Genomic DNA, 140,328 nt, shown 5'->3' with positions numbered 1-140,328 from the left:
TTAATTAGACACCTGGTCACAAAAAATAAGGTAGCATACTGGACATGACCAAGCAGTTACGAGTAGGTGCTGCTCTTGCAGAGGACCTGAGTTCAGCTTCCAGCACCCACAGGGCAGCTTTCAGTCATCTGCAAACCCACTTCCAGAAACTTGATGACCTCATCTGGCCTCCACAGGCACAGAAGAGGTACACAGACAGACATGCAGGCAAAACACTCATACACAGAAAATAAAAATAAATAGTTAAAATGTAAGATGGAGAAGTAATTGAAAAAGGCATGTCAGTCTCAGTCTTGGCTTCTACACATGCCTGTATAGGTAAATGTAGCCACACACACGCACATACACACCACACATACATACACATTGCACACACATACACACACATACATATACACACATACATATACCACACACACAACACATACATATACACCACAGATACACATACATATACCACACACACATACACACACCACACACACATACACCACTCACAGACATACATACCACATATACCACAAATACACACCACAAACGTGTACATACAAACACATACATATACACACCACACACATACATACACACATGTATGCACACTCTCATAGAGAAAGATGTTCAAGAGTATACTGGGTGTTCCATTTATCTAAAATTTTAGAAATATAAGCTGGGCAGTTGTGGTGCACATCTTTAATCCCAATGCTCAGGAGACATAGACAGGCAGATCTCTGTAAGTTCAAGGCCAGCCTGGTCTACAAGAGCTAGTTGCAGGACAGCTAGGGCTATTACAGCTAGGGCTATTACACAGAGAAACCTTGTCTCGAAAAATCAAAAAAAAAAAAAAAACAGGAAAAAAAAGAAAGAAAAAATTGAAATGTAAATTTGGAGGCTGTGAGATGGCTCACCTTACATCAGCCATGTGTAAGCCTGGTGACAGAAGTCCCTTCTCCAGAACCCACTCACTCCACATAGCTGTCTTCTGACTGCCACACGTAAGCTGTGGCACATGTAAGCCGTGGCACATGTGGAGCCGTGGCACATGTGGTGGCACACACGGTGGCGCGCGCACGCACACACACACACACAATACAGCAGTAATAAATAATTATTTTAAAGACAGAGCAAATCCATAGTGACAGAAAGAAGATTGGGAGGCTTGGACCAAGCTCCAACTGGTTGGAAAAAAAAAAAAGAGAGACAAAGTTTTGGAACGAGGGCCCTGATTTAACGGGTGGTAGAGGTTAAATAGACAAACATATTTGTCAAAACTCATCGATCCGGGGCTTGGAGAGATGACTCACCAATTAGAGCACTACTGCCCTTGCAAAGACCCCAAGTTCAGTTCCCAGCACCTGCAGGGGGACCCACACGCGTCTGTCATCCCAAGTCTAGGGGATGTTTCTTCGTCAGAGTTTCTGTTGCTGTGAAGGGACACCATGACCACAGCAAATCTTAAAAGGAAAACATTTCATTGAGGTAGCTCGCTTACAGTTAGAGAGGTTTAGTCCATTGTCATCTTGGTGGGACACAGAGGTGTGCAGGCAGACATGGTGCTGGCTACATCTTGATCAGAAGACAACAGGATGTAGACTGAGTGCCACACTGCATGAAGCTTGAGCAAAGGAGACCTCAAGCCCACCCACAGTGACGCACTTCTCCAACAAGGCTACACATCCTCCAACAAGGCCACACCTCCTCCAACAAGGCCACACCTCCTCCAACAAGACCACACCTCCTAATCCTGCCGATCCCTTTGGGACCATTTTCTTTTAAACCACCACAGGATCCAAGGCTTTCTTCTGAACTCCACTGGCATGAGACACACCTGGTACACATACATGCAGGCAAAATATTCATATCCACCAATGAGCCTTCTCTCCAGGCCCCCTCTGTGTTTGCTTATAAATTAGCTTTTTTTTTTTTACCTGCTCTCTTGGTTTTTCCCTTTAGCCTCTTCCCCAGATGGCATTAGGCCCATCACCACAGATGTCCAACTTCTGCCCTACAACCACCATCTTGCCCCCTTCTCTCCATTTCTCAGGGATCCGGGTATGGCCTTTGTTTTTTAAATTAAGATTTATTTTTATTTTTAACTCTGTGTGTGTGTGTGTGTGTGTGTGTGTGTGTGTGTGTGTGTGCGCGCGTGCGAGTGCAGTGTCTGAAGAGGTCAGAAGATCCCCTGGACCCAGAATTACAGGTGGTTCTGAACCACTGTACAGGGGTTTTTAGAACCAAACTCTGGTCCTCCACAAGGGCAGTCCACTGAACCATCTCTCCAGCTACTAGGCATGACTTTTGTGGATGGAGAAAAGCCCTGGAAATGGGATAAAACAGTGCTGTAATTTGAACTCGAAATGTCCTCCATTGGTTCCCGTATTTGAATACTTGGTCCCCAAATGATGGAGCTAGTTTAGAAAGTCATAGAACCTTTAAGAGTCGGAGCCTCAGTGGAGAAAGTGGGTCACCGAGAGCAGAATGGCTGTTTATTTGTCTTGTTTTGTTTTCCAAGACAAGATTTCTCTGGGTAGCCCTGGCTGTCCTGGAACTCACTCTGTAGACCAGGCTGGCCTCGAACTCACAGAGATCCACCTGCCTCTGCCTCCCGAGTACTGAGATTAAAGGCGTGCACTACCATTGCCCAGTATTGTTCAGCTTCCTGCACTCCTGCTTTCTGGTTGTAGATGCAAGGAGATCAGCAGCCTCACAGCCCTGCGGATAGGACTGGATGTCTCTGAACTGCGAGTCAAAGTAGACCCCTCCTCCCTTAGGTTCCTTCTTGTTGGGCACTTGGTCACAGTGATGAGAAAAGTGACTAATCCAAAGGGAAGATGGAGGACCAGTGAGATGGCTCAGCAGGCAGTGGTGCCCATCGCCAAGCCTGATGACCCGAGATCGACTCCCGTACCCATACGGTGGAGGGAGAGAACTGACTCCTGAATGTCGTCTTCTGACCACACACACACACACATGTAAACACACACACGTAAACACGCATGCACATAGAAAAAAGCAACCATCTAAAAATGAAACAAATCAAAGGGCAAGACGGGGATGAAGTCCAGGTGGGGGTGGGGCACGAGGACATACACGCTCCCACGGGCAGTTCCCTAAGAGGCAGCATTGAATCTAATTTTGGAAAAGCACCAGGGCCCTGTCTTATTTACTCGCAGTGCTGAGAACGGAGCCCAGAACCGGATAAGACTTTGCTGCTGAGCTACACCCCTATGCTGTGTTGTCCAGGCTGGCCCCACACTCCAGAGTTCAGGCCATCTTTCTGTCTCAGTGTCTTCAGTAGCTAGCGCCACAGGCCTCTGAGCCCCAGGCTCTGTACCGTCACTACAGCAAGTTCAGTTTGTGTCCTGCAAGCTCTCAGAGACTTTCCAGCCATCCCTGTCTAGCTAGACACTGTCCTCACAGCCAACAGGTATATCCTAAACTAGAAAAGAAACAGGCAGGGCCATGGTGGCAAATGCTTTTAATCCCAGCCCTTGGGAGACTGAGACAGGTGGATCCCTGTGAGTTCGAGGTCAGCCAGACCTACATAGTGAGACCCTGTCTCCAGAGAAAAAAGAAAGAATATCATCTTCAACAACCTTCTTAAAGGTAGGTGCTATTTTCTTTTGACAGATAGGGAAACTGAGGCCCATGGTAGTTAAATGGCCCGTCTAATTAGTGAGTGGCACAGCCTTTGTGTAAGCTGTAAACCATCAGGCCTCTCAGAGGGAGTGACCATGTTCTCAGGCTGTGGTGTGGAGGGTCAGTATGCTCTCCAGACCCTAGACCCCTGCTCTCCCAGCCCCCAGTCCCCCAGCCCCCTGCTCCTAGTCCCTAGCCTTCCAACCCTCCAGCCTTCCAACTCCCAGTCCCCTGCCTTTCCAGATCCCCTGCCCGCAGCCCCCCTGCCCTCCCAGCCCCCAGTCTCCCAGCCCCCTGCCCCTCCCTGATTCCCTGGCCTCTCACATCCTCTTGCACCCTGCCTTCCTGTACTTCCTTTCCTACCACCAAATGCCTGTGGGTCCAGACATTTGCTGGCTTCTCTGCCCTCCTTGCTTCCCTTCAATCATCCAAGTCCTCACGCCAGCAGCCCCTCAGAGACAGCCCTGGAGGACATGACCATCCCTGGCCCCAGCGCTGGGGTATGAGGTGCCAAGGGCAAGGGTCTGCACTCATCGGGTCACGCCCCCGTGGGTGGTCTCCTGAGGGTGAGCCGCAGACACAGGTCAGGAGTAGCTGCCCCTTATCATGGGAAGGGCACCATGATAAATGGTCATAAGGGACCTCCTTGCTCACTCTTTTTTCCTGCCGTCTTTTGATTTGTTTTTGCGATACGGAGCCCTGGCTGGACTCACATTTATAATGTTTTTGCTGCTTTACCTCCCAAGTGCTGAAGTGACAGGTCCCAGTGATTGGGACCCAAGTCCCAGGTGTAAGGACCTCATTCTTGACCAACTAGAAAAAAAACACAGGCTCTGGATCAGTCTGAATTCCATTTGAAAGCCAGGAAGAGCCAGATGTGGTGACCCTTGCCTGTCCTCCTAACTCTTGGCAGGTGGAGAGGAAATCAGTCACGAGCCAGGTTCAAGGCCACTTGGGCCACAGAAGATTCTGTCTCAAAACGTAAATACATAAAATAAAAGAAGATGCAGGTCATTGGGTCTTACTCTCAAACTTTTTGTTTGTTTGTTTGTTTTGAAACAGGGTTTCCTGAGCTCACTCTATAGACCAGGCTGGACTCAAACTCAGAGTTCCATCTGTCTGAGTGCTGGGATTAAAGGTGCGTGCCACCGCTACAGGCGGTTCAAACTTTCTTTTCTTTTAAATATGCTATGTTCAAGTACTTTTGTCAGACAGAAATCTTACATAAATAAAAATGAACCCTACTTTCTCATTCCATTCAATCTGAATAAATTTATTCCTTTGTTTACCATCCACCAACTCAATCAACTTTAAGATGATTGCTTAAAACGCCTGCAGCCGGCAGAAGCTTCTGCAGTGGGGAGGGGCTGACTGAACAGACCTTCCTCCCGGACCCCTGACTCGGATGCGATGGGAGAGGGGCATCAGATGAATGTGAGCTCTACTTTATCTGTTTTCATGGCCTTGGGGATGGTCACCAAGCTAACCTCTGATCTACGACACCAGCCCTTGGCTTCTTTTCTTCCACGTGTATGTGTACGTGGTATGTGTATGGTGTGGATGTGTATGGAGGCAGGCCCATGTGTGTGTTCAGGGGCCTGTGGAGGCCAGAGGTTGATGATAGGTGTCTTGTCTCCCTCAGTCGCTCGCGACCTTGCATGTTGAGACAAAGCCTCCTGAGGAGCCCAGGGCTGCCAGTCAGCCAGTCAGCAAGTGTGCTCTGGGCATCCCTGTGTCTGACTCCCAGCGCTAGGATTACAGGTGGGCTCCAAACACATCAAGTTTACAAGGGTGCCCAGTCCCACCCTCCTCACGTTTCCAAAGCAAGGCTTTGCCCACTGAGCTGCCTGCCCAGTCCCACCCACTCCTGTTTTGATTTTGGTTTTGTCTTAAGGCAGGGTCTCACTGTGTAGTACAGTTTGGCCTGGGACACTCAGCTTTCCTGCCTCAACTGGGATCACGTACAAGTGTGACAACATGCCTGACACTGGATTTGTGTTCCTCAGCCCCCACCCTAGACACGGATTCTTCTGAGACACCACTAGGTCTCACTGACTCTTAGCTCTGCCCCCATCGTGTCCTGCCAGCCCCACACGCCAGGCCCACTCTGGGCATGGTGTCTGCAGCTGACCAAGGCTGAGGCAAATCCAAACCTCCTCCCTGTCCAGCCCTTCAAATCTGGGAGCTGTGTCAGACATGACCCCTCTACCTGGATGGCCACAGGTTACAGCCATAATGCCCTGGAGGAGCCTAGGAGAAGCTTCTACGTGGGGCAGGTGGCCTGTGTGGGCTCTGATTGTTTCACAGCCAGACCTGCGTCCTCTCTAAGCTCCCCTCAAGCCAGAAGCTCCTGTAGCAAGAGTCCAGGCCTGGTATAACCCCAGCACACAGAAAGTGGGGGCAGGACAAGGAGTTTCAGGGACTCAGGGCCAGCAAGATGGCTCAGCAGAAAAAGGAGGTTGCTGCCAGCATGGCGGGCTGAGCTCGGTCTCTAAGACCTGCGAGGTGGAAGCTGTCCTCTGGCCTGCACGTCCACACAGGGGCATGTGGTGGCACACACGCTCTACCCGCACAAATGAATGCAACAAAAAAATTTTTTTTTTTTTTGAGACAGGGTTTCTCTGTAGCTTTGGGGCCTGTCCTGGAACTCGCTTCTGTTCAAGGACCGTAACTTGGGTGCTAGGCCAAATCCCACCTGATTTGTGACAAACCAGTGAGCCACAGGCTTAGAGAGAGCTGGTGACCGTCCCTAAGAATGGCATTGTGCCAAGCATAAATGTGTGTCGAACCAAAGGTTGAACAACAAGTTGTCCCTCACTCATCTTTTCCGATCTAAGGGAGTCAAAAAAGCAAAGACAAAAATGCCCTAGCCAGCCCCACGCCCAGCCCCGCCCAGTTCCACAGTCCTTTTATCTCCACAATACGACGGTACCTGCCTGCTCACACCCACACCAAACTAAATTAATTCATTCAGTTTTTTAAAAAAGGTCAGGGCTTAAGGCCTAGACTCACCTGTAGTGGGAGAAATTGTCTTCAATAAACACATGAGCTACACACCTGTAACCCCAGCACTCAGGAGGTGGAGGCAGGGGGGTCAGGAGTCAAGGTCATCCTTGGCTACATAGTCAATTTAAGGTCAGCCCGAGGTACATGAAACCCTCTCTCAAAACAACAACAAAGGCTCACACAGGCTCACGTAGTGGGGGCAGGACAGTTAAGGAATGTGAGGGAGAGGCCTGGAGAGATGGCACCTTCTTCTAACCTCGGGTGCCGGGCATGCACAGAGTACACACACACATACATTCAGACAAAACATAAAATAAATCATTTAAAAAGAAATGTGGGCATGAGAAAAAGAGAAACCAGAGTCACCGTACCGGGCCCACAAGAAACTTCAGTGTACAGAAAGGACAGGGTCCAGCTCTTCGCCTGCCCTTCCCCTCTCTGCAGCCCCATTCCTGCCAGTCACTCAAGCAGGGTGCCCCAGGGTGGGGCCCCATCTCGATGCTTCCTCTAATTCACACCAGACACCAGCAGGGAAAACAGCAGAAAAGATGCCAGATCTATATGAACCCAGAGGCAACCAGGGGCAAGCAGGCCTCTGTGCTGGAAGATTCTCCGGAGTCCCCTTGGTCAAACAAGTGTGAGCTGGGTTGGACAAGGAACTATATGTGCATGAAACTGCATGTACACGTGTGTCTGTCTGGGTGCCCATGTGCATGGATGTGTGCATTTGATGTGGGGGGTACTGCATGTTCAGGCTTGTACTGGGTTGTACATGTCTGTGTCTGCTGCCTGTATCTCCGTGTCTGTGTGCCTGGGACTATCTGTACCATGAGCGTGAAGATGAGGGCGATGCCCCACCGACTGACGGGCACACAAGGGACCCATGGGGAATATTTTTGCAAGCTGGTTAGTGTGCTGATGAACTGGCAAGTAGAGTGGGCTTAGGTGAGGTGGGAGCAGGAGCCACATTTGGTTGTTGCTGTTACTTTTTGAGACAGGGTCTCACGATTTAGCCCTGGCTTTCCTAGTACTCACTCAATGCACAGACCGAGCAAGCTTCAAACTCACATAGAGCTGCCTACCTCCACCTCCTGAGTGCTAGAGTAAAAGGCATGCACCACCAGACCTGACCTAGAAGGCATGTATTTTGTGGTTTTGATGCTTTTGTGGTGTGTGCGTGCGTGCGTGTGTGCATGCATGCCCAGAGACGGGCATCAAGTGACCTCCTCAGCCACTCCCCACCTTTATTTTGCAGGGCCTCTCACTAAACCTGAGGCACACTTATCCCAATAGCTGGCTGGGCAATGACACCACCACCAGTGGGTTCTAGGGATCTGATCTTGGGTCCTCATGCTTTCAACGACAGGCACCTCACCCAACCAGCCAGCCATCTCTCTCTATCGCTTGTCTTTAGTTTGGGAAGGACAGGGTTTTAAGTACCTCAGGCTAGCCTCAGTCTCACGGTGTAGCCAAGGTTGACCTGGCTTCCCATAGGCTGGAACTACAGGTGTGCACCGCCCCAGCCAGCTCAAGTGTTTGCTGAGGGATGCTGCCTTCCTGGGTGTGTGTGGCTAGCGGTAGCACCACTCTACTGTCTTCCTGGGCCCACCCCAAAGCTTTGCCCAAAGAGCTCCAGTCCGATGCTCAGACCCGGCTGCCCCGCCTGCCCGCCGGGGAGGGCGTGAAATCCCAGCACTCCAGGCGACAGAGCGGACTCCAGCAAAGGCTAAGGCAGGGAAGAGGAAACCTGACAGGACCCGTCGAAGTTGGCCAAAGACTGCTTCCTCTGTGTTAACAGGAGACCAAGGCCTGAGAGAGGAAGTGCTTGGGAGCCCTAGGACCGGAAGTGAGGGCTTCTGACTCCAGGTCAACGCTCTTCCTTTAGGCTTGTAGCGCACTTGCACACTTGTACAGGACAAAATGGGCGGAACAGTGCTGAGCCTGCTGGGTGTTCGGGGAGTCTCCCCACCCGCCTTCCTTTCCCAGCAGCTCCCTGTCTGTTCCTAGCCCACCTCTCCCTCCTGGGGATGCCAACTCTGATGTCAGAGCCAGTGGGCTGCATCCCAGTCAGCCTCTGGTCCCCAGCAACTGGTGGGAGTTGCCGCCCAGCGGCAGCTTAAATAGGTGTTTTAAAGAGGGGCCAGGGGCACACACAGCCATCTTGTATCTCTCCTGGAAGCTCAGCTCTTTCTTCTCCAGGCCAAAGGATGGGGGAGGCCCAGTGTCTGAATGGCCTTGAAAGGCGGGACAGGGAAGAAATGAGCTAACTACAAAGCCCTCACTTCTCCCCTGTCCCTGGGTGGATGGCCTTGAGACTTCCATTTTGCAAAGTCTTGGCCTTGCTAAAAAAAAAAAAAACCCACTATGCTTGGTGAGGGGCTAGAGGAGCGGGAGGGGCTGGCATTCCACCAGGGACAACTGCAGCAAAGAAGCCATGCTGGCCCTCTTCCTCACCCCCCTTCACTCACAGCCGCTCCTTCTGGTCTCACCCCTGACTCCCACTTCCTGTGTCTAAGTTCAAGTAGCTCCTCAGTGGAGGCCTTGCTACTGTAAGAACGTTCTTGTCCACAGGCTTGCGGTAGGCTTGCCTAGTATGCATGAATTCCCAGGTTCAATCCCCAGAACCTTATAAGTTGGGCATGGTGGTGCATGTCTGTAATCCTAGCACTGGGGCAGGTGGAGGCAGGAAAATCAGAAGTTCAAGGTCAGCCTCAAAAGTTAATTTTGGCCAGGTGGTGATGGCTCATGCCTTTAATCCCAGTACTTGGGAGGCAGAGACAGGTGGATCTCTGTGGGTTTGAGGCTAGCCTGGTCTACAAGAGCTAGTTCTAGGACAGCCAGGGCTGCTTACACAGAGAAACCCTGTCTCGAAAAACAACAACAACAAAATGAAAACAAACAAAAGTTAATTTTGGCTGGGCATGGTGGTGAACACCTAGCATCCCTGGGGAGACAAAGGCAGGTGAGTTCAGGGATAATCATGGTTACACAGAGAGAAAACAGCTCTGAAAATCTAGTCTGTCACCACCAGTGATCTTATTGTCCACCCCCTCTGATTATAGCAGCTAAATTTATTTTTTTTAAGAATTTATTTTTAAAAAGGAAAAACAGCTGAGCGGTGGTGGCACATGACTATAATTCCAGTACTTGGGAGGCAGAGGCAGACAGAGCTCTGAGTTTGAGGCCAGTGTGGTCTACAGACTGAGCTCCAGGACAGTCAGGGATACACAGAAAAACCCTATCTTGAAAAAAGAAGTTAAAAAATAGAAAAGGAAAAATAATAAAAATTATTTTTGTTTGCGTGCACATGTGTGCATATCTATCATGTATGTGAGAACCCACAAAGGACAACATGAGCTTCCGGGAGCTGGACTTAGAGTCATGTACAAGGAACTGAACTCAGGTCTTGTGGAAAAATCATACAAATTCTACATTCCTGAGCCATCACTTCAGTCCTTTCATTTGTGTCTGTGGTATGTGCACACATGTGTGTGTACCTGTTTGAGTGTGTGGATTATGTCACATGCCTTGCTCTAACAACTCTACACATTTTTTGTGACAGGTTCTCTCTCTGAACCTGACACTGTGGATCAGGGCAGGCTGGCTGGCAGTGATCTCCTGGGGTCAGCCCCTAATTTAGGGTCACGGATCCGGCTTTACCTGAGTGTTGGGAATTGAATTCAAGTCCTCATGCTTTCACAGTGGGAGTGCAAAGTGGGTGTGCAAAGCCACTAGGTATCCCTATAACCTCAGCTCTACTGTATTTATTTATTTACATGTGTATTTCTTTGCGTTTGTGTCTGTCTATCTGCATTTGTGTGTGTGTGTGTGTGTGTCAGTCTGTGTCTGCATGTGTCTATGTCTGTTTGTCTGTCTGTGTATCTGTGTGTGTCTGGATGTGTCTGTGTGTATCTGTCTGTGTCACACGCGTGTGTGTCTGGATGTGTGTGTGTGTGTCTGTCTGTGTCTACTGTGTGTCTGTGAGTCTGTCTGGGTCACGTGTGCGTGCGTGTGTGCCTGTCTGTGTCTGCATGTCTGTGTCACGTGCGTGTGTATCTGGATGTGTGTGTCTGTCTGTCTATCTGTGTCTGCCTGTGTGTCTGTGTCTGTCTGTGTGTCTGTGTCTGTGAGTCTGTCTGGGTCATGTGTGCATGTGTGTGTGTCTGTGTCACATGTGAGTGTATGTATGTGTCTGTGCATCAGTGTTTAGATCGAAAAGAACCTTCTGGAATCAGTTCTCTCATCCTACCATGTGGGTCACAGAGGTTGAACTTAGGCTATAAAGCTAGGCAGCAAGAACCTTTATACACTGAACCACCTCACTAGCAAGATGTAATTTCAAGAAAATTCTGTAAAAGGCTGGGTGTGGTGGCACACACCTTTGATCTCAGCACTCTAGAGTCAGAGGCAGGCAAATCCCTGTAATTTCAAGGCTAGTCTGGTCTACATAGCCGGTTCCAGGCCAGCCAGGGCTAGTGCCCTATAGCAAAAAATTGAAACAAAAACAACAACAACAAAAAAAACAAAACAAAACAAAAAAAACTTAAATTTAACCTCTGTGGAAACTTCCAGAAGTCTATGACAACAACCAACTGGTTCCTTGTGGTTTCATCTCCCAAAGCTGGGCACCCTGAACCTAAGCACAGTGTCCTCTTTGCTCCCCAAATGTATGAGACCCAGAGACCAGGAATGAGCAGGAGATTCCCCATCAGTGCACCCCCACTCCTGCCTGCCACTCCTGTCCTGGAGAACTACTGCAGAGCAGAATGCCCCGGTTTCCTTTTCCTGGGAGGGGGTTTCCCAGCCGGCCTTCTCAGGCGCAAGTCTTGGGCTGGGGGTTGAGGGTGGCGCCCAGTGAAAGTCAAGCAGAAAAGAGCCTTTCTCCAATCCCCGCTAAAAATAACCCGGGCCTGTGCTGAGGCCCCCCAACTTAGCGCTGTTTTGCTTGAAACCTCCAAGCAGCTCAGCAATTGGGGCGCGGGCAGGGGTGGAGGGCCTGCTGAGGTTCTGTGACCCTGGCAGGGGAGGGGGGCAGTTGCAGCTGGTTCTCTCAGGGTGCCTGGGAGGGGCCGGTGTGTCTGTGTGCCAGTGTGCTGTGGTGACAGGGCCTCCCAGCAGCCTGGGCAGGAAACAGAAGTTAGGGGACCAGATGGGGAGGGGTCTCTGTCCTACTAACTGCAGCTAGAGGGGCCAGAGTTTCTACTCCACGGGGTCCCCACCTCTTCTCAGAAGCACTCAGTCCCTGTAACCCAAGCCAGGCTCGGGTGTAGGGGGCTGTCCTGCCCCTCGAAGGCTCCTGGCACACACCCAACAGGGGGGTGTCGCCTCACAATCCAGGTCCCTGTCTGGCTTCTACTCTGCCCAAAGAGATGGGCAGGTCTTCGAGGGCGGGTGTGGTGGAGTGGGCAAGGAATTTCCCTGGAAACGGGAAGTACAAGATGTGTCAGTGTGGGATCCCAACAGAGCAGACAGAGGGGGAGGGAAGGGAGGAATGGGGAGGAGAGGGGGGGAAGGAGAGGGAAGGGGAGGGAACGAGGAGAGGACAGAGAGATGGGGGTAGGGAAGTGGAGAGGAGGAGGATAAGGAAGGAATGGAGGAACAGAGGAGAGGAAAGAAATAGAGGAGAGGGGAGAAGAAAAGGAAGTGGAGAGGAGGGTAGGAGGAGAGGGGATGGAGGATGGGGGGAGAGGCAGGAACAGGGTGGGGAGAGGAGGAGGGGACAGGGTGGGGGGAGAGGATAGGGTCGGGGAGAGAAGGAGAGGAGAGAGGGGAGAGAAAGATGAACAAGAAGAAGAAAGAGGACTGAGATGGGAAGGGAAGGCTTCTCTCTCAGGCCCTCTCTGTCTTGGCTTCTCAGCTTCTTGGGACAGGACTGGTCTGCATTTAACCTCCATATAACAAAGTAACACAGCTCCAGGCGCTCCAGCAGCTCCAGCACTCCCGTGTGAACAATCTCTCCTACATCCCTCACCCCAAGCCCTAGATGGACCCTTACTCTCCTAACTGTCAGAGCAGGAACAGACTTAGGATGGCCACATGTCTGTACCCTATGTGAAGAACATGCAGGAGTCAGCTCTTGGGCCCGTGAGAAACAGTGTATTCAGGGAACTATTCAGGAGACAACAAGACAGGGTTTCAGAGGGGACTTCCCTGACTAATTCAGGACAGATGAGCACCGCTCCTGATACTTGGTAGAAAATACACACACACACACACACACACACACACACACACACACACACACACAGGATTTTATATTCACAAGTTATGATTGATTGATGGATTTTGAGACAGGGTCTCACTACAGCCCTGGCTGTCCTGAAACTCATTGTGTAAACCAGGCTAATCTTGCACTCAGAGAGAGCCTCATGCTTCTGCCTCCTAAACGCTGGGATTAAGGCACAGGCCACCACGCCCCACCTCCAGCTGTGATTCTTGGCCAGAGAGCCTCAATCACTCTGAGCCTCAGTTTCCATCTCTACAAAGTGGATCTAACCTTTCACAATATTCTGGAGAGCTGTATGCTGGACTTGCTTTTTTGTTTTTGTTTTTTGTTTTGTTTTGTTTTGTTTCTGGCTGTCCTGGAACAAGCTCTTATAGACCAGACTGGCCTCGAACTCACAGAGATCCGCCTGCCTCTGCCTCCCGAGTGCTGGGATTAAAGGCGTGCGCCACCACTGCCCGGCTCGTTTGATTTGCCATTTCTGTATGCTAGAAAACACCAAGTTCTTCAACCTCGGGACCTTCAAAAGTGCTGTTTCCTTTGAGGGGAGACCTGAGCCTCCAGTTGTCCACAGGACTCCTGGGCTCCCAGCCCTCCCTGCTGGACCTGCTCCCGCTCAGCTGTCTCCATGTTCACTTTTCCTGAGCACTTATGGTCCCACATTATCTGCTAATTTGCTTCATTTGCCTGCTTGTTTATGGCCCTAACCACCCAGGATGTAAGTTTCTTGAGAGCTGCCCCAGCCCTGGGTGCATTTGGAGTTTGCTAAGCATCTGAGCTGGCCTCTGAGCACTTCTGAATGAATGAGCAGCTAGGCTTGCAAACGACGTTATATTTAAGTGACTGATTCTCCCACAGGCCTCCCTGAGCCAAAGGGCAGTAAATGTTCCTTAATAGAGGCCTGGAGAACACTCTGGGCCTGGCCCTCACCCAGCCCTGAAGCTCTCCGGGTACAGGGAGCCGGGAGGCTGTCTGAGCTTCCGGCTGCTCCAGGATAAAGGTCAGCCCTTTGCTGGAACACAAGGTACCGCACCATCTGGGCCTGCCTGCCTCTGGCCTCCTCCCCTGGCCTCCTCAACCTGCACTCTGTGTCCAGCCAGACCAAACAGTGCCCGGTGCCTGCCACACAGCACAGGACTGTCTCATGCCCTCTGTCCCTTGTACCTGGAACAATTTGCATACTACCCTGCCTAGCCAGCTCTCTGCAGACTTAAGAAGATTTACTTCCTCCAAAGGGAACTTGCCAGAACCTTCTGCTCTGGCCACACCCGGGTTCCTGAGTTCCCAAGGCTTGAGGATGGTATGGTTTTATGTATTTTTTTCCCCAAGTTATTCAAAGGTCTTGAGAACCACCACCAGCATCCATGTCTCTAGGGCAGTGGTTCCCAATCCGTGGTTCACGACCCCTGGGGTCTAACAACCCTTTCACAAGGGTCACATAACAGATATTCCACGTATCAGATATTTTCATTATGATTCACAACAATAGCAAAATTACAATTATAAAGTAGCAACAGAAACAATTTTATGGTTGTGGTCACCACAACCTGAGGAACTGTGTCAGAGGGTGGCAGCACTGCGAAGGTTGAGAACCGCTGCTCTAGGGTAAGGTACTGTGCCAGCTGCACATAGTAGGTTCTTAACAAAGACCTGGCTTTTGCAGTCTGGTCCCAGAGCCTATGTTAGGTGCCAGCTCAGCGCCCTGAGCTGATGAGCCCGACTCTGGCAGAAGCTTGAGGAAGGTCATCTGTGCTGGGGTGGATGGGTGACGTGACCCTGGAGAAAAGAGGGCAGAAGAGGGCCGCGAGAGGGCTCAGCAGGTAAAGGGCCTGCCTCCAAGCCTGACTGACCTGAGTTCAATCCTAGGGCCCACATGGTGGAGGGAGAGAGCTGACTCCCTTAAGCGTCCTCTGTCAATGTGCACTGTGACTCTCTCTCTCTCTCTCTCTCTCTCTCTCTCTCTCTCACACACACACACACACACACACACACACAATGTATTATCTTAAAAAATACGACCGACAGATAAGAGCTGTATAAACAGAACTCTGAGTGAGCGAGAATGGAAAAAGAGGAAGAAGAATAAACTTAGGGGAAGAAAATGCTGCCTAGAACACAGTGTCCCCCAGAGAGCCACCGAGGACAGGAAGCCAGGAACCAGCGCAGAGGCACCACACAGGGGCTATTTGGTGTCTCTACTCCATCCGCTGGGGTGAAAGAGTAGCGTGGGCAGGCCACGTGGAGCTGGGATTCTCTCCTCTCCTAGGGAGACAGGGCTCTATGAAAGGCCATACACACCACCGGATATAGGACATCCTGGAAGTTTCTTCATCTCTCAGCTCAGAGGAGCCCTGTGACAGGAAGCCAGGCACCTTGACCTTGAGTGAGCACTTTAGCTACCCTGGTCTGTTTCCCAAGCTGCACTGCTAACAGCCCTCTCAGAGGGGGCTCATGCTGAGTTAGGACAGCCACGTGGGACAGCCAGGGCCAATGCCTAGATTCTTCCCCCAGCCCTGCTGTGGACAGTGGGACTATGCTGTGGACCACGTTACTATGAGCTGAGCAAAGTAGCCTAAGCCTGTGACCCAGCGCTCAGACGACAGAGGCAGGAGGGTCAAGAGTTCATGGTTCTCCTCAGTTTTACAGAGAATTTAAGGCTAGCCTGGGCTACAGCCCTGTCTTGTCAGGCCATTTACCTCTGAGAGTGAGGTAGGTAACAACAGGTAGTTCAAATGTCCCAAGCTGGGAGCCATGACAGGCAAGCCTGACACACTCCAAATCTTCTGTTGATGGTGTCATACGGACCTTGCAAATGGGTAGATTTCATCCTGTCCCATGGGCCAGTGTCACCAATGCTGTGCTTGGCTCTGACAGGAGGGTCCTGAATTCAAGGCCAGCCTGGCATATATAGCATGATCACATCTATAAACAAATAGTATGTCCAGTTCCAGTTTGCATCTTTGGTAGGGGCTGAGTCCTGGCATTGAGATCCTGGGGTGGATCTCTGCCCTCCCCAGGGCCCCACCTCTGCCTGTGCCCTGTGACTGCTAGGGCAGATGCTTGAACAGTCCAGATTCAGGGTGTCAACCTCACTTGTCCAGTCGGGTTCAGGTTATTGCTGAAGTACAAGAAACAAATATGGAAATCAAAAGAGAGGGATGGAGTCGATCTCAAACACAGAGAAGCTGGAGAGGAGGGGAAGGGAGGGGAGGGGAGGGAGACAGAGAGAGAAGGAACATGAACTGGGGGCTTCCTGAACCCTTCTGGAGTTTGCCTTCACCCTCCAGGATGAACTCACTGGGCTGCCCACCGCTCCATGGGCTGAGGGGACTGGAGACTAACTCTGTGAGCCTTGGGGACTGGGGGGCAGGATTGGGGGCACGGGGAGGTGGGCAGATGAGAGCCACTGGTGCTGGACAGCAGGATGCCGCTGCTGGAGGAGTATAAATAAGAAACAGCCAGTGTAGGACTGGACAGAGGCCATTTGAAACACACGGTACATTCCGGCCCCAGTGTAACAAACTGTACCAGCCTTCCTGAGAGCTGGGAGCACTGCAGAGGGGTGGGAAGACAGCAGAGAAGCCTCCCCCCCCTCCCGCTCCTCCCACAGCCCTGGCACCACACAGAAAGCCCCTGTCCCCTGGCAGCCACAGGAAGCTTACCATCCCGCTCACACTCTGTACCCAGTTCCTCTCCCAGCTCCAGACAGGGGTGGGGGACGCAGAGGAGGGTGGGAAAAGGGTGAGACTTGGGGGTGGGAACCATGAGCGTGTGCGTGAGGAGTAGGGGCCACTGCCACCACAGCTCAGGCAGCACCAGGGGAGATGGCCTGCATCCTTTAGACAGGGACCCACCCGTAGTCAGTCACAGCAAGTGAGGGCTGCTCAGGAGGTAACTGAGGAAGTGCCTTACCCAAGGTCACACAGCCGGTTGTTCTGGGGTGGGACAGAGTTATCCAGAACTGGGCAGTGCTGGGCACTCTTGGGTGTAGGATTGTAGGAGTGGCAAGCCAGGGAACAGGCAGTGCCCAAGGACTAAGGGTGGGGAGCCCACAGTCAAGGCTGCCCCCACCATGCTTTGCTTGGCCGTGAGTGGGTAAGGCTTGGGTACAGTCCCCTTTCCAACCTTCCCCAAACTCCCCCTTACATAGCAGAAATATTACTTGTGAAATATTTAGTGTGAAGGCTGTCTGGTGGGAATATCAACTAAAATGAGTCACCTCCACCCCTCCCCTATTCTCCTACACACACACACACACACACACACACACACACACACACACACTACAAAACCCCAGGCATAGCACCTTCTGGGGCCTTTTTGCTTTTCATATCACCCCCTTGTTCCTTGGAGGTTTCTATAGCTATTACATACTTCAAATGTTTACCACCTGTTGGTTTAGGTTACCATTTAATCATACACACACTGGGTACAAAATGTGTGAGTGTGGTTAAATGGTAACCTAAACCTCTTCACCTGGTTTACAAAATGTCCAAGGTTCTTTGTGAGTTCGAGACCAGCCTGGTCTACAAGAGCTAGTTCCAGCACAGGCTCCAAAGCTACAGAGAAACCCTGTGTGTGTGTGGTGTGTGTGTGTGGAGGGGGAGTGCCCAAGGGTATTTTGTGGGCCATCCCCTGTAGTACGGGGCTTGGAGGAGGAGGGATGAGCTGGGATTGGATGAATGAAGAGTATGAAGGAGGCCTTAAGAAAAGGTTGACTTCGCTTCAGCCTCAAGGCTTTCTAATCCGGTTAGAACTGGGTGAGAGAACAGGTAACTAGAACAGGAGACAGGCCCCAGGCTGCCGAGCTTTAGGGAGGTGCAAATGAACTTGGGTAAAGGACAGGGAGAGAAAGCAATGTAGCTGGTGCCTCCCTCTCAGGATGGGGAGACAGAGTGCAGGCACCATGACAGACGTGATACCAAATCACAGAGGTATGGAAAGAAGGGAGAAGCCAGAAGCTTTGGAAATGTCTATGGGGCTGGAGAGAGGGCTCAGTGTTAGGAACAGTTGCATCTCTTAAAGAGGATCTGAGTTTGGGTCACAGTGACTGACCACTACCTATAACCCAGTTTCTGGGGATCTGACGCCCTCTTCTGGATTTGGCAGCTCCAAACAGGGGGCGGGGTGGGCCCGCAGGAACTCTCTCTCTCTGTCTCTGTCTCTGTCCCTGTCTCTCTCTCTCTCTCTCTCTCTCTCTCTCTCTCTCACACACACACACACACACAAATAAAAATAAAATAAACATTAAAAAAGAAAGCATGTCTCACTTTTCATGCCATCCTTAGCAGGACCACCCCAGAGTGGTCTATGTGTAGGCGCTCCGGCTCAGCACACAGTCCCTGGCTTGGGAGAGGAGCCAGCACTTGGTGCTGTCTTTGCAGGACGGGTTGAGAGAAATGGTGACTCTCAGTAACACACCAGTGTTTGGGGCTGAACTATAGGCAGAGCCTTTGGGGTCCTCTTGCGCCACCCTGCCCTTGCTCCACCACTCCCACTCGGCTCTCCCTCCTCTCGACATCCTGCCAGGGGCTTCCCAAGTTTTCCAAAAAGGCCGGGCTTGGTTGAGGACTCCGGGAATCCCTGGAGTCTCCGTGCTCCCGAATTCTGTGACGGATCAAGGGTGGGGGTGAGAAAGTGGGAGGCTCCTCAGGAGGACAGCTTGAATTGGTCCCCTCAAAGCGGGCTTCGGCTTCGTTGTCACGTGGTCACATTCCAGGTCTCCGAAGTCTGGGTCTGGCGTGCTTCCAATTATCCTCCTGCAGTCACTGGGACTGAACGTTTGCGTGAGGGTGGGAAGTGTGGGGTGGGGGGCTCTTAATACCTGCCCCAGCTCCCAGCTCTACTCATTCTCCACCAACCCAGGGCAGGGGATGCACCCAGCCAGGGAGGGCAGATGCTTCTGGAGAGGCGCGGGTGCTCAGAGGCTGGTGAGTGCTCAGGGTTGCTGGGGCCCACCCTCCAGGGGTGCGTTCTGAGAATCCCTGCGGCCACGGGAGGCTGCGCCATAGCGCAAGCCGCGAGCACAAACAGGGCGAGGAGGCTGGTGTGAGCGCCTGGGCCCGCTGCCAGAGCGCTGGGGCTGGAACACAATGTCCCGGGCGAGAGCTGGCGGGCGGGCGGGCGGGCGAGCGCGAGCGAGAACAGCCTGACTCAGCAGCTGGGTAAGTGGGTGTGTTCGCCCGCTCCCCAGATCAACCGCTCCGGCAGCCTGCGGTCAGCAGCCGGCTCCGCGTGGGGAGGGAGGGCGCGGAGCTCCGGGACCTCCACACGGTCGGGTACAAGGACTCCTCACCCCTGCATGAAGCCATCTCCGGACCCTCCAGGCCAGTGCACCGCTGGCCGGCTCAACCCACCTGGGACGAGAATATCCTCCTCACCGCATCCACCCGTGCAGAGGACCACGGAGCTGCTGGCTACAGGCTCCGTGGTCCCACCAAGCCCCACCCATTCTGGAACAGCTCTGGAGGTCTCAGAGTGGCTTGTGACTGTCAGTTGCAGAGAAAGCAGTTTGCTCTGAGGTTTGGGGGGTAAGGGGGTCAAGCAAGAGCATCCTAGAAGAATTAAGACAGAGCTCTGAACTGTCCTTGACTGACCCAGAGTGTTCAGTGTCTCTTCCTGTCCCCCCTCCTTTCAAAACCACTGGGGCCCTGAAGATTTCCTCCCGGGAGGGAGGGAGGGAGGGAGAAGCAGGTGGCCTGGTCCTCTGAAGCCTGAGACTCGGCTTTTTTTGTTGTCCCCACCCTCCCACCTGAAGCCACAGCAAAGACCCACGAAGCTGGCCACCCAGCCACAAAATTCCTCCTTCGAGCTTGCTGACTCTTGTGGTCTGGTGGGGCCATTGAGAGCATGGCAGCAGGCCAGAACCAGAACGGGGTGGTTCCTTGGGGGCGGGGTTGTTTAGTGCTCCAGCCTCCTGGGGTGTCTTCAAGGTACCCCGAGGGACACCCTGTGCCTGAAGAGTGCCAGGACAGGCAGGGAGGGGCTCTGTCCTCTGCTGGATTCCCGGAAAGGTTTTGGCAGACAGCACAGGCTTGGGTTCCAGAGCCTTCCAGGCTGAAGTTTAGAGGAGGGACCCTAGACTGCTGGAGTGCCTCACCTGGGCCTAGTGTCCCCGGGCCATCTGATTGCACCATCTGCACGCTCTGTAGCCAAAGGTGAAGGGAGGGGTGCCAGCGTGGATCCAGGCTAGGGACCACCTTTCAACACAACAACACACGCCCCATGCAGAAGGTCACTCAGCAGACACTCAACAAACACCCCAGGAGGGAGACAACCTGACTGTCACCTGTTCCAACCTACAACCATGTCTGTTCCTGGTGCCTATGTTTGCTGGTATAAGTAAAACGGTGACCTGGGTACACTGAGAAGGCAGTTCCCCTGCCTCCTGACTTCTCCCTCTGCAACTTCTGGCTCCCCACCAGACACTTGTCTTCACACACTTCTAACAAACTGACTTAACTGACCACGTGCCTAGACCATTGCCCACTGAGACCTGATCCCCCAAACTCCCTACAGTGGTGGGCTAATTTTTAGGGGGGCTGAGGATGGAATCTAGGCTCTTTGAGCTAAATCTCTACCCCTGTTGGTTAATTTTTATTAGACTGGGTGTTCATAGCCTAACGTCAACACTGCCTCTTGCTTACCCAGCGCCTACCAAAGGAGTAGAAGGATCAGTAAGGAGGTGCCAACCGTGGCCCCTACAAAGCAGGCAAGGCACCCAGGAAACAACTGGCTACAAAAGCCACTCACGAGAGTGCACCCTCTACTGGAGGGGTGAAGAAACCTCATCATTACAGACCTGGCACTTGAGTGAAATCTACCCATCTTCTGACTGGCAAACTCCCTTTCCAGCAATTGCTCGGGACTTCAAAAGAGATCTGTGTTTCCAGAGTGCAGCTACCGGTGCTTTGCAAGAAGCAAGTGAAACCTGTCTGGTTGGCCCTTTTGAAGATACCAACCTGTCCATGCCAACTGTGTAACAGTTGGGCAAAAAGACATCCAGGAAGCTAGCCTCACCCGTGGAGAATGTGCCCCAGAGTCCAGGATGAGGGGAAATGTTCCATTCTCAAAAAAAAAAAAAAAATTTTTTTTTCTTCTTCCTGTTACCGGTAGTTCTGAATGTTAGGTTTTTTTTTCTTCCCATGGGGTCAAAAGGCACCTGAGTATATGATTGGGAGTGGAGAAATAAGGGACAGAAATCAGGTATTGGCAGTTTTTTCATTTTCATTTGTATAGGAATTTTTAATATAAATACAAGATGTAAATAAAGCATTAATGCGGGTAAAGGGGTACAGCGAACACAGTTCAACTTTATAACCATTATAAATAAACCTGTTAAAATTTTCTGGACAAAAAAAATCAAAATGACTGAGCCCTTCGTAGTGGTGGTGCACAGCTTTAATCCCAGCACTCAGGAGGCAGACGCAGGGGGATCTTTGAATTTGAGGCCAGCCTGGTCTACAGAGAGAGTTCCAGGACAGCCAGGGCTGCACAGAGAAACTCTGTCCCAAAAAACAAAACAAAACAAAAAAACCCTAAAATAAAAACAAAACCAGATGAATAAATAAAATCACTGTGTGTGTGCCCATGTGTATGTGTGTGTATGCATGCACAAGGTACATGTGTCAGTCAAAGGACAACTTTGTTGTCTGTTCTCTTTTCAGTCGTCAGAGCTGGTGGCAAGTGTCGTTACTGCTGAGCCAGTTAACTCTTAATTGACCTCTTTATCAACAGCCTATATTTGTTCTGTCACCAAATACCAGGTTCTTCACTCTGCTACTTATGTTTAAAACTGTTATTATTTGTTCCTGTCTTTTTCCAGTTCTTTCTCTCCAGCTCTAGAGAGTCCACCTTTGGCCCAAATTGTCCTGCTTTCTGACCGGGAGTTCTCCTTGCTCCTACACACCCTCCTGGAATAATCTTTCCCAAACACCATTTACTGTGTATGCTATCAACTTCAGCCAAGCACACTGGGTACACTGGGTACTGTCCTGGGTGTTCCCTGAGCAGAGGCCTGGGCTCATTCATCCATTTCCAGCCCACTGTACTGGGCACAGGCCTGCTACACAGCGAGGGGACATTAGGCATTCTTAAGTGAACAAACCATTCATTTGATCCAACATCCCCTTACCTCCTTCTTATTCTCTCTCCCGAGTTGGTCTCTCTATTCCCACAGAGCGTCGTGCCTTCCTGATGCTCACTCAGGCCCTAATTTTAAACATTTATTTATTTGTGTGTGTGTGTGTGTGTATGTATGTATGTATGGTGTGGGTGAGGTATGCCATGGGCAAATGTGGCAGTCACTGAACAACTTTCAAGAGTCAACTCTCTCCTTTTGCCATGTGGCTCTCAGGTCATCAGGATTAATCATCTTGCCTGTTTTTGCCCTATTTTTTCATTTACTTCAGACTCTTCAGAGTTCGGAAGGAGAAGCTAACATCCAGGTTACCCTCAGGGAGCTTGTGCTAAACTGCAAAGACACAGGGCAGTTGCTGTGGTTCCTGCTCCTGTGAGACAAAGCCACAGAGGCGGGCAGAAGACCCAAAGGAGGGGCTGGGGATGTGCCTAAGTGCTTGCCACACACGTAGGAGGCCCTGGATCCTTCCATCCCCAGCAAGGTGTGGTATACACCCATAATTCCAGCATTTGGGAGGTAGAGACAGGCAGATCAGATGCTTAAGGTTATCTCTGGCTAAATACAGAGTTTGAGGTCATCCTGGGCTAGAGATCCTGTTTTAAAACAAATAAAAATTAAAAAGGGTCTGGCTAGCTCTGAGTCACCAGTTTGGCGGTCTGGCTTTTCAACCACCTCCTGACCCACTTGGAAACGCACCTTCCTCAGGAAAGCCTCTAATAACACCAACCCTACTTGATCCTTTTGAGTAGCCACCAATATTTTCTAGGTTTTATTGCTTAATTATGTCCTGTGGTATCTTCACGCCATTTCCCTGAAGACTATAAACTCCTTCATGACGAAGACACTCGACCTTTCATATCACTTAGTCTAAGAAGGAAACACGATGAGGGGACTCAGACCCACAGGCGTGGGTCCTGTCCTAGCTCTAACACTTAGCTACTGGACTAACACTGGTTCCAACACCTAGCTTAGTGAACCGCTCAGACTCAGTTCCTACAACTGTCAAAGGCGCTAGAACTACAAGGGGCAAAAGTCACAAAGACCTGCCCCTTTGTTGATAAGTGGTGAGCACACAAGTTTGCCTTTCTTCCCTGAATGGCTGAGGCCTTCCATGAATTACAGAACTATCATCCCTGATTAGCGCTTATTACAAGAGAAGAGGCACTGAATAATTACATAGATGGCTCAGTGGATAAAGGCGCTGCCAAGCCTGACGACAAGGGTTGGATTCCTTCGCTCCCACGAAGTGGAAAGAGAGAACTGACTCGTAAAAATTGCCTGCTCTCAGAGATCCTTTTGCGCGTGGTGGCACGCGAGCCCCACCCCCGCAATAAATGTAAAAGAAGAAAAATTACATCGATTCCAGAATCATATCCCAGGTGGAAGGCCACTCCACCCGCATTCGTGACAACCTGTGAACAGGAGGCTTGGAAAGAGCAAGACAGTGCAGTGCCTAAGAATGGCGACAAGCATAAACGTTTGTTGAATCAAAACAAACGAACACAAGTTGTCGCTCATTCATTTTCTCGAACACCAAGCAAGTCAAAAAAAAAAAAAAAAAGTCAGAAACGCCCCACTCCGCCGCGCCCCCAGCCCAACCGCACCCTGTCCCGGAGCTCCAGGCTGCCTGTAGTCCCTAAAGTCCGCTTGTCTCCAGCCCCGCCTCCGGTTGCCTTGGAAACAGTGACGTTTTAGGGGGCGTGGCCTCTCTCCATCCTCTCCAACGGCTTGAACGGCGCCTTAGCTCAACCTGGGGGGTGGGGAGGGGGAGAAGGATGAGGTTATAGTTGCTGGGTCCTCCCCCGCCCCTTAGGCGGGAGATCACTACGCACGCCAGTCCGCGCCCAGGAGAGCGCGCGCGTCGCGATTGCTCTTGACGATCTCGCCCAGGATCCGAGAGTGCGGACCGGGTCCCCGGGAACCTTTCCTTGGGATCTAGCAGGGTGGAGGTGGGTGGGGAGACTGGAAATTGCCGGCTTGGGTCCCCGAGAACCTCCCCTGGCGATCTAGCGGGAGTCTGGGGACTGTAGGCCTGTCCCCGGAAGCCCACTGCACCCTCCATCCTTGACGCTATGCGGGCAGCTCGGCTGGGCGCAGCTGTGTGCCTTCCGGGGCACCCCAGGCTCGCTGCGCGTCCTGGGCGCGGGCGGGAAGGGGTTAAACAAGGTGCCGGCGTGGGGCGCGGCGGGTGTGGAGGAGGGGAGCGGGGAGAAAGTGAGAGGGGGGGCGGGGGGGACCGGAGCGAAAGAACATCCTGTGCCGCCGCCGGATGCGAAGGGCGGGGGCGCGGGGGAGGCCGGGCGATGCGCTCCGCCCTGCGCTCCTCCTCCCGGGCGCTGCCCGCTCCCGCGCTTCACGCGGCGTCTCCTGGTCCCCACTCCTTCGCGGGTCATGAGCTGGCCAGAGGGGCCCCTCGGCTCGAGTTCCGCGGCCGGGGTAAGCGCGGGGAGTGTGGGATCTGCTGCAAGGCACGGGCGCCCCCCAGTCTTCTCCTCTGAGCACTGATGGGGAGGTGTCCCTTGCGCACCGATAGTATCTGCACCTTCTCTGGCCAGTCCTGCTCGCTGCATTTTCAGAGACAACACTGAAACGCTGATTGTGGAATTTGAGGAACCCCACACTGCGGGGATTAGAACCCCAATCGGTCGGACCACAAAGGGCTTTTCAATGGGTGTAGCGAAGACTCAAAAGCCCCTTAGCTGATAAGGCTCCTAAGAGATGGGCCGCGGAAGTGAAGAAGGCTTACCGAGTAAAGGCGTTTGCCTTCAAGCTTGACGACCTGAGTTCGATTCCCAGATCCCACATGGTGAGAGACCTACTGATTTACGTAAATTGTAAATTGTTCTCTGATGTGCCTTAGTACACGCATGCCCCGCCCCCCCCCCCGATAATTTAAAATTTGTGGGAGACGAACCTGATGACTTTTAACACAAGACAGGAATACCTCTTGAGTTGAACTCCTGGACTATCTAGAGTAGAGTCTGTCTCAAAAAACCAAAAGTAAGCCGGGCGGTGGTGGCGCACGTCTTTAATTCCAGTACTCAGGAGGCAGAGGCAGATGGATCTCTGTGAGCTCGAGGTCAGCCTGGTCTAGAGAGCAAGTTCCAGGACAGCTAGGACTGTTACACAGAGAAACCCTGTCTCAAAAACAAAACAAAAAAAAAGTAAAATAAATAAATAAATAAATAAAAGTGTTGTGGATAACAGATTTGCTCTACACCTTAGCCTCAAATTGCTAAGTACTCAAGGATGACTTTGAACATCTGATCCTCCTCACCCTACCTCCTGAGAGTGTTGGGGTTACAGATGTGCCCCCAGTCTGGTTTATACCAGCCCCCAAGAGAGCCCGGAGCCCAAGGACAGTGGAACTGACCCCTCTCCCGCCCACGCTTGGGTGAAAAAAATGAGGAAGTGGCTTTGGAGTTCCACAGGTGGATGATGGGCCTCAGGGGCAGTGGCCCAACAAAGTGGGCTCAGGGAATGTGCTTGTGGTTTATCACTAGTGCACGCCTCTAAGAGGCCTCATAGGGGACAGTTAGGCTTGCCACCTGCACCTGAACTGTGTGGATCCTCGTCGTGACCGGAGACGACGTGACCGAAGGGGACAGGCTGTAGCTTGGTAGGGCCCTTGCCTGTGTGTGGCAAATCCTGAGTTCAGTACATGCCAGAGGGGTATGGTGTTCCTCCTGTAAATCTAGCCTCTGGGGCAGACACGGGATCCCTCAGTAAGTTTGCTTACAAAACTAGCCTTATCTGAATGCTGTGGATTTGACTGAGAGACCCTGTCTTAATGAGGAAGGTGGGAGAGAGGATGGCGGCCAACCTGGCACGCCCAGGAAGGAGGAACTTCAAATGAAGACTTGCCTCCATCAGACTGGTCAGGGCCCGTGTCTGTGGAGCACTTCCTTGACTGCTGATTGGCTAGAAGGTGCCGGTACTAAACAGGTGGGAGTGGGCTGTGGGAAAAGGTTAGTTGATCATGAGCCAAAGAGCAAGCTAGAAAAAAAACATTCCGTGGTTTGTGCTTCCGTTCCTGCCTTGGTTTCCCTAAATGATGGACTGTGACCTGGAAGTGGAAGCCAAGTCGACTCCTTCCTCTCCAAGCTGGGTTTGTCACAGTGTTTATCACCACAGAAAAGCAAACTAGAAGCAGGATAATTCTAGAAGTCAGCCTTGAGCCTTCACGTGCATACACACACGTCCACACATAGGCCAATACGTGGTCTCATACACGGACACAGGTACACCAAACATGAACACATCAGAAAGAGGTGAGCATGTGTGCATAGGCTGTCAAGTGTGCAGAATCAGCTTGGTTGGGGGTCAGAAAAGGTGGGAAGGCTGGGTGAAAGGGTGGAGCAGGGACCTCGTCTTAGATCAGTCAAAGTGGCCTTTGAGTCTCAGGTGACAGTCCCCATCAGGTGGCCATTTTCCTGTCCTGAGTTGGCAGGAGTGATGGGTGATTCCACAGCAGTAGAGACTGGGCTCCCCTTTCTTGGTTCCTTGTTGCAGGAGTCCCTGGAATCGCCTGCTTGAAGCCAGGCAGATCTGGGGTGCCCCTGGTGGCTAGCGATAAAAGAGACAACCTGCCACCCAGGCAGAACATCCATGCTGGCGCCCAAAGGCTCAAGCCCAGAAGTGGGCCTCTGCTGCCCTCTAGTGGAACAAAAGGTACTGGAACGAGCCACCGCTGGCCACTCCAACTTGGCTCAAAGAAAAAGGAACTGGAGAAACATATGAATGAGATCAAAATACACAGCCCACACATATGAAGATGTCATAGTGCAACCCCTCAATTTAAACAAATATGTATGCTAATTAAAAATAAAACAGGAGCTGGAAAGATGGTTCAGTGGGTAGAGCACTTACCATACAAACACAAGGGCCTGAGTTTGCTCCCCAGTACTCACATAAAACATCCAGGCACGTTAGTGTGTGCCTGTAATATCAGCACTGGAGAGGTGGGAATGAGAGACTCCCCGGGGCTTATTGAACACCTAGTTTAGTCAAGTCAATGAGCCCCAGGTTCAGGGAGAGGTCCATCTGAGAAAAATATGACAGTAGCTAAGTATGCATGCTGTTCTTGCAGAGGACCCAACTTCAGTTCTCGGCACCCACATCTGACAGCTCAAAACCACCTGTAACTCCAGCTGCAAGAAGATCTGGTGCCTCTTGCCTTTGAAGGCACCTGATTGATGGTCACAAACCCACACACAGATGTAAGCACGTGATTGAAAACCAGTAACGGGGGCTGGAGAGATGGCTCAGTGGTTAAGACCATTGCAAAGGGCCTAGGTTCAGCCCCCAGCACCTACATGCTGGCTCACAATGCTAATTCCAGTGCCAGGCGACCTGATCTCCATGGGTGCACATGCATACATAAAAGCAAAACTTCCAGATACATAAAATGCAATCAATAAAATATGGTGGAGAGAAGCTAAAGAATTATGCCCGATATTAATCTCTGTCCAGCATACATGCGCTCAAACACACAGGCATTTAAAACTGCACACGCACTGACATTCAGAAACATGTTCACAAATGTACACACACCTCCCACACACTCCTACAACCAAACAGGCTGGGCATGGTGGTGCACACCTGTAACCAAGCACTTGGGTGGTAGAGGCAGGAGGATCAATCAAGGTCATCCTCAACAAAATAGTAAGAAGGAAGCCAGCCTGAGCTAGGTGATACTGCATCTCAAAAACCTAAAAGTGAGGAGGTGGAGAGGCACCTCAGGGGTTAAGAGCACTTGCTGCTCTTCCAGAGGACCCGAGTTTAGTTACCGGCACTCACAACTGGCCGCTCACAACTGTAACTCCAGCTCCGGTAGAGCCAGGGCTTTCTTCTGAACTCCTTGGGTACCATGTGCATGTGTGTACAGCACACATACACATACATAAAACACTGAAGCCGGGTGTGGAGTCTCACACCTCTAACTCCAGCAAGGAGAGGCAGAGGCAGGTGTTCCAGGTCAGCCAGGGTTACACAATGAGACCCTGTCTATAAATAAATGATGGAAGATATAGAAACAGGCAGTGATGAGCCCATGGCCTTGCCATGCCGAGAAGTGCAGTCTCTGAGCCCCACTCAAGCCCTCCCCCGCTTCTACCTCCGGAGTCCCTGGCTTCATCTCTGCAGCCTCCCAAAGCCGAGTCCTCTCTCCTTGGAGGCCCTCTGGCCTCTTACTTCCCTGAAGGCCACCCTTAACCCCATCAACTCCTGGGTTTTCTTTGTTGCCTAGGCTCCAATTCTAGTACCCTGGTTCTCGGCCCTGCCAGGGTTCTGGTTCCGGAATGTTCTCTGCAGGTACCCTGGGCCTAGCTCCCATCTAGACCACAGGGCAGCACTGGAGTCATGGGCAAGACCATTCCCCGGTGCCTGCAGCAACTGGACCTCCGCAAAAGCGTGGTGGGCCTAGCTACAGGCGCCGGGGCCGTTTACCTGCTCTACAAGGCCATCCGGGCTGGCATAAAATGTCAGCCGCCCCTCTGCTCCAACTCACCCATCTGCATCGCCCGTGAGTGTCCGGTCCCTGGGGAGAGGGCTCTGCCCCAGGAGGCACCTGCTCCTAAGGCCTCCCCTGGGGGAAAGCCCAAAGGTGACTCCTTCAAGCTGTTCTCTCACTTCCTTCTTTCTCTCCTCAGCTTGCCTCAGTTTCCCTCTTCTTCCCCAGCACCTGAGGCAAGGCCCTGCTATAAAAGATAGTTTTTTTTGGGGGGGGGTCCCTGGATAGCAGAACTCATGGAGCTGGGCACCCATTCTGGCTCTCTCCACTCCATGTATTAGAAATGGGATCAAGAGCTTTGTCTGTCCTGCTGTCCCCCAGGAACTGGAGCTGGCGAGGGAAAGAAAAGAGGGACTTTCTGCTTCCCACTAGGTCATAGGGTACATTTTTATTTTATGTATTAGGGCAATTTACTTGCGTGAATGTCTGTATACCACCTGTGTGCAATGCTTAGGGACTCCAGAAGAGAGTATCAGATTGATGGTTGTGAGCCACCATGTGGGTGTTAGGAACTGAACCCTGGTCCTCTGGAAGAGCAGCCAGTGTCCTTAACCCCTGAGCCATCTCTCCATAGGGTACTTTTGTGCCATCAGGGAAAAAGGGTGACTTCTTGGAGATGGTTGTCATCTGCCGGGTACCGGGTATCCGGCGAGCCTGTCACGGCTACACACGGGGAAGGTTGTGGTTGTGAGCCAATGAGCAAGCGACAGGACAGAGGGCACAGGAGTCGTGGTCCTCTCCCAGAGCCTAGTCGGTGCCGCTAGTGCCTGAAGGGCTGGGCACAGCGAAAGCCTTCATTTTAGAGCAGCCTTTGCCCTCAGCTCCTTCCTCCCCCTCCCCTACTTCCGAGCCCATCTCCTGAGCTGTGGGCCTGGTGCTGTCTAGGCCTGGCCGTTGAGAGAGAGCGCCACGGGCGGGACTCGGGAGAGATCCGAAGACTCCTTAACTCGTTGGAGTGCAAACAGGACGAGTATGCTAAAAGCATGATCCTACACAGCATCACCCGCTGCGTGTACCTGCTGGAGGCTGAGGTGAGGAGAGGAGGCGGCGGCGTTCCAGTCAGTCTGGCCCCGCCTTCCGCCTTCCCAGTCAGTCGCCCCCCCCCACCGGCTCACAGCCCAGCCCTAACCCCCCCCCCCCCCAGGCAGCATCCTCTGGCTGGTGGCGGCAGCGGGAGGTCTCAGAGACTTGGGAGACAGTGGACCCCCCCCCCCCCCGCCCGCTTCTCCTGTCTCTCCCTCCTCTCCTCACACGCTCTAGGCCTCGGCTTGTACGACCGATGACATCAGCCTGGTGGGGGAGATGCTGGATGACAAGGACAACAGCGTCAAAATCCAAGCTCTGAACGCTCTTAAAGCTTTCTCTGGAATCAGGAAGTTCAGGCTCAAAATCCAGGTGAGCCTGCCAGGCCCCAGGACGGCTGTCCCCAGGGTCTGGGTCCTTTGATTTCCATAGGGTCAATGGTCGGGTCCTGTAAGTTTGTTTGAATATGAGTTTCTAACCCAGAAACAAACTAGGAGGTGGTGGTCCACCTCCTCATAGGGAGGCACACTCATCTCCACACATCTGAATGACACTGGATACCCCCCACCCCCCCAAAGAGCAGAAAGCCCCTCCTATTCTTAGACACCAGGGCATAACACACAGGTGAGGCCAGAAGGAGAAATAGGCCAAGGTTAGGAGAAAAGATGGGGGTTTGTTTTCCACAGGCCAAACCCTATTGCTCAGTCTCTTGGGCACTCCCCTGTGTGGGAATGGCAACCCAGTGGCCACCAGCTCTGCCACCTCCCTCTGTGGAGCTTGGAGTGGGGCTGAAGATTCCTGTCCCCTAATCCTGGTTTAGTCTTTTTTGTGACCTAAGGGCTCACCATGGGGATATTTAAAAAGCAAACAGCAGCCGGGGACCCAGTTACCTCAGCTGGGGGAGTCCTGGCCTCACAAGAAGAGGCTTGGACTTTGATCCCCAGGACCCCAGAAGCCAGCAGAGGTGGAGGCAGGAGAATCAGGAGGTGAAGGCCAGGGTCTAGGGTCTGATAACTCAGAAAAAAACAAAACAACTGGGCTGGAGAGATGGCTCAGAGGTTAAGAGCATTGCCTGCTCTTCCAAAGGTCTTGAGTTCAATTCCCAGCAACCACATGGTGGCTCATAACCATCTGTAATGGGGTCTGGTGCCCTCTTCTGGCCTACAGGCATACACACAGACAGAATATTGTATACATAATAAATAAATAAATAAATAAATATTTAAAAAAAAACAAAAAACAAAACAACAACAACAAAAAAGTAAATTCTAAAATGTAAGGTTTTTGACCCCAAGTTGCTTTCAGGCAAAATGCCTCTTCCTCACCAGTTAAAAATGGCTAAGGACTGGAAAGGTAAACATGCTGACCTGAGTTCGAGTCCTAGAAACCAGTGGATGGAGAGAACTGACCCCCAAAAGCCGTCCTCTGACCCCCACATGCAAGCCAGGGCACACATGTACTCGAAGTCTTACACATACACACACACACAAACACACACACACACTAATCATATATTCTTTAAGAAGTAAAAAGTTAAATATTTAATTCACACTCACATATTGGCTGTTTTTAAGACAGGGTTTCTCTGTGTAGCTCTGGCTATCCTGGAACTCACTCTGTAGACCAGGCTGGTCTTGAACTCACAGAGATCTGTCTGCCTCTGCCTCTGATTGCTGGAATTAAAGGTGTGTGCCACCACAGCCCTGCTGGAAACATATTTTGTGTGTGATGCAGAAAGAATAACAATTCAAACAAAACCCAGGGCAAGATGGCTCAGTAGCTAAGGGTGTTTGCTTCTAAGCCTGACCACCTAAATTTAATCCCCAGGCCCCACACGGTGAAGGAGAGAACCAGCTCCCACAAGCTGTCCTCTGACCTCCACACATGTGCTCACGCACGCAGACCCTTCCCCAAATATGGCCTGCCCCAAGAGCAAGAGCATGGCCCTTTTGATGCTGTAGGTGCGTCTGTGCTGTTTGAACGGCAAGGCAGGCAGGTGGATAGAGCCGTTTGCTGTGTCTGGGGCTCTGTATGCAGAGGGATAATAGTGTATTAGTTACTGTGGTTTCACAGCGGCGATACCCCACAACGTAAAGGGGCAAGGTGTACTTTGACTCACAGTTTCAGGGGGCTCCATCCACTGTCGGGGGAATAGCTCGTGGTGGCGGAGTGTGTGACATGGTGGTGTTCAGCACAGACGATGGGAGGTGAGGGAGAGAGAGGATGGAGGGATGGATCTAGCCCTTAAACCCCACCCACAGCGACCCACTTCAGCCAATGAGGTCCCACCCCCAAAAGGTTCCAAACCTCTGCCTGTAGAGAATACTTTATATTCATTTTTTTAAAAGTTCTGTGCATGTGTGTGTATCTGTGTGTGGGTATGTACACATGAGTGCAGTGAGCTTGGAGGCCAGAAGAGGGTGACATAGTCCCCTGAAGCTAGACTTCCTGGCAGCTGTGAGCCACCTCACAGATGCTGAGAACTGAATTTGAGTCCTCTGTGAGAACAGCAAGGGCTCTGAACCTCTGAGCCACCTCTTCAGCCCCTATATTTCATATTCTAACTATAGAATTCCTCCTCTGCCCCCAAGATTCAGTCATCTCTAATGCATAATTAATTCATTTAATCCATCTCTTAAAGTCTCCCAAGTCTGAACAATTCCAATAGTGTTTGTAGGTACACTCTGCTCTGAGACTCGGCATAGACTCTTAACTGTGAATGCCTGTAAAATCAAAAAGATGCTTCCAACATATAACCCCAGAGTGAACATTCCCATTCCAAAAGGGAGGAAGGGGATGGGGGCAGAGGGGGATGGGGAGATAGTGGAATGGTGGTGGATAAAGGGGGGATAGGAGCAAAGCCCATCAGGGTGGGCATTACATCCTGCAGCTCCATGTTTGGATGCTGAAGCTGTGGTGACACGGAGTACCATAGGTGCTTACCCCACCCCTAAGGTCTTGCATTTGCTGCTCTCTCTTGGGCTGGATCCACCTTCATCTATACCCATGGCTTTCCTCCTCAGCAGACATCCCTGCTTGTCTTCTTGGGCTTTGGGCTTCTCTGTTCTCTGGAATCTTGGTGGAAGCATCTGTGACATCTTTGTACTCTGCGTGCTTGCAAAGCCTGTCCACAGTTATGACGCCAAGTCCTGCTGCCAGCTTGGGCAGCGGCTAAGGCCACCTTATACCGCAGTCACAACAGCCTTTTCTAGGTGGCCCTTTGCGAACAGAGCACTCTGGTGGCATTCTCTTGGAAAGGAAGGTCTTACTAGTGAATCTCCAGTTTCATACCCTGGAGTGGGGTCTCACCTCAAATGTCCAGAAATTAGCATTTCCTATCGTCTCATGCGAAGTGTTCGCCTTTTCTTTAATGCTGTCAATCTCTTTAACAAGCACGGTCATCTTCTCTGCAATTTTAAACGTGCTCCTCTTATGTATGCACAAATTGCATGCATTCAAATCCTTCTGCTCTGTTCTTTGCTCCCGGTTTTCACCGTGAGACCAAGGAAGCAGGTTTGGGGTATGGAGAGAGTGGGGTTGACGGGTGGGGTGGGTTGGTGACCTTACCAAGGGGGTGCAGCGGAGAAGAGAGTGTTGAGTAGAAGGCTTGGGAGGGAGACTAGCAAGGAGTAAAATCCACATGAGGTGGGCCTGGCTGACCAAGGCATGCGTTGCTTCCCGTTCAAGGTGGGGAGCATTGTCTACTGGGTCCCGGGTGGGTCAGTGAAGGGTGACATGGAGCATGGTGTGTCAGGGAGGTCACCATATGAAAGCAGACCCTTCTCTCCACCCCAGGAACATTCCATCAAGGTGCTGGAGCTGATCTCGACCATCTGGGACACAGAGCTGCATGTAGCTGGCCTTCGCCTCCTCAACAACCTCCCGCTCCCTGACTACGTGCACCCGCAGCTGCGGCGGGTGATGCCCGCCCTGATGGAGATTATGCAGTCGGACTATGTCCTGGCACAGGTGCCTGCCCATCAGGGCCACAGAGCAGCACCCAGAGGGAAGAGCAAAGGTTCCAGCCACCCCTGCTGAGGCCCAGACCCACCAGCCCTCTCCTGCTCTTCCTTATTCAGGTACAAGCTGTCCGCCTGCTGAGTTACCTGGCGCAGAAGAATGACCTTCTCTATGACATTCTCAACTGTCAGGTGAAAAAAAGATGGAGGGGGCTGATGGGATGCTGAAGGGGTGTTGGGAGGATTGTGTTCACTGGGTAGATTTTTTTTTAATTATTTTTTAATGTGCATGGGTGTTTGCATGTGTGTCTGTGCATCACCTGTGTGCGGTGCCTGTGGAGGCCAACAGAGGGCGTCAGCACTCCTGGAACTGGAGCTACAGAGAATTGTGAGCCACCCATGTGGGTGCTGAGCATCCAATACCGGTCCTCTGCAAGGGAAGTCAGAGCTCTTAATGGCCAAGCCCCTCTCTCTAGCCTCATACACTGAGTCTTAAAAATTAATCTCAGGAAACCACTTGAGTGCAGATTTTAGAACAGGCCAGAGTTCACGGTTCTCTTCCGCCCCCAACACAGGTGCATTCCAACTTCCTGAACCTCTTCCAGTCCTCACAGCCGGGGAGTCTGCTGTTCGAGGTGCTGGTGTTTGCTGAGCGGCTGAGTGAGGGCCGGAACTCAACCCACTACCGAGCAGTGAAGTGGCATTACAACGAGCAGTCCCTGCACGAAGCCCTCTTTGGGGATGAGTCCAGACTGGCCGACCGACTGCTCTCCCTGGTCATCCACCCCGAGGAGGAAGTCCAGATCCAGGCCTGCAAAGTCATAGTCAGCTTGCAGTGTCCCCAGGACTTGGGGTCCCGACCCTCAGCCTGCCGTCCCAGCCATTCCTACTTTAAAAACGGGGAGTAACATTAAGGAGAACCAATAAATGCATATGGGAGGGAAGCGTGAGGCTTCTGGAAGCAAGCGTCTGTCTGTTGCCTCCCAGGGCCTGGGTGGAGGCGCTGTTCTTCAGGACCTCCGCCTAGGCCATGGCACAGCATGGGCGAGTCTCCCAAAGGCACCCCACTTTTGTGTTTGGGAGACTGAAACCCTCCTTCTGTTGCTGCTCTTCAAATCTGTTTTTATTTTTCTGTTTTTTGTGTGGGGTGTGTGTGTGTGTGTATGCATATTTCCAGGCATGTGAGCACATGTGTGCGTCTGTGTACATGTGTGTGCTTGTGCATGTGGAGGCCCACGCTTGGTGTCAGGCTCAACCTCCTCCACCTTGTTCACTGAGGCAGGGTGTCTCAGTCAAGCCCACTCACTGATGTGGCTGGCCTCACCAGCCAGTTCATCCTGGGGATCCCTCCCTCCTCAGTCTCTGCCTTCAAGGCTGGAAGGACAGGCAGCCACTTTGCCCACCTGGCATTTGCTTGGCTTCTGAGGACTCTGGGCTCCAGTTCTCACTCTGATTCCCCAAGTCATCTCCCAGATGCCTTTTAAAACCTGAATGTGGAGCCCATCCTTTCCTGGGGAGACCTAGGTGCTGCGGTGTGTGTGTGTGCGCATGTTTCTCTGTGTGTGTTTAACTGGAATTACAGTGAAAGGTTGTAAACAGTCATTCAGGTGCTAGGTAGGAACCCAGGTCCTCTGCAAGAGCATCAAGTACTCCTAACCACTGAGCCATCTGTCCAGTCCTCCAGCAGAGTCCCTCCTATTGGGAATGGTGTGGGCCATTGTGGGAGGTGCCTGTATGGGAGCTGGGGGAGTGGTCCTCTTTCTGACCTTCTGTTTGGTGCTAGGTCTGTGGTCACAGGAGCTCCTGCTGTGACATGTCACCATCCACCCCAGGCCTTACAGAGGCTGCATCAGTGGGGCTCGCCTAATCCTGGATTTAGACCCTTCAGAATGATGGGTTTAAACCAGTCATGGTGGCGCACAGCTTTAATCCCAGCCCTCGAAAGCAGAGGCAGGCTGGTCTACGCATCTCATACTGCGCATGTGCATGTAGTCTATCGGCCCGCTCCTCTCGAGAACCCTAATACAACGCCTACCGTCAGGGCACTTGTAGTTCACATTTCTATCTCGTGTGTTTGTATGTGTGCGCACATGCCATGCCACAGTACATATATGTCAGAGGACAACTGCTAGGGAGAGTTAGCTCTCTCCTTCCACCGTGTGGATCCCAGGGTTGAACTCGGGTTGTCAGGCATGGCAACAAGCACCTTTACCTGCAGAACCGTATTGCCGGCCTGGGCCCTTTCTTACATCACATGCCCCTTCAAGTCCTGGCCGGAGGAGGAACCGCAGCTTGCTCAGGGATCCTAGACCCCAGCATATTCTCGAGTATTAACCAGGGAAGGGGACCGTGGCTGTGTTCCCCACCCCACTAAGTTTCCACTGGAAATGAGGCTGTGCACAGTTGGGGTGTGGAGGAAGACTTGAAAATGTTTGGTGACAACATGGAGGGATAGAGAATGACAGACCAACTAGGTATGATTGACAGCACTGGATTGAGAGTGCTGGGTTCAAATCCTAGCTCTGTCATCTATTGGCTGTCTGACCTGCGGTGACGCACGGCCCTGTTTGGCTTCGGTTCCCTTGTCTACAAAACAAATAGGAAAATGGCACTTACGGGCCTGATGGGACTGAGGCCATCGGAGGAGCTGTGCCGTGACGTCATCATGGGGAAGACATGGATTATCACATCTCTGGGTGACAACGCCTGGGCAGACTGCCTAAAAACACAAAAACAAAAATCAACAGCTTATGTTGAAACCTTTCAGGATTCAGAAGGATCGCTATAGCAGCGAAAACCTGACTAGTAAGGTCTCAAGGTAAACAAAATAAATTAGCTCCCGTAAGTCTTTTCATCGGGTCCCATTTATTCTTCCTGTGCTCTCTCTAAAGGTCTCTGGCGCTCCCTCTCGAGGGCTCTCTTTCGAGGCTGCTCACTGCTTTCCCATCCAAACAGGTTTCCAGTTCACGGACCCGCAGGCACATAGTTAACAATTCTCTGGTAAATACCAGTGCTACCAAGCACACCTTTCTTAGGGCTAACAGCATGGATAAAAGACTGACATCGTAGGCACAGTCTGTCTCAGGAGGGCCGTGGCTGTGAAGCTCCCTGGCAGGTCCTGGGAGGATTAGGATGCAGCTTGTCCCCTGGCTGAGCATCCTGGTGCTGTATCCGCTGACACCCAGGCGAGAAGGACTCTGGGGTTGGTTTAGCAACCCAAGGTTTGTTCCTGCATATTTTAGGGGTAAAGGGGCACACAGTTAATTCCTAGACTAAGACCTTGTGCCAAAGGAAAGGAGAAGGTAAGCACAGAGTATTAATAGTTTGCTAGGGCAGAGCAAAGGTCAGCGGGTTACACCTTCCTGAGTCTGCTGCTAGGGAATCAGGGCCACCCAGACCTGTGTATCAGTAGGAGCAGACAGGCTGTCTCTCTGCTCGGTGCCTCCTGCTCAGGGTTCCTTTCCCGTCAATAAGGATAATTGTGGAAGACTAGCTTTATGTAGATTTGATCATAAGATCAAAGGTTTGGCTGAATAAATGCTTTTATACCAGGGCCCCATGGTGGGGGTGAGGTCATCCTGTTGCCCATACAGGAAGAAGTTATCTCAAAGAATAATTTATATACTGCTGGGATATTTTGGAGTGAATCCCATGATGGAAGGGAGAAGAGCCATGACTTCATAAGATTTCTACAGAAAGGTCAGTGACTTTCCAAAAGACAAGCATTCCCGAAGCTACACAAACTGGGTTCCTGATTGGGCCCCTCTCTGCAGCAGAGAAACAAGACCCCGAGTGTGAGTAACCTGCTGTGTTGTCACGGGCCCCACCCCCTCCTCGAGTAGGTATCAGCTAATTTATTATGATTAATAATTTTTGGTTTTTAGAGATGGTTTCTCCCTGTTAACCCTGGCTGTCCTGGCACTCGCTCTGTAGACCAGGCTAGCTTCAAACTCACAGAGATCCTCCTGCCTCTGCCTCCCGAGAGCTGGGATTAAAGGTGTGCACCACCACCAGGTCTATCAACTATTTTATAAATGAATTCTTTTAGTTGTCCTAGAAACATTTGTAAAATGGAGGGTGGGGATCCCCACCACATTCCATATTTAAAGTGTAAGTTATTAATAATTACTTTTAAAGATTTATTTATTATGTATACATGCCTGCATGTATCCCTGAAGGCCAGAAGAGGGCACCCAGATCTCATAACAGACGGTTGTGAGCCACTAAGTGGTTGCCAGGACTTGAATTTAGGACCTCTGGAAGAGCAGCCAGTGCTCTTAACCTCTTAGCCATCTCTCCAGCCCATGTTAATTATTTCTTAAGAAGTGAAATCATAGCTGAACAGTAGTGGTGCATTCCTTTAATCCCAGCACTCAGGAGGCAGGGGCAGTCAGATCCCTGTGAATCTGAGGCTAGCCTAGTCTACAGTGTGAATTCCAGGACAGCCAGAGTTACACAGAGAAACCCTGTCTTTAAAAAAAAATTGTGAAATCATTTGATAGTTACTTAAGTGTTTGGGACAACAGAAAGACAACAGGATCCTGAGTCTTTGAGACTCTGATGGTCTCTGGAGTCACAGTAACATTCCATAGAGGTGGCTAGTTTTTGGGTTTTTTAAATTTATTTTTATTTTATGTGCATTGGTGTTTTGCCTGTATGTATGTCTGCATGAGGCTGTCAGATCTTGGAGTTACAGTCGTGAGTTGCCGTGTGGGTGCTGGGAATTGAACCTGGGTCCTTTGGAGGAGCAGCCAGTGCTCTGAACTGCTAAGCCATCTCTCCAGCTCCAAGGTGGCTAGTTTTACATCCCACAGGACAAAACACACCAAGCTGCAGACTGGAGTGTCCGCTCTGTATTGTGTCTGCTGGAGAGATGGCCATGTGTGCTGGGAACTGAACTCATCTATGTTTTTGGTTGTGAGTCTAGTCTTTAATGGCTGAGCCATTTCTCCAGTCCATATCCGGAATATTTTAAATTATATCAGCTTTCCTGTTTCTAGTAGAACATTTCTTATAAAGCCATTCCTCTGTCCTTGCCCTGTCAGGACTGGAACGACAATGGTCGTGACAGCCCACTTCTCCTAAAAATTGTGATAATGTGCTGCAAAAGATGGAAAACTTATGTACCATGTGCAGCATAAAACTTAAGCATGTCGGGGGCTGGAGAGTTGGCTCAGCGGTTAAGAGCACTGCCTACTCTTCCAAAGGTCCTGAGTTCAATTCCCAGCAACCACATGGTGGCTCACAACCATCTGTAATGAGGTCTGGTGCCCTCTTCTGGCCTGCAGGCATACACGCAGACAGAATATTATATACATAATAAATTAAAAAAAAATAAATAAAAAACAAAAAAACTTAAGCGTGTACCATGTGCGGCATAAAACTTAAGCATGTACCATGTGCAGTATAAAACTTAAGCATGTGCAGTACAAAACTTAAGCATGTACCGTGTGCAGTATAAAACTAAGCATGTACCGTGTGCAGCATAAAACTGTGAGTCAGCGGAAATGAAGAGTCAGAGAATTTGACTGTTTGAGGTCTTAAGGAAAACTTGTCAGATCTGAGTCTGGAACGTCTCTGAGTAACTGTTCAAAAAGGAACACGTGACTCCAGAGGTTTCGTACATGTGTTAAGAATTGAAACGTCTGTGTGCTGGTCCACAACCAATAAAATCTCAACAGAAACATGGCTGGAGGGATGGCTCAGCCGTTAAGAGAACTGGCTGCTCTTTCAGGGGAGCTGAGTTCCATTCCCAAAACCTACATGGCGCAAGGCACACATCTGGTACACAGGCATACAGGCAAGCAAACATACAGAGAAAACCAAACCCCGTCATGGAAGAGCTCGTCATCAAAGCACTGGGGAGACACAGACGGTGGGGGGTCGTCTTGGGGCTCACTAGCCAGCCAGGCTCACATGTAAGTCCCAAACAAGGAAGAGGTCCGATCGCACAGCACCTGAGGACAGCACCTGAGGCTGCCCCTGGCTTCCACAGGCACGCACACGCACACACAAATGGAATAGCAATGTCAAGATGAGAGAGAAAGGCCATGGGCTGCCCAGGAAGTCGCATGGACAGTCTGCAGGTGCTGGGGTGCTAGGAGGATGATGAGGAGAGCCCAAAGCATTGCCACCGCAAAGTTTTCACTCAGCATGGAGAGTGGCTTCTTCAGAGACAAGATGTAACCCCACTCCACTCTGTTCCCAACCAATATACTCTAACCTCCCCCCACCCCAGGCCATGTGAAATAGGACAGAATTGTGTGTAAATGGCCAAGAGGTGTTCAAGAAGGTGACCTGGAATCTCAGCGGAGGGTCCAGTGACCGACCCCGCTCCTTCTCTGACCTGATGGCAGTGTACTCTAGCTAGCAGGCACGCCTGACCTCAGAATGGAGCCTCTTCTGCTCAGAGGACCACGCCCCCCAGCAGTCCTGCAGTCCTGGTGATTCCCCCCCCCCCCCCCCCCCCCCCCCGCAGTAGCTGGACTCTGCTGATCTCACTTTCACTGACTGAATAGACAGACTTAGGGAAGGGAAAGCCATCCACTGCTGTTTTGGGCCTAAGGGCCATCTTAGTGGGGAGGGAGTCACTTCTTTAAGAATTCCTTGACCAGGGGCTGGAGAGATGGCTCAGTGGTTAAGAGCATTGCCTGCTCTTCCAAAGGTCCTGAGTTCAATTCCTGGCAACCGCATGGTGGCTCACAACCATCTGTAATGAGGTCTGGTGCCCTCTTCTGGCCTGGAGGCATACACACAGACAAAATATTGTATACAAAATAAATAAATAAATATTCAAAAAAAAAAAAAAAAGAATTCCTTGACCAAAACCAACTTGGGGAGGAAAGGGTCTAATTGGCTTCCACTTCCAGGTCACAGCCCTTCATTTAGAGAAATCAAGGTAGGAACTAAAGCACAAACCACGAGACATTTTCTTCTAGCTTGTTCTTTGGCTTTTTATACAGCCCAGTCCCACCTTGGGACCGGCACCTTCCAGGCCAATCATCAATCAAGAAAATGCTCGACAGACACGGTCCCAGGCCAATCGGAAGGAGGCAAGTCCTCGATTTGAAGTCCCTCCTCCCCAGGTGTGCCAGGTTGGCCCCACACTCTCTCGTCCACGTCTCTCAGTCAAACCCAGAGCACCTAGACAAGGCTAGTTTTGCTAGCAAGCATACTGAGGGATTCAGCATCCACCCCCAAGGGCTAGATTTACAGGAGAAACACCACACACACACACACACACACACACACACACACACACACCAACAATTTACATGAATTCTGGGGATCTGACTTCAAATGTGTTTTAACAACTGAGCCACAGCCCACATTTGCTCTTTAAAGATTCTAAAGACAGTCAGGCAGTGGTGGCGCACGCCTTTAATCCCAGCACTGGGGAGGCAGAGGCAGGTGGATCTCTGTGAGTTTGAGACCAGCCTGATCTACAGAGTGAGTTCCACGACAGCCAGGGCTGCACAGAAGACAAGCCAGGGGACTTGACAGCGGTAGAGCTGTGGCTGCCCCACAAGGAGGCAGTGGGGACAAGCTGATGGATCATGACCGGCAATTTTTTTTTTTAAAAGACCAGAGAGATTAAGATTAAAAAAAAATCCTCAGAGTTGGGTGTGATGTCATCCCTGTGATTGCAACCCTTGGGAGGCTGAGACAGGAGGATTGCCATGAATTTGAGGCCAGCCTGAGCTACACAGTGAGTTCCCGGCCAGACTGGGCTACAGAGTGGAATCTGGTCTCAGAACAAACTAAAGCAAAATCTCAGTGTCTCTCGTGGTGAGCTGGACTCCGAGGCACTTGTCTGTAATCCTAGCACTTGGAAGGCAGAGGGAGCAGGATCGGGAGTTCAGGGCCAGCTCATTAAAGTAGGGTCAATCATATGAGATCCTGCCTAAAAAAAGCGCGTGGGGAGGGCGCTTGGGGAAGGCTCAGTGGGCAAAAGTGCTTGCAGTCGAGATTGGCGACCTGAGTTCAGTCCCCAAAACCTAAATGGCAGAAGAAGAACGCCCGCTACTCCAAGTGGTCCTTTCTAACACCCAAGCTCGCACTGTGCCAATTGTGTCTTCCCCCAGCATTCAGACAACAGAAGCCAGCGGACCTCAGGGTTTGAGGCCAGTCTGGTCTACATTGTAAATTCCAGGCCAGATGGGGCTGTACGGTGAGGAGCAAATCCCTTCCCCTGAAGGGACACAGAGAGCTCCACAGAGCCTTGCATGAAGGAGAGACCCCTCAGGACATCAGAGTGCGAGCGTGCATGCGTGCATGCATGTCTGTCATCCTGGCTTCACATGTCTGCAGACACAGAACTGTTTCTTTGGGATTTTACATGTAAAATGTTAGATTCGGTGACAGGTAGCTCAGCTGGAAGAATGATGTCCTAGATGACACAAGCCCTGGTCTAATCCTCAGCACTGCTTGAGCCAGGCATGAGTCAAATCCCAAACTGGGTGTGGTAAGCACATGTGTGGTGCCAGCACTCATGAGGTGGAGGCAGGAGGGTCGTGTGTGCGTGGGTGTTTCTCTGTGTGTGTGTCAGGCGATGGGGCAACACACCCCTGGCCCCTAGGTAGGACTGTCCGCCTGTCTTCTAGGCTGACATGCCGGAGCTAAGGCCCAGCCAGGTCCGGAGAGCAGCTGTGTAGGCTCCTGTAGCTCCCTCCAGGTTGCTTCCTCTGAGAGCTGATGTGGGCCAGCAGGTCCTGGAGATGGGAGAGCTCTGTATGTCCCAGTCCTGCCCTGTCACGGGGATGAGTACGGGAGTGGAGGGGATGGCTGGAAGTTGGCGCCGGTTGATCCTGAATTTCTGGTAAACAACTTGTAATGCTTGCAGTTGCTCTGAGCACGAGACCCTCAGGAGTTCCTGATGGCAGGGGAGTGGTTTCTGGTGCGCTTGGCTGGGCTGTGACTATCAGTTAAGGATCCCTATATAAGCTGGCCCTGGACACAATAAGGGGGGCATTCTGGCGTCAAGGATGACCGGTGTCTGTCTTTGTGCTTCAGACTCCAGCCCCTTGCCTGGTTCACGAACAGTGTGGTAGCGCTAGAGCGCAGACGGGCATGGTGTGCTGCAGGCGCCAGCCGTCCTTCAAGGCTGCTGGGCCTCCGTCTCAGGATGCCTGGTGTCCTCACAGATCAGGACAACCAGCCTCGTCCTGTATCTGGGTCACAGGGCGGAGTCTCTTGCCCCAGTTCTAGCCCCGCAATCGATAACTTTCTCAGAGGAGCCCCCTCAGTCAGCTTCCCCAAATAACCCCCCCCCCGAGTTCTCTGCTCTGCACCCCACCTAGAGCTAACCCCCCCCAACACAGATGGCCTTTCTCACCAGCTTTGGACACTGTCATTTCTCATCTTTGCCCCGTTTGTCCCTGCCTGGAAGCCCTGATTCTATCTGCCAAGCCCCAGGTACCCATTAAAGCCAAGCAAAGTATTATTTCCCCCTCCCCCGGCAGGCACCCTAGGCATTCTAGGTAGGAGTTTGCTATTGTCTCCGTCCCTTCCAAGAGTTCTGGTCCTGGTCTTTAGTGAGTTTGGCAGCTCTGCCTCCCTCTTCAAACTTGGTACCATTCTCGGCATCTTCTTGCATCTAACCCTGTTCATTACTGTAAGGTGCAGCGCACAACGCCCGTCTGCGCTCTATGCGCTACCGTACAGTTCACGAGCTTCGGGCAAGGGGCTGGAGGTTGAAACATACAAAGACGCACGGACCTCTAGTCACTGGTAAGAAGCCCTCTATTCAGTAGCACCACGGAAGCTCATATACCCAACAGTCAGGTGGGTCAACAGGTGAAAACCTTATCCTCTGATCCTCAAGGCCGAGGCAGCTGGTAAACAACTTTGACACAGCTTTCAGTAACTCAAATCAGAAGGAAAATAAAGATCTCTAGCAGGGAAGAGCAGCTGGAGACCAGGACTCCAAATGATCCCAACAGTAGACCAGGCTAGCCTCCAACTGACTGGCTTTGAGCTTCAGGCTCTGGAATGCTGGGACTATGGGCTTGTGCCACCCCCTCAGTTTATGTGGTACTCGGGACCAGGCCTAGGCTTTGTGGATGTGAGGCGGATCATCCCCATTCCCTGGGTTTTGTTTTGTAGAAACGTGCAGCTCAGGCTAATTTTAAACTTACTATGTAGCCAAGGATGACCGTGAACGTCTGCTCTGCCTGTCTCCACCATCCGAGTGCAGGGAGATGCAGGTGGATCTCTGTGACTTCGAGGCTAACCTGGTCTACAGAATGAGTTCTAGGACAGCCAAGGCTACACAGAAAAACCTGTCTCAAGAAAACCAAAAACAACCCTCTCCCTGAAAAAAAAACAAAATAAAATAACCTATTTTATGTGTATGAGTGCTTCGTTTACATGTATGTCTGTGCACCATGTGTGTGCCTGGTGCTGTCAGGGGTCAGAGAAGGTTATGTTACCCCAGAACTGGAGTTACAAATGGTTGTGAGTCCTTTTGTGGGTGCTCAGAACCAAACCAGGTCTTCCGCAAGAGCAGCCAGTGCTCTTAACCACTGAGTCACACCCACAGGGTCACATTTAAATTAGCTTTCATTCACAGTTTGAAATCTGTGTTTAGAAGTAGCTCATATGAGGCCCAAGGTCCCACCCACAGCATAAGTGAGGTCACTTATGGCTGGTTCAAAGCCTTTTCCCCACCCGCTGCAGAGCCCGCCAACCTAAACCGAGAGCCAGCAGTCTTACCCACCTCCTCTGAGCAGGACGGCCTGTGACCATCGGGCCCACGCTGACTGGCTACCACCCCTACAGAGATCCTTTTCCCAGCTGTGCTCAGGAACCTCAGTCACCCAGGCCATGGCCTTCACCCCGGCCTTAGCCACCACGCTGGCACTGCTCGCCGGGATCCTGCCACACAGCCTCAGTGAAAACTCGGATCATAAAAAGGTGAGCAGTGCCCCTGACTTCTGTGATCAAAGGGTGGAGACTGAGGACTACAGACAGCTTGCAGCCTCCCTTCAGTGGGGACCCAGGCCCTGACTGGAGGTGTGAGGGGACCCCGGATGCACTTCACAAGCCTGTTCAAGTTCCAGTCGCCTTCCTGGACCTAGAGAGCAGTACCCTGGCCCAGGCCCCATCGGCTCTCACCACTGGGCCTACCACATCCTAACCCCTCCCTACTGCTGCTTCTGGGTCCTCTTCTGCCCTCCTCCCAGGCCCAGGGCTCCTCTAGATGCAGTCTTTCTTCCCTCCATTTTTTTAATTCTGAAAGTTCCTCCCTTCTTTTCTTCCTTCCTTCCTTCCTTCCTTCCTTCCTTTTCTCCCTCCCTCCTTCTTTTCTTCCCTCCCTCCCTCATTCCTTCATCTATGTACATGATGACCAGAAACAACTCAGGGGAGTTCATTCTCTTCTCCTGTCTTTACTCAGTCTTGCCCATCCCAGGCTGCCCACCATCCCAGGCTGCCCACCATCCCAGGCTGCCCACCATCCCAGGCTGCCCACCATCCCAGGCTGCCCATCCCAGGCTGCCCACCATCCCAGGCTGCCCACCTTCCCAGGCTGCCCATCCCAGGCTGCCCACCATCCCAGGCTGCCCACCATCCCAGGCTGCCCACCATCCCAGGCTGCCCACCATCCCAGGCTGCCCACCATCCCAGGCTGCCCACCATCCCAGGCTGCCCACCATCCCAGGCTGCCCACCATCCCAGGCTGCCCACCATCCCAGGCTGCCCACCATCCCAGGCTGCCCACCTTCCCAGGCTGCCCATCTCACACAGCAAGCCCCTTTGTTGGCAGAGCCATCTCGCCACCCTCCCTCCAGTACCACTAGCCATTCAGACTGTGGTCTGGGACTATTTCCCAGTGTCATTGTTTGGGAGCCATGGAGGTGAGAGGGCAGGAAATGGGATGCAGAGGGAACCGACTGAGCCCCAGAGCCTGATTCTTTTTGCTCAATCAAACCCTGTTTGGGGAAGAGGGTACACTGTGGGGAGGTGTCTGGGGTAACCACCTCATGGCTTCTCTTCCTGGACCCCTGAGTTTTTGGGCAGTGCCAGGATCTCATCCGCCCCTTCATAGACAGGAGCTGGTGACCAAGGCTGTCTCTGCAGGCCAACGGAGACAGGTGCGTCCACCACACCCACTGCCTCAGTGACTGCTGCCTCATAGACCTGGAAAGAAGCGGGGCCTTCTGCACCCCCAAGTCTCGTATGGGCATGGCGTGCTTACCCCAGGTGAGAGACCAGCAAGCGGGGAAGGGGGGGTACAAAAACACACGCCTCTGCTCCCACCTCCTGGGATGCCCTTCCCCCACTACCCACCACTATGGCTCCTCCTGCAGTAGCCTTCCTAAGCAGCCTATCCACACCCCGGGCTGCCTCACTCAGCTGGAGAGCTTGCAAAGGAAGCCTCACAGCCTGCCTGGTGACTGCACATAGTAGATGCTCAACAAATGTTTGTTGAGTGAGAATCTTTTTCTTAACCTTTGTGATGTAAGGAGGGGTGGCAGAAGACGCCTACGCTTTCCTGGTGCCCATCTTCCTGTCACCATGATCCGGTCACTTGGGAGAGCTGCAGGGCTAGCTGGGACCTCAGCTTTCCGGTGGGATCCTCACTTACATCCTAGTTTCCCTAGCTCCCTGCCTGGGCCCTCTCTGACCTTTTGTTTCCTTACCCATTAAGTGGGACTAATGTGTCTAGCTCACAAAGTGACTGGGACATTCACAGGGCTCACTCAAGCAGGCTGTTGTCAACTGGAAGACACAAAGGCACAGAATGTCTTGTTCCTACTCACTGGCCATGGACCCAAACTCTCCTAGGGAAGATGGACCCAGCCTCCATATCCCTGCCTGACCCACTACCATTGTCTAAAGGAAGCAGCCACGGACCCCACTGTGGCCTAGAGAATCTCTTTATTAGAGGGCACTGGGTACATTGTCTCGCCCACTATAATATGGAGATAAAAAAGTCACTCCCCTGGTCGGCTTTCTGTTTCTGTGATAAACACCATGACCAAAAGCAACTCCGGGAAGAAAGGGTTTGTTCCAGCTTCTACTTCCAGGTCACAGCCTATCACTGAGGGACGGCAGGCAGGAGCTGAAGTAGAGACCATGAAGAAATGCTAATTAGTGGCTTGCTCCCAGGCTCAGCTTAGCTTTTTATACCAGGTCCACCTGCCTAGGGATGGTGCCACCCACAGTGGGCTGAGCCCTCCCATATCAAGGACAATCCAAGAGAGGCAGTTCCTGAATTGAGGTCCCCTCTTCCTAGGTGACTGTAGATTATGTTAACAGGAAAGCCCAGACATGGAGGGGGATCCCAGTTGGGGACTGGGGGCTTATCAGTGTGGAGCCCTTCTGGCAGAGGATGAGGTTCCTTTCCCAGCACTCACATGGTGGCTCACAGCCATCTGTAACTCCACTTCCAGGCATCTAACAGGCATGCAGGCCTGTACATACATGCAGGCATATAAACACATACAGTAAAATAAATAAAGCTAGAAAGAGAAACCAGGCCAGCCGCTGTTGTCCCCCCTGGACAGAGGAGGGGACCGAGGAGCCCAGGCTGTGCTCAGTCTTATAACATGGAGCCTCAGGTTGGGTGGCTCCCACCACTGCTTACACTTGTCTGGCTCCCCAGGAAGTATAACCCCCTTCCCTCCCTCTCCCACAGACTAAGGGGGCCCTGAACATCATGTGTCCTTGCCGAGTGGGCTTGAGCTGCCATTCCAAGGACCTGATGTGCCCCCGCCGGTGCCAGATGATTTAGAGGAGGACACAGGCCTCTCCCGGTCACTGCTGCACCCTCTCCCAAGTGCCCCTCTCCGCAGGAGCCCCCATCCCACCCCTCAGCTCCAAGCATTAAAGTCGCTTCCTGGCTCTGGTCTCTGTCTGTCCTCTGTGGGAAAGTCAAAAGGGAAGACTGAGGCAGGGAGAACTCCTCTGGGGCTTTGTGTTTGCCTAACACCTTGGTGGGGAGGGGGCTGGGAGGGATGGAGAGACGGTGAGCTTCATGGAAGGGGACAGGGCCGAGAGATGAGCCTGGGGTGTGTGTGGGGGACAGAGTGGGGGAATCTTTGAGGGGGTACTGCACACAGATGGTACACACACACACACACACACACACACACACACACACACACACCTTTTTTTTTAAAAAAAATGCAAGAATGTGACCCAGTGGAGTGGTAGATGAGCTGGTGCCTTGATTTCTCCCCTGTATAGACAGAGTATAGACACTGTATAGACTAGGGCTCAGATCAACAGGCTGTGCCCAGGTCTCACCCTCAGGAGTCACCGTGGACTTTTCTACTTCATGAACACCTAAAAACCCACCTGAACTGGTTTATGTGATGTAGGGAATTTGTTCATGGTTAGATATGAAGTTCAGAGCCAAGGCAGATCCCAGCTCAGACCCCAGCCAGTCCCAGTTGCCTAGCAACGACAGATGTCTCCCAGTAACAGTGAGTTTTACTGAACACCATGTTTCCAGGCTGCTGGACCTTCTCCTCTGTCCAGTGGAGGCCAGAAGTATTGGATTTCCCTGGAGCTGAATTGTAGGCAGTTATACACAATGTGTATGCAATACTCTCAGAGGCCAGAAGAGGGCATCGGCTATCCTAGAGTGGGAGTTACAGATGGTAGTGAGCTGCCATGTAGGTGCTGGTCCTGGAACCCAGATATTCTGCAAGAGCAGCCAGTGCTCTTAACATTGAGGACCTCTCCAGCACCCTAGCATGTCTTAGGGTTGATTTATGTGTGTGTTTTCTTGTGTACACAGGTACATGTGTGTTTCTGTGTAGCGCCTGCACTACAGGAGGGTACGTGAGCCGGGAAAGGGGCTGGAGATTTACATACATACACACACAGACAGAGACACGGAGTCACTGGTCATCCTTGATACAAGAATGCCCACTTTATTGTGCTCCAGGGAAGCTTATATAGGGATTCTTAACTGCTAGCCACACCTCAGCTCTTGGGATTTCCAGTTGTAAAACTCACCAGAACCCACTCCCTTGCCATCAGGAACTCGTGAGGGTCTCGTGCTCAGAGCACCTGCAGACACAGGAAAACAAGTTGTTCACTTCATCAGGCAAAGGGTCTGAGGCAGGCAAAGAAAATCAAAGGGCCAGGGGTCTGCAGCCCCAACATTTCTGTATGCAGGGCAGAGGTCAACCTCTGACGTAATGATCATCAGGAGTTCTGTACCTTTTTGTTTGGTCAGGATCTCCCCCTATCTCTCATCAAGCAGGCTGGGGCAGGCTAATGAATCTAGGAACCCACCCATGTCTGTGTCTGTGGTGCTGGAATCAGGAGCATGTACCCAGTAGTGAGTGGGGGTGCTGTCTTCACCATCGGTGGGCCCCTAGAAAGCACCTGCTTCTCCAGTTCTCTCCCCTGGCTGTGACCCTGGGAACTAGGAGAGCCTTGGATTTTCAAGTCACTGCACAGAGGACGGCCTTGGACTCAGCAGACACTGTGGGAGTCAAAAACCTACCTTTTCCGGGCATGGTAGTGCATGCCTGTAATCAACACTCAGGATGCTGGGCTCAAACTTGCCCTGAACTTCTGATCTCCTGCCTCAGCCTTCCAAGAGCTGGGGTCACAAAGCCAGTGGAACTCAGCTGGGGTTTAAATCAGATCCTACTGGGGCCAGAGGCTTCCTCTGGCAGCAAGTGCGTGCCACTCAGGGGGCCTCCACTCTTCTCAGGCTTTCTACACTGTAACAAGAATTCTCTCCCTAGGACGGGATAGACAGGAACACTAAACATCTCTTCCCAACTGTAAGATCCAGACAATAAACCAAAGTTCCCTTCCACCAAAGCTCCCCCGAGGAATTCTGACTTTATTCTGCTTATTTATGCAACAGGGGTGAGGGGCTAACCCAAAGCAGCTGCTCCGGAAGTCGGCCCCCCAGTGCCTATGTCGCCTTCCCTGTGTCTGCGAAGATGGAGCCCCTTCCCCTAATCTACTTCAACCCCTTCCCAGACCACTCCCACTCGGGAGCAATTAGGGTTGCTGGAAGGCAGGTGATAGTCACATGACCCGCCCCTCACAGCGTTTGCCTGAACTGTAACCCAGAGCAGCTGAACTCCTGGAGAGTTCCGATGCTTTTCTGGGAGGATGGTCTGGGACCACTCGCGCCCATGGCTTGCTCCTCTGGCCTGTCTCTTCGGATAGCCCAGGACCTCTCCTCCCGGCCTTTGGTCACATGGTTATGACGTGGGAGGGTGGCCAAGCCTTTAGCTGCACCTTCCAACCACTCCTGGACCACCGTGCCACGCAACAACAGTTCATTTTGAACGTATCTCCCCGACCCTCCCCCAGCTGTCACTCCAGTCTGGGAGGGCAGGCAGCCCCCGGGGGTGGGGTTGGCAGGAGAAAGCTGGAAACAGCACAACAGGGGACGTCTAGGAGAAACAAAGGCTCTGGTCCCGGGTTTGGGCTGTCACAGACTGGGGGTGCTCAGCCCCTGACCTGAGCTCACAGCGCTCAACATACTTTACTGGGGACACACTAGATACAAACCACTTTTCTCAGGTGTCCAGGACAGGACTGGGGATGAGAGAGCGGACCTCGCCGACAGAGTGCCCGTTAAGTATAATCCACAGCTGAAGTTGGTCGAAGTCAGCAGTGAACCCGAGGAACGGGGTTTCAGGCAGAGGGAATATAGGCTGAGAAGTCAAGGCAGAGCCAGAGGAGGAGGCACAGTGAAGGAAGAGGAAGAGGAGGGGGCTGGGGCCAGGGAAGTAAGAGGAAGCCATGAACAAAAGAGCTGAAGACCCTGTCCTCCTGCACCTGGAATCTGCAGGGAGATGGATTCAAAAGGGAAGAAGAGATAAATATGATAATTCCAGAGAGGTGGTATTAAGGTGAGGACAGGAAAACAGGATGGTCCTCCATGGCCTCCATGGTTGGATCCTCCATAGCTGAGTCCTCTTTTACTGGGGTCCTCCATAGCCAGCATCTTGCTCTTTGCTGGAGTCTTCCTTAGCAGGAGTCCTGCTTAGCTGAGGTGCAGAGGCTTCCTCCTGAGGCAGCAGGGGGATCAGCGCAGGGCGCTCTGAGTAGGGTGCTGGAGGCCCAAGGCAGTTCTGAGGTAGGGGAATGGAATCATGGGAGTTGACAGGGTTTCTCTAGATGTTCTGGACGAGTGGACAGGAAGGACAAGGGGTGAGGGGATGGGACAGAGAAGCAGTGAGAAGGCAGGAAGAGGCATAGCTAGTGCAACCCTCACTCCGCTGTCCTTGCAGGGCTTCCACCTGCCAGAGGACCAGCGAGATGGCTCAGCAGCTGAAAGTGCTCATCATGCAAGCCTGATGACCTGGGTTCGATCCCCAGATCCCACAGAGGATGGAGACAACTGATTCCACAAAGGTGTCTTCTGACTACACACACAGATAATAAAATACATTCATTTAAAACACCCTTCAATAGGTATAAGAATCCATGACACCCGCTGTCCACATCTGGTCCATGTTACATGTAGCACAGTGTGCAGACCAGGAATTCACATGGTGCCCCCTCCACCAGGACGGGTGTCACCCTGACACCCTCAAGGCTTGCTTCAAGGTCAGCCTGGGCTGCAAAGTGAAATCTTGTCTCAACAACAACAACAACAGCAACAACAACAGGGCCCGTCCTCTTTGCTCAGCATTATGTCAGTAACAGGCTCCCCTCACACAGGCAGGTCTTGTCTGTCACCCTCTCCCAGCCACATCCCACATCCCGCCAAGGCTGTCATCCAAAGCCACGTGAGCCATTCGCATTTGTAGGAGCTGAAATCCAACACATCAGGAAGTGCACCAGCTTGGTTTTAACAGTTGCATTTCAGTTTCTGGGAGTTACTTCTGAGCAGTCCTGGTTGTACTGGCTTGTCAGGAGAATTACAAGTTCAAGGTCAACAATTAGAAAAAAAATTGGATGAAAGGGCATTTGTCAATCATGGGCAAGATCCTGGGTTCAATTCCCAATCCTGGAGAAAAAAGGGAAGGGAAGAAGCAAAGAAGCAGGGGAGGCAAGGAGTGGAGCCAGGGAGAAAGCAAGGATAGGGGAAGAGGAAGAAGCAAGACAGGGGAGGAGGTAAGGACGAGAGATGGGGAGAGGGGAGAGGGAGAAGCAAGGAGGGGACAAGGAGGCAAGGAGAAGGGATGAGGGAGGAGGCCAGGGAGTGGGAGTGGGCCCACCTTAGCTGTAGAAAACTCCACTGTGTGATCGTTGGGATGCCAGCTTCGGGGAGTGGTACACTATGGTACCATGGCTCATCTTCCCACTGTATTCACAGAGCCTGGTACACAGCAAATGATCAATGGGATTCTGCTGGGATTCCCTACAGCTCAAGCCACAGATGGTTGTGAGCTGCCATGTGTGTGCTGGGACCTGAACCCAGGTCCTTTGGAAGAGTAGCTATCACATTTAACCAGAGTCATCTTTCCATCCTGGGCACAATGCCTTTCTTGTTTGTTCGTTTTTCAAGACAGGGTTTTGCTATGTAGTGCTGGCTGTTCTGAAACTAGCTCTTGTAGATCAGGCTGGCCTTGAACTCACAGAGATTCGCCTGCCTCTGCCTCCAAGTGCTGGGATTACAAGCATCTCATTCCATGCTGAGTACTTATGTATAGTATGGTGAAAGAGAGACATACATATGTGTGGAGGTCAGAGGGCAACTTGAGAGAGTCCTCTCCTTCCAAATGTGGGTCCTGGGGATCGAACTCAGGATATCGGCTCTGTAGAAAGCACCTACTGCCAGCCTGGGACATGTCTGTGTGGATGTCAGAACAGGTGACTGCTGACTTTCAGGCTTGGTAGGAGAAAGGATTGCTTAAAAGCCACAGTGCCTATCACTCCCCTCCTTCCGTGGAGCCCAACACCAAAGGTACTTTGCTCATATCCTAAAGATCCTCAAACACCGTGGGCGCTGCGGTCAGTCTAGATACACAGAAAAGCAGGACTGTGGCCCTCTTTCGAGGCTCAGGTGGCACCTGCCTCTACACTCGACCTGTCTCCACAGAAGAGGCACTGAAAGCTCTCTGTGTTGGGGTCCCTGCTCCCTTTCTTGACAGTGGAACCCCAGTGTTACTTGAGCAGCAGCAAGCCCAGCTCTGGGAGGGGAATCACAAATTGTCAGTCATGGCTGTCCAGCCTCCCTTGCAGCTAGAGCTGGTCTGACCTAGTTGTGGTCATTGTGATATGAAGAGTCTGCCTAGAATAGTGGCTCTCAGCCTTCCTGGTGCTGCAACCCTTTAACACAGTTCCTCAGGATGTGGTGAGCCCCCCCAACCATAAGATTATTTTCATTGCTATTCATAACTGTGATTTTGCTGTTATGAATTATAATGTAAATATCTGATACGCAGAACATCTGATGTGTGACCTTGTGAAAAGGTCATTCAGCCCCCAAAGGTGCCACAACCCACAGGCTGAGAATTGCTGGCCTAGAGGCTCTTAGCAAAGACAAGGAAGGGAAAGACAAGGAGAGCCATCTCTCCCTACCCCCCTATTCCTCTGCTTTATGGTGAAAGGGTATGGTGCTAGGAATGGCTGCTTATGCACCGGACACATGCCAGCACTTCCTGTCCCCTGACTGCGGGGCTGGTCTGACTGAAGACACACCATTTCATGAAGTCAAAATGGCTTGGGACTTTGCAGCTGAACGTGGTCTGAAGGCAGAAGTCGTGGGTTCTAGAGGCTTCGCTGCTGACCCAGAACTGCAAACTGTGGGACTGGGGAGTGCCTAGATTCTGATACCCCACTCCCTGTGTGTGAATCTCCCCTCCACCCCATAGTCTCCCAACTCCTTGGGCCTTGCTGTGTCCTAATTAACTCGTGGGGTTTTAAAATTACATCTATTTATCCATTTATTCATATGTAGTGGTGTGTGTGTGTGTGTGTGTGTGTGTGTGTGTGTGGCCTCATACATGTTGGCACATGAGTGGAACTCAGAGGACAGCCTGTGGGTTTTTTTTTTCTACCATCTGCATCCACAGGAACAAACTCAAGCTGTCTTGGTGACAAGAACCTTTACCCACTGGTCCATCTCACTGGTCCTACTGATATTTGATGGCTCCTGAAAGAACATAATTCTATATTAAGGAAAAATTTAATTCCTTACTCTTTCTACTCCTTCTTCTTACTGTGAATGCTGAGGAAGGACAGGGCACCCTACAAAGAAAGGTTGGGGTGGGCTTGTGTGATGCCGGGCACTCCTTCAGCTCTCTGAACTCAGCATCCTTGTAGGGACTATAAGTTCTTTCTCCCAGGGTTACTGGGGGGAGAGTGGTCCAGAGAGGAACCACTGCAGTTGTCAGTGGTCTGACTTAGCACATAAGAGGTGTCAGCTGGCTGTCACAACTGAAAAGAGGGACTGTCATGATCTGATGCACAGCCCCAGTGACGTCGTCATCCGTCCGTCTGTGCCCCCCTGCCCCCCCCCGTTGGAGGCCTGTGCTGTCTGCCTGCCAGGGGCTCAGGAGAGGAGGGAGGCCCGAGTGGCCTGCTCTGTAGGACCGGGTCTAGCTCTGCCTGTTCACCAGGCTGTCCCTGACCCCAGCCTCCACACACCTTTCTGTCCTGTGGGAGCCTGACCCTGGCAGACAAAGGTTTTGTGAGACTTCTGCTGGCACCGCAAGGACAGGCAGAGGCGGGCAAGGTTGCAGGTGTGCTTTAATTGCCAAGAGCTGGTTCAGACGGGACAGTTGGAAGAGGAGGGGAGAGAGCGGTGTCTGGGCCCAGCTTGTTGTATAAGCTCACTGCTTGGAGCGCCCGACGTCAAGGCAGATGCCATAGTTGGTGTTGGTGATGGCGCCAAGGATGGTCTTGTCCCCCTCGCAGCTCAGGCCCCGCTCGCAGGGACACCTGTAGTAAACCCCATAGACGGTCTGCAGAGAGAGGGAGGTACAACAGAGTCACAGACGGCAGGGACACATTGGCTATCTTTTGTTCCCTGCCTGGCTGTGAACTGGATTCCTGGCACTTCACAGTGTGTTCCTGACTGCTTCACCAGGGGGCCTGGGATTAGGCCTCCACCAACACTCTTACTAACTTGAAAGGTCAGAGGAGCCTCTCTTTAACCACCTGTGAAATGGGAACACACACACACACATCCCACCAACCCAGGGGCCAGTTGTGATGTTCGGGGTTGGGGGATGATGGGATGGGATAAGCCCTTCACCCTGTAAACCTCCCTCCTGGCTCCTTCAACACCCCTTGTCCAGGAGGAGCCCTCCCCCCCACCGTTCCCCCAAGCCTGCAGGGCGTATACCTGTGGGGAGCACTCGCTGTTCTCGATGGCCTTGTGGGTGCAGCGGGCAATGCCCAGGATGGTGTCATGCTGGCAGCATTTGCTGCTGCACTGCATGCTGTTAATGCAGATCTCGCCGTCATCCTGTAGAGACAGCCTGTCAGCCGAACCCCTCCCCCCAACCCCCCCACCCCATGCCCTACCACAGCTAGCATCAGCACCTGTCTCAGGGGGCGGGGCACGTGTGAAGGAAGGGTCACCTCCCCGGGTCTGGGAGCCACTGGGCCCTACTCAGGTCAGGAGATAGGAGGTGGCAGAGAAGCTGTCCTGAGCCAGGAGTCCAGGCCTATAGGTCCTACTATTACTGGCTACTTCTTGGTGACCCTGACCAGCCAATGACACCTTGGTGCCTAGGACAGGGGCCCCCAAAGCAAGGCCTCCCACATTTCCTTCCTTTCCTTCTATGAGACAGGATCTCACAGTCCAGGCAGTCCTGGAATTATGTAGCCCAGGCTGGTCTTAACCTGTGACCCTCTGCCTCAGCCTCCCCAGCTTTACAGGCAAGCATCACCATGCCTGCTTCCCCAAACAGTGGGGGAAGTGAATGTGGAAGTTGCCTCTACTCCACATGTATTGGGCATGGAGGCACTAGCCTTTAATCCCAGCACTGGAGACACAGAAGTAGATGACTCTCAGTGAGTTCAAGGCTAGCCTGGTCTACAAAGCAAGTTCCAGGAAAGCCCATGACTACACAGTAAGATCATGTCTCAAAAAAACAAAAGCGCTACCCTTGTCTGACAGATCTACACAGATTGCTGGACTATCCCCACCTACCCCCCTGCCTTCCCCTGGGACTGCCAGCCGTGCAGTGCTTGCCCCATCGAGGTGTGGTGGGAAGATTTCACGGGTCCCGGCTTCCCCTGCCTTTGAACTATAAAGCCTTGGGCGAGGGCCCCGCCTGGCTCTCTGCCTTAAGATGAGGGTTGACCGCACTGACGTTCCTCGGGCGTTTAGCACAGTGGCTGGCACACAGAAAGGTCTCATTGGAGGGAAGAGACTAGGATCGTTCTCCTGACCTTTCTTAGAAAGCTGCCAACTTCTAAGCCACAGGACCTTGCCAGGCAGAGTTTCTGACTTAGGGTTCTGGCCTTGTAGAGAGCACTGTCCCAGCCAGGCGGAGTTCGGAGCTGTCCCTCCATCTCTCCTGGGATGGCCTCACAATAACAGCCGAGGACTCAGGGAGGGATACCCAAGCTGGGTGGCTCCTGAGGTCAGGAGCCAAGCTTCCAAAATCCTAACGGCAAGACTCTGACCGACCCCAGAGACACCTTACCAGGTTGAGAAAAAGTCCCCGGGGTCCAGGAGCTGCATAGACCACTGCAGCAAGGGTCACAAGCAGAAGGACAAGGGCCCTCTCCATGGTGTCTGGTACAGCTGGTGCGGGTGGCAGCCGGCAGTTCAGATGGCAGAAGGCAAGAGCCAACTGAAGTGGGGGGCCTTTAAAGGGGCCCTATCTACACGGGACCCGCCTTCCGCACACCAAAGGACCAGCCACAAACAGGTTCAGATGTGGCCTGTGTGCTGGGGGAGGGTCCTGATAAGACGGCTGGCAGGTGTGTGTGCGTGTGTATGTGTGCGTGTGTGTCCACACGTGGGAATGTAGGACATGCTATCTATCACATTTGAGTTAAGACAGCAGACTCTGGCTGAGTAGCTCAGTAGTAGAGTGCGTGCCCACCCAGCATGCACGAGGCCTGAGTTTGATACTCAACAGGACAAATACAGACAAAAAAAGTAGGGGGAGGGCCTTGGGTGAGCAACTGCACAGGTGACCAGCCAGGCGAGTTAGGTAAACTAACCATCCTGGCTCAGCCGGGGGTGATTGCAAGAGCTGGGAGGGTGGATAGAGCTGGGAGAAGGAGACCGTGAGTCTTCATGGGCTCATGTGTTAATATGAAACTATTGAGTGTATTTGTATTACATATGGCCGTATGCATAGTGCTCTGAATTGGACTGTTACCTAGGAGCTCTGGGGATCTGAGCTGATGACTCCCACTCCTAAGCAAGGCAAGCCTAGGGTGAGGTGCAAGGGAAACCCAAGACATTTGTGTCACTGCCCCCCCCCGCCCCGTCCCGATCAAACTCAGGTATGAGACACAGGCAATGAGTCTGAGACCCTAACCCTTAGGCTTTCCTTCCATGCTCGTGGGGGATTCTAGAGTCAACCCTGGCTAGAGTGTGTCTGTTCTCTGAGGGGCAGCCCTCTACCCTGTCCCAGGGAGCTGCCTCCTGAGGCAGTTTCAGCTCCGCAGGACGCTCTCCAGTGACTCGGTACCTGCACGTGTGGCGTGGGAGCTGCCCCCAACTGGGCATGGTGGGGTACACTCATCTTCCATCCCAGCTCCCGGGAGATTCTTGAATTCAGGGCAGCCAAAGCCATATAGCAAGATCCTATGTTTAAAACAAAACCCTGAAACTAACAGGCCCCCTGTGTTAAGGTCATCAGTCACCCTGCCCCGACCCAAGGTCATGTACACACAGGAGTACTCCCTACTCCCGGCTGGGAATGAGGAGGTCTCTGAGCCTGGCGGTGCAGGCTGGGAAGGGTCCAGCTGTCTGAGTGTGCTCAGGTGTGCAAACAGAAAGGCTTTCCCTGAAGAGCTGCTTGGTGCCACTGGCACCCCCAACCCCAGGAGGTGAAAAGCTGCCCCCAGAGCCCCAGGTTTGGGTGCTTCTGGCCATAGCTTTGATCTTGACCAACTTGACTTCAAATATAAACACTTAAAATAACCATGACCTTGGGCGAGTCATTTAAACTGTGTGAGTTCTCTGAGCCTATTGCATTCCCGGGGCCAGAACCCTGGTTACAAGCTGGAGGAATTAGTCAAGAGACCCTCACAGCCTAAGGGACAAATACAGAGGGAACCTGACCAGGGAATGTCATCCTTTCAGGGACCTGTGTTCTAAGTCCTGATCCATTCTTGCCTCTTCTGCTCAGGCCTTGCCTCTTGCCTGACCTAGGGAGAATTTTGCTCTCAATTTTCTTCTGAAAACAAAACAGAGTTCACACATTCATAGGGGTCCATTTCACGGGTTGCTCCATTTTGGTAAGGAAGTCACACACACTGGTGAGCAGATGTGGTGCGCGCCTGAAACCCCAGCGTTCATTGGGGAGGAGAACGTAGAGAGAGATAAGGGATATCCTCCACATAGAGAGTTTGAGAGAGGCAGGGACTGTGTGAGGGGGTGTTTCTAAGAACAAAATAAACAGAAGAGTGTATGTGATTCATTGACCTGGCCAAAAGAGACAGAACTCCCTGGTTGTGCTGCGGGGAGGTGGGGGGAACGGGACAGTGGCTATCCTGCAAGAAAAACTGCAGAGGAAACAAGGAGCCTTCTAAAGTATTAAAATCATCCTCAAAATAAGTCAGTCAGGCGTGGTTGTGCACTCCTTTAGTGCAGCACATGGGAGCCCGAGGCAGGCGTGGGCCTGTGAGTCTACAGAGTGAGTTCCAGGATTTGAGACAGGGTCTCACTATGTAGGCCGGACTGGCCTCCAACGCAGAGATTCCCCCCTGCCTCTGCCTCCTGAGTACTGGGATTGAAGGAATCTGACACCACACCCAGCTTCCATCCTAACTCTTACTCCGGTTATTGATAACATCTGGGAAAGTATGCTTAGCTCTGTGTTTAAGAAGGTGGCTTAGGCCGGGTGCTGATGGCACGTGCCTTTAATTCCAGCACTCAGGAGTCAGAGACTGGTGGATCTCTGTGGGTACGAGGCCAGCCTGGTTTGTAGAGTGAGTTCTAGGACAGGCTCCAAAGCTTCAGAGAAACGCTGTCTCAAAAAAAAAAAAAAAAAAAAAGAAAGAAAGAAATTTATGAGTGTTCACCCCTTCGCTGCCATCTTCAGGATCTGCCCCTCCCCCACAGCACCAGCTCTGGTAGCTATACCTTGATGAGTCACCTCCCCACCAGGGCCACCTAGATGAAAATGGACATCTGACCCATAGCCACGTTCAAGCCAAGCAGCAGCGTATGTAGTGGCTAACCTTGCTTGACAGCTTGACATACCTAGAAAGAGTGATTGATTGACCAAAGAATTGTCTCCATCAGTTGGCCTCTGGCCATCTCTGTAGGGTATTTCCCTGATTGTTAATTGATGTAAAAGGCATATAACTTTAATCCTAGCACTCAGGAGGCAGATGCAGGAGGATCTCTGTGAGTTTGAGGCCAGCCTGGTCTACAGAGTGAGTTCCAGGACAACCAGAGCTAAATAGTGAAACCCTGTCTTGAAAAAACAAACAAAAAAATCTAAAACAACAACAATAACAAAAAACATAAACCCTCATATACGTGAAGTAAAGAAGCCTAAAGAAATTTAAAGAAAGAAAGAAGGGGCTAGAGAGATGGCTCAGCAGTTAAGAGCACTGGCTGTTCTTCCAAAGGTCCTGAGTTCAATTCCCAGCATCCGCATGGTGGCTCACAACCATCTGTAATGAGATCTCGTGCCCTCTTCTGGCGTGCAGGCATACATGTAGGCAGAAGACTGTATACCTGATAGATAAAAAAAATAAATAAATAAATCAAAGGAAGAAAGAAGGATGAAGGGAGGGAGGGAGGGAGGGAGGAAGGAAGGAAGGAAGGAAGGAAGAGACCTGAATTTGAGTCTGGGTGTGACTAGCAAGCGACCAATTGTGGTTGATGTTCCAAGCTCTTGCCGGGTTCCTGCCTTGGTTCCCCTTGATGACAGAAGATGAAATGGTGTTTTCTTCCCCAGGTTGCTTTTGACTACAGTGCTTATGACAGCAAGAGAAAGAAAACTAAGCCAGCAGAGAAGTAGAAAAGGCCAAGGAACAAAGGCAAGAGTCATGCATCGGGCAGGATGGTTGTTGGATCAGCCTTCAAGAGACACCAGCAACCAGGCCCTGGTTTCCCAATGTGATATGAAGGCATCAAACACACATGTACACACATGAGTGCACATACATGCACGCATACACACATGCACGCACGTACACACTTTTTTCTAAAAGAGTCACTCTCAAAGAATCAGCGCACAAGCTGGTTATGGTGTTGTGTCTGGCAGCACTCTAGGAGCCAAGGCAGGAGGACTGTGAGTTCTAGGCTAGCCTGGGCTACTCAACAAGATTGTTTAAAAAACAAAACAAAAAACTGACTGTGGTGTCTCATATCTGAAATATTAGTGTTCTGGAGGCTGAGACAGGAGAATTGCTGTGAGTTCAAGGCCAACCTGTGAAATTCTGTCTCAGTAAGAGGAAGGGGGTGAGGAGAAGACTCGGTGGGTAAAGTGGATAAAATGTGAAGATTGAGGTTCCAACCCTCAGGACAACATAAAAGCCAGCTGCCTGTCTTCTGTGCACCAGGGAGGCAGAGACGTGGATCCTGGGGCAAACTGGCCAGCTAGACTCGCCTCAACTGGTCAGCTCCAGGTTCAGCAAGAGACTGCCGCAATACAGAAGGCAGAGAGTGATCACAGAAGATCCCCCAGGTCAGCTTCTGGCCTCTACAAACACATGCATCGTCACACACACATGCACCCATACACGTTCAAACACCCATACACGTTCAAACACGCATACACAGACATGCCAGAAACAATCAGATGTAGATCTGGAGTCTTTGATACGTGAGGGCTAAGCTGCTATCTAATGGTCCATGTTCTGTGTGCCTGGTAGCTGATGTTCCCACAGTTCCTAACCCTTCCCACGGCGGTGTTTGGTTTAATGTGTATCGTTCAACCTTTCAAAGGTATTTGTTTGATATGTATTCTTTTGATTAAGGATGTGGTTTTAAAAAAACATGAGATGAGGAAGTGGTTTTGAGGCCGTCGGTCTCTTTGTAGCTCTTCCCTCAGCTGAGGAGTCCCTCTCTTTTTGAAGTCTCCTGCCAAGACCCGTCAGAACCGGTCAGAGGTGGAATGCAGCTTCTGGGGCCTTACCACAGCAGGAGTAGCCTGGTGATGAAGATGAGGGTGAAGATGATGGTGATGACGACGTGTATGGCTATTTTGCCTGATGTGTGTCTGTGCACCATGTGAGTGGGTGCCTTGGAGACCAGAGGGGGGTGTCAGACCCCATGGCACTGGAGTTACAGATAGTTGTGTGTCCTGGGAATCGAACCTGGGTCCTCTGGAAGAGCAGCCAGTGCTCTTAACTAGTTCACGACTTACAGTCTGCTCTGCTGTTGTCTCCACCTGCCTCCTGGTCCTTTATCACAATGGCTGGTCAGTCAACACACAAATGACCCCACCCTACCCTGCTTTACAATCCTTCTGTTAGGACTATTTCTTAAGATGAGCCTCTCTGCTGATGCAAATAATTCCAATCAGACCAAATTAGACCGAATCAAAGATACCCACGTTTAATGCAGTACTCTCAGGTGGTCCCAAGGAAGCATGGCGAGGGGAAGAGAGAGAAGGGGGAGAGAGAAGGGGAGACCACACAAAACCCAGAGACCACGTATTTATTTTCTGGGCGCAGCCTAAATAGCCTGTGGGAGTGGTCTTGACCCTCCCTGGGGAGGGGTCACTGCTTGGTGGGCTTTCCCGGAGGTGGAGTCGGGACCAAGGCAACTGGGGGGGGGGGGGCTTGAAGTGGAACTTCCGGCTCCATTCCAAAGACGGGTGCTAGGGTCTGGGTGTTGATTCCAACCAAACACCTTCCCTTGCCTGTGTCACCCGTACGGCACGGATGCTCTCCTCCGCAGGGCCCCCAGTCAGGCTCCAGGATGCATGCCCAGGAGTCAGCTCAGAGTCTCTCCAGTCCCTGAACTGTGCGAAGTTCCCTGTCTCCTGCTTGGTTACGATCACCTGAGTATTCTGTAAATTAGAGGATAAGTTGCTAGGGATCCAAGTTGAAGACCCTTGAGAGAATAAAAATTGTTACTTTACCCACATCACAGGAAAGAAAACTCCGAACTGTGTGGAGCGCCCCCTGGTGGCTGCGGGTTCCCATGCAGTCATGCTCAGCAAGGCTTGGCGCTGGTAACTCTGCCCATCAGGGGTCCGCATGTGGCTCAAACCAGCTCATGAGCCAGTCAGAGCCCTTTGTGGAGCTCCTCCTTCTGCTCGGGTGCACTGAAGGCTTGCGTTTATTCTCCTTAACTTCTACTCTGAAGACCATGGTAATGAAATCGACATAGAATTTCCCGAATTCTATCCATGAACCACCCTATGCTCCGTTGCAAGATTTTTGGAAGTCAGTTCTCTGCTTCCACCACGTGGGTCTCTGAGATGGAACTCGGATTCCAGGCTTGGTGGCAGGCTCCGGTACAACTGAGCAGTTTTGTTGACCTGAGGTTCCTTTGTTTTGCTGGTTTTGTTGTTGTTTGGTTTTTGTTTTTGTTTTGGTTTTTTGTTTGTTTGTTTTTGTTTAGTTGGTTGGTCTTTAGTTTTTTTTTTGAGACAGGGTTTCTCTGAGTAACCCTGGCTGCCCTGGAACTCACTCTGTAAGCCAGCCTGGCCTCTTACTCAGATTTACCAGCCACTGCCCCAGAGGGCTGGGATTAAAGGCATGCGCCACCACCCCAGCGGCTCCTATTTTTGTTTCACTATAAGGACATGATGTCAAACAGTCTAAGTATTTATTTATGTTCATACTCGCAGGCAAGCGCTATCTCAACCTTGGTCAGAGAAGCTTCTGCAGTGTGCAATGGTTAATGCAGAGACTTGTTAAAGCACTGAGGATTGGTGATTGCTGAGTGCTTGGCCGTAAGTAGGATATCTGTGTAACCCACTGCAAGGCTTCTGAGAAGACAGGGGGCAGGAAGAGTATAAGAACTTCAAGAAGGGGGCTGGAGAGATGGCTCAGAGGTTAAGAGCATTGCCTGCTCTTCCAAAGGTCCTGAGTTCAATTCCCAGCAACCACATGGTGGCTCACAACCATCTGTAATGAGGTCTGGTACCCTCTTCTGGCCTGTGGGCATACACACAGAAAGAATATTGTATACTAAATAAATATATATTTTTTTTTTAAAAAAAGAACTTCAAGAAGTGTTGTAGGATGCCGTTTTCTGGACATGCATGGCTGCAGCACCCATGCATGAACTCATTGCGGCAGTGGCTTACCTAAACAAGACCTGCACACCTTTGGGCCCCTCCCTCAACCTACTGTCAATAATGGTGGGGGTCTCATAAGGCCCTGCCCTTCCCGGAAGACCTATTGGTGGTTACTGGTTGCTGGGGGAGGGCATCTTTGGTGGTGTAACCACTGGTAGGGAAATTGGGCTTGTTCAAGTAAATAACCCAAACCAGCCACGTTTATTCAAGCAACCTTAATTAAATGTTGTGGGTCAAATTGAAAAAGATGAGAAATAGAAGAGGTGCAGTGGGAGGGGAGAGGGTAAGAGCAGACGTGGAGGGGAGTGATCAAAGTACATTCTACATGGGCACGTGAAATTATAGAATAGAAAAATAATACGATGAACCAGCTTGCAAGTCATCTTATAGGAAAGACAAACTAGGCTCATTCCTGTTTATGATTAAATCTGTTTCTCAAGGACTGGGCTATGCTCCACCTATAACCTTAACTACAAATGGTTCTGTACTGCCTGTTCCAGGATTGGCAGTCATGTTTTTGTTTCAAAAAGTTGTTTATAGCCATCTTGCAACCCTACCTTTGTTTCAAAAGGTTGCTATAACTATGTTGTTATGACTACCTTCTTATGCCAACCCTGCAATCATGTCTCTGTTTCAGGAGCTTGTTATGACTCGGCTGTTTGGCTTATGTTCCTGTAACCCCACCTATTTTGGGATTTGGAGACCCCCCCCTCTACCCCTGAGCTATAAAAACCTTGTCTTTCTCATGCCCAGTGTTGACCTCTTATACCCTTTAGGGGGAGAGAAGCCTGTGTACATGAATAAAAAAAAAAGCTTGCTTTAATTAATTGTTTGCTTTGATTAACTTGACCATAATGATTTGGGTTGGTGGTCTTTCTCCTTACATCTTTGGGATTAACGAATATCCTCACTCTACAAAGACCCCCTTGCAGTATCCCTCATCACCTGCCCCTACCACACGGAAGCAGTTACAATCTGCTTTCTTCCTCTGTAGTTTAGCCTCCAGGGTCATATGGATGGAGTCCCATACTGCACTGCTTTTGGTGATCAGGCTTCTGTGACGTAGTGCAGGGAGTTCCTTGCATGCTGTGGCAGGTGCCCCTCCCCCCCCACTTCCTCCCTTTCTCTCTTTTCAATGCATATAGGGTTCTGTTCTTAGGATTGGCCACAGGACCATCTACATACAGGCTCTAACACTGAGTCCAAGTCTTTGCTTGCTGGTTTTCGAGGCAGGGTTCTCACTCTGTAGCCCAGGCTGGCCTCAAGCTCACGGTGATCCTCTTTTCTCAGTCTCCCAGGGTGCACACTGCCACACTCAGCTCCCAAGATGGCCTCTCTCTACTGCTCAGCAGTGGTCTAGTGAACAGTGGAACTGCACAGATATATGGCATTTGGATTGTTTCTTAAAAGTTTGGGGCGCAGGGCAGTGGTGGCGTACGCCTTTAATCCCAGCACCTAGGAGACAGAGGCAGGTGGATCTCTGTGAGTTCAAGGCCAGTCTGGTCTACAGAGCTAGTTCCAGGACAGGCACCAAAGCTACAGAGAAACCCTGTCTTGAACCCCCTCAAAAAAATTGGGGGCAATTGCTATACAAAGTGTGTGCACGCATGTACTGGCTAGTTGTGTACTCTAAGTACTTCCAGCAGCGTCTGGGAACACAGTGTTTGTGGTAGCCAAGGCAACCAGCATAAGTGGATGTTGCTTGTCTTTCCCGCCAGCTAAGCAGGGTGCTGTGAGGGTACTATATCTGCTGGCACCCAGGTGAGCAGGAATTCCTTTCTCTGGGGCTCATTTAGTGATCTCAGCTTTTTTCCTGTATTTTTTAAGGGGTAAAGATACAAATAGTGATCTGTCAGCTGTATTTCTACTGTATAGTGCTTGTGGCTCACAGCAGCTAGCGCTATGTCAACTTGACACAAACTACAGTCATCAGGGAGAAGGAATCCTCTATTTAAAAAAAATGCCCCTGTAATCCTGGGCTGCCGGCAGTCTTATAGGGCATTTTCTAAATTGGTGTTGATGAGGGAGGGCCAGGCCCATTGTGGTGGTGTCCCCGGAGCTGGTGGTCCCGGATGCTATCAGAAAGGAGGCTGAGGAAGCTACAAGGGCAACACACTTCATATCTTCTGCATCAGCTCCTGCCTCCAGGTTCCTGGTGTTTCAATTCCTGTCCTGGCTTCCTTCAGAGATGTGGAAGTGTAAGCTAAACAAACCCTTCCCTCCACAGTTGCTCTTGGTGGTGGTATTTTACCCCAGCAATGATAATCCTAGCTAAGAAGACAGCATGGAAAAGTTCTTGTGTAAACACAAATGTTCATTTCTCTGGGTGAAATACCCAGGAGTCAGATGTCTGGGTCACATGACAGATGCCTATTTCAGTCTCTGAGAGGCTCAGTTCTCCAAGGGGCTGAACTGATACTCAGTCCCACCAGCAGCGTGTGAATTCTGGATGCTTCCCATCTTTTGCTGAACTTATTATCATCATTTTTTTTAAAAAAATATCTTGGGTAAGGGACTGGAGAGATGGTTCTGTAGGTAAGCCCATTGGCTGCTCTTCCAGAACACCCAGGTTCAATTCCCAGCACCCACACAGCAGCTCACAACCTCTGTAACGCCAGTTCTGGAAGGCAAAGACATACATGCAGGCAAAACACCCACACTAGACATTGAACAAAAATAAGAAAATATTTAAAAAACATTGTATGAGGGTCTGGAGAGATGGTTCAGTGGTTAAGAGCAATGGCTGCTCTTCCAGAGGACCTGAGTTCAAATCCCAGCACCCACATGGTGGCTCACAACCATCCATAATGAGATCTGGTGCCCCCTTCTGGCCTACAAGCATACAGAAAGGCAAAACACTGTATAAGTAATAATAAATACTTTTAAAAATGTATAAATATATGAAAATTTCAGTTAGAATAAAAATATATCTTAAAGAATTTTTAGTTAGGCATTTCTGTAAAGAACCCCCACCACCACCACCATGAAACACCATGCACAGGTTCTGGGCTAGTGGGTTAGTGGGTAGTTAAGAGTGTGCACAATCCCACCCCTTATGAAGCCTACCTTTTGGGGAAGTCCTGAGTGCCATTCTGGGGGGGGGGCATCTTACCCCACCCCAGCAAACTTGCTCATGTTGCCAATGCTCTCGAGCAAGAGGAGTCCCGAGTCATCTGTGTCCAGAGCTAAATAAGGATGTCAGGATTTTGGTCCAGCCTCTGTTGTCTAAATCTAAACTCCTTAATTTGAATGATGTCTCATGCTAACTGAGGCTAGCCTTGGGCATGGGATAACCCTGTCTTAACCACACAAGTGGTGGGATTATGCGTGTGAGCAACCATGCCCCACTTCGAGTCCAGTTTTGTTGTCGTTGTTGTTGGGTGGTTGTATATTTTTGAGACAGGGTCTCACTATGTAGCCTTGGATGTCCTAGAACTTTCTCTGCAGACCAGGCTGGCTTCAAACTCACAGCGACCCCCCTGCCTCTGCCTCCCAAGCGCAGAGATTAAAGGTGTGCACTGTCAACTCTTTGAAGCTCACTACCCCATTAAAGCCCAGCTTTAATAATTCAGTCTTTAAGCATGCCAGTGATTCATGAATGGATGGTGTGTGCCTGTGTGCACGTGCCTGTGTGCACCTGCCTGTGCCACAGACTACATGTGGAGGTCAGAGGTGGGACTCAGCTATCAGTACTAGCTGTCCCTCTTGTATGCTACTTCAGAAGCTGGTCTCAGTGACTTGCAAGCTCTTGCAGATTCTCCCGTCTCCACCGCCCATCATGTTTACATGGGTTCTGAGGATTTGAACTCAGGTCCTTAAGCTTGCACGGCAAACATTTACCCACGGAGCCATCTCCAGTACAAGGCCTACGTCTGCCTTACTTAGCTCCCAAGTTACAATATCAGGGTTATAAAGGTTTTATTCTTTTTTTTAAAAAAAAGATTTATTTATTTATTATGAATACAGTGTTCTGTCTGCATGGATACCTGCAGGGCAGAAGAGGGCACCAGATCTTATTATAAATGGTTGTGAGCCACCATGTGGGTGCTGGGAATTGAACTCAGTCCCTCTGGAAGAACAACCAGTGCTCTTAATCACTGATCCATCTCTCCAGCCCAGTTTTATTTTTTTTTTATAAGAATAAACTTTTTACATTAGTCATGTAATGAGCTACTAAAGCTGGGCATATATGGTTTATTTCTTTGTTTTTTTTGAGACAGGATTTTTTTTTTTTAAACAGGGTTTCTCTGTGTAGCCCTGGCTGTCCTGGAACTCTATCTGTAGACCAGACTGGCCTCAAACTCACAGCGATCCACCTGCCTCTGCCTCCCTGGAGGTAAAGGCGTGCGCCACCACCTTCCAGTTTGAAGCAGGATCTTATGCAGCCTCTCCTTGAACTTCTGATCCCCCCCACCCCCGCCTCCACCTCCTGAGTGCTGAAATTACAGGTATGAGCTACCACATCCAGCAGGAAAAACAAATATTTCTAAAAAGAAATCTTCAGCAAAAACAGAAACTCGAGGAGCAAGGCCGGGTGTTGGACACCGAGCTCTGCTGCGGTTTGGGAATGCATTTTGCTCTTCTTTATAGTTGCCGGGGTTATTGCACTAGCTGAGGTTCACGGTCTTTGAAGGCGGGACCGTCATCTAGCCCCCACCAGTGGCAATCCTTGGCTGGAAGACCGAGCCGAAACCACAGTGGAAACTTTCAGCCCTCGGCGTCATGGGGTGGTGGTGGTGATGGTGTTGTTGGTGGACAGCCGCGGCCCCACCCTCTGGGAGGAAGAGAGGGCTGGGTCTCCGGCGTGCTTCCCCATCTGGCTCCTCGCGCTCGCCGGCCCCGCCCTCCCAGCCCCGCCCCCGAGCCCTGGCGCTGCCCGTGGTGCTGAAACGCGCGCTCGACAGAGCCAGCAGGGCGTGGCCTACGACGGGGAGCGGGAGGTGCGGGCAGGGCGGCGGCGCAAGCCCAGACCTTGACCGACCTAGAGGAGGCCTCACACCTGAGACCCTCCCGGTTCCCGGAAAGCGCCTTCAAGAAAGTCAGGGTTGACCTTGGCCTACTGCGCTCCTGGCTAGCCCGGGGGCACGCTCACGCTGACCTCTGGCTGCTCCTCAGACCAGGCTGAGGAGTGACCCACACCAGGTCCTGCTCCCTAGAGCTGTAAACCCTAAACCAGCCAGTGCCCCTATCCCAGTCCTGCGGTCTTCGCCATGGTGAAGTTGCTACCAGCCCAGGAGGCTGCCAAGATCTACCACACCAACTACGTGCGCAACTCACGCGCTGTGGGAGTGATGTGGGGCACGCTCACCATCTGTTTCTCGGTGCTGGTCATGGCTCTCTTCATCCAGCCCTACTGGATAGGCGACAGTGTGAGCACGCCGCAGGCCGGCTACTTCGGCCTGTTCTCCTACTGCGTGGGCAACGTGCTCTCATCTGAACTCATCTGCAAGGGTGGCCCTCTGGACTTCTCCTCTATCCCCTCCAGAGCCTTCAAGACTGCCATGTTCTTCGTGGCCTTGGCCATGTTCCTCATCATTGGCTCCATCATCTGCTTCAGCCTGTTCTTTGTCTGTAACACGGCCACGGTCTACAAGATCTGCGCCTGGATGCAGCTGGCAGCAGGTGAGCAGGGTCGGTGGGAGGGCGGGTGGGGCAGACCCAGGGCACAGTTGGTTTCTCATTCTTGTGGAGGCACTGGACCTTCTTCTACTCAGTGTTCCACAGAAGATTCTGAGCAGAGCTGGGCTTGCTCACACCTATAATCCCACCCCCTGGGAGACAGAGACAAGAGGACAGCTGTGAACTCCTGCCCAGCCTGCGCTACATTGTGAGACTCTGTCTGGGTTTTTGTTTTGTTTTGTTTTGTTTTTTTTGTAATTATTATAACTTTATTTTATGGGCATTGGTGTGAAGGTGTCAGATCTCAGGGAACTGGAGTTACAGACAATTGTGAGCTGCCATGTGGGTGCTGGAAATTGAATCTGGGTCCTCTGGAAGAGCAGCCAGTGCTCTGAACCATTGAGCCATCTCTCCAGTCCCAATGTGAGACTCTGTCTTAAGGAAGAAAATCTGTGAATCATAGAAAGGATGGGGCAGGGACTGCAAGATGACTCATGGTGAAGGTACTGTCACCATGACTGACGCCCCGAGGTCAACCTCCAGGACTCACAAAATGTAAGGAACAAATGCCTTTGAGTTGTCCCGTGACCTCCATATTTACACTGTGGCATGCGTCCGTGAGTGCAAGTGTCACGTACTCTTACACATACAACTAAAAGTATTTTTTTAAAAGGTGAGGGTCCATGCTGTGGCACTGTTTGGTCCACTCATGCTATCGAGCTACTGAGCCAGAGAGAAGTACTTTGGAGAGGGCCACAGAACACTTGGTAGATGTAGTCACAAGTACCAACACCCAGACCACCACACCACTGCTGCTCCCAGAGGGAGAGGAAAGGCTGCTGCCCTGTGGGCTAGGGTTCAATCCCAGAGCTATGGTGATGGCACTTCCCAGATCTCCACCCTCATTCCCTGCCTCTTCCTACCTCCAACTGCTCCCATGGAAGATTCCAGGATTTTGGAGTGCCTCTGGTAGGCTGGCTGTGACCTCTCTTCTTAGCGACTTCCTTCCAAGCTCCCCTCTTTTATTGTGTGTTTTTTTATTCCCTTCTTTTATTGTGGAGTGAGCATCTTTGTCCCTGGATGTGAACTCTGTATTGAGTCAGTAAGTAGGACACCATTTTCTGAGGTGGTGGTGCACAGGCTACCCTGGGCCGTTTAACACCATGTCAGGTAGGCAGTTGCTTGTGGGGGGTCCCAAGGCAAGGCATCTCCTGCCCACTTTCCTGCTCCAGACTCAGGTGACTCTCTTGGTCCTTGGGTCAGTTGATCTTGGTCTCCATTGAAGTTCAGGAAGAGATGACCGATACCCTTCAACAGCCTTTGGTTTCTTAGTCCCTAACCACCCACAGATGCCCATCAGCAGTGGTGAAGATTGGAGGCTGGAGTCAAAGTGTCAGGACATCTTTAGTTAAAGTAGTATTACCTTGGCAGGGGTCAGAGGTGACGAAAACAGGAGTCTGAATCTCAGGCAGGCGGAGCCTAAGGGAACCTCAGCTATGGATGAGGAACTAGATTGACAGAGGGGGCTAGAGTTGGTCAAGGCTATAGCAGGCCAGAAGGCAAATCAGACCCTGGGAGAATTAAGGATTTCCCCAAATTAGATGTATTCTAGGACAATTTTTGTTGTTGTTGTTTTGAGACAGGGTTTCTTTATGTATCCATGGCTGTCCTGGAACTCATTCTGTAGACTCAGCTGGCCTTGAACTCACAGAGCTCCACCTGCCTCTGCCTTCTGAGTGCTGGAATTAAAGCCATGGGTCACCATTGCCCAATTTCTAAGACTGTTTATATTGAGACCCATATTTTATAAGCATGATTCACAAAATACTTCATTTTCTGGGGAAGCCTCATACAACCCAGTAGTGAGTGTTCCTGTATTTTCAAGGTCCTGGTTCAGGCTTGGTGAGCCCTTAGCAAGCAAAGACAAATTTAATAATCCCTGGTCTGATATGCAGGCCACACACCTGGCCTGAGTTCCTCCCAACCCCAAGCCATCTCCAAGCCTTGCTGGGCGGTAGGGACAGCGGTCCATGGTGGTTATATCAGGAAGGGGCCATGAAGCTCCAAAGAGTAGTGGTGGATGTGCTTGCCAGCTGGTCTGCCCCTTGAGGATACAGGAAGCTGGAGGCACACCATCCTTTCCCAGAGCTGCCTGCCCCCATACCAGCATCTCTCAACAGGTGTGCTTGCTGAGCAGGAGCAGGAGGAAGGCCTGGGTGGAGGAGCCCCAGGCTATTTGAGCCAGCCCCTATCTGGGTCACAGAGCTGAAATAGTGATACCAGAGGTGGCCAGGTGCCATCCCATGAAGCATTGATGGGCTGAGGACAAAGGTGGTGTTGTGTTCCACCCTGTAATGAGGGGAGAGGGGAGGGCTGAAGAGGTGTGCCCCATAGCCAGCCACTGGGGGATGAAACTGTTAACCTCAGAATTTTCCACAAAGCCAGAGAACAGGGCAAGCGTAAGGGAGAGCAAACATGCCCTTGAGGGAGTGAAGCTTCAAAGACTGGAAGAGCAGGGGGGATGGGCCAAGTGAGGGCTCAGTTGCCTTCCCTGAATCTTGGTAACCTCCCATCTTAGTGAATTAGGGTTATTATAACAAATTCCCAGAGGGGAGGGGGCATTTATTTCTTGTGGTCCTGGAGGTTGGATGATTGAGCCCAGGTTGGTACGGTGTGGCTCTGGTGTCATCTTTCAGCTGCCGACTGCTGACTTCTTTCTCTGCCCACGATGGAAGGGAAAGGCAGGAAGTCTCTCTGGGGTCCCTTTTATAAGGGTGCTAATCTCATGTATGGGGTCTTTGTCTCATGAGCTAATTACTTCCCAAAGTCCCACATTCCGAGGGTTAGAATTTCAAATATAAGGTTTGGGGGGATTCAAAGCATTCAGCCCGGAGCACCTGATCTGTAGGGTCTGGTGATGGTACCCCACCCCTTGGAAAACCGGTGAGAATGATACAATGCGTGAGAAGCATTTTATAAGTATTTGGCAAATGTGGAACCCACAGGCAGGGGTGTTGAGACTTCCAACTGCAGTGGACCGAAGAACAGCTCTCTCTTATGCTGTGTGCACCCTGCCATCTCTGGGGATGCTACTTTCACCGCTCATGGCTGCCTTTGCAGTCATTATTGCGGAGGGAAAGGGCAAGGAGGATGCGTGAAGGAAGAAAGAAGCCAGGGATGGGGCTGGGCCCCGTGTTCAGTCAAAGGACCCGAGTTATGAGGTGTGCCTTGAACAATGAAAGGTTTTGCTGATCCAGACCAGCTCCTGCCCCATCATTACACTTACTTCAGGGACGGAGGGAGAGTGAGATGCATCTTCTGAGAGATGCATCTTGGGACCAGATGCTGGAGGGCTCTGGAACCAGAGTAGGCAGTGCCTTGCTAAATTCAGGGTGAGATTGGAAGAGGGACAGTGGGCCACCTGGTATGGGGCAGAGCCTCCTAGTGTGGGGCGGAGCAGCCTGGTGTGGTGCGGGGCGGAGCGGCCTGGTGTGGGGCAGAGCCGCCTGGTATGGGGCAGAGCCTCCTGGTGTGGTGCGGAGCCGCCTTGTGTGGGGCAGGACCACCTGACTGAGGAGTTCCGCCATGCAGCTATCCTGGTAGCTAGTTCCCAGGACTTCAGTGTGGTGAGCTTCAGCTTCTCCACTTGTATTTTACATGGATGGAAGAAGCTGCCCCGCCCCATGTGGTTCCCAACGCTGGCCCAGAGATCAGTGAGGTGACAAGAGTAGTTCAAGGTGAGGGAGGCATGGGGGCATGCCTGGTCTGACACCACTGGTGCCCTCTTGTCTCCTTAGCCACAGGCCTAATGATCGGATGCCTGGTCTACCCCGATGGCTGGGACTCCAGCGAGGTACGGCGCATGTGTGGTGAGCAGACGGGCAAGTACACGCTGGGCCACTGCACCATCCGCTGGGCCTTCATGCTGGCCATCCTTAGTATTGGAGATGCTCTCATCCTCTCCTTCTTGGCTTTCGTGTTGGGCTATCGACAGGACAAGCTCCTCCCTGATGACTACAAGGCAGATGGGAAAGGTACCCGTCTTCCTCTTGGGACTGTGGGTGGAGAGGTGGGTGGGATCGCGGCTCTCACAAGTCGAATGTGTCTAGGTCCCTGGAGTTGAGACAAGACCAGGAACTGCCTGTCCGCCCTGAGAAAGGCCGTCAGTGGACGGTTGAAATCTGGCAAGCCATTCAGAAAAGGCCCATGAGCAGGAAACAGCCCTAATACGGCTGGAGGGAGGGCCAGGTGGGGTCCTCCCAGGAGGCACTGAAGCTGGGTTAAGTCGTGGGGGGGGGTTGGCAGGTGGATGGGAAGATGGGGTAGAAGGCTCAAGCTGATGGGGAAGGCTGGGGGGCAGTGTGGGTGGTCTTGGAAACACGACGGTAACGGAAAGGACAGTTCCTGAAGAGGAGATGGGGCGCATGGGCTCCCAGGCTCCCTCTCTTCTCTCTGTCCATCCAACTCAATTTGCCACCAGCCAGCTATTTCTGACCGGGGTGTGGAGGTAAGGAGTTGGGACAATATGGACATGGACCCTTGGGAAACCTTCCCTGACTGCTTCGTGTTGGTCTCCTGTTGTCTGGGATTTTCTGCCGATCTCCACTTGGCCCCTTCCTTCCAATTGTCCTGAGGGGCTCTTTCCAGTGTCAATGTTAATCCAGCCAGAGGACAGCACCTGCCTCACAACTCCAAGGAATTCCAAAATGCTCTTCATAGTAGGGGCCACCATCATGTCTGAGACACCTTAGGGATCTCCCAAGCCTCCTGAGAACACCAGCCCTTGGACCTGGACGAGGGACAGTAGGCAACCTCTTGCCCCTGCTGGGCCCGGGACCAAGGACACTCCTGCGTAGGAGAAACTGGAAGCCCGGAGGACAGCCTTCTCTAGCTGAGCCTGGGCCCACCCATCTCTGTGACTAGTGATGGGAACTGTACACTGCCAGAGCTGGATCAAGACCTCTTTCCTTCACTGGAGCTCCTGAAGCTACTGGGTCCCCCCAGAACCCCATTTAGGGAAAGAAACTGAAGCTGATCTTTACAGGATGCCTTTCCCATGCAAGACCAGGGTGAGGTTTGCTTGCAGGGACTGATGTCATCACCATAGGCAGGGGTTGGGGGTCAATGTAGGGTTCCAGCAGCATCTTCTCCAGAGTTCAGGCTTTTCCAGGAAGGCAAAGTGGCAGTTGGGAGCACTGTGCGTAGTTCTCAGCCTCCAAGCAAAGCGATCCTTAAATCTGTCTTCGTGTATGCGAGTGTTCTTAACTGTTCGCATTCTTTCTCTTTCAAAAGATTTACTTAGTCAAAGAGAAGCAGTTGTCCACACAAACTCTCTCTGAAGAATAGCTTACACAGGATGGCCTTTACTGATTAAAATGGCAGTCGCGACCTTACCCTCCTCTTAATCCCACGCACCGTCTTCAGTCTCTCCAGATTTTTTTAAAATTTTTTTTAATTTATTTATTTATTATGTATACAATATTCTGTCTGCGTGTATGTCTGAAGGCCAGAAGAGGGCACCAGACCTCATTACAGATGGTTGTGAGCCACCATGTGGTTGCTGGGAATTGAACTCAGGACTTTTGGAAGAAAAGGCAATGCTCTTAACTGCTGAGCCATCTCTCCAGCCCCTCTCTCCAGATTTTTCTCTCCCCACATTTCATTTCTCTTGTAGGAATTTGGCAGAATCACAGTGTGGGGTAGACATTAGAACGAGCAGATGTATTTTAGAAGTGCTTTGACCTTGAAGAATCCTTGTGAAAACAGCGATTGTTTTGCTGAAGGGGGACTATAGGCACCCAGGCACACTGTATCATTTTCAATACACAATTATCCAAGGACCTCACGTGTGCCTGCGGCATCTTGTGACCAAAGCTGCGAGCTGGCTACACATTCCCGCACTGTTGCCCAGGGCTGGCTTGGTTTCTGCTGTAGCTGAGTGAGCACAGCTGGCTAACCCTGCCGTCGGAGCACAGAGCAGGATGAGGAGCCTAGCTCAGCTCTGCCCTTTCGGTTCTTGGCTGGAGCAGCAGTGGGTTGAGCAGCTGTGGAGCTACTGGTTTCCTGGGTCTGGAAGAAGAAGCATGGGCTTTGCTGTCAGATCAGGATTTCAATGTTCGACTCTACTGTTCTCTAGCTGCCTAGATTTTTTTGAACAATTTTTCTTTGCTCTCCGCCCCTTGTTTTATAGAGACATGGTTTCTCTGCGTAGCCCTGGCTGTCCTGGAACTCTATTTGTAGACCAGGCTGGCCTCAGACTCACAGAGATCCACCTGCTTTTGCCTCCCAAGTGCTGGGATTGAAGGTGCATGCCACCACCACCTGGCTTATTTTCTTTTTCTTTTATGTGTATGGGTGTTTTAGTTCATGTATGTCTGTGCATTATATGCGTGAAATACATGAAAACCAACAGAGCGTGTCAGATCACCTTGGAGTGGAGTTACAGACAGCTGTGAGCTGCCATCTAGGTGCTGGGAATGGAACCTGCATTCTCTAAGAACAGGAAGTGCTCTTAACTACTGAGCCATCTTTTTAAGGCACTGAACTTCAAATTCTGCATCCAAGCATAAAAGCCATCAAGTTCTATGCTTTAGTGAGTTAACGCCATATTAACTGTATTAATAAAGTGAGGTTGTGCCGCGGGTGGGAGAGCATGTGGGAAACAAGCATCCGCGTGAGGATAGTCTTCTCCCGTCTTCTAGTGTCTCTACCTTTCCTCTCCCCTCTCGGCCCAACGCGTGACATCTCCAAAAGATACTTCTCCTGAAGTATCTCCAGTACTTCAGGGCCCACAGCCACAGGGCCAGTGCAGGGTGTAAGCACAGAGTGCAGTACGGTAAGGAGGGCAATCTCCTAATTTAGAATTACTAGCTGAAAATGCAGCCCTCTTCTTAAAAGTCAACAGGAGGCTCTTTAGACAGAGGAATCTAGGAGGGCAGTGGTGGCATTCGGGATGCAGAGGCAGGCGGATCTCTGAGTCTGAGCCTAGTCCACAGAGTTCCAGGACAGCCAGGGCTACACAGAGAAGACAAAACAAAAAATAAACAAACAAAGCAACAAAAAAGCAGGAAAAAAAAAGAATCTGATGATGGCGGAGCATGGACATTCTGTTCTCTTTCCAGAGGAAGTCTGACGTGACTGAGGGCTGACGAGTCACACTTCGGGCAGGTGAGTCTGCAGGGGCTGACTCAGGCTGGGTGAAGGTGGGCAACCTCAGGGGAAGGGGCTGTTTGGGGTTCATGACCTCGGTCCTGGGAGGTGAAACCGCCAAGGGTTACTCTCACAGACCGGTGGAGCCCGGCAAGCAGGGCAGAGCATTCTTGGAAGTCACTGTCATGATGTGGACTCTTATTCTCAGGAAGACTTTTAAGGGATTGTAAGAAACATCTCAGAAAACCTAATGCAGCAGAAAATAAGTCACAGAGGGTAAAAAGCAGGGCTCAATAATGCTAATCTAATGGAAATACTAGCATTATTTGGCATACCAAATATTAAGTTTATCTGTTTCTCTATAGCTGAAGACACCGATCGAGCAGTTTCAGAGTGATCCCAAAGGAAGCATGGTGTATTGATTTCCTTTTCTTTCTTGTTATGGAGACAGGGTTCTCTATGTAGTACCATCTGACCGGGTACTGTGTAGACCAGACTGACCTCAAACTTACAGATATTCACCTGTTTCTGCCTCCCTGAGTGCTAGGGCTAAAGAGGTAGCCACCACACTCATCCTTGTATTGATTTCTTTTTTACCTTTTGCCTTCCAAAATAACTTAGTAATTAAGAGAAAAACAAACAAAAACCAGAAACCACCTCTTCTTCCCAAGTGTCATCTCCAATACATGCCATTTATTGAGGATCAGGTGGTCAGTGTGCACACAAATTATATTCACTTATCAATTCTTATTTGGGGATGTGCCTTTCAGTCCTTGGCTCTGATGGTGCTGATGGTAATGGTGGTGGTGGTGGCGAGGATGGGTGGTGATGGGTGGTGGTGAGGAAGGCGATGATGGTGGTGGTGGTAGTGGTGGTGAGGAAGGCGATGATGATGATGGTGGTGATGGGTGGTGGTGAGGAGAAAGACAACAGTGGTGGCAGTGCTGTGATCATCAGCGGAGCCCAAATATAAGCAGCCCCACACCTGTGCTTCAGGTCACTGGAGAGCCTGTTCAATGGCAGCTCTGTCATAGTAGGAGGGAATCACAGACAGTACTTCAAGACAGATTCCCGGAACAGGAATCACATGGGAAAAGCACACCTGGGTGTCTCCAGTGTCTGCCGCGAGCCCCACGCCAGCGGCTGGCGTGCCACTTTCTAAGCTGACCCTGTTGCCTGAGGACACTCATTCAGGGACGCTGTTCTGACTTTCTGCTGAGGGGGTCACTGAATCGCAGGAACCTCACCCTCCACCCACGTCGTCATGGTCACTGTGATGCTGGTGAATCCGTCTTTTGCTGCACTAGAATCAGGAATTCCTTCCTGGGCAAGGGTGAAGCTGATGTATGACCATACACACACACACACACACACACACACACACAAATTTACATTTATTTTGCATGTGTGTGTATACGTTTGTGGGGGCCGACAACACAGGAAATTGGCTGGGTCTCTCCTTCCAGTTGAACATGGGTTGTCAGCCTTGGCAGTGAGCACCTTTACTCACCAGGACATCTTGCTGGGCCTGTATTTTTTTTTAATTGGCTTTTTAAATTTTTTATTATTTTTTTTTTTCTGAAACAAGGTTTCTCTGGCTGTCCTAAACTCGCTCTGTAGACTAGGCTGGCCTGGAACTCATAGAGATCTGCCTGCCTCTGCCTCCAGAGGGCTTGGATTAAAGACTTAATCACCACCACCACCAGCCTTAACTGCCTTTTAAAATGCCATTTTATAATCTAGTTGTCTTTTGCCTTTTCCTTTTTCAGGACATTATTTCCCTGGCAAAGAAAATCAGAACTCAGATCCTTCAGAGATGAAAACTTTCCTCCAGCTTCCTGCTCTCAGATCTTTCAGCCTGAGGCACAGAGTCCCAGGACAGGGTAGAACCCATCAGTCTCCCGCTGGCTGCGCAGACAACTGTCCGCAGCAGACACTACCACAGAAGGTGCAGCGATCCACAAGATGGCAGTCAGGGCGGAGTGGCTGAGGGTGCTTCCCCACAGAGACGTTTCCCATCAGCAGGCCACCTCACTCTTTGGTGACCTCTCTGTTGGACATTAGGTTTGTGATCCATGTCTGGAGGTCAGCAGCACCCCTTTGCTTTCCCTTCTTTTCATATTGCTGCCCAGAGATGGATGAGGAATAGAGAGCAAACATAGGCTCAGGAAATTCCCAAGTTCACTCGGGCAGTGGTGGCGCACGCCTTTAATCTTAGCACTTAGGCAAAGGCAGGTGGATCTCTGTGAGTTGGAGGCCAACATGGTCTACAAAGTGAGTTCCAGGACAGCCAGGGCTACACAGAGAAACCCTGTCTCAAAAAACAGAACAATATATATGTCCCCCAAAATGGTATTCCCAAGTTCAATCTGACTTCTCATTGAAATCAAAACTTGTATTTCCCACAGTGCTCAGTGTCCCAGCCAGATGGCTTCTGGCTTCAGAAATTTACCATTTACATAGAAATAAATTTCCACAGTACGCTCTAGCACTCCTGTGCGAAACTTGGGATTTGACACGCCTGATGGGTGACCTGCCAGGGAACAGACAGCTGTGTGCCCAACTACCCTGTCAACTAGCTCAGAGCAGACAGGCTCAAGAGGGAGGAGCCGGGAGGAGGGTGTGACTCTTGTCCAGCATGCACAAGGCCAGGGACCTGATCCCCAACTCTGACAAGAAAACAAGGCAGGATGGTACACGCCTATAATGAAGCATGTGGTAGTGGCAGAACTAGTAGGAGTGCAAGGCCATCTCTGAGGACAAAGCAAGTATGAGGCCAGCCTAAACTACTTGAGACCCTGTCTCAAAAACCTAACAAAATCCTCCTATACAACTATCAGATGTGGTGGAGTTTCCTTAACTGTTAAAGGTGAAGCTCTCAAGGCTAGCCTGGGGTCGGGGAGCAGGTTACATACGTCGACTGTGTCACCCAGTCTCTCTGGGTGAGATGAACTTGGAATCTCCAGTGTTCTCCACGGCCTTCACTAGTCACCCACGCTATGTGACACATGGTCCAGAAGCCAGGGACTCAGCACAACACTGACCTGACCTGGGTCCAGCAAAACTGGTGGGGTCTTCAGACTACTGACTTCCTCCTCCACAGGAGGCCACTCAGGGAGCCTGCTTCCTCAGAAGGGTTCAATAGCAAACAAGACAGCACTGAGGAGTCACCGAAAAAAAGACATGCCTCTTCCTAACCCAATGTGTGAACAGATGCATGTGTACTTATGTGCACCAGAGGCACATGGTGCTTGTTATACAGTGTATCCACATAGTAACTTGCTATGCAGACCTCGGTGTCACCTGCCTCTGTCTCTGTGCTGGGATTAAGAGTGTGCTACCATGCCTTGCTTTCTCACTGAACCAGGAATTTACTGGATGAGCTTCAGCGATGGGATTATAGTTGCCTATCGCCACGCCAGGCTTGTATGTGGGGAATCCAAACTCACTAAAGCGTCATCTTCCCGGGTCTGGGGTCCTTTAAAAGCTACCTTTTTACACTGGGCTGTGGAAGCACAAGCATTTAAACTCCATACTAGGGAAGCAGAGGTAGATGGAGTAGCAGAGGGATCTCTGGATTCAGAGCTAGCCGGAGTTCCAAGATGGCCTGAGTTGGAAAAACCCTGTCTCAAAAAAAAAAACTTTTTGCGGTTCCTCAATTTTCTGCTGAATGGGCATCTTTTAGGACACTCTGCTAGAGCAGGTTACATTCCAGAATCACCGGCAGTCTTGTTTCTGAGATGGGAAACACTTTGTTACAAAGCTGTTTGTCACCCCAGCCTAAGAGCTGATCTCCACACCCGTCCAGCCTCAGGATTTGCACTACTGCTGTGAGCAGCACACATTGGTTTTGCAGCAGAGGATGGGACTCCTGAAAACTTACTCTTGCTAACCTTAGAGCACCAGAGCAGGGTGTACCTTGCCCATTTCCAACCCTGCCACCCTCCTCTATACCTGTGTCTCGGCAGCGCAGGAGAGCAGCTTACTGCGCTAAAAATGGTAGACTAGACCCAGTTAGACCAAAGGGGAAACTGAGGACGAGAAATCCGATGGACTCTGTGTAGTCTTAGAAGCCCTCTGTCCCTTATGGAGCCGTCATATCTGTCCACACAGAACTGATACTGAAGCAAACACTTCCTTACCTAGAATTTCAGAACTTGTCACAAAGTGGGCACACACCTTTAATCATATCACTTGGGAGGCAGAAATAGCCTGGTCTACATAACCGAGTTTCAGGATAGCCAGCAAGACCCTGATTCAATAAACAACAAAAAACCCTAAAACAAGAAAACAAAACTTATCAGTTTAACTATTTCCAGGTTTCTGTAGGAAACTGTATATATGAACATCTCCATCTTTGGAAATCTCAGCGGCTACAGAACATGCCTCTCCACCAGGCCCCTGGCTTCCATCACTGCTCTGCAGAGTGTGGTCACCAAGCTTCTCCTCTGGTGTCACAGGTCTTATTTTGGGGCTCATGCAAGTCCAGGCACTAACTTCAGCATTCTCCTCATCAAGCTGAAGACTTGTAAGGGCTCAGAAGTTAAAAACACAACACAAAGTTGGGGATGGGGTTGGCGGTGCACGCCTTTATTCACAACACTTAGGAGGTAGAGGCAGGTGGACCTGAGTTCAAGGCCAGTCTGGTCTACATAGTAAATTCCAGGAAAATCAGGGCTACACAGAGAAGCCCCTTTTTGAAAAATCAAACCAATCCCCCTGCTCCCAACACAAACAAAAAATTCTAAACATAAAACAAAATTTCAAAACAGATAAATCTGATAGGCTGGGTTGAGCACCATCAGCCAAGGAGTGTCTCTGTGGACATCTGTTCTGAAACAGCAAAATGCTTGCCCACTAACCTTGGACACCCAGTCTCTATACTTACCAGAGGCTTAGAGGGAGAGCCATGGTGGACCAGTCTAGTAATTTACTGGTCTGCTGCACCTCACAGGGTCAAAACTTAGCGGCCTCACTGTGCAGCCAAGATTAGCATTAAATTTGTAGTAATCCTCCTGTCTCAGCTCCCTGAGTACTGGGATATGTATTCCTCGCCATGGCTGCTTACAACACAACAAAATAATCCAAAACACTATGTAATTCATGGGTACCTGAAAAATGACTTTTTATGACACTAAAGATGCCATAAGGAGAAAGACAAATTAAAATCTGGTCAACTACACGGAATAAACACAACAGAATTTCATTGTCTTTAATATAAGACAAGTCCTAACCAAGCCATTAAAAAAGAAAGCACTCCAGGGTAGATGGCTCAGGGTGAATGTGTTGCCTTGAAAGCCCGAGGAGAGGGTTTAATCCTGATGTCATGTACAGGGAGAACCAACTCCCAAAAGTTGTCCTCCTACTCCATATGCATGCGCGTGCATGCGCGCACATACCTGCAAGTAAAAATTTTAAAAAAGAAGCCAGGAGTGGTGGCGTCCTAGTACTTGGGTTTTCAGGTCTAACAGTCCTGGTCTAACAGTGAGGTCGTCCAGGACAGGCCAAGACAGATGTTGAGATCCTGCCCCAAATTCCCCCATCCCCCAAAGAAACACAAGTTTAAGGAGATAATAAACATATATGCTGTGGGATAATGCTTCTTGTACACTGTAAAGATTTGCCTCTCATATTGGTTCAATAAAAAGTTGATTGACCAGTAGCCAGGCAGAAGGTAAATAGGTGGGACAACCAGCCAAACACAGAGGAAGCAAGATGAGAATATCTTAACTGAGAAGAGGTACCAAGCCACACGGCTAAACATAGACAAGAACTATACATTAAAATATTGAGTTAGTTAATAATAAACCTGAGCTAATAGGCCAAACAATTTATAATTAACATAAACCTGTTTCTTTGGGATTGGACAGCTGTGGGACTGGGACAAAAACATCAGAGCAGGACACACCCTTTTCTGGGAGAAACCAGGCATAGGCTTGCAACCCAGCACAGCATGGCTTAGAACAAGTACTGGCCTAGCATGAGCCAGGGCCCTAGAGGGGGTGGGGAGTGGGGGAACGACTCACCACAGCAAATGGACTCTACAAAGGGCCCAATAGACAGCCCAGCCCTTCTCTGGTTAAGCTACCAGAGGCCTTAGAGAGTGCTTCTTCTGGCCAGGGGCATTGTCTCTAGGAACTTACCACAGGGAGTGAATTTGGAAGCTACACTGGACCCTACAAAAATGGCTCCATCCTGCCAGTGGCTCAACCAGAAATGTGTACGTTAGCCATTTGATAAGCTATACAGCAGCAGCAAAAATCCTTCACACAAGGATGGGAAAAGGCTACTGTGGGGAAGAACAGTGCACCCACACATATACACGTGTGAAGCTCCACACATATACACGTGTGAAGCTCCACACATATACACGTGTGAAGCTGCCAGACTGGCATTACATGTCTTCCTCTGTTGCTCATTTTTTGGTGGACAGGGTCTCACTGAACCTGGAATTCCACAGACTCGGCTAAACAGGCCGGCCAGCAAGCTCCAGGGATTCTGTTCCCACCCCCTTAAACTTGCAAATTTCCCCTCAAATATGCAATACTTCATTAACTGCTTGGGCAACAAAGAAACAAAACTTTGGTAGACAAGCAGGTTATTAAATACTCTTTATTGATCTGCATTTGTGAGGACAAACAATGGACTCAGTAGAAAGAATATAAAACATATCAGGGCTTTATTCTTAACCAAGAGCCAACAGCAGTCCTCCTGTGAGACCTGGCCGCGCCAAGCTCAGGGAGGCTGTGGAATAGGCATGCTCCTGCTGCTGCCATGCCTCCTCCAGCTCTCCCAGGTCCTCTGGCTCCTTAAATGATAGAAGGAAAGCCCTTATTTTGTGGGACTCATTTCCAAAATGAAGTTCCAGGTTCTCCCATTAAAATTTCCTGTGGTATCAATGATTAAAACAGGCCTGCTGTTGGCTTGTGTTTCTTGGTTATGTCACCTTAATATCACTAGGAGTCCTGTAATCCTGCAACTGGGGTTTGCCAAGAAGCAGTTTCAGGTAGGTCTGCTATTGCTTTAGATGTCAATACAGTTGACAACCCAGAGTGGATTAGAACGGACGTAGGGTTTCCCTGCCGTTATGTGACGTCATCTGCTCCCTTTATTCTTGATAGGTGCATAGATAGCCTGACTTAAAACTCTTTCTACAGAACACGTCTGGTTCCAGGAGTAACCAACCACGAGCCAATGAATGGCTGGCCAGTTCCTCAGGTGAAGTTGGTGAGTTACAAGAGCCTGTAAGTGTAAAGCCAATCACAAGGCGACTCTCCAGTCTCTGGCCGGATTCACTCAGCTTGCTAGGAGAGACTTTGCTTGCACTCCCGTGGCTTTCTGCATGTTAGAAACTGAGCTGTTTCCTAGAGTGCTGTCACCAAGACCCACTTGGTCCTTGCTAAACTAGCAAGCAGCCTTTCCGTGACCCCAATCCTGCCCCTCTTCTGATGCTCACTTCACCCGAGGAACACATCATGTTTAGGTAATCAAGTTTATGAGGCGGAACCTAAAAAGAATTCACAAAGCCTTTTTCCATTAAGTAAAAGCCTCAAGTACATTTCAATCATCTCAAAAATTGTAGTTAGAAACTGACATTATACAAGGAAATAGCAGCATAGGATGGCTAATGTCAAAACCAACATGGGAAAAAGAAAAGAGCCACTGTCTTCCCTCGGTTCTTCTCCCAGGGTTTCATTAAAGACACTGTGTCTCTGAGAAATGAGAACAGTAAAGCCACATGGAGAAAATGCATCAAGGCTAGGATTCTGGAGGCCAGGAGCTGCCTGGGAAGGACTTGGAATGTGAGACACTTCCCAGACAGGACAGCTCTGAAGCCCACATCTCCAGTCTGGATCACCTCCCATGTTCTAGCTACAAAATAGTAAAGCCAGCCGGCATTCAAAGCAGAAGTGCAGGCCAGAGGCTGCCTTGGGGCAGTAGAAGACACACAGAAAGGACTTATGTGCATAAGACCTGAGGCTTTTGGGGAACTTTCACTGGCTCTGTTTTGTCTGCCATTAAAAATCAGAAGGAAATTCCAGGAACGTAGTTATGACAGGATGAGAGAAATCTGACAGTGCTTTCAACAGTGATAAACTGGTACCCAAATTTGTTGCACATCGAAAAACGTAGCATAAAAGTCGCAGGGAAAAAAATGTGAACATAGAAAACGCAGAAAGAATCCAGGAAGATGACGCAGCCTGGATACAGCACGTTTAATGTCTCTGCTGCTCACAGAACTCACACCCTCCCCTCCTCAACCTGGTGCTGGCAGCAGGATATGCATCAGAAAGTTGACTCTCAGAGTCAGCGAAAAAGGATGGACTCACAGATCTTCACAGCTCTGCTGGAAAGGGCTGACAACCTAATTAGAAGGGCAGGGCAGAGGGTGAGGCTGTTCATACTTTTAGTCTTTGGCAGAGCCCAACTAAGGCCAAATTCACCTAGGATGCCCAGTGGCTGTGGGATTTCCACAGGGTCGAGGAAGCAAACCCAAATGAACATGTTGGATTAAAAAAAAATTTGTTTTTAAGAAACCCTTGAAGAAAGAGCTTCACCCTGAAAAGGGAAGAGGGAGCGTCTCAGAGGGGAGGGCCGAAGGGTCAGCCTGAGGAGCTCTGCTGCAGTGCAAGAGGGGCTTAGGAATTCAGCCAAGGGTGCCGGAGGCACTCAGCAGCAGTGGCTCTCTTCTCAGGAATAAGCTCCAACATGGGTAGCAGGAAATCTGTGAAGCCAGCGGCCTCCTCCTGGGGCCACTCATACTTCTCCACCAAAACCTCCAGAAGGCCCCAGGGCTTCAGTTTGGTGATGTGTTTCAGGTCACCTGTGGGAAGACGGTACAAGGCTCAGTCTAATCTCATGGTATGCTCAAGTATCATGGTATAAACAACTGGCTTAGTCTTTCTACAGCACAACAGTCTAGCAAATGCTGCTTCTAAAGGAGGCAATAATTTCCAAACAAAGCTAATAGCACGACAAACAGACAAAATGTCAACAAATCTGGAGACTGTTCCCAGGAGCACCCCTCTGAAGGCTCAGGTGATCAGCTCCTTGGAACTGACATCTTTCCTTCAACAAATGGTGCTCGGATCCCACCCAATCCTTGGAAGCCGCCGAGCTGTATCCACTCTTCTCATGTTTTTGGAGGTACCTGTCTTGCTATGTTGCCCTGACTAACCTTGAGACTGTGGGCTTCAGCCTCTCAGGCAGCTGAGAACTACAGGGCTCAGCCCCTGCCCTGAGTAAGGAACTTTAGAGGTGGTCACTCAACAGCTTCCTCAGGTAAATGCTACTAAAACCCTTCTCCCGCAATGAGATTGGTGCTCAGGTCCCTCAGCACTTGTTAGCTGCTGGGGAAAAGGGCATGTGGTCCCAGAGAGACAACAGACCAGATCTCCAGATCCTTCCAAGTTCATTTTTCCATTTCAGTTCCATCTTTGATGTATAAAGAAACAAACTCAAGGCTCACGCCTGTAATCCCAGACTGAGGAAGCTGGCAGGAAGACTGCCTGCATCTGAGGCGAGCACCGCCCTAGGCTAGAGAACTACTGTCTAGAAGTGAAGCCATCTTCAGGCCACCTAACTAACTAGTATCCTATCCCCCTTAGTTTTTGTTTTGTTTTTATTGGGAATGGGTCCTTACTCTGAGGCCTAGGCTGGAGTGGAACAACTACTGCCTCAGTCTCCTGAGGCCTGGGATTAGAGATGCGCACACCAAGCCCAAACTCCTAACAGCACAATCATAAAACTCAAGTGTTGTTTGTCTCTATGGAGAATGTACTCAGATGCTCCCAGGGCTGCAAAGGTGAGAGGAGGACAGTGTCCTTGCCCATAGGAGTCTTCAAACTACTACAAGACTGCTCTCAAGCACCGGGCCATCTCTCCAGCCCCCTACTGTGTTGTTTTTAGTAGGGTTGGAGGATGCGCTATGAACCCTACCTGGAATACATAGGAAGACACCACCCAAACCCAACAGTGTGACTGTGCTGAGCTCCTGCCCACACCGTCCAGTGCTTGCTAAGCCACACTGGGTATATCCAAGGCACACACTCACCTTTCTGCAGAACAAGTGTCTCATTTTAGACACTTACCCCTTACTGACTGGGAACACTTTGTTTTACCTTTTTTGGTGAAAAATTCCTTGGAATATTTTCCTGCCACAATGAGCTTGCGAGGCACCTTCCCCAGAAGTTCTATGATCAAGGCGATGTGATCTGTATGGGCAAGCATGTCAGGGCAAAGAACAGAGCAGGAATGACAAACGTGGCTCTGGACACAGCACACACATCACTGTTAGGGTTAGGGCACTGCACACTCGCTTCCTGTCCCAAAGAAGAAATGGACTCTATCTAATGCAGGGTCCATTCCAATGACAAACACCTCACTGCTCCAGGCAGTGAGAGAGGCTCTGTGCCTTCAAGTTGTTTCCCTGAGCTTGTTGCCCTGAGACTGAGAAGTCCTGAGACTATTTCCAACTGTGGCCAAAGGGCCTTGGAATCCGGCCTATCAGCTCCAGCCCGCGCCAGGTGGGCCGAGATAGACCAAGACCAACAGGATCAAGGTGAAGCGGTGAACAAGGCTTTCCATGGAGAGCTTTCCCAAGGGTGAGCGGGTTAAAGTGACAGCGGATAAAACCCAGGTGTGCAGGGGAGACTCAGAGGACCAAATGACCTTGGGCCCTGCTGGCCTCACTGCAAGCCTCGACTGGAGACTGATATACAGCTTTACTTTAGGTCACAAACCTGAGTCGAGTGGGTTCTTCAAGCAGAGGAAAGAGCACGCCAGCATCCCCAGACACAATAGCTAAATAACGACACACATGTGCCCAACTACAACACACGAGTAGAGGCCGAGGGCTGACCTGACTGAGTTCTGACTGGGGGTGGTCCTGGCTCGGGACCTTTCACGGTTTAGTCTTCAGTTTGGTAGTGCAAGGCCCTACTCCATGCATGTGTCTTCTGTAGCACACGCTCTATACAGAAGAGATGTAACAGGGCATCTAAAAGCTCCATAAACCTACAGCCCTTAACTTGTAAGACAATGGTTCTCAACCTCCCTAACGCAGTGACCCTTTAATACAGTTCCTCATGTTGTGGTGACCTCCACAATAAAATTATTATAATCACCGTTATCTTCATTTATTTACTTTTACCTATTTCTGTTTGTTTTTTGAGACAGTTTCTCTGTGTAGCCCTGGCAATTCTGTAACTCACTCTGTAATCAAGCTGGCCTTGAGATCACGAGAGATCTACCTGTCTGCTTCCTGAGCGCTGGCACCACCACACCTCCCCCACCACCCTGAGCATATTATTTCCATTGTTATTTCGTGACTAATCTTGCTACTGTTATGAACCATCATAAGGTCAATATCTGATATGCAAAGGTATCTGCTGTGACCCCAGTTGAAAGGGTCATTTGACCCCCGAAGGGGTTGAAACCCACAGGTTGAGAACTGCTGTTCTAAGAGAACAAAAGCAAGCAAACAAATGGCAGGAAAGTTAGGGTGGACACTGTGTGGTGTGACTGGTACCCAGGAAACACACCTTCCCTGCACTGGACAGACTCATAACCATTCAACTGCTAGCACATTGCTGGCCATTTCTCACAGAGCCCTTACGAATCTCAGCAAGCTGCGCTGCCTATTAATATTCAAAGGGAGCCACGCCACAGGGCATTCCCAGTCCCACAGAACACAAAAGTCACAAGCAAAATATGGCAGTAGAAGGCACATTCTTCACTCAGGTGCTATGCTGCCAGTGCCTTACCCTGCAAACTCACTGCAGAAACAAACCCAGCAGAAACCAAGAGGCCAGGCATTTCCGTCATCATCTTTCTCAATCACCTAGGAATCTGGATAGTGGCTGGCAAAATCAGATCCACCTAGCTGTCTTTCCCATGCCCTCAGGACAAAGCAACTGATAGTACGGGCTTTTCCTACAGGGCCACAAAATTTAAATTCATTATATTTTAATTTAAAATGAAATTCTATACAACTTAAAAGGAAATAAATAAAACTTTAATTTCTAGAAAAGGGAAATGCTAAATATTATATATGGAGGAGCGTGTCTGCCTCTAAGTGCCACAGTGCTTCAGATTAGATTAAATTTACTGACTTTCAAATCAACATGGAGGCTGGGTGAGTCAGATTTGAACTGTGGGAAAAGTCACTGTTTTTTCGGTTTTATTCTGATTTTTTTTTTTTTTGGCTTTTTTTAAAGACAGGATTTTTCTGTGTATTCTTGGCTGTCAGGATACTAGCTCTGTAGAGCAGGCTGGTCTTGAACTCAGAGAACTGCCTGCTCCTGTCTCCTGAGTGCTAGGACTAAAGGTGTGTACGCCCAGCTAAAGTCATTGATCTTCAAAGGAAGACAAGCAGATGTTAAAACCAACCTACCCACCCAAAATTGGCAAGTAAGTTGTAAGCCAACCAATTGTGGATGCCAGAGCTCTTTAGTATTTCTTTCTATAAAAAGGATGATTTTTAGCTGGGCGTGGAGGCGCATGCCTTTAATTCCAGCACCCAGGTGGCAGAGGCAGGAGGATCTCTATGAATTCAAGGATAGCTTGGTCTATAGAGCTGGTTCCAAGACAGTAAGGGTTGCACAGAAAAACAGTCTTGAAAAAAAAAAACACAAAACAAAACAAAACCAAACAAGGTGATCTCATACTCAGACTTGCTGTAGATGAGGATGACCTTCAAGTTTCAAGCCTTCTGCCACCTCTCCAGTGCTAGGCTTACAGCATGCGCCATCTTCCTCAGTTTAAGCAGTGCTGGAGACTGGGCTCCGGGCTCTTGCATACCACTTCGGCTACTGAGCTGTCAATCTCTGTTATCATTCTTGTCTTATGTTTCCTCAGTGCTGGGATGACAGTACTACCCTGCAAGCTCATTTCTCCTGTTTCAGTGTCTGGCACACTCCTCCCACAGTAACAAAGACCTCTGTGCCAGCAAATGACACTAGTGACCAGTAGAAAGAGTAATCCACACACAAACGGCGGGGAAAGGGGACTCACCTTCATCTCGTGTGTAATCCTCCCCTGAATGAGGCTCAAACAAATAGTCACCTGTGGCTAGTTCAAAGGCCTAAGAAAAGAGACAGCACACGGTAGTATCAAAGAAACAGAATGCCTTTGCAAAGCCTTTTGCTGTGTTTTCAAAACTAGATGACCATTTAAAAAAACGTCTAAAATAATTAAAATACGGAAAAAGGAAAATACAGAACACAACACCAGAATAATGGTAGCTATCAATAGTTTGCATTTGAACAGATAGAAGAGGTTCTGAATGCTCCTTAACACAATGTTTAAGCAGGCAGGGCAGTGGTGGTGCACTTGGAGCATTCGTGAGGCAAAGGCAGGTGAATCTCTCTGAGTTTGAGGCCAGCCTGTCTACAAAGTGAGTTCAAGGACAGCTAGGGCTACACAGAGAAACTATGTCTTAAGAGAGGAAAAACAAAAACAAAAAAAACCACACCAATGTTTAAATTGCATTTTACTCATTAATTTGGTGTGTGTGGGGGGGGGGCATATCCTCAGGAGTTGGTGCTCTTTCCTAGCATGCATGTCTCTGAGTTTGAACTCAGGCGGTCAGCATGAATACACGTGCCTTCACCAACTGAGCCTTTAGCCTGTGGGTCTAAAGTTCTCAATATTCTAGTCACCAAGAAACCATCTGAAATGACAGATACTCCAATGCCTCAGATTTCACCACGACATTCTACACCCCAGAGATATGAACCCTTTAATATGACACTGTCCTCCAGTCCAAGTTTCCCTCTGGCCAGCAAAGGGTATAAGTAAGTGTTAGGAAGTCCATGTACAAATCAGGAGAATAGCAGCTCCCTCCTGTGTTAGAATCTGAAATTGTCTAGAAATGGAACCTACACTCCAGATTACACTGAACAGAGATTTTCCTAATGTCATGACTAAATTAACAAAATGTGTTTGTGTATATTTTTTTAAGACAATCTTGACTATGTAGCCCAGAATGGTCCTGGATTCTCGCCAATCCTTCTGCCTCATAAGACACAGCAAATCCTCTCCTCTGTAAGTCTCCATTCTCTTTATTTACTGCTGAGAACTGATCTGCCACACTTTGATCCCGTATGACAAAATGAAATCACAATTAAGCTGTGCGCACCTGACGTCAGGGGACCTTCCCTGGTGGTGACAGTCCAACAGGAGAGTGGCCTCCCAGACTCTTTTCTAAGTCTGGACTTGATCTGTACCTTAGTAACAAAATGCTAAGTTAGTACTCCTGACTTAGGGGTTGTGGTGACCTCCAAATTCATCTTGAAGCCAGTAAGTCAGAAGCTGGCCAGGCCTTGTAAAGTAAAGGCACTTGTGGGTAGTCAGGGTCTTTCTGAGCACGGAGAGCTCTGGCTCAAGTTCCAAATGACTGGGTACAGGAGAGTACAGTCAGCAAACAGCACACCCAGTGAAAGCAGTGATTCACACCTGTAGATGACTAAGTGACACAGATGTCTGAGGCCTTCGAGGGTGTCCCTAGTCTGCGAACAGCTAAGGGCTCAAGAACGCTAGCCATCTACCAGTACAAAAGAACTGAGGTCGAGAACAATGCTCGGTCCAGACACACGGGGACACACAGTGTGTTCCTCTGCGGTTCCTACTGTACTGCCAACAGCACACGGGGAGGGAAGCAGGGCTTACCATGCAGGCAGTGCTCCAGATATCAGCAGGCGTGTTGTAGCCAGATCCGATCAGAACTTCCAAAGACCGATACTGCCTTGTCTGGATATCTTCAGTGAAATGCTTGTGCTGAGTAATTCAAAGAGTGCAGAACTTTAACAGCCATACATCTGACAAAGGAACAACTCAGGACTGCTTAATAATGGAGACTGAAGCAAGTTCTCAGAAAAACCTCCACTCAGCTTATTCCACAAGTATCATTTTCACGCTGCTAGCCCTGAAACAGTTCCGCCTCACTACTACTCCAAATAACTTTAAAAACTAATGAGCCTTAACTTTTCTCACGATTTTTGATTTTTTTGAGACAGGGTTTCTCTGTGTAGCCCTGGCTGTCCTGGAGCTCACTATGTAATTTGACCTGGCCGCGAACTCAGAGATCTGCCTCCCTCTGACTCTGAGATTAAAAGCACGTGCCACCACATTAACCCAGCAAATGATGACCCTTAGTTTAGTTTAGACACACAGATTTAGAAATAACAATAGCTTATCAAGAAATCAAAAATTAGAAGCAGTGTGGTGGTGCACACCTTTAATCCTAGCTCTTGGGAGGCAAAGGCTGGCAGATCTTTGTGAGTTTAAAGCTAGCCTGGTCTACATGGTGCATTCCAGGTCAGCCAGGACTACAATGAGACTGTTTCAAAAAGCAAAACAAAGAAATGCAAACCAAGCAAGCAAACAAACAATAAAAGTACACAGAAAAGGGGTCAGCCAGAAGGCTCGGTAGGTAGGGTAGCCTGCCAGCAAGCATGAAGCTCTAAGATGGACCTCTCAGGTCCACCAGGGAGCGGGGAAGAGAAGGAAGGAGAGAGGAAGGTGTCTCCCGCAAATTGTTCTGACTCCCACACAGGTAAACACATGCAGGCTTCCATACAATACAATAAAAGCGAAAGAAAAAAAAGCGTAGTAATAAAAGACTAAAGGTGAGTCCTGTACAGGAAAGTGAATCCCGCAGCACGGCCCGGGCTCTGAGGCGCCGCACTAAGGGAGCACAGAACACAAGAACTCCAGTATCCCCGCCTGAAGATAAACCAGCTAACGGACACTTACAAGGCAGGAGACGAGGAGCTGGGCCTGCAGGGACACTTACTGAAAGAACACAGATTCAGAAATGAAAAGCCAGGGCTGATGAGAAATGGGATGAAATATCTGCTGCTCACTACCTGCCAATCCTAGTTTTACCCCTGGTACTCACAATGGGAGACCCAACTCCCTCAGGCTGTCCTCTGACCTCCACATGCATACCAAATTATCTCTCCAATCCCTGGGCTTTCTCTGGCTACTGATTTCTAGTTTTGTTGTGATACATAAAATTATTCCAGTTGATCTGTCTCTATTGTTAGGATGTGTCCTAGCATATCTATTTTAGAGCCTGAGTGTGACCCCCAGCACATAAAAGACAGGCAGGAGGATCTCGGGAACGCAGGCAGACAGGGTAAGCCAGCTTAAGAATGGCTAGGCCCAGGTTCAGGCCGAGACCCCCGAGTTAAAGAAGGGTTTCCCAGAGCTGGGTGAAGGAGGCACATGCCTTTAATCCCAACACTTGGGAGGGTGAGGGAGTGGGATCTCTTATGAGTTCAGAGCTATTTCCACCACAGCCAGGATTATACAGAGAAACTTTGTCTCAAAAGAACAAAACAAAACAAAGTCCTAAACAAGTCATATAGTGTTGGCACTTGCCTTTAGTCCGAGCATTTGGGAAGCAGAAGCAGGCAGATCTCTGTGTGTCTGAGGCCAACTTGGTCCACAGAGCAAGTTTCAGAACAGCCAAGACTACACAGAGAAACCTTGTCTCAAAAAAACCAAACCCACAAAAAACAAACAAACAAACAAAAAAACTTGTTTAACAAGATATAAAAGATACTATATAGCACACAACCACAAGAACCAATAAAAAAACCTTGCTTAACTAGATATAAAAGATACCATATAGCAAACAATAAAAGTCCATAATTACATATATTCTGAAGGTAAGCCATATAGCATTGTTTATCAAAAGTCTTTGCACAGACAGACACTGTTGTAAGAGCTCCGGGTACAGTGACTAGGGCACTCCCAGCACTACAGTCACACTACACAGTCACTGAATTTCACACCAATCACTGGTGAACAAAATATGAAATGAATTTAAACACATCATTGAAAGCAACCAGGCAGTGATGGTGCACGCCTTTAATCCCAGCACTCAGGAGGCAGAGGCAGGCGAATCTCTGTGAGTTCAAGGCCAGCCTAGTCTACAAGAGCTAGTTCCAAAGCTACAGAGAAACCCTGTCTCGAAAAACAAACAAACAAACAAAAAGGTAAATGCTCACTTTGAGAATGGAGCTGTGGTTGGGGAGGGGAAGGAACATGGGTACCAAGTAATTAAGGTCAAACAAGAGGACTGAAGCCAAGTAACAGGGGACTTAGGGGACTCGGGTGGGCTTGACACTCAAATATTTGTTTCAAATATCATCTTCCATTCCATACATTCATAAATATATCGAACTTTTCCAAAATAAAGAAAAAACTGAAATACTTAGTAAAAATACAGTCCATAAACAGATGTCTTTTCTTAGTGTAACTAAATCAACTGTCCTCACTCAGTCATTTTAAACACAGCAATGAAACAGGTGTGACTTACCACCCAGCAGGCATTCCCAAGATCTGCGATCTTCACTTTGAGTTTTTCTGCATTTTTTGGCTCAAGGGGATTAATAAGAAAATTTCCAGCAGTGAATTTTCCTACAGACAACAGCCATTATCAGTAAAAGGGTTTAATGAACACAAGATATCCTAAGGGAAAAAAAGGTCTACAAGTTACTACTTAGAGGCCCTTCCTCTAGCCTCCAATGAAACTTTCTAAGCCTTCCTAAGTTTCTAGAGCACAAATCCCCTGCAAAGCTATGACTGCAATGCTCTAGATCCATCTGAAGTTAGCCACAGATTTACATACTACGAGTAACTTGGACAACTGCTTCCTGGAGATGGAGCTCAGGGGTAGTTTTTGCCCAGAGTACAAAGTCTGCTCCACTCCACCCCCACCACTGTAACAAACACCCCTCTCCCCACGAAAAATCCAAACTAGATGCCTGCTGTGAAAACGCAGTTTGTACAAATTCAAGAGTGCACTGTGCAGGGCAGGGCTGTGGAGTGTCTGTGTGGTACCTTTGTTGTCCAGTGGTCCATTATGTTCCTGCTCCTGCTCATCCCCAGAAGGTATCTCTGCCCGAATGCTCTCTTGAAGTTGGCTGATGTCCTGTTCACCGAGTGACTGGTCTACAGAGGAGGACTGGCACACCATGGTCTCTGACATCTCAGAGGTCACGGGTGTGCAAGAGTCTGTTTCTTGAGATGCACTGCTGTCTCCATTTGGGGAGTTTAGGAAACTAGGTTCCTGCTTCAAAGTGTGGGCATCACAGTCATTAGCATTACGGAGATCCTCGTTAAGCCTCAATGTTTCATTATTACTGTTTTCAGGGTAATTAACGATTCCAATTACTCCATTGCAATTAATTTCTGTTGTACCACCCTCTACACCACGTTCCGTGAGTGTCTGATCCTGGCCAATGGAACTTGACTCTTCTAAAGAACAAACAGAAAAGGACGTATGTGTGTGTGTGTCAGTGAACAACAACACAATTCTCACAAGATTAAATATCCTCTAGAGCCCTTACTAAGTGGCATAAACACAAGACTAACAGCCCTCTGACACCTACTGATGAGAGGACAAAGGTCTCATCCTCACCCAATGGCTACAAAGTCTATCTCTACCTCCGAAGAGAACACCAAGTTACGCTTTCCTACCATCTGTCTGGCATTATCATATCTCAGCTCTTACAGGACACCCCCAGAGATGAGTTGCAGACATGAAACCACATATTACAGAACAGTGATAAAACGATGCTCAGGTATGCCATCAAGTCATTGTTCAACGCTCTATTTATACCAAGTTTCTCTTGGGTCATTTTATTAGGTGGGTTCTCTGTCAAGGGTCTTTCAACAGGACTCTCTGACGCTTCTTGCTTGTTAGGTCTTTTTTGCCCAGGGCCCGACTCTTTCTCCATTTCCTCAATTTCCTGCATTCGCTTCTCTAGTAATTCTGCCTGGCGCTTCTGCTTCTTCTTCAATTTCTTCTTCTTATTCTTTGACATTTTGTCAGCCTGGCGGAGATCACAAACAGATAAAGTCTTCAGGTGGCTAATCCATTACCCTGGTTGGAGACAACTGTTAACTTTAATTATTTCCTAATTAAATTCCACTTTTTCCCTAGCATTCCATTTATGTAAATGTGCAGAACTGTTATGAAACTGAACAAACGGCACTAGCAAGTTTCCATCTTCTGTGCAGTCGGGGGCTGGGCCTCTTGGGCACCTCTTTTCATAGAGCCCTCACCAGCACCAACTGGCTGACGGCACGATGAGGATACTGGAGAACACCATGGAGCGCAGGAATGGTCCTTTTCCCTAGTTCCTAAGTAAACTATGCCCATCCGTACCATGCCCATGCCCAGCACCCAGGAGTTAAACACAGAAGAACTGTATGCTTATACTTACTGGCTTAGGCTGCGGAGCAGTACTGACTGAAAAGAAAAGAGAAAAAGCAGGTAAGAGCCCTGGCACAGACAGGCAGAATGCAGACTGGGAAAAGACACTGCCAGGTGGAGGTTCATCCCTCCAGCAGCCTACTTTCTCTATGTGATGTTGAGCAAGCTGCATTTTTTTTTTTAAAGGAAAACATACATATAAAGAGGCCAAATTTTATCTAAGAAGTTTCTTTGTTATTTTGTTTTTTGTTTTTCTTGGCGGGGAGGTTTCGAGACAGGGTTTCTCTGTAGCTTTTGCAGCCTGTCCGGGAACTAGCTCTTGTAGACCAGGCTGGCCTTGAACTCAGAGAGATCTGCCTACCTCTACCTCTGCCTCCCAAGGGCTAGAATTAAAGGCATGTGCCATGATTATCTGACTAAAGAAGTGTCTTAAAGACAGGGCCTCATCATGTAGACCTGGCTGACCTGAAACTTTCCATGTGCATAAAGCTGGTCCAGACTCATTGTCTGTTTGCTGAAACTAAAGGTGCCCACCATCGTGCCTAGTTGAGCAACCTTTAAAGACTGTAAACTGCTTCTCCACCAGAACCCATCTACCCAGAGCCAGCTTCCTATTTAATTCCACAAGTGGTGCTGCTCAGAACTGCTTCCCATGCACAAGCACCCAGGATTCCTGTCTCGTCAAGGCTCCCTTCTGTACTTGTCAATTCTATTTGAAAAGAAAATAAAAGTATAGCCATTGTGTTAACACACATGGTGGGGGTGAGGTGCTCTGTGCCACGGTGCACGTGTGTGGGAGTCAAAGAACTTGATGGAGTCAGTTCTCAATCTCACCCCTTTACCTACTGGGTCACTAAGGTTAATCTAGGTGACACGGAGAGCTAGATAACCACCATCAGGTTACAGCCAATAGACCAGCTTAGGCTGGTGTCCATCTTCCTTTCCTGGCTGTGGTTTAGGTACGACATAAAATCCATTCTTTCCGTCCTAGAACACTGAACCCCACTCATCAGCTTTCATCTCATCCCTTCTTTCACATGAGCGTCAAGAACCACCGTCAAACACAATTACACTACTAAAACTGTGGAAAAACTGCAACCACCTCCTACTGAGCACAGCACTGTGGGGACTTACCAATGCTTCAATGGGAAATTTAAAACCCACAATTCCTATTTAAGGGAAAATGAAACCAAGTGACTCGATCCCAGTCTCATCCATGAAGACAAACCGGCAGCTCTCCTGGACATGGGGTAACTGAGCACGTGTGAGCACCGCGAGCTACCGAAGAGCAGCCAGTGTCACACACATTTAAAATTAGGGCCAGAGAGATGGTTTGGTAGTAAAGAGGCTGCTGACCCTAACAACCTGGATCTGAGCCCCAGGCCACAGGGTGAAGAGAACTGACTCCTTCAAGTTGTTCTAACATTCACACACAAAAAAGCTGCCCTACAAAGTAAAGAAGGTCAATAAAAATATAAACTCTACCAAATAAAATCACTTTAAAACAATGCAGTTCTGATCGAGCCAAGCGCCTTCACACACCTGCAGACCCAGAAGGAGGTGGGGCTCCAGACCGCTGCCATTCTGTAGCTTCAGCAGCCAGTCTCCGAATGTACTGGTCATTCACTGACAACAAGATGTTTTCTGGTTTGATGTCAGTGTGGATGATCCGGCACTTGGTGTGTAAGTAATCCAGACCCTGTAGTACCTGGATGGGAATAAAATAGAAGCCCGACAAATAAATAAATAAAACTAAACAAACAAAAAACAAGTTTTCCTGCGGGAGTGGGAAGAAATCACAACCCACTTAAAACAGAGAGATGGAGAAATGGCTCAGCAGCTCCTCCAGAGGACCCAGGTCTGATTCCTAACACCCAAAGGGCAGATCACAACCATCTCTAAAACTCAGTTTCAGGGAATGCAGTGCCCTCTTCTGGCCTCCGCCTACACCAGACATACATGATACACAGACATGTAGGCAAAACACATACATTAAAAAAAAATAAAATTAAGCAGAAGCACAATGCCCAGTTTTTGTATCTGTCATTAATCAGGGACCAAATTTGGGTGTGTGCACGCATGTGGCAGACACTTTTCTTTTTTTTAAAGATTTATTTATTTATTATGTATAAAGTGTTCTGTCTGCATATATATCTACAGACCAGAAGAGGGGGCCAGATCTCATTACAGATGGCTATGAGCCACCACGTGAGTGCTGGGAATTGAACTCAAAGACCTCCGGAAAAACAGCCAGTGCTCTCACCCACCAAGCCATCTCTCCAGCCCCAACACTTTTCAAGGGAGTCATTTCCCCAGCCTCAATCCTTGTTTCTAAAAAAGAAATTTTGTTAGAAACAGGAAACACCTGATATTTTTATATAAAAAGATACAATAAGCCAGTTGTGGTGTTTACAATTTAAACCCAGCACCCAGGAGACAGGGAGGCAGAATTCCGGGGCAGCAGGATCCACATAGTGAGATCCCCTAGAGAGACAGAGAGGGGAACGGAGGAATCCCGCACAGCAAGGACCAACATACATACTTGCTGAATAATCTTTTTGACACAAGGCAACGGAAGGCCCTGGTAGTTGGACTTGATGATCCACTTGAGTAGATGATGTCCCAAAACTTCAAACACCATGCAGATGTCTGGGGCTCATTAAGGAAGAAAAGGCAGGTGAGACGTGGATTCAATTCTTAAGTCCCTTTCAGTCACAGAACTACCTTGAAAACACAAAGCTGTCGACAATGACACAACACCACCAACGAACAACCGCGAGGAGGGTCGTCTGGGACGGAGTGCGCACATTAACACACTTGGGCGAAAGCAAAGGAGGGTCTGATGTGAAACTGACAAAACATCAGGCTCAGGGTTGGCCTCAGGCCTCTTCTGGAATGACGGGTTTCACTCCCACACTCACAGGCTCAAAGTCAAGAACACACTCTTCTTTAGCACCAGCGGCAACGCACAGAACTTAACTGTAAAGAAGGAAATGCCAACATGTTTTTCTGTGTCTCTACTAGTGTGGAAGAAGACCACTCAGAGGCACATTATAAGTTAATATAGCAGTTGAAAATGAAAATTAATGCAAACACAGGGTTTGAGGAGGGGCAGAAGAAAAGTCTCCTAGAGAATCCAGAGCCAAAGAATTTACAGAGCAGCAGTAACACAAACACAAGATTCCTGCTTCCAACCACAGCGATGAAGACTAAAACCACCTGTAAAACCTGTAGGTAAGCTACAGATGATTGGTTATATAAGGAACACAGGCTTGTTCGCAACAGGGCACATCTCACTGAAACTTAGCACGGTTCACACCACATGCTGATGCCATATAACAAAGAGCACACACCACTCACAGGGCAGACAGTGAGTCACTCAATTAAAACATGTCGACGACACTGGAAGACTATTCTGAGACACGAGGACCACACGGAATGACCCAAGGCAGGTCAATATTGGGTTTTCTGATGGAATGGGTTGTTGTAACTATGCACAGCGAATGACTAAGTCATTCATGAGATGAGATGCTGTGTTATCGCTTCAGGACAGTAGGTGACGGTACTGGCCAGCAGATTTGTTAGCACATCACTACCGGAGCACTTGGAAAATGACAAGAGAAGTAAAAGCCAAAAGGCAGAGATGCAGTATGTAGCGGCACACGCCTTCCGCTGACTGCGGTTCACCTCAGTGCGCCTCTAAGAGCAGACTCAGGCCAGCCAGGGTCACAGGATGAAGCCAAAGTTCCAATATTTCCTTTCGATTTTGTTATAACCAAATGCGAGAAACAGTTTTACAAACTATCCTTTTTTAATTGCTCGCTCTTTCTTTCTTCCTTTCTTCCTTTTTCTTCTTTCTTTCTTTTTTTGAGACAAAGATGCTCTGGAACTCACTCTGTAGACCAGGCTGGCCTCAAACTCAAGAGTTTGAATTGTGTACTAAAAATATTATTTTGGAGCCGGGGGTGGTGGAAACCTTTAGTTCCAGCACTCGAAAGGCAGAGGCAGGCAGTTCTCTGTGAGTTCAAGGCCAGCCTGGTTTACAAAGAGAGTTTCAGGACAGTCACCTCCACCCCAAAAAAATTATTTACTTTTGGACTTTCCAAATGGCTCACCAGTTTTAGGGCTGTAGAGATACTTGCCACTAAAGCTTCGTGATAAATTCAATCCTCAGTTCCAGAAAGAACTGCCTCCGAGTTCTCTTCTGACCTCCACAGTTTGTCATGATACTGACATGTTTGCACATGCAATAATAAAACTGAAAAGTTACAAGGTTGAGTTCTGTGGGCAGCACGATACCAGTAACACCACCTGCTAATTTCAGGTAGACAGGTATATGTGAGGTGCATGCTGCTATGATGTTGCTTGAGATTAAGACATAGGCCTGAAGCTGAACGGTGGAGGCTCACACCTTTAATCCCAGCACTCAGGGAGGCAGAGGCAAGCAGATCTCTGTGGGTTTGAGGCCAGTCTGGTCTACAAAGCGAGTTCCAGGACAACCAGAGGTACACAGAGAAACCCTGTCTCAAAGGAAGAAATACAAACAAACAAACAAAACAGGCCTGAGGGGGTTGGAGAGATGGCTCAATAGTTAAGAGCACTGGCTGTTTTTCAAGGACTAGGATTGATTCCTAGCTCCCACAGTGGTTAATAACCCTTTCTAACCCTAGTCCCATGGGAGCCAACACCACCCACTTCTGGTCTCCATAGGCACCGCATAATGTCTCCATACAAGCAAGTTAAAAACTCATACACATTGGGGGGTGGGGCACAGATATCGAGGACTCAGTGAAAACTACTCTCCCTCCCTCCTGGGTGCTGAGAGAGCAGTTTCAGATTTTTATCTCAGTAATTACTCCCATTGTGAGCACAGCTGGCTGTGGCTCATTGAACATCCCATGTAGCTAGCTGCCCACAAATCTAAACTTACGACATGTTGAGCCCCTTATTATAGGATGTAATCGCTCCATTTAAATTTTTTTAAGTATCTTACTTTATGTATGTTGTTTTCCCTAAGTGTGTATGTGAGACTGTATCTATGTGTGTTTGTTTCACATGGCTACAGAGCCCAAGGAGACCAGAAGAGGATATCAGCTGCCCTAGAGCTGAAGTTAAAGATGTTTGTGAGCTGCCATGTGGGTGCTAGGGATTGAACCTGGATCTTCCTGAAGAACAGTAAATAGAGTTCTTAGCCCCTGGCCCTTCTCCAGCCCCCATTTAAGTTCTAAACATAACAGACACCCAACAGTTCACACTCTCTTTACTACTATGGTCTGTTGAAATACATAAGAATATTTTTCATGAAAAAAATTACATGATGGCCAGGCATAATGGTCTGTGACCCCAACCCTTGGGAAGCAGAAAAATTTTCATTTGAGACTAGCCTAGACTACATAGTGAGATCAAAGTCAGCCTGGGCTACATGGTAAGTCCTCGTCTTTTATTTATTTATTTTTAAAAAATACTTCCCTTAATCCACAAAGCTACTTACTATTTTTAGATCTTGATGTTCTTTGCAAAGGGGAATGAGTGAGTAGTATTCCAAAGAAGATGCAGAACAAATAGACATAACCCATATGTGTGCCTTGATGCCCACAATCAAGAAAAGGATGCTATTATTGTTTACCTTAAACACAGATGCTGAGTGCACATCTTTCTTCGGTAATGAATTATTTCATTATTAATTAAAAGTAAGTTCTTGGGGTGGTAAGATGATTCGGTGGGTCTGAGTGTTTGCTGATCAAGCCTGATTATCTTGAGTTCCAGCCCCAGAACTCATGCTGGAAAGAGAATGTTATTTTCTGGCATGCACATGCACACATGCGCGCACACACACACAGGAAAAAGAACTGACTTCTGAGCATATTTTACGACACAAACATACATATGAGGTCAGAAGAGAACTCAGAGGAGTCAGTTCTTTCCACCATAGGGAACTGGGGATTAAAGATAAATAAACTGAGGGCTGAGGGCTGGAGAGATGCCTCAGAGGGTAAGAGCATTGGCTGTTGTTCTTCCAGAGACCCCAAGTTCAACTCCAAGTAACCACATGGTGGCACACAACCATCTGTAATGAGACCTGGTGCCCTCTTCTGGCGTGCAGGCAGACATACAGGCAGAGCACTGTATACATAATAAATACATTTAAAAAACAAAAACTAAGGGATGGAGAGGTGGCTCAGTGATTGGGAGCACTTGATGCTCTTGCGGAGGACCTGGGTTCAATGTCCATCACCAACATGGCAACTTACAACTGTCTGGAACTCAAGTTCCACGTTACCTGGTTTCTGCAGGCACTGCACACATGTGGTGCACACACACACACAAACAGGTAACACACCCATACATAGTTTAAAAAATAATAAAACTGAAAAGGAAAAAAACAAATTGAGTTCTTAAAGGATACGTGTTCCATTAACACCTGATATTTTAAAGTCATCTAGTAGTTGAACAACCATTTCTCCATTTGGATCGTTTGGGTCTGAATTGCGAACCTGGATTGGAAAGAAGTCGTATTAGCACAAGTGAAGCAATACAGTGGTCAGTCAACAGGAAGGAGCAGGCTGGCTGAGCCTCACTACACACTGCTGTTACCCCAGCTCACCAAAAAAGGACAAGAAAGGCTTCCGGTAAGATAAACGTGTGTTTCCAGGTATAAACCCAATCAAAGATACTGTATTTGTTCTGGGTCGGTCAGGGGTTATTGAGCTGTGGGTCGTGGCCCCTTTGTCAAACTTATATCTCTAACAATATTTATATTATGATTCCTAATAGTAGCAAATCACAGCTGTGAAGTAGTAACAGAAACAACTGAATGTTTGGGGGTCACCCAGCATGAGGAACTGTATTAAAGGGTGGCAGTGTCGCAGGCTGAGACCTCTGCTCTAGGTGGTGTCTCTTTCGACAGTCTTACTATGCATCCTCGGCTGGCTGTGAACTCAGAGATCGGCATGTCTCTGCCTCCCAAACGCTGGGTCTAAAGGCATCACCACATCAGGCAGCCATGTCTTTATAATATACAATAGGCATTACAAACTCAAGTAACTTTTCCTTTGACCAGGGGTGTGAAAGCCTCTCATGGCAGTGCTGTGTATAAAATTCTGCTTACTGGCAACACTGGGGTAGTACTTGTAAGACGAATCTAACCACGGAATCTATCAATCCCTACAACACGCAGGGAACAAATCCTTCATCTTCCTCTGTGGCCCCAAGGAGCACTGAGTCTGCAGTAACCCTTGTCTATGTGATGCTGAGACCGGGCACAGACTCCATGCCACACTGAGACCTCACACTTACTGATTTCAGCAGTCGGATTTCATCTAGTGCTGTCTCTGTGTAATGTTCAGCACTTTTAACTACTTTCATTGCCACAAACTTCTTTCCCCTAAAAAAAAAAAAAAGAACAAAGAAAACAATTCAGACTAAATTATTAGATTATCCATCTTTTATCTTTATAGCTAAGATTTAGTGGTGACTGAGAAAATGAAGATTATCATGCACCTAGTAGTGGCACAAACCGGTCAGACTGAGCTAACAGAAGGCGTGCCAGGTAATCTCAGATACCTAACATCTTCTCTAGTTAACGTCTACCTTCTGATTATGCGGACAGCTAAAATCCTTCATCACACAGTTAAGACGTTATAGTAAAATAATTTTGCACTGGTTGGCCTAATTACCTGGATATTAACTCTACTCCAGTGAGAAGACAATGATGAATTTCTATTGTACAGCATTAAATGTGCGTACAGTCTTGAACCTGGCAGTGCCACCGCTTTACTCACTAACTTAGTCAGTCTCTTGCCTCTGGGATGGAGAGGCAGCGTGACTGACTCTTCGTAACGGGAAGGCAGAGGGCTGGCCACTGACAAGCTCACTGTGCTTCTGTAGCAACCTGTGCCACAATGAAACCCACTATGTGTAATCAGCAGACAGATGCTAATTATTTATCTATAAAAAAGGAAACTTAAAAAAGGGATGCAACCTAGAGACAGACCGAGATCACCTCTTGGATGTCAGACAAAACAAAGGTTTATCTCAATCCTTCCCAGAGCCACGCAAACTTACAGAATATCCCATGATAACCACACTGTTGAAAAGTGTCCCCAGCCCAGCTTCCGGATCACGTGGTATCTCCCGTTAAACAGATCTCCAATTTTCACAAGGTGATAACCTCCTGAAAGAAACGGGGAGGGGGAGAGGAACCAGGATGAGGAACTCGCATACTTGCATCCTGTCTGCGCCACACACCATTTACTGAAGTCTGCCATGACCCACCTATCTTCAGTCACACCCACCAGTGTCACTCACCTCGCTGCGAGGAAACTGACCCTATGATAATCTGCATTACCTCAGCCTGTGCTCACAGCCCACAATACTGCTGGTCCCTCAAAAGCCCAAAGATCTACTATAAAACAAACCAATCTACTATATTGGTCACCTCAAAAATTGTTAAAAGAAAGAATAAGTCAAGCAGTGGTGGCACACACCTTTAATCCCAGCACTTGGGAAGCAGAGATAGACGGATCTCTGTGAGTCTGACGCCAGACTGGTCTATGAACTGAGTTCCAGTCACCACTATTAATTTAACTGAAAATACCCACACACAAACAAACCAGAAAACAGTAAGATCTGTTCTTCTAAATATAGGCCAACATGGTAAGTTCCAGGCCAGCCACACAATGAGACCCAGCTCTATCCCCTTACCAAAACCTCCAAAAAAACAAAACAGAAAGAAAGAAACAAACAGAAAAGATGTCTTAGATGCACGTGTCAACACTTCTCTGTGCTTGTTGGGAAAAAGTCCAAGGTCTCGTAGCCGGCAAAGTAGATCCTCTCAGCATCTACTGTAAGGATCCTGGGAAGCTGCACCAGGAGTAAGAGCACAGCTGGATCTGATTGCCCAGCTACACTCAGCCGCCATCACCACGAGAAAAAGGATTACATCATGGTATTTTTAAGAACTCTGTATGTCAGCCCAGTCTTGAAAAAAAAAAATCCTACTAGACAGCAGAGAGGACCTTAAGAGGTGTCACTACCCACCCCACCCCATATCAAAGGAGGCCTCAGAAAATAGGGGTGTACACCTACAATCACAGCACACACAGGCCAGACTGGGTTCCAGAGCCAGCTCTAGTACTGGTGTGCCACTCTCTGAAACTGTCAGAGGGAAACATGAACTGTCACTCTCAGAGGAAAAGAGTTTTCTTTTCTAAATCAATCTATCAATCTATCAATCTCTATCTCAATCTCTCTCTCTCTCTCTTTCTCTCATATCCATCCATCCATCTTTAGAGACAGGATCTCTCCACATAGCCCTGGCTGTCCTGGAACTTGCTCTGTAAACCAGGCTGGCCTTGAACTCATGGATCCGCCTGTCTCTGCTTCCCAAATGCTGGGATTAAGAGAGTGCACCACCACTGCCTGGCCTGGAAAATTTTTTAAAAGGGCTGAGTGCAGGGGGCACCTGACTAATAATTCTGACCCTAGTGTGACCTTAGCACTGCCAACAAAGTTAAAGAGCACAGGCTGTCCTTCCAGAAGACCTGGATTCAATTCTCAACACCCACGTGGAAGCTCACAACTGTCTGCAACTCCAGTTCCAGGAGATATGGCACCCACAACCCAAACATGCAGGCAGAACATTAATGCACATAATAGTAATTATTTAAACTATATATAAAACTAAGAGTCAACACTACTTTATGCATCTTTCAAAAACAGAGACAGAGCAAGCGGGCAGCATCAGAACAGTGCTGGCAGTGACAAGGAGGCACCGCGAGGAGCACAGCCCAACACCTTACACGCACACCTTTACAGTAGTCATTGGGGTCCTCCTGCTCATCATCGTCAGACCCCAGGATCTCCTCCTCTTGCTCTGGGATGTCGCTCTCGGAGTGGGGTGCAGAGCCTCGGTGCTGAGTTTCAGGTCTGAGAAATGACATAACATGTTAACTCCGAAGTCGGGCAGTGGTGGTGCACACCTTTAATCCCAGCACTCAGGAGACAGGGGCAGGCAGATCTCTGTGAGTTCGCAGCCAGCCTGGTCTAGTTCCAGGACAGCTAGAACTATACAGAGAAACCCTGTCTTGAAAAAAAAAAAATCCTATTAGACAGCAGAGAGGACCTTAAGAGGTGTCACTACCCACCCTACCCCATATCAAAGGAGGCCTCAGAAAATAGATGGTTAGCAGGTCTATAATGACTAAGGAAGAGCTGGGAAATGAAATAAAGTATTAATATTCAAACATCACTGAGAAAACCACTAGATTTTCTTCATTCTGTGGCTTGCTTTACCTATAAATATTTTACAAACTCCAGAAACAAATTTGTTTCCTGCTTTTCTTCGCCTATCTCTATGTAGTCTCCTGGGTCACCACGGGGTTTCCCTTAGGTAGGACACTATTTATTTTGGCATTCTATTTAGCCTGCTTCTGAACTACTGAACAGAAAGATGTTTTGTCTTTTGAATATTTTATGAGAATTATTTTCTAAAGTTATACTAGAAAAGAGTCAAAACTTTCCGTCTTTGCAAAAATACACGAAACAGAAAAAAATTTACTGACTCTGTGCTGTGATGCCCCTTACTCTACGTAACTTAGTGTCACATAGCAGATCATTTTCCAAAAGGTTCAAAATGTGTGACTTATCTGATGGGCTAGAGAAGAGACCACATTTTTCTGTGTACAGGACCTTACACCTCCAGCTGCTTGCTACAGAAGGCTTCCAGCCAGACAACATGGAAAACACTGTTCTTTTGCTGGGAGTCTCACTGTACTAGGCTGGCTTCAAACTTCTGGGATCAAGCCATATTCCTGTCCCAGCATCCTGAGTGCCTATAACAACTATATTAAAATACTGCATCAACTTAGCATTACTTTTAATAGCTGCAGGAAAAAAAATTAATTATCCTTTTAAAAATATTGACTTGCTTGCTGCTCAATAAACTGCTTTGATTACACTGGGGCTTCTTTTTTTTCCCCCTTAAAAGATGCTAACAGGAAATAAAGTTTAACACAAAACCAGTTACATGGTATTGAGACACAAATATCCTGGTGGGCATCGTTAGTAATTTAGGTTCTGATGGTCAGTCCAAACATACTTCTTGGTAGGTTTCTGTCCTCCAGGGCACACAGATATAAAACTCATGAATGTTCATTGTTAGTGAAAAATGTCTTTCAAGTAATGAACAGACTCACTTTTTAAATTTTACATTTACTTTGTACAGAAGGGTTCAGGCATGCACACACATGCCTATGTGTGTCAAAAGACAACATGCAGCAGTAGGCATATGGGTGCAAGGATTAAACTCAGGTCAGGCTAGACAACAAGCAACTCTAACCTTGCTGGCATAACTGGAAAAAGTAAACTGTGATAACTTATAAGGGGCAGGAGAGATGGCTCAGAGGTTAAGAGAGAGCACTGGCTGCTCCTTCAGAGGTCCTGAGTTCAATTTCCAACAGTAACATGGTGGCTCACAACCACCCATGGGATCTGGCACCCTCTTCTGGCGGGCAGACATACACAAGACAGAACACTGCATGCATAATAAATCTCAAAAACAAACAAACAAACAAACAAACAAACAAACAAAGATTTAAATGCTGGGGGGGGGCGGTGGCGCATGCCTTTAATCACAGTACTCGGAGGCAAAGGCAGGCAGATCTCTGAGTTCGAGGCCAGCCTGGTCTACAGAGTGAGTTCCAGGGCTGTCTGTGGTTTCGCACACAAGAATCCAGAATAAAGTGGATACCACACATTGCTACCTCCTACAACTCAGATAACAATAACTAAAATTGTAATTTTTAAAAAATGGTTAAAGATCAGTTCAAAAAAGCAGACCTAAAAAGAGTAGAATGTTGAGTCCTACAAGAACCATTGAAATGACCAAAGTACCTCCCACAAAAAAGCTTTGACTTACAAAATTGAGCAAAGTTCCACTGTCGGTTAAAGGAGTCAAGACTCAGGGCTGGAGAGATAGATGGCTCTGTAAGCCCGGAGAACCCAGGTTCAATTCCCAGCACCCACATGTCAGCTCACAACTGTCTGTAACTCTAGTTCCAGGGGATCTGACACTCCCACACAAGCAAAACAGCAATTCACATAAAATAAAAATAAATCATTTTTACAAACTAAATGATTCAATACTCAATGTAAAATCACACAGCAATGTCAAGTCCAAATTGTGTCCGTCCCCCCACAAACAATACAGGTGAAGACGGAGTCTTACTCTGAAGGCCTCCATGTTCAGAGTGGATCGTTTATAAGGAAAAAAAAATCCTATTGTTAACCTTCAAGTTCCATGATAAACCTGTCCAGGGTTAGCGTGCACCCTGCCGCTGTCACTCCCACTCCCTCGTCTCACCCGCACTCTTCAGTGATGTCTGAAATCCTTATTTTAGCGTCATGCTTGACTAACAGGCTAAGAATCAAATGTATTGATCTACAGTCCCATAGTTGTCTCCTGATAAAAGAGAGCTAAGCCTGAAATTCTCGATAATCCTCCTGCCTCAGGATTACAGGAACGCCAAAGCCCAGGTGCTGAATGTTTTATGATCTTTCTGTAATGGACTTGTAGACAATAGGCAATGTTAAGATTTAGACGAATTAATACTGTATTATTGTGGTTATATAGGTGAGCGTCAACTCTTAAATAAATGGAGAATGTAAGGCATACGCTGTTTGAAACTTAATCAGAATTTCATCCTGTACCCAAGGCACTTTTCTTTCTTCTTCAGTTGCTCTGCCACTTTTATTAAAACAGAGTCTCATGGGGCTGGAGAGATGGCTCAGAGGTTAAGAGCATTGCCTGCTCTAACAAAGGTCCTGAGTTCAATTCCCAGCAACCACATGGTGGCTCACAACCACCTGTAATGAGGTCTGGTGCCCTCTTCTGGCCTGCAGGCTTACAAGTAGACAGAATATTGTATACATAAAAAAAAAAAAAAAGAGTCTCACTAGGTAGCCCTCACTGGTCTGGAATTTACCATTTAGACCAGGATAATCTCAAACTCAGAGCCTGCCTGCCTCTGTGTCCCAGAGTATAAGGCCCATCATTCTTTGATCCAAGTTCATCCGTTGGGCCTTTGTCCCAACCAGTTTCCCAGGGACAGCAGTTCACAATGGCTCTACAAAGAGTGGATTTGTTAAAATGCACAGCTACAGAGCAGCCACAGGAGGGGAGCACCGCATAAGGTCCTGGTGTATCACAGCTCCATGACTTTGGGTAAGTCCTACTTTATGAAGTTCTAGTTGGGCTGAGGATGTGGCCCAGTCACTAACATGCTTACTTAGCATGTTCATAGTCCCGGCTGGGTTCCATCCCCAACACCGCATAAAAACAGCATGACAGTCACATGTAATTTTCAAGGCAGTCTGGGATTCATGACACCATTTCAAAATACAACAAACAAACAAAACAAAACAAAGTTCTGTTCACAGTGGCCTCCCCTGTAAAAAACAAAACAAAACAAAAAAAGCAAGCAGAAATGATCCCCTCACTGAATTTCGGAGAAAACGAGAATCTCATATTCAGGCAGATTTCAAACACAACCTCTAGCAATGTGTGTAGGAAAACAGGAAAGGGAGTGTGTGTACAGGTGTGCCAGGCACGTACTGGACACTGGAAATGCAGCCAGAAGCGGAGAAGAGTGTGTCTTCACCGCACGTATCTCCCACGAATGCAACAAAGAAGCTCATCTATCTAAAGCCACCGAGTTCCACCTGCAAACTGCAGGGCCCCATCAAGGCCCTACTCTCCAGAAAACCCATGTTCTCAGGGTATGGAGGCTGAGAAGGGCTACAGGAGGAAGCGGAGGGGTGAAGAGAGAATGTTCACACTGTTTTAATAGCATCGTGACATTTAAGTAAGGAAGCACCGTACTTTACCCTGAATAACACAAAACTAAGTAAACTGACATTCAGACAGGGGAGCTAATTTGGAGATGCTATGCTTTGAAGTTAAGAAATGATTTCACTCAAGTCTCAAAAGGTAAGCTACAAGCTTAGAAACTGGAGATGGAAAGATGGGTCAGTGGTTAGAGCACTGGCTGCTCTTGCAGAAGACCTGGGTTTGATTTCCTGTACCCACATGGTTGCTCACAAACATCTGTAACTCCAGTTCCAGGGTATCTGGTCCCGACTTCAGGCCTCCAAGGGCATTGCTTGCACATGATACACAGATACAATGCAGGGAAAACACGCATACACATAAAATAAATGGCAAAAAGAGGAGAAACTCTTACCTGGAGACTCTTGTATTATAAAAACAAAAGGGACAACCTTTTGAGTTACACAGTTAAACAACCAACCCGACTATCAGGCCAGGTGATTCAGAGGTAAAGGGAATCATGACTATTAGTTCGATACAACAAGAATAAGAAATGTCACAAAAGGCAAAAGTGAAAGAAAGGAAGAGGACCAGAAGAGATCAGTGCTCCTCCAGTTCAGTGCTGGCCTGGCATGCACCGGTGTCTTCCGAACCTTGTAATCTACAGACAGGAGCATGATGTAGGTGGGTCTTCTGTCTATGTGTTACTTTCATTGGTCAAATAAAGAGACTGCCTTGGCCTTTGACAGGACAGCAGCTTAGACAGGTGGAGTAGACAGAACAGAATTCTGGGAGAAAAAAAGGAGTAGGGCGGACGCCATGAAGCTCCGGCCTGAGATGGACGTAGGTTAGAATCTTCCCGGGAAGCCACAACCCTGTGGTGATACACAGATTACTAGATATGGGTTAATCAAGATGTAAGAGTTAGCCAGTAAGAGGCTAGAGCTAATGGGTCAGGCAGTGTTTAAATGAATACAATTTCTGAGTTGTTATTTTGGGGTATAAGCTAGCTAGCCAGGTGGCTGGGAGTCGGGCTGCGGGAAGAGGCCTGTCGCTCCTTTCACAACAGGAGCACCCACATTTAACACAGCATCGGAAGCAGGTGGGTGGTAACCTGCCAGCTCTTCTACAAAATCTAGATCCTAGCTCATCACCTTTCTTTGCTTCCCCTGTTTGTTTTGAGACAGGATTTCTCTATGTATCCCCCCGCTGTCCTAGAACTCTCTTCTGTAGACCAGACTGGTCTCAAACTCAGATCCACCTCCTTCTGCCTCATTTTTACAGGAGAATCTGCAAGCACCCCACAGTTATTTTAACATTTTAACTAAATCTGGGGTTTAAATTTTTGCATAATCTGGGTTGGGAAACCCAATCACACAATAGAAACACCCATGAGAGAAAAATACATATAAACCTGCTAAGGGAGAAAATATTTCTGACAAAAGCTCTTGAGATGCAATTTGAAAAGCACAAACTTAAATTTTAACATTAACACTAAAAATTTCAGAAGAATTAGTGGAAAAATTGGGGAAAAAATTAGGAAAAGTGGAAAAAAATTGTGTTAAAACACATCAAGTCCAAAAAGCCTGTAAGAAGGTGAGAAATACAAATATTCCACATGACAAAGGACATACAGTTTATAAACAGCTCAATGCAAAACAATGGCCAGATGATGGTGGCACACACCTTCAATCCCAGCACTGGGGGAGGCAGAGGCAGACAGATCTGAGTTTCTGCCTCACATTGATAGCCAAGGCTACAATGTCTCAAAAAACAAAAAACAAAACAAACAAAAATCTTTAAAAAGGAAAGGGTCTGTAATCCAGTATAAAAATCAGTAGTACAGGTGGGGCAGTGGTGGTGTAGGCCTTTAAACCCAGCACTAGGGAGTCAGAGGCAGGTAGATCTGAGTTCGAGGCCAGCTTGGTCTACAAGAGATAGTTCCGGGACAGGCACTAAAGCTAAAGAGAAACCCTGTCTCAACCATCATCAGTAGTACAGCACGTGCCTAGTATGCACAAGCCCTGGGCTCAATCTTTACTACAGGGTAAGAGGGCAAAGGAAAGCTAAACAAGATGCCCTGCAGACTGTGCCAGGTCTGGAAAAGACCCAAGTACTGCTCTTGTGGACTACTGTCCGAGCCTGGGACTCCAGAAGCACTGTCCCCTGTTGTTCTGCAGGCCACTGTCTCAATGCACCTCCACCACCCGATTAATGCGGCTCCTCCTATCTGCACCCCCAACCTTCATCTTTCTGCCTGAGCACCTAGCACACTATGGGATTTTCATACTTAGTAATCTCTTACTATTTTCAAATTTCATTTTGTTTATGTGTATGGGTGTTTTGCCTGGATGTATGTATGTGTATCACATGCATGCCTGGTATCCCAGGAGGCTAGGGGATAGCGCCATGTCTCACAAAACTGAAGTTGCAGACCTGATATGGGTGCTGGGAACTGAATCTAGGTGGAGAGGAACCAGCGTTTTAACTGCTGAGGCTTTCACTTGAGGCCCTCATTCTCCCTCAGTGCTGTAGCACAAGAGAGGCAAACAAGGACTCTAGAGTGGCCAGGGGTGACATGAGCTAATCTGGCTAAATAAAACTTTTGCAGAGAGAACACATGGATAACATGAACTAAAATCTAAGATGATTCGAAGGAACTATCTATAATAATGGCAATGATACACACCCATCCTAGTCATTTACCTAATCTGCAAATTCAGCCAGAAACTAAAAGGAGTCAACAATGAGTCTATTAATGCTACAAAAACTACTCAGGAAGTTAACTGGGGTAAAGTATGACCAAAGATTCCATTTGGGAGTCTTATAAAGTTTTTGTTTGTTGGTGGGTGGTAGTAGCACATGCTTTTAATTTCAGTACTTGAAAGGCAGAGGCAGGCAGATCTGAGTTTGAGGCCAGCCTGATCTACAGAGTCCAGGACAGCGAGGACTACATAGAGAAACCCTGTCTCAGAAAAACCACAAATAAGTATATAGATAAATACAATTTATGTCTGTCAATAGGCAGTAAACTAGGGTAGCCCATTTACCGAAACACTCAGAGAGGCTGTTCCTTGTGTCTCAATATGAAAACACATCTAAAACATGGTGAAGAAAGCCAACCTTAAAAAATACCAGATGGGACATGCACACTGCATGAAGTGACAGAGAACTAAGTTCCAAGGGTCATACAGACTGGCTCTGCTTACACAGCCTCCCTTATAATTTTCAATGTAACAATTTACATTTATGGAAAACAGATAACAGTATCTCCTTCCCAACTTAGAGTAATGGAATGAGCATAAGCATTTCCCCAGCTCAATCATACGGCCAGGTCTGCACTGCACCTAAAAGGCTATTCAACTGCAAGCACAGGGAAAACTGTCACGACTCCACCTCCTAAGCCAAGTAATGACATAGGTGTGAAACCCACTCTGGCTCCTGGGCTCCAAACCATTGAAAAGCAATGAACTACTACTGGGCCTAAAAGCTTATGGCAAACAGAGAAAAGTGTGCGAGCAAGCCCTGCTGTGTGTGTGTGTGTGTGTGTGTGCGCGCGCGCGCGCGTGTACACACACACCCTGCTGCACACACTGGAATCTAGCGCTCACAGGAAAAGGCACACCATGCTTCTCAGAGGTAACCCCAGGTTCACTGACAAGCTCTTCCCCTCAGGCTCTACCTTATTTGCCCCCAGACACCAAGGCATTGGCTACAGAGCATGTCAGATCCAGTCCTAACTCTCCAGACCTCTAAAGAGGTAAATCTGCAAACTACCTTAAAGCAAAAGCCATCACTACCCAACTAGTTAATGCCAACAAATAGAGAATGTCTAGCCGGGCATGTGGCACACGACTTTGGTCCCAGCACAGAAGCAGGCCGATCCCGATCTATGTGAGCTCATCTATACAGTGAATTCCAGGACAGCCAGGGCGAGAGAGAGCGAGAGAGATAGGACAGAGACATAGATAGACCGAGACCCTGACTGACCCTTAGGGAATTTTTAAAAAGGAAGGAAGGAAGGGAGGGAAGGGAGAAAAGAGAGAGAGAGAACAAAAGAACAAAAGAAAATCCAGGGCTGAAGAGATGGCTCAGAGGTTAAGAGCACTGGTTGCTCTTCCAGGGTCCTGAGTTCAATTCCCATCAACCACATGGTGGCTCACAACCATCTATAATGAGATCTAATGTCCCCTTCTGCCGCACAGGTATACATGCAGGCAGAACACTGTATACATAATAAATAAACTTTTAAACAAAAAGAAAAGAGAAAGTAAGCCCAAACAAAGAAGCAGGGTGAAGAAGCGACTGTCCCAATAAGACAAGTTTATTCCCATAACCTTTCCGCACAAAGACCCGAAGGATCTGCAGGGACTGCTCTGGAGGTAGGAGCCCTGCCCTGGCCATCAGCTCCATGTATGGTGTATTGCTCCAAATGCCTGAGTTTTACAGGACCCACACAGCACCTGGGCAATCCATTCCTTTGGTACCACATCATGCCCGTATTAAACGGTGCACTTGAGAACACTCTAAGTCTGTACCCGTGAATGACTGCTTTTTGTACTGGTCAGGCCTGACCTCCTTTCACTATGGCTGAGCTACTGGTCATAAAGGTATTTGTAAGACTAACTTTGTCCAAGGTCAGCCTGCAATCAGAACTCAAAATCAAATCTGCCTTATTCAGAAGACCAAACTATGGCAGGCCTTCCCAACAGCTTACAGTTATAGAACAGCCAAGGCGTCAGGAATGCAGTCAGAAACAGGGTCCAGTTACCTGGGCCAGGTGGGGCTTCTGACACAGGACTCTAAACAAGTTAATCAGACATTTCAACTACTTGGGTTACATCCAGTAAAATAACTGCTAGATCTTTATTCCGCGATAGTACAGAAGGGCTACAAAGAGATAATTATGAATATGGACAACTCCAAGTCACCTGCAGTAGTGAGCATAGAGTAGCTTAGTACTGCTTTTGAAAGCAGGGACATGCAGAGCGGGTGAGAAGGCTCAGTGGGTACAGCAAGGCCTGATGACCCACGTTCAACCCCTGGAACCTGCATGGGGAAGGAGAGGATCAACTTCTAAAAGCTGGCCTCTGGGCTACACATTCACACTTCGGCACAGGACACTAAGTAAATGTCTATATACATACACTGCATGCCCAACCTAGACAATCTGAAGGATTGATACCTGTTAAGTATATGACCATCCACACATTTACCTACCAAATGACAGCTTGATCCACCCTAACGTTAAAATAAAATTCTATGTCTTACACAGGACAGGTGGCCTGGAAGATAAAACATCTAAAAACAAACCAAATGGGTGATTAGGCACCAGGGCACGATGGCACAAGATCAGTAATCCTATGATTCTGGAGACTGAGGCAGGAGGATCACTACAAGTTCAAGACCAGCTTAGAATACATAGTGAAACTCTTGATTCAAAATCCTTTTCAACCTAGCACGTGGCACATGCCTTTAATCCCAGCACTGGAGAGGCAGAGGCAGGAGGATCCCTTTGAGTTCAAGGCCAGCCTAGTCTACAGAGTGAGAGGCAGGAGGATCCCTTGAGTTCAAGGCCAGCCTAGTCTACAGAGTGAGAATTCCAGGACAGGCTCCAAAGCAACACAGAGAAACCCCGTCTCGAAAAAACAGAAACAAACAAACAAAAAATGCCTGTTTTGAAAAACAAAAACAAACAAAAAAATTATTTCCTCCTGCCATCTGAAAACACATTATAAAACACGTTCACACAGATTCCCCAACAAGCAAGGAACAGGCAGATCTTTGTAAATTCAAGGCCAGCCTGGTCTACAAATTGAGATCCAGGACAGCTAGGACTGTTACACTGAGAAATTTTGTCTTTAAAAAAGACAAAACATAGTTCTGGACAATCCCTATATAATCAACACAAGAACCTAAGAACTCTCCCATCTGCCCACACCTTGGTCAAGTGCTTACAAAACAAAAACATTTCCTAAGACACACAACAGAAAATGGAGCAAGAGGTGATAGTCACTCATCACTCTAGTCCTACTCAAAGAAGCCATTGCACTGCCTTCCCAAAAACAACACACCCAATCTACCCAAATCTGGAACTGTCATTCAGCAAGGTGACCCAGAGAACTCTAATTCTGTTACACCAGCCCAGCCCCAGCTGGATGGTGCTTGACACAAAACATCAGATTAAGGGCAAAGCCACAGAAAATAATGTGCCTGAAATCAAGAGCTAGGTAGAGAACTTTGTAAAACGACCTCAAGGAGCTTTAGCAACTAAATGTTAGCACAAGAGTGTTTTTATTTTGGGCTTTTTCAAGACACAGTTTGTTGTGTTAGCTGTCCTGGAATTAGTTCTGTAGACCAGGCTGGCCTCGAACTCAAGAGATCCACCTGCCTCTAACTCCTCTGAGTGCTGGGATTAAAGTCTTGTGCCACCACCGCCCAGTTACAAGAGCGTTCTTAATGTTGAACTCTAAACTCGCTTGCCTGGCTTGGTGTTGCAAACATTTAATCCCAGCACTCTCGAAGAAGAGCTAGACAGGTCTCTGAGTTCCAGGCCAGCCTGGTCTACACAGCGAGTTCCAGGTCAGCCAATGCTAAACCAAGATTTGCTGAAGCCCTCCACCCGGCGGGTTTCTATCAGGCGTGCCCTCTTTTTTGCACCACCACTAAACCACTATTATCACGCATCAGGTCGGACAAGCGTGGCACTCGGTCCAACAAGCCAGAATCACCCAACCGGCAGCTGTAATTAGACTCCAACATTGCTGCGCTAACTCCATTCGGCTGAAGACCTGATACTCGCCCGCCAGCAGTACACAACATGGTTATTCCGCATGCTGCACGCTGAGGACAGCGATGCAGCAGACTTAGGATGTAGACTAAACGGGTATGTGTGTGTGTGTGTGTGTGTGGGGAGGGTGTTCCCGCCGCCCTCCTCTACCCAAGAGAGCGTGTGGTTGGAAAGACCAAGAGTAAACAGGGAAAATTCATTCAACAATTTCCCGACGGCCTGGCGTGCAGACAGACACAGGAGGCAAGTCAAGACGCTGCGGATCCAGGAAGGAGTGCGAGCAGAGTTCACAAACAGGCAGGTAATGATTACCAGCTCCGGCCGCGGGCCCACACTTGGGCTTCCTCGGTGGAGTTGAGGAGCGGTTCCGGGCAAGCTCCGGTCCTTTCCAGTAGGCCCGGCGACCCAGCTCCCTTCCACATGGTTCCCGCTGAGCGACTCACCCAGCAGCCCAGAAGCCATGTGGCGGGGTGGAACTGGGGGAGCCGCCCGGACTCCGTGTACGTCCGAGGCGCGCAACTCGGGAGGAGGTCCCCGAGGAGACGCTAAGGGCGGGATGTTGGGGTACGAGACTCACTTTCTTTGGGCTTTGTCCTTCTTGGCCTTGGTCCTTTTCTTTCGGGCCTGGAGCGCGAGCACTGCGGGAGAGAAGGATGGGTGAAGGGCCGATGGAAGAGGGAGGTGGGGGATGGCGCGAGAACGCGGGGCGGAAGGGCCTGCGGCTGCGGACCGAGCGCGGGGCCGGCTGCCCGCGGTGCACGGCGAATGCCAGGCTCGGTGCGCCCGCAGGGGCTCGGGCCGGCCATGAGGCCTCGCCACCCCAGCCTGGGGGCTGCGGAGCGAGGGGCGGGGACCGGCGGACGCCCGGGGACGCCGCGACCGAGGGGCGAACGGCTAGGGCGAAGCGGCTTCTGAGGGCCGCGACAAGCAGCGAGGAGAGGCGCCCGGCGCCCATTCGGGGACCGCAGTCGTTCCTCGTGGCGGAGGCCGCTCCGCAGCTCACCTTTCCGCTCCATGGCGAGACCGGTAACCGCCAGGCGCCTGCGCACTCGAGTGACGGCGACTCGGGCTCCCGCCGCGGCCCAAATCCTAGCTCTTCCTCCCGGCGCGCGCAAGCCCCGCCTCCAGGCCCGCCCGGCCACGCCCACGCACGACGGCGCGCGCGTGCGCAGGGGGCACGAAGCCTACCACCTGCTCCAGGGAGGGCTGCAGTGGACTAGAGAGGCTCGAGTAGGGAGTCCAGAGTATGGGTCTGGTTTTAGTGGCCAGGCTGGAAAGCGCGGAGTGTTGAGAAGTTCTTGCTTCCTGAGAAAGGTCGGAGCCCCGCAATCAGTCGGGAATAGTCTCAGTTTCCCAGCCTGCAAAACGGATTAACCAAACGTGACTAGGTCCTTCCTGAGCTATTTGTAAGGGCCAATTAAGACTAAAGAAAATGGGATAATATCTTTGTACGTGGATTCACACAGAACAAAGTCCGGAAGGAGGAAACGTGTGGCTCCTATCATGCCTTAAGAATAAAACCTGGAAGCCGGGCAGTGGTGGTGCACGCCTTTAATCCCAGCACTTGGGAGGCAGAGGCAGGCGGATCTCTGTGAGTTCGAAGCCAGCCTGGTCTACAGAGCTAGTTCCAGGACAGGCACCAAAAACTACAGAGAAACCGTATCTCGAAAAAAAAAAAGAAGAAGAAGAAGAAGAAGAAAATCTGGGCCCGCAGCTCAGGTAGATCTCTGTGAGTTCGAGGCCCCGCTGGGTCTAGATAGCATGTTTCAGGCTAGCTAGGGCTGTATAATGAGATCCTGTTTCAAATCAATAAAAACTGGGCAAGATGGCTCAGCAGATAAAGGTGCCTACCTCCAAGCTTGACGACCTGAGTTCAAACCCAGAACCCGCAGGGTGGAAGGAGAGGACCAGGTTCCACAGGTCGTCTTCGGCCTGCGCACAGGAGCCATGGCACATGCAACAACCCTCTTCCCCCATAAATAAATGAAAGTAATAGCTTTTAGAAATAAAAGCAAAAGCTTCAGAAGTAAATTTTCCCAAGAAGTTCGAAGTTCAGGAGAAAGCTTTAAAAGGAAGGGGTGAAGTGAAAACACCATTTTCTCCTTTCCATCGTAGGGTTTATAGGGTGTTTTCATACTTTGCTAAGTGCATGCTCTTATTTGACGTGAATATCAACTTCAGGCCAAGGTGGTTATTATCTGCATTACACAAACATTATGAAGAATGTATACTCAGAATCTTGGTGTCTCAACCTAGTGATTGAGTCATTGCAACCCTTATTGTCAAGTAGGATCAGCAGGTATTTCTGAAGTGGGTGGAAGAGTGGGTCATAAAGCTCTCTGGACCCCATATTCTAAAATGTAGGCTGTGGGTGTTTCTATAAAGATTTACTTATAGGCACTGAAATTTGAATTTTATGTACTTTCTCTATGTTACAAAAGTCTCCTTTTGAACTCTTTTTTTGAGCATGGTTTTTCAATCATGCTTGGGCCTTAGTTTCCCAACCTCTGTTGTAAAGCCATGCATATTTTAAAGAATATTCTGAGAGATGTGGCCCAGGGTGATTTGGTCCTTGTGCAAACATCAGAGAGTATACTTGCCCAGAATATGGCTACAAAGTCACTAGGTAGAGCAGATGTTAGTGTTCTGTGCCAGTAAGGGGATTGCTGCAAGTTTCATGCTACCCTGAGCTATATACAGTGAGTTCTACCCCAATCTGACTTACAAATTGAGACCATGTTTCAAAACGAACAGATGCTGTAGTTGGGTCCTCAGCACCCATATCCAGTGGCTTACCTGTAACTCCAGCAAGGGTATCTGACACCTGGCTTATGCAGGTAACTGCACTCAGGTGCACAAACCCACAAATGCACATACATTAAAAAAAGGAGGAGGGCTGGAGAGATGGCTCAGAGGTTAAGAGCACTGACTGTTCTTCGAAAAGTCCTGAGTTCAATTCCCACCAACCACAGGGTGGCTCACAACCATCTGTAATGAAATCTGGTGCTCTCTTCCAGCCTGCAGACAGAACACTGTATACATAATAAATAAACATATAGATAAATAAATAAATAAATCTTTTAAAAAACAAAAACAAATAAACAACAACAACAAAAACACCTAGCAGGCCATGGTGGCAAATGCCTTCAATCCCAGCACTTGGGAAGCAGGGGCAGGTGGATCTCTATGAGTTCGAGGCCAGCCTGGTCAATGGAGTGAGTTCCAGGACGGCCAGGGCTGCAGAGAGAGACCCTGTCTCGGAAGCAAAACCAAAGAACCCCAAACGCTTAAACAACAAGAAGCCACAAAGTAGCATAACCTTTGGGGTTACCGTCCTCTGTGAACTCTACTGTTGACTGAAGCCTTTCCATGGGGCGTAAGTCTGTCCTCCAGCTGGACAGGGTAGGGGCTCAAAGACCCTTCTCTAAAAGAAGTGGGACTTAGACTGGTGAAATGGCTCATGTAACTGTTGTATAGGTATGGTGGCCTGTGGGAGACAAGGCTCTTGGAGTAAGCTGTCTAGCTAAATAAGCTGGCAAGCTCTAGCTTCAACGAGAGACCCTGTCTCAGTTAATAAAGCAGAGAAATGAGGGAGACACCAAATGCAAAACCTCAGACTTCTGAATGCAAAGCACAGGCACACATATACAGGCAGCACACAGAGCTGTGCACACACATGGGAGCACATAAGAATGGATGCCTACCACACACACACATCTACGTGCAAAAAGAAGGGAGAGTAGGGGGAAACAGAAGGAGAAGGGAAGGAGAGAAAAACAGGCAAGTAATCAACTGGTTAGAGAAGGAGGATGAGCACCCCCAGAAGCACAGGCCACGCTGGGGGCCCAGGCACAACCCACTGAGCAAAGCAGGTAAATCAGTCCAGCCAGGGAGGAGGCAACTTTTGATGTGGGTGTTGGGAGAGGTGTAGCGTTTTCATAGGTGGGGAAGAAGATGTCAAGCATTCCTGAATGAGAAAAATCAATTGAGCAAAAAGGCCCAGGCTGGAAACTTGTGGGTGGACCCTGGGGCTGAGGATGACTGCAGGTATGAGATAGGCGGGGCTAGAGAACTGTGTTTGCCAAATTGGAAATTCAGATCCCTTATGTCGGCTGCACAGAACCTGAATGATGGCATTTCTGGGTTTATTGTGAAAGAGGCCAGCACCTGTTGGCCAATGAAAACTGCTTTCTATTTTAACCTGAGACTCAAGGATAGAGAGCAGGGCCGGGAAGTACCTGCGGTCTCAGAGTCTGAGGACTGCGCTAGCAGGGACCCCGTGTTGTTGACACGGGCACAGTCACGGAAGATGCCTCAGCCCCATGGAAATGGCAGTGCCTTCCTCAGGTGGGTCTCATAGGGATGGCAAAGGCACCACACACACAACACACACACACACACACACACACACACACTCCCCCAGTATTTACTGCCGGTGGACTTGCTGTTACTCAAAGGACAAGTGTTTATTAAGGATTGACCATGTCTGCAACAACAGAAAGCCACAAGATAGTATCACCTGGAACCACAGCTTCCTCTTCCCTGCTGTTTATAGCCTGAGACTGCTCCCTTGCAGAGACCTCCCATGAGACCAGCTGCCCAGTCCTTGTTCAGTACAAAACAATCATTCGAGTTTCCTGTAGCCTGGCAGTGAGTACAACCCACATGCTCTCAGCTTTCCTTATGTGTCTTTCATTTCTTCATTCCCACATCACCCTGGCTTCCCGGACCATGCAAACCCCTAGAGTGGTTTAGGGAAATGATGACCAGGAGCTGGAGAAATGGCTCAGAGGTTAAGGGCACTGACTGCTCTTGCGGAGGACCAGTTTGGTTCCTATTACCCTGTGGAGCTGCAGCTCAAAGCAGCTCACAAAACCACCAGGAGCTCTGACACCTTCTGGCCTCCTCAGGAACACACACACTGTTTACTGCAGATCCATCAGCAAGGTTGCAGTGACTCAGCCACCTCTGCTGTCCGTCACTTCTAAGAATTTGATGACTTGATAACACTTATTCAACAACTCCATTGAGAATCTCATTTAGTGCCCATATAAAAACTCACTGGACTGATTTTTCAAGATTTGTCATCTGCTCGCTCCCCACTTTTTTGGGGTGTTTTTTCTCATGTATTTCCCTAGTCTCCCAGCATAATTCAGTTCTCCACAATATTTCTAAGATCTAAGATCTCGACGCATGTTCATATGTTTGTACCTTCACCTTCAATCCTAAGTCTCTCTCTGTCTCTCTGTCTCTGTCTCTGTCTCTGTCTCTGTCTCTCTCTCTCCTTTCCAGGCAGGGTTTCTCTGTGTAGCCCTGGCTGTCCTGTAACTCACTCTGTAGACCAGGCTGGCCTCAAACGAACTCACAAATACACCCACTTCTGCCCTACATCCCGAGTACTGGGATTAAAGGTGTGCGCCACCACCTCCTGCTTTCTGCTTCTTACTTACTATACATAGCCCTCCGTATCCTCCTGTACTCCCCAGCAGCAGCTGAGGAAGGTTGCCTGGACTTTGCCCTTCTGGAAATCATTCTATGGAAGTAGCTGTGGGCTGGGGCTGTGTCTCAGTAGATAAAGTGTTTGCCTGTAAGCAGGATGCCCTGGGTTCAATTCCCAGCATTGCATGAGGTGGTACATGCCCAGCCCTGGGGAGGTAGGGGCGAGGAGATCAGACATTCAAGGTTATCCTTGGTCATAAAGCCAATTCAAGGTTAGCCTGTGCGATTTGAGACACTGTCCTAAAGAGTAGAGGCTGGCTTTTTTTTTTTTTGGGCATGCATTGCCTCTTAGATACACATGCCTCCTCCCCCAGCTGTTTTTCTGCAAGTCTTTTTAAAGTAGAATTATTCAGAAAGCAAAAGCCATCATATTTTTGGCTGCTCATGGGCGGTGTCAAAATTTAATTTCTGAAAACCATCCTATTCCTCTCCAAGTAATATACTTGTAAAGGCTGTTCTCGCGATCACCCCACACACCTCTGAGGCAGTGTCTAAATCCGGTCACCTAAGCCTGGATACTTGAGGTGTCCTCAAGCCCAGCGTTCTCTGTCCTTGTCATCATCATTGGTCCTTTGAGATGGGGTCCTGCCATGACATCCAGGCTGTCCTTACATTCCAGGCAATCCTTCTGCCTCTGCTTCTTGAGATTATAAGTGTGTGCCAACGTACCCAGCTACATTCTCCTTATTTTGTTTTGACACAGAGTCTTAATAAGTAACTGTGATTGATCTTGAACTGTGATAGCTCTGCCTGTCTCTGCCTACTGAATGCTGAGATTAAAAGTGAGAGCCACCATGTCCAACTTAAATTCTTTTATCTTTTAGTTTTGTTTTGTTTGATACAGGGTTTCTCTATGTAGTCCTGGCTGTCCTAGAACTCAGGCATTCTTTTATCTTGAGGGTGACAAAAATATTACACTACCCAAACTACATCCAAAGTGGCAAGTCCCCTATTGGCATCCCTTAATCCTACTGGATAGCATAAACAACAGAAACCGAAGCTGTACCAGATGCTTTCTGCTGTCAGAAAAGTCCCGCTGTTTGTGTAGTCAGAGAATCCTAAAGGAACCTTTTCTTGCCCTTGTGATGGTATTTATGTGCGTATGTTTAATTTATTTATTTTATTTTATGTGCATTGGTGTTTTGCCTGCATGCATGTCTGTGTGAGGGTGTCAGATCTTGGAGTTACAGACCGTTGTGAGCAGCCATGTGGGTGCTGGGAATTGAACTCGGATTCTCTCTGGAAGAGCAATCTTAACCACTGAGCCATCTCTCCAGCCCCCATCTTTGTGAACAAGGGTAACAGAGGATAAATTAATGGAGGGATGTAAGTGTGGATAGGGTTAAGGGAGCCAATGAGAGATGCCGAGGTAGCGAAGGCCCAGCAGCAACCTGAATTTCCACTCCAGACCCAGACAGGGAAGGACTCATCTCCAGAGCCAGAGAGAGTTTGTGTTAGCTTCTGGAGTCACTAGAACAAGCCACTGTCATGGTATCAGCAGCAGAAATTCTGGAAGTTCAAGGTGTGGGGTGCAGGTTGGTTCCTCCTGAGTGCTAGGAAGGGGACTCTCTCTCTGCCTCTTTCCTTCCCGGGTAGGGGATTAGTTCCTCCTCGTATCTCAATCTAAAACAGAGTTGTAGTAAGAAAGGGCTCCTGATAACAAAGCGACCCCGGCAGGGGTGAAGATAGTCTAAAGATGCACTCTTGTGGGAATGAAGCCCGGTACTTTCCTAGTGTACACAAAGCTCTGGTGTGGTGGCACATACCAGCAATCCTAGCACTTGGAGGTAGTAGAGGTGGGAGGACTAGAAGTTTAAGGTTATTATCAGCTACACAGCATATTTGAGGTCAACTTGGGCTGTCTGAAAACCTGTGAGTGGCTGTGGGTGTGTGTCGAGATGGGGGAGGATGACTCTGTGCCCCTCCCTTGGGCCATCACATCACTGAAACAAAGGTCCTTAAGAAACTGGAATTTCCCCCCAGCAATCTAATTCTGAGAGAAATAAAAGGCTGAAGAAGCCTGGCACCAGCTATGGGGAACTTGTCTCCCAGGAAGACATTTTCTCATGGTTCTGACAACTCTCAGGCCACCTTGCAGGAAGATAAACTGGTGCTCAGACAGCATTGGGTCAGTGGTGGGCAGGGCAACACTTTGGCCAGGTCTGCTTAGCTGTGCATACCTCGTGACCTCACATCAGGACCCCAAAGGTGGACTGGAGGGTCCTGGGGCCTCTTTCTCATCTCAGTGTGGCCACCATGAGGAAATCTTTCTATGCTTCTCCCTGATTTAACTCTTTGGTTGCCAGTTGAGATGGGGTGGCTGAGACTGTCTCTCTGGGGCTACCAGAACCCAGGCTCTGCTCTGACAACTCCAGTAACAATAACAGTTGTGCCCTTTGATCTGCCCAGTGTCTTTCGCCTGGCATTCTCTCAGACGGTGGCTCCCACTGCTAAACCCACCCGAAGTTAGAAGGGGATGCACTCTAGTTATGAAGTCCTCCAGGGCAACCTTCCAGGCCCAGCAGGGTGGAGGAGAGCAGAGAGTGGCCAAGGGGAGACTAGCCAGTCCAGCCTGTCTAGGAGGTGGCTACACCCAGAGCACCTCATGGGTCCTCCCGGCAGGTGAGGCTGGAACACACCAAGCACAGAAATTGCCTGGAACCAAACTCCCTTCCACTCTGTTCTATCAAACCCCGAAGTTGGTAAGGACGATGAGCGTGGGTTAAGGGTTAGAAGGAAGGAGAAGATGGAGTGGACCGGGGATGGGAATAGAGGAATGGGCAGAAACAACAGAGAGAAGAGAGCGAGGAGGCTGCAAGCTGTGGTACCCCTCAGTGCCTTGAAGAGGCCCAGTGATCCCAGCTGGCCACGCCCAGCTCTTAGGGGTTTTTTAGGTTGGGAATGTTGCTGGCCAGGGAAGAGCTTCACTGCTGCACCACGGAAACCGGAAGACGGAAAGCTCCCGCACGCCCGTTTGGCAAATGGTCACTCATAGGCAGGCAGAATGCAGCTCTGATGGCCCGTTCCCTCAGCTCTCCGAAGTTCTAGACTGTTACCTATCTTCTTGGGTGCCATGAACATGGCATGAACTCCACTCAAGTCCCAGAATCACAATTCCGTCGCTCTCAGAGTGGGCCGCAGACAACAGGTCGACTCTGTGCCATGCTTCCTTAGCTGGCTCCAAGCCACGATCAAGCCAATTATCATAAATGGGTGTGTCGCTGCCCCCCCCCCCCCCCCCCCGGCGGTGGTGACAGGCCATTGAGCCCAGCACTGGGGAAGCAGAGGCAGGCACATCTCTGTGATTCAAGGACAGTCTGAATCTACAGAGCAAGTTCCAGGAAAGGCTCCAAAGCTAAACAGAGAAACCCTGTCTTGATAAATAAATACAAGAATGTGTCTGCTCTTCCAGGAGACCCGGAGTACCCATACCTCTGCTCACAACCGACAGTAACTCCATTTCTAGGGAATCCAATGCCTTCTTCTGGCTTCCCTGAGTACCAGGCACACACGTGGTGCATAGATATACATGCGGTCAAAAGACCCATATGCATAAGAAGAAAAAAAAAGAAGGAAGGGAGGGAAGGGAAGGAGGAGGAAGAAAAGACTGGAAGAAATACTTGTAATCCCAGCTCCTGGGGCTCACTGGTCAACCAGCCTCACCTACTTGATGAGTTCCAGGCCAGTGTGAGGGCACCTCAAACAAATAAAGTGGTAGCCACCTGTGTCCAGAGATGTCAAAGGCATCTTTTCCCAAAGGGAACAGTCACCCAGAGTGATGCTCTAATAACTGGAGTCCAAGCTGGGTATGGATTCTATGTAATATTTGGACACAATCCTGTCTGAGACTCTTCCTCTGGATAAAGGGACAGTCATGCCTATCTCAGTGACAGGCAGTGGGCAATGCGCATACCCAGTGTTTGTACAGTCTATGCCATCCTATGCAAACAGGATGTGTCTCTAGTGCTAACCCTTCACCCTCCCCCTTTGGTAACACAACCCCTCCCTTTCACCTGACCAGAAATTTGCATATTGACTCACCTTGAACCCCTGCTGTGGCGAACACTAAGCAATGGCTCAGTAGAGGGGCAGAGTTGAGAGGCTTCGGGTAGAAGCCAAGGCTATTTGCTCCTTAGAAGGAAGACTGGACAAGAGCCACCCTAACTCATGGGAGTTTTGTGCACATTTTGCTCAGTTTTGGGAAGTGTTTTGACTAGAGCTGGCATGTGGCAAAGAGTCAATAAGACTCATTGATTTGGCCTGCTGGAAGTCACTAGTAAAAACATGGCATTATGCTCCCAGTGGACCAGTTGAGTGGGGTCTTTTCAGACACTGTCGTGTGCATCCTTTATGGCAGAGATGTAAGGACATCACAGAGACCAGCTACTGAGAAAGAATGAAAACCAGTGGGTGCATCTCAGTGGATGAAACCTTTAAGGCTTTAAGGACCTCACAGGTATCTTTTGTCCCTCAGCCACAGTTCCTGTAAGTCCTTTATCCATGAGACTTCTCCAGCAGAGGGTATGACAGAGTCCTGTCCTACCTCCCTGGTCCTCACTTCTCATTCTCTATGACCAGTCAAACATACTGGTCAGGGCATCCCACAGTCTAGTCCTGTGTGGTACGCTGCCCCTCCCCCCAGATCAGGATCTCCTCCAGAGAAAGGGTTTATCCCGGGAACCCCAAGCAAAGTATAAGGCTCAGCACACGGCAAGCACTGGCTCACACCTTGAGTGAAGATGTCTGGAGGCCAAGGCTGATAGCACAGCTTGACCAACAACAGCCACCCTGGGCCAGGAGGACAGCCGTACACTGGGGAGTCCTAGGAAGCTGGAGAGGGGGAGGGGAGGATGGCCACAGTATCTGCTGATCCCTGGTAGTTCAAGTTCACTAATGAAGAAAGGACTGTGGGAAAAATATACAGACCTGGGAACTGCAGAGAGGGCTTGGGGTGGGTGTGGCAGGGACAAGTAACTTGACTTTTCTTTCTTTCCATCCTTATTTCCTTCCTTCCTTCCTCCCTCCCTCCCTCCCTCTTTCCCTCCCTCCCTTCTCTTCCCTTCCCTTCCCTTCCTTCCTCCCTCCCTCCCTTCCCTCCCTCCCTTTCTTCCGTTCCTTCCTTCCCTTCCTTTCCTCTATCCCTTCCCTCCCTCCCTTCCTTCTTCCTTCCTTCCCTTCCTTCTCTTCCTTCCTTCCTTTCTTCCTTCCTTCCCTTTCTTCCTTCCTCCCTCCCTCCTCCCTCCCTCCCTCCCTTCCTTTTCTTTTGATTTCTCAAAACAGGGTTTCACTGTGTAGCCCTGGCTGTCCTGGAACTCTGCAGACCAGGCTAACCTTGAATTCACAGAGCTCTACCTCTCTCTGCCTCCTTGGGGCTGGGATTAAAGGCAGGTGCCACCATTGCCTGGCCCAGGTGGCTTTTCTTAATCTCCATGAGAGAAAAGCATGTAGGATAGGTTACTTACTTATCTTTAATTATATGTGACTGCCTATGTGTATACATGTGCACAAGTACTCGCCGAAGCCACGTGAGGTCATGGGTGCCAGGTAACTGGATCCAGGTCTCTGCGAGAGCGGTACATGCTTTTGTCTCCTTAGTCATGGCTCCAGCCTAGGAGGAGGGTTATTTTATCAAAGCACTTCCTAATTTGCGCGCGCGTGTGTGTGTGTATGTGTGTGCACAAGGTCATCTTCAGGTGTCAGTCCTCTTGTTCTGTCTATGTTGGGAGACCAAGGAAGTGGGAGTCTGAAGGCCACCAAGGATGGTGGCACAGCACACAGGCTTGCTCAGGAAGCACAAAGGCAGATGGCAATACCACACTTTCTTTGCTTGCACCTCTTGGCATCTGGAATGTCCGTTGGCAGCTTCTGTCCACTGAGAAAAGGTCCGCCCCCCTCAGTTAGTGATCTCTGGAAAGGCCCCAGAGGCATATTTCCTAGGTGATTCCAGAATCTGTCAGGTTGACAATCAACATGGTATTACCAGGGTGGCCTACAGCTAAGTGGTCCAGGTTGCTTTCCAACTCAGTGTTCTGCTTCAGCCTCTCAAGAATTAGGATCACTAGCTGGGCAGTGGTGGCACATGCCTTTAATCCCAGTATTTAGGAGGTAGAAGCAAGCAGATCTCTGTGAGTTCGAGGCCACCTGGTCTACAAGAGCTAGTTCCAGGACAAGATCCAAAGCTACATAGAAACCCTGTCTCGAAAAACCAAAAAAAAGAATTAGGCACTGAGGGAACATGTGTCATCTCTGTGATTGGGTGTGTCTGTATGTACATGTGCGCGTGAACACACTGTGCAGAGGGCAGAGGAAGGCACTGGGTGTCCTTCCCCTGTTGAGAGTCTCTCCATGCATCTGGAGCTGGACATGTTTGACTAGGCTGGTGACCAGTGACAGAGTACCAGCCATCCCTTGTCTCTGTCACCTGCACCTTGTGCTGATGGGATTGCAGGCATGACATGCCCAAGGCTCAACTGTTTTTGTGGGTGCTGGAGATCCGCACTCAGGCCTTCATCCTGAGCCACTTCCATCACCCCAAGGCATCTTTCAGCTGCCAACAAGAGAAACTGAGAACGCAGAGAGAAGTCACGCTTGTTGGCCAGAAGTAAAGTGTATGAGTGGTGTATCTGCTGTCTCCTCTAGGCTTACCTTATTACTAGGTATTTTTAATTGCGAAACAAAGAAACTTTAAGCAAATTTGAATAAAACTAGGATGGCTTTTAGTCCTGGGGTCGGAGCTTGTAACTGTCAGTTTTTTTTCTTTTCTTTTCTTTTTCTTTCTTTCTTTCTTTCTTTCTTTTTTTTTTTTTTTTTTTTTGGTTTTTGGTTTTTGGTTTTTTGAAACAGTGTTTCTCTGTGCAGCCCTGGCTGTCCTAGAACTCACTCTGTAGATCAGGCTGGCTTTGAACTCACAGAGATCCGTCTGCCTCTGACTTCTGAGTGCTGGGATTAAAGGTGTGCCTGGCTAGGTTTATTTTTTTCTTAATGTGTATGTGTGCCTGCTTGTCTGTATGTACACCACATGTATGTAGTGCCCTTGGGTACCAGAAGAGGACATCAGATTCACTGGAATTGGAGTTCCATGCCCTGGGGAGTCACCCAGTGTGGGTGCTAGGAACTAAACCCAGGTCCTCTTCAAGAGCAGTCAGTGCTAGAAACTGCAGAGCCATTACCCCCACCCATCACACATTTTAAACTAAGTCTGGCCCTCCAGGAATAATGGCTCCAGGCTGGCTTGGAAAACCTGTAAGAAAAAGCAGTTGTAGATGAGTGCATTCTCAAGACTAGAGAGTCTGGTAATGGCTGTCACCGTTCACACTACTGTGGGTGCCTCTGGATGGCCGTGAAGCCAGAAGTAGGGAAAGCCAGACGGCAAAAGTGCTGTCTGCTAAGCAGGTCCCAGTGCTCCAGGCCTGAAGGCCAGCTTACCTTTGGCCTGGCCCACTCTGGATGGTGGCAATACCTTCTTGCATGTCAGCTCCAAATGCTGCCTGGGTTTTCTTTCGCTGGCTCCCTCCCACCTGGCATTTCTTCAGGGTTGTGGGATATACAGACAAGCAGGAGAAGTCTGAATGTTTTAAGTATAGTCACGTATTTTATTTGAGCCTCATTTCTTTGGAGAAAGGGGGACGGAGAGGAGAGGAGGTAGTTTGAGACAATACGGCACAGTTCCCAGAGACGTGGAGTCTCGGAGTGTGTGCAGGGAAGCCGGCACTGGAAATCTGCCGAAGGTGAAGTCTGAGACACCTGGGGACAGACCTCGGAGACAGCTGTGGACCCTGAGTCATGCAGCCTAGGTGTGTGATGGCCATGTGATCCCGGAACCCAGAAAGAAGGAAGTCAGCAGGTGCAGGGTTACAGAGCCAGAACCGAAGGCTTGTACCCAGTCTAGATCTCATGCCCGAGTGATGCCTTTTGGCAGGGAGGATTCGCCAAAATAATCTGCCTGCTATCTTTTCCCAGTTCACCTACCAAGTGTCCTCATCGCCCTGGGGCGAGTTTGGATGAGCACTCGGCTGTTTCTTCCCTGCTGGCGGCGTCTGAGGTGGAATACGGGACTGGGAGCTTGAACTCCCAAAGCGATAGGCAGTGAAGTAGTTCCGCCAGGGGCTGTGAGCCCTTCTCTGGGTCCTAGACTGGGGCCTCCTCTCTTTCTCTGACTCCAACTCTGGTTCTGGCTCTTCCTCCGTCTCTATCTCTGTCTCCAGATCAGATCTGGTTTGGAGCTCAGACTCCAGCTCAGACTCAAGTTCCAACTCCGACTCCGGGTCCAAGTCCAGGTTCAGGTCCAGATTGAGCCCCAGCCCGCTGTTCTGTCCAGACTCCAGGTTCAGGTCAAAATCCAAATCATCCTTGATGGGCTGATGGGTCTTGATGTAGTCTGAACCTGCACGTTGGGGAACTTCTAAGACGCTATTGCCGGTTTGATGTCTCAGATTGCCGTTCTGAAACAACGCACATTTGGAGGGTTAAGGCTTACCAGTGAATTCCAAGCTGTCAAGGATTTCAGAACACAGTAGGACGTAAGGTTCCAGTATCGTGACTTTATTGCACAGATCTGCACCTTAGTTCTTCACTAGTCTTTGGGTTCAGCCAACCCTTGACATCTCTTCTCTGACTTTTCTAGCTAGACTGGATTTTGTAAGACATCTTGTCATTTTTTTAATCTCAGTTGCCAACCCTAACACAATCCTGACATGGAAGGGCCTCTAAGGCCATGTATGTAGCCTGGTCTCTCACCTTCAAGCCGTGGTGCTCTCCCTCAGCTCTAGCTGTGCGGGTACCAGGAACTGCCTGACTGCGACTTCCCATTCTCCAATTGTTCCTCTCACCTGCCTCATCCATCCCCATCTTGTATACACGCACGTGGACATTCTTCATTCTAGATATACATCCAAGACAGCTGGCCAGGATCCTCGCTTCCTCTGTGGTACAACTGCCCCTGGGGCACCCTATGCCTAGCTAGGGTATCTTTTTGCTGTCTCCTATGGGTTTTTAAAAAATATTTATTTATTTATTCATTCATTTATGTATTTATTATGTATACAATATTCTGTCTGCGTGTATGCCTGCAGGCCAGTAGGGGGCACCAGACCTCATTACAAATGGCTATGAATCACCATGTGGTTGCTGGGAATTGAACCAGGGTCCTCTGGAAGAGCAGTCAGTGCTCTTAACCGCAGAGCCATTGCTCCAGCCCCTTAATGTCAGGTGAGCAGAGTGGTGCTTGTTAAAGGACGTTGGTGATGATACCCACCAGAAGCCACACTCACTCCAGCCTTAGTGAACACACTCCAGAAGCTTCTCCCATCAATCCAGCAACAAGGCAAGACCTATCACTCCTGGTCCCCTTGTCCTGGGGACCCTGACTTCAGCAACAAGACATACTATCAAAGGAAAAATTCTAACACAGGAAATAGTAGATGAGTGCTGGTTTTGTAAATAAAAAAACTATTACATATTTGTGAGTGTGTATATGTGGGGGGCACATGGGAGGGCATGTGTGTGTGCACTTGTGTGGGCACAGGTGTAGGGGGCAGGTAGGGGCACATGTATAGTGTATGTGTGGGCACATGTGTGGGCACATGTGTGGTGTGTGGGCATAGGTGTATGTGGGGGCACATGTGTGGTGTGTGGGTGAGCACATGTGTGGTGTGTGGATGGGCACATGTGTGGTGTGGATGGGCACATGTGTGGTGTGGGTGGGCACATGTGTGGTGTGGATGGGCACATGTGTGGTGTGGATGGGCACATGTGTAGTATGGATGGGCACATGTGTGGTGTCAGTGAGCACATGTGTGGTGTGGATGGGCACATGTGTGGTGTGGGTGAGCACATGTGTGGTGTGGGTGGGCACATGTGTGGTGTGGGTGGGCACAGGTGTGTGGGTGGGCACAGGTGTGGTGTAGGTGGGTACAGGTGTGTGGGTGGGCACAGGTGTGATGTGGGTGGGCACAGGTATATGGGTAGACACAGGTGTGTGGGTAGATATAGGTGTGTGAGTGGGCACACATGTGGAAGTCAGAGGAAACTCAAGAGAATCAGTTCTCTCCCTCCACCGTGTGGGTCCTGGGGACTGAACTCTGGCTGACAGGTTTGGCAAGTGCCTTTACTTGCTGAGCCTTTTTGACAATTTTGTAATTTTTTTTAATAAAGAAAATCCATGAGAAACAACAGTGAACTCTCTCGTGACTGGTAGAACACTCCAAAAAGTTGGTCAAATAATTTTTAAAATTCATCCTTTCCTGTCCTTTGAAGTTTTCCTTCTGCCTGTTTTGCACGGCTGTCTATTTGAGCATTTGGTGCAAAACAAAGTGACTTTTACTGTGGTTTTAGTTTGGGATTGGGAAGGACAGTCTTGCTATACTGTCCAGGCTGCTCACAAACTCCTCCTGCCTCAACTTCCTGAGCAGGCGGGTTGTAAGTGAACCATCACACCCAGGCGGCGAAGACTTGTTCTGAAAGGCAATTAACAACAAAGACAAGAAAGACGGGGCATGGCAGCTCCACAGTGAGAGCACTGGGCTCTTCCAGAGGGACCTGAGTCTGGTCCTGGCACATATCAGGTAGCTCACAGTCCCTTATAACTCCTGCTCCAGGGGATTTGTCTCTGGAATCTGTGGCTCTGAGGAGAGCCTCCCTGTGACTGCAATGCTAGAAGACTGAACGAATGCAGAGAAACCGGCATCCAGAGAGAAAGGAAAGAGGAATAATATACATCTTAACTTCTTCTCTATTTCAGGGGAAACCTTGACAGGGATTTTGTTTGCCTCTCTGAGGGCAGGACAGAGCCTGGCGGATAATGGTAATAATGAGTTAGGAAACTGGGAACTAGAATGCTGATAACCCGAGACTTCTTAACCAGTGTTCGAATGTATTCTAAAGTGATACAGATAAAAACAGCATGGTGCCAACAGAACAATAAAGCTACAACAAACCCCTACGCTATAAACATTTTCACAAAATGTTTATGTGGAAATAGTTTCTCAAGCTGGGGAATGGGGAAGGCTTACTCAATGGAGGTCAGCAGGTGCTAACATTTGTGCGGCCTTCAAGACTAATGTCAGAGCTTAATACCCACTGTGGTAGGAACGAGAGGAGTCATAAGGGTTGCTTGACTCTCAAAAAAAAAAAAAAAGGAAACAAAGCTGGGTGGGCAGTGGCTCACACCTTTAATCCCAGCACTCAGAAGGCAGAGGCAGGCAGATCTCTGAGTTCAAAGCTACTCTGGCCCACAGAGTGAGTTCCAGGATAGCTAGGGATGTTTGTTACACAGAGAAACCCTGTCTCCAAAATCCAAACCAAACCAAAACAACAACCTCTGCTTGAAGATACCATAATACCAACCAAGGTCACCCTGAAAATTGCCACAACTAGGGAGATGGTTAAAGATCAAGGAGTGAGCTTGGGAGCTGGGGCCACTTTTGTTCTGTGGCCGTTTGACGGTTTGGATAGAGCCACCCAGCTGCTCCTCACTTTTGATGGCTTTCAGGGCAGAGCTATAGAGAAACTACTATACTCTGCCGTTGGATGGGCCAGAAAAACCTCAAGCCTTGAATTGAGGTCAGAGCCACCCTGGATTGCTACCACCTCCAGGGTAGCTCCTCTAGTTCAAGCAAGAGAAATAGTTCAGTTACCAGTGATTTCTAGATCCAAACATCACCTGGTAGTTTAGTAGAGAAGAGACTCTTGACACCCACCCCAGATCCACTGAGTCAAAAAACTTCTACATTTTCCTTGTCATAAAACGCAAACTATTAATGCCCAGCAGGTTAGAAACAAAAGAGTTGACTGAAAAATAATTCCTGACCATTACATAACGCTGTGTGCCTATCCATGTTTTAATTTCCCTGCGGACTCTGATCCGGGAAGCCCGAAGTCCACTCAGGTTTCTTTTTAGGGTTAAGAAATGGTTCGGACTGTTGATGTGTATGTCTTCCTCTTTGTATCTGGTCATGAATCCTCATTACCCACAATGTAAATAATCACCAAAGTCCTAGGAGGGCACACATGGCTTCTACTCATCAGACTTAAGACTCCCCCAGAGGTGGTGGTAAGGGAGGCTCTAGAGTCTGGATGGCCGGGCGAGGATCTCAGATATCTAGCAGTTGGTGTGACATGAGCCATGGGGCGATGTCTGAGGATGCTGAGGCCTCTGCTGGGCTGGCTGGGGCGGGGGTACTGCATGGGACACCAGGTGCTGCGGCAGTCCCTGCCATTATGACTGGTCCCAGAGCATGCTCAGCGTCAGCCTCTGGCACAGGTGCAGCCCAGCCTTCCGTGGACACCCTTCACCTCTCAATAGACCCACTCTCTACTTCTCCCCCAGCCCTGAGGCTCCATGTCATCCAACCTTGTCTGGCTCCAAGTAGGTTTCCTGTATCACTGTCTCAGTGGCATCCATGCTCAACTCTGAGGGCTCGGGCATCTTCCTTGATAAGGCAAACAGCACTGCATCGTGAAGGCTGAGGAAGAGCTGGGCCTTTGTGATGCCTTGATCAAAGAAGTCATTCTTCTCCAATGACTTGACCACAGAGGCTACAAACCAAACCCAGACACACAGGTGTCAGCGCCTTGGAGCAGAGCACTGGGGGACAAGACATACAATCTCTCACAGGGTGAAGGGTACTCACTGTGACACCCTGAAATGAGCACCAAAATGTTGGCATTGTAGAAGGCATTGCATATCTGCAGGGAGAGACATAGCCCGAGTCAGAGCGCTGCATGCACACCAGAAATGACCCACTGGCTGGGTCCAGCTCCTCATCAGCCGCTCACTACTTCCTTCCAAGTCCAGGAGCATTGGGTGAGTGGGCCTTTGAGTGCCATGGCTGGGAACACAAGCACCCATCAGTGCATCTCCTGGTGGGTGGGGAGTGATTGGGAGGGGTGCTTAAAACCCAAGCAGGAAGACTGTTCCCATGATGATGTTTACATGAGGCAGCTCAGATGGGGCGAGGATGCTCTTGGAAACATTCTAGATAGTGGTTACAAAGAGTTACCCTCCTTGTAAAAAAAAAAAAAAGATGTATTTATTCATGTGTGTGAGTCTGTATGTCCGCAGGGTGTGCCTGGTGCTCATAAAGGCAGAGAGGACAGTCCCTCTGGGACTGGAGTTACAGACAGTTGTAAGCTGCCATGTGGGTGCTGGGAACTGAACCTGCAACCTTTGGAAGAGCAGCCACCTTAATCGCTGAGCCATCTCTCCAGTCCCATGTTCTTTATTTAGGGCAAGTGGACCATAATAAACTCCTACAGTGAGAAATGCACAGGACCGTTGCAGAAGCATGAGGAAGCCTTGACTGCAGGACAGAGCTGTGGACCATGCGTCTAGATCAGAAGGCCTCCTGTGTGGGTCAGGTGTGGGTGCCTCTAATGGGAGGCAAGAGGGGGTTGATGAAAAGAGCCAGGAAAAGCCAGATGTTTGGAGCTCTGAAGCACCAAGTTGTGGACTTTTCCAAACAGGGTTGTTATGGGGGCTGCTGGGAGGATGGAAGGCAAAGGTATGCATATGTGGAGCAGCCATCCTGCAGGCTGCATCTGATCATGTGGCCTCAGTCACCCTAAAGTAATCAGCACAGCACGAGATGAGAGGAAGGCAGCCTGGTCCCGCATGAAGGCCTACGATGGAAAGTTTGGAAAAGAGACCACATCAAATACATTTGATCTAAATGGGTAGTGAGAGCTGGGCGTGGTGGAGCATACACTTAACACCGGTACTTGGAAGACAGAAAGAAGCAGGCAAATCTCTGCTTGTCTTAGGCCGGTCTGGTAGGCCTACATAGTGAGTTCCAGAGTTCAAAACCAGCCAGTGCTACACAGTGTGAGACCCTGTCTAAAATAAGAAAATTAAAAAGAGAGACAGACAGACAGACAGACTTCTGAGAGTTCAAAGTCAGTCTGGTCTACAAAGCAAGTTCCAGGACTGCCGGAGCTACAAAAAAAGAAAAAAAAAGTGGCGAAAGGGATATTTAAAAGGAATCTTGCTGGGTGGTGGTGGCACACAGCTCGCGGGAGGAAGTGGCAGGCAGATCTCTGAGTTCAAGGCCGGGCTGGTCTACAGAGCTAGTTCTAGGATAGCCAGGACTACCCAGAGAAACCTTGTCTTGAAAAACAAACAAAAATAATATAAATACAAGTAAAGAAGGATCTCAGGCCTAAACTCGATAAGTGACTGGTGATGACCTTGAGCCACCAAATTTCTTGCCTCCACCCCCAGGTGCTGAGATTATAGGTGTGTGCCACCACAACCAGCTTCTCTGGTGCTGGGGAAGGAACCCAGAGTGTCAAGCGTGCTGGGCAAGTGCTCTGCCAGCTGAGCCACATCTCCAGTCTTAGGGATGCTCATAATGTTAGCTCTTAAGTGCTGCTGATGAGGAAACAGACACTGGGCATCTCAGGAATGAGGGGTAGAGGGACAGCGCTGGGGAACCCTAGGGATCCTGCCTTGCACAGACAGACACAGGTTTTCTGGCTTTGAAAAGCTTCTCACGCCTCAGCTCAAAGAGGAGCCAGACTGCCTTAAGAGAGAAGCTTATTTCTTCAGGAGTGTGAAGGTTTCATAAACCCAGATCCAAGTCAGAAGAGGGCATGCCCATCAAAGGAGAGCAGCTCACAAAGGGCAGATCCATGGGGGCTGGGAGGGAGCCATTGTGAGCAAAGGTGGGACAGAGAGAAGTGTCTGAAAGGAAAAGGAAGAACAACAAAGCCAGCGTGGTAACCAGGCAGCCTTGCTGTCTGCTCTGTGGCGGAAGCAGAGGTTCGGCAGAGAGTAGAAGAGGGGGGACCCTCCTGACACCCCATAGGCAGGGCCAGGAGCTGCTGAAAGGTGGAGGGGAGGGGAGGGTGGGAGGGCAGGGGGTGTCTGGTCCTCTATAGCTGTCCTGGAGTTCCACAGTAGGTGGGACAGATACTGTCTCAGCGATGTTGAGAAGCACCCCCCCCCCAACCTTGAGAAATGGATGAGCCACACCTAGGGACTAACTGCTCTGGTTCAACAGACCAGCGCTGGCTCATTTCCTTCTTATTCTGATTGACTTTATGCCACCTTTGGTGTCCCCGTCTCTAGGATCTGAGCAACACCACGACTCACAGAATTACACTGGGATGGGGCTATGTGTGGGAGGGGTTCAGAGCCTAGGGCCAGGTCTCTGTGGTACTTACCTGCCTTAACACAACCGAAGCCTGACTGTCCACATAGTGCACCATGGAGAAGTCCAGGATGATGGTGTGGGTGCTGAGCTGCACACCCGAGTCTGAGTAAGGGACGATGACGGATCTGGACCGACTCTGCGCTAAGCTTTCTGAGGGCTCAGGCGGAGGCAGTGAACTGGTCCTTGAGACGTTGCTGGGCAGCCAGGCCTTCTCCGTGTCCTCATAGCTCTGCCCTACATTTTTCTGCGACGTGGAAGACACTGTGTAGGGGATCTGCTCCTCGGAAGTGGTTTCGCTCATGTCCATGGCGCCCAGGTAGGAGCAGCGGATCAGGTTAATTGACGATTGGTCGTGTTCCTGCTTGTTTTCATATCGCTCTGTGTAGACGACCTGGGATGACGGGGAAGGCAGGGCCCTGATGAGGCTCAGGCAGGGCAGAGGCAAAGGCAGTGTGTCCCCTAGTTCCTCCATCTCCCCTTTGAAGCTTTACCTCATTGACTTCCTATGAGGTGCTTTCTTTCTTCCTTCCTTCCTTCCTTCCTTCCTTCCTTCCTTCCTTTCTTTCTTTCTTTCTTTCCTTCCTTCCTTTTCTTTCTTTCTTTCTTTTTACATGTATGTATATGTATGCAATGTGCCTGTGTGTATTATACAGAGTATACATGAGGCTGAATACATCACCAGACAGCTCCCCTAGAACTATGTTACAGGTAGTCATGAGCCACCTTCTGTGGGTGCTGGAAACCAAGCCCAGATCCTCAGGAAGAGCAGTGTGTGCTGTCAATCAACGACCGAGCCATTTCTTCAGACCTGTAGCATGCTCTGTCAGGCTTTCCTCAGCACCTAGTTGCATGTGTGCAACAGTCTTTCCTCGGCCTTCTTACTACTACACCAGGTCATCTGGAAAGCCCGTCTTTATCTCTGAGACTGCCACCAGTCTCCTGAGAGACCTGGGCAGCTGACACCCAGAGCAGAAGTGCCACACTGTGCAAGGTCCTAGTGTGGCCTCTGCAAATGGAGTGTGATGGCTGATCTTGTCAGTGTGACTGGATTCATGATCACTCCCCTACCCTTTCTTCCTGGCCCTCCATCGCATTGTGCCTGACTGAGAGCAGCCTTCTGGTGATCCTGAGAGCCTCAGGGTCCTTGCCAAGTCTCTGGTACAGAGAACTCTGTCTTCGAACCAGCACAGTGTCAGTGTCTCTCAGCAGCCCGTACCTCTCTCTGTACACCAGAGCCATCTGAGTTGTGAGGAGCTAAACACTGTTCAGGAGGGCAAAATCATCTGCTGCTGTACTGCACTGCTCCTAGTTACTTTCCTAGTCCACCTGGAAACATGGCTCAGTGGTTAAAAGCACCTGCTGCTCCCAAGGAGGATCAGAGCTCAATTCGGTGCATCTATTTCAGGTGCTCACAATCATCTGTGACTCCAGTTCCAGGGGATTTGATGCTTTTCTGACCTGTGTAAGTGCCTACATACGTACACACCATATATACACCATATATACACACATGCATATACACACACACACCATGCACACACATACACCATACACACACACCAAGTAGTCACGCACCATATACACATATACCATATATACATACACACATATGTACATTATATACACAATCCATACACATATATACACACATGCATACATATACATATATACATATGTCACAGACACACAAACATACACATGATACACATACAAATACATACACATAGACATATACATAAATTGAAAAATAAAAAATTCAAATTGTACCACTATTTACCATCTAGAAAAGAGAAAATATTAAAATTTTATGCTTGAATTATACAAATCAGAAACGTGAAAGATGTTGACTTTATGTCACATTACTGGATAGTTGACTCCCTAATTTAATTTTAAACCCCATGAATTGCTTTAAACCAATCTTACACATTTTGGGGGTTGAATAGGTAAGCAAAACAAGCTTAGCTGTGGACTGCTAAACTTTAAAGCCATTCAGTGTGGTGCGGTGCACACGTCTGTAATTCCAGGATTTGTGATATCCCAGGATGATTACTGTGAGCCTGGACTACATGGTGACATCCCACCTCAACAACAAGCTGGGTGTGGTGGTATCCCAGCGTCTGGGAGGCAGAGGCAGTAGGAAGGGATGGGGCACACACCTTTAATTCTGGCACTTGGGAGGAGAAAGCAGGTGGATCTGTGTGAGTTCAAGGCCAGCCAGGGCTACATAGTGAGTCCTGCCAAAAAAGAAATTTATAAAAAAAAATGTGCATTGACACATGTGCTTGAGTGCATGCAAGCACAAGTGCATGTGTGTGTGTGTGATGTGTGTGTATATATGTATGTATTAAATCTTTAATATTAATATTAAAATATTAAAAGATAGCCAGTCGGTGAAAAGATTCACCACCTGCCTCCCAGTATTTGGGAGGCAGAGGCAGGGCGATCTCTGAGTTTAAGAACAGCCTGGTCTACAGAGTGAGTTCTAGGACAGTCAGGGCCACACAGAGAAACCCTGTCTTGAGAAACAAGAAAAAAAGAAAGGAAGAAAGAAAGACAGACAGACAAGACACACACACACACTAAGTTGTTGGGATCAGACCCACCCCACATTCTTCCACTTCAATTCCTCTTCTACCCCCACCATCACTCCCAACCTCACATGGCTCTCTGTCTCTCTCCTGTTCTCGCTCTCTCTCCATAACCAGAGTCTATTTAGTGCATTCATGTGTATGGAATGGACTGTTTTTTCCTTAAAGGGGATGGCTGTTTCCTTTTTACAGGAAAAGGGTGGAGAAGTAGGAAGGACAGGCGTGGCTCACCCTGGTTTCTGGCTCCAGCTCTTCACAGTCGCAGAAACACCTACAGACCTTGTTTTCCGATAAATTGGTGCAACTTTCATTAAAGAGGGTGAATATTTCTTCTTCTTTAAGAGGCATCCTCACCATGTTGACCTGGGAAACAGAAGAGGGGTCACACAGGGAACAGGCAGTGGAGACAGAGGCCCAGGGCGTGAGGGGTGCCTGGCGGGCAGTGGGCCCTCACCTCCTTTAGCAACTTGTGCTTCAGGTTGTACACATTGACAAACGTGATGGAGCAGCAACACTGCAGGATTTTCACCCCAGGGATGAGCATCGCCTGCAAGACACGCTGAGGTAGGGCACAGGCCTCTGCTCTTTCAGGGAGTAAGAGCCACACAGCTTTAATGGCTCCTCAAGAGCCTCTGGCCTAGCCAGGCAGTGGTGGCACACACCTTTAATCCTGGCACTGGGGAAGCAGAGGTAGGCAGATCTCTGTGAGTTCGAGGTCAGCCTAGTCTACAGTGCGAGTTCTGGCTAGCCAGAACAGGCTCTAAAGAAACTCTGTCTAGGGGAGGGGAGAAAGAGAACTTCTGGCCTCAGTGAGTTGAGGGCTAGAAAATCCCTCCCCCTCGCTCCTAGTGCTCTCTCTCTCTCTCTCTCTCTCTCTCTCTCTCTCTCTCTCTCTCTCTCTCTCTCTCGGAACTGGAGTTGGAGCTGTGCTTGCCTCTGCCCCAGAGCGCTGAGATCCAAGGCAAGCAAACACCTCCATAGCTGCCACCCCCTGCTTTGCTGTGCTCTTCCATCCCTTACTGTTATCTAGCCTTCTTCTCCCTGGAGTCCACGGTGAGAGGGCCCCCTGCTGGCTGGAAGGAGTGTGGCCACTACCTGTCCCCTGGAGCCCATTGCCCCTGAGTGGGCTGCAGTGCCTTGGTGAAGGGTTTGGGGTTGAGCTGGCCATTCTCCACACCCACTTCCGTGTGTGTGTGTGTGTGGGGGGGTGTCTGTATGTGTGGAGGCCAGAGGTTAAGGTCAAGAGTCGCCCTCAAGGGGCTGGAGAGATGGCTCAGAGGTTAAGAGCTGACTGCTCTTTCAGAGGTTCTGAGTTCAATTCCCAGCAACCACATGGTGGCTCACAACCATCTACAATGAGATCTGGTGCCCTCTTCTGGCATGCAGTCACATATGGAGGCAGAACACTGTTCCAGAGCTCTAGGATTCATTGAGTCTAGATACCCAGTTTGTCCCAGGATGCCCTCTGAGATCCCCGTGAGCTGGGAGGAAGTGAACTCCTCACATGCATGGCATCGGCTTTATCCGCTGAGCCATCTCCCCCATGCCTGGGCCTCCGCACACATGCATGGCATCGGCTTTATCCCCTGAGCCATCTGCCCCATGCCTGGGCTGGCTCCTTACCTCCCGATAGTCATTGATGTTCCTGTAAATGTTGGTGTTGGGGATCTGACCCAAGATGAGAATCTTGGTCCTG

At 49.5% G+C, this 140,328-nt stretch overlaps 7 protein-coding genes and 1 long non-coding RNA gene across 17 annotated transcripts in view; 4 read left to right on the top strand and 4 right to left on the bottom strand.

The window, feature by feature from the left end:
- Positions 1-14,898: 14,898 nt before the first annotated feature.
- LOC146890869 (uncharacterized) lies at positions 14,899-18,305 on the bottom strand. The gene is made up of 2 exons (XR_014998383.1): positions 18,136-18,305; positions 14,899-15,983 (listed from the first exon to the last, which is right to left on the bottom strand). It is a non-coding gene; the product is annotated as an uncharacterized LOC146890869 (long non-coding RNA).
- A 334-nt stretch (positions 18,306-18,639) lies between these two features.
- Positions 18,640-21,437, top strand: LOC146890868 (uncharacterized). Its single transcript, XM_085679870.2, has 2 exons — positions 18,640-18,795; positions 19,059-21,437. Exons 1-2 carry the CDS (start codon positions 18,762-18,764, stop codon positions 19,397-19,399), a joined length of 375 nt encoding a protein of 124 aa, XP_085535996.1. The 5' UTR covers positions 18,640-18,761; the 3' UTR covers positions 19,400-21,437.
- Positions 21,438-24,283: 2,846 nt separating this feature from the next.
- Positions 24,284-34,447, top strand: Armc12 (armadillo repeat containing 12). 3 transcript variants are annotated; one of them, XM_087898377.1, is made up of 6 exons: positions 24,284-24,440; positions 29,401-29,546; positions 29,776-29,910; positions 33,334-33,507; positions 33,618-33,689; positions 34,073-34,447. In XM_087898377.1, the coding sequence occupies exons 1-6, from the start codon at positions 24,308-24,310 to the stop codon at positions 34,403-34,405; spliced, it is 993 nt and encodes a 330-aa protein (XP_087754503.1). In that variant the 5' UTR covers positions 24,284-24,307; the 3' UTR covers positions 34,406-34,447. The 3 variants fall into 3 exon arrangements, with proteins under 3 accessions (XP_087754503.1, XP_087754501.1, XP_087754502.1); XM_087898375.1 differs by having other exon boundaries at positions 24,356-28,608; XM_087898376.1 differs by having other exon boundaries at positions 24,358-28,527.
- A 9,874-nt stretch (positions 34,448-44,321) lies between these two features.
- Positions 44,322-47,232, top strand: Clpsl2 (colipase like 2). The gene is made up of 3 exons (XM_048451090.3): positions 44,322-44,411; positions 45,576-45,698; positions 47,137-47,232. Exons 1-3 carry the CDS (start codon positions 44,322-44,324, stop codon positions 47,230-47,232), a joined length of 309 nt encoding a protein of 102 aa, XP_048307047.1.
- A 6,876-nt stretch (positions 47,233-54,108) lies between these two features.
- Clps (colipase) lies at positions 54,109-56,196 on the bottom strand. Its single transcript, XM_048451067.3, has 3 exons — positions 56,036-56,196; positions 54,724-54,846; positions 54,109-54,340 (listed from the first exon to the last, which is right to left on the bottom strand). Exons 1-3 carry the CDS (start codon positions 56,120-56,122, stop codon positions 54,209-54,211), a joined length of 342 nt encoding a protein of 113 aa, XP_048307024.1. The 5' UTR covers positions 56,123-56,196; the 3' UTR covers positions 54,109-54,208.
- Positions 56,197-67,698: 11,502 nt separating this feature from the next.
- On the top strand, positions 67,699-79,500 carry Lhfpl5 (LHFPL tetraspan subfamily member 5). The gene is made up of 4 exons (XM_048451069.3): positions 67,699-68,404; positions 72,199-72,435; positions 75,523-75,568; positions 77,320-79,500. Exons 1-3 carry the CDS (start codon positions 67,993-67,995, stop codon positions 75,531-75,533), a joined length of 660 nt encoding a protein of 219 aa, XP_048307026.1. The 5' UTR covers positions 67,699-67,992; the 3' UTR covers positions 75,534-75,568; positions 77,320-79,500.
- Positions 79,501-82,146: 2,646 nt separating this feature from the next.
- Srpk1 (SRSF protein kinase 1) lies at positions 82,147-116,524 on the bottom strand. Its single transcript, XM_085679868.2, has 16 exons — positions 116,400-116,524; positions 115,974-116,034; positions 104,590-104,708; positions 102,846-102,954; positions 102,078-102,165; positions 101,188-101,275; positions 97,324-97,430; positions 96,324-96,489; positions 94,792-94,817; positions 94,185-94,398; positions 93,404-93,820; positions 92,880-92,980; positions 90,221-90,328; positions 88,565-88,634; positions 85,672-85,764; positions 82,147-84,374 (listed from the first exon to the last, which is right to left on the bottom strand). Exons 1-16 carry the CDS (start codon positions 116,410-116,412, stop codon positions 84,190-84,192), a joined length of 1,965 nt encoding a protein of 654 aa, XP_085535994.1. The 5' UTR covers positions 116,413-116,524; the 3' UTR covers positions 82,147-84,189.
- Positions 116,525-128,464: 11,940 nt separating this feature from the next.
- The window catches only part of Slc26a8 (solute carrier family 26 member 8), a 46,866-nt gene continuing 35,002 nt past the window's right edge, over positions 128,465-140,328 (bottom strand). For 7 of the 8 annotated variants that reach the window (XM_085679862.2, XM_085679863.2, XM_085679864.2 and 4 more), the window contains 7 exons: positions 140,256-140,325; positions 139,087-139,179; positions 138,864-138,995; positions 136,055-136,435; positions 133,525-133,579; positions 133,245-133,429; positions 128,465-129,336 (listed from right to left, as the gene is read on the bottom strand). In XM_085679862.2, coding sequence (XP_085535988.1) covers positions 128,860-129,336; positions 133,245-133,429; positions 133,525-133,579; positions 136,055-136,435; positions 138,864-138,995; positions 139,087-139,179; positions 140,256-140,325 — 1,393 coding nt within the window. In that variant the 3' untranslated portion in view covers positions 128,465-128,859. The remainder of the gene's footprint in view (positions 129,337-133,244; positions 133,430-133,524; positions 133,580-136,054; positions 136,436-138,863; positions 138,996-139,086; positions 139,180-140,255; positions 140,326-140,328) is intronic. The other variant, XM_085679866.2, reaches the window with a different exon arrangement.

This window comes from Myodes glareolus, chromosome 18 (assembly GCF_982192425.1).
Source record: "Myodes glareolus chromosome 18, mMyoGla1.1, whole genome shotgun sequence".
Classification (NCBI taxonomy): Eukaryota; Metazoa; Chordata; class Mammalia; order Rodentia; family Cricetidae; genus Myodes; species Myodes glareolus.
This window is presented reverse-complemented; position numbering and strand designations above follow the sequence as displayed.

Coding starts and splice junctions, on each gene's coding strand:
- Clpsl2 (XM_048451090.3), top strand. CDS start 44,322: ATGGCCTTCACCCCGGCCTTAGCCACCACGCTGGCACTGCTCGCCGGG. Junction 44,412..45,575: donor AAAACTCGGATCATAAAAAG/GTGAGCAGTGCC, acceptor CTGTCTCTGCAG/GCCAACGGAGACAGGTGCGT. Junction 45,699..47,136: donor GCATGGCGTGCTTACCCCAG/GTGAGAGACCAG, acceptor CCTCTCCCACAG/ACTAAGGGGGCCCTGAACAT.
- Lhfpl5 (XM_048451069.3), top strand. CDS start 67,993: ATGGTGAAGTTGCTACCAGCCCAGGAGGCTGCCAAGATCTACCACACC. Junction 68,405..72,198: donor CTGGATGCAGCTGGCAGCAG/GTGAGCAGGGTC, acceptor TTGTCTCCTTAG/CCACAGGCCTAATGATCGGA.
- Armc12 (XM_087898375.1), top strand. CDS start 28,365: ATGGGCAAGACCATTCCCCGGTGCCTGCAGCAACTGGACCTCCGCAAA. Junction 33,508..33,617: donor CGGACTATGTCCTGGCACAG/GTGCCTGCCCAT, acceptor TTCCTTATTCAG/GTACAAGCTGTCCGCCTGCT. Junction 33,690..34,072: donor ATGACATTCTCAACTGTCAG/GTGAAAAAAAGA, acceptor CCCCCAACACAG/GTGCATTCCAACTTCCTGAA.
- Clps (XM_048451067.3), bottom strand. CDS start 56,122: ATGGAGAGGGCCCTTGTCCTTCTGCTTGTGACCCTTGCTGCAGTGGTC. Junction 54,847..56,035: donor GGGGACTTTTTCTCAACCTG/GTAAGGTGTCTC, acceptor CTGTCTCTACAG/GATGACGGCGAGATCTGCAT. Junction 54,341..54,723: donor ACAGCGAGTGCTCCCCACAG/GTATACGCCCTG, acceptor CTCTCTCTGCAG/ACCGTCTATGGGGTTTACTA.
- LOC146890868 (XM_085679870.2), top strand. CDS start 18,762: ATGCTTCTGGAGAGGCGCGGGTGCTCAGAGGCTG. Junction 18,796..19,058: donor GCGCGGGTGCTCAGAGGCTG/GTGAGTGCTCAG, acceptor CCCGCTCCCCAG/ATCAACCGCTCCGGCAGCCT.
- Srpk1 (XM_085679868.2), bottom strand. Junction 85,765..88,564: donor GGATTACACACGAGATGAAG/GTGAGTCCCCTT, acceptor TTGCCCATACAG/ATCACATCGCCTTGATCATA. Junction 84,375..85,671: donor GGAATTTTTCACCAAAAAAG/GTAAAACAAAGT, acceptor GTCTTCCCACAG/GTGACCTGAAACACATCACC.